Source organism: Mustela nivalis, assembly GCF_964662115.1.
Source record: "Mustela nivalis genome assembly, chromosome: 8".
NCBI lineage: Eukaryota > Metazoa > Chordata > Mammalia > Carnivora > Mustelidae > Mustela > Mustela nivalis.
The window spans coordinates 38,925,875-39,068,377 of record NC_139027.1 but is presented as its reverse complement, the minus strand read 5'-3'; the positions used below and the strand labels follow the sequence as shown (position 1 = coordinate 39,068,377).

The window sequence follows — 142,503 nt, the reverse complement described above, 5'->3', positions numbered from 1 at the left end:
CAGCAGGCAGACCGTGTGTGAGCTGAAGGCTCCAAGGTCTTGGCACATGCTCTGATGTTCATCAGATTTCACTTACAAAACACAAATTCAAAGGAAAAATTACTTAGAATTTCAAGATGACAACTGCAGAATAAACTCCAAGTGTTTAGGGTCCTTCTGCACTTGGGGTCCTGTGCAACTGCTCGTTCACACACCCAGGAAGCCGATTGTGTGGGGTAGACTTACTGAAGTCAACGAAGGTCCAGAAAATTCTACATTTCTGATAAAAAATGATAAAAATTTGTGGCATTTCTCATAGGCTGCCTGTACATAGTTTTATTTCTGTGCATAAACTGCTTCCTTTCCTGGATGCCATCTGCAAGGCTTAGCTTACCAGCTCTTCTCTGGCGCATTATAGCCCCCCTTGAAGCCTTATCTGTTAAATAGAAATGATAACAGTAATCTCATCTGATTGTTGTGAGTACTTAGTGAAGCCAAGCTTAGAAGGCACTAAGAACAGTGACTGGCACATATTTTATACAAATGGACATACACACATATATATATTTACTCACATACACTGATACCCATACATCTCTGCTCTAACAGTATCAAAACACCTAAAAGGTACTTAATAAGTCTATTCTTTTAGATAAAAGAACATGGTATGACACGTTCTTAAATGTCAGTCTGGCAAATGGATGAAATGCAATGCAAATATAACTTTATTATTAGCAGCACGCTCTAACCAGCTGAGCTAACTGGCAGCCTGACTATGCTTTTTATTTAAAAGAGAAACCGGAAAGCATTTTTCAAAAATTCAAACCAGTTATGGTAGAATATTTTAGAAAGTAAGCTCAATTGAATCAAGCACATAGAGAAAATGAAGAAAGTTCTGAAAATCTTGGTAAATACAATTTCAGAATAAAGAAGGGCTTGTATAAAAAGATGAAAGAAATCAGAATTGATGAACGTGGAGAAGAGAAGGATAAGAGAGAATTTTTAAAAAAGCATTATTGCTTTCAATTTAAAGTGTTTGTTTTGTTAATAATGTGGTATGTGGTTATTTTTAAAAACTTAGAAGATGTATATTAGTAAAAAGAAGTAAAAAGAAAATATGCCCAATCCCATCACTCACACAATGAAGAAGTTTGTACTAATTGAGGATCCTACTGTGAATATAGGTGTGATCCCCTTGATAATACTGGACATTTCATTTTAAAAAATATTTTCCAACTGTACACTTGAAGTGGCATCTAATTTCTATTTTGACTTAATTACTTCTTTTTAATAATAAATTACTTCTTTTTTTTTTACCTCTTATGTTTATTGTTCATATACATAATTTTTTTTTCTCTTGTGAATTCCCTGTACCCTTAGATCATTTTTAATTAGGATGTTTTTCTTTTAAAAAATTAGAAGTATTTAAAATTATATACAAAATACTGAGGATAATATAACAGACACTGCATTTCAATGTGTTTTACAGAAAGAAGCCCTGGTGAAATGAGATACATGCTGTATTAAAGTCTGCCACGTTGTTAGAAAAATAAGTAAAATGTTTGTCTTTTATGCATACTGATGTGCAAGAGCTTTTAGTACATTAAGAATGTTAACCTTTTTCCATGCCATAGAGCGTTTGTTTTAATATGTCAGACCAGTTCATCAAAGTGACTGGTAAGATCAGAACAAAAGGAAATTAGTTTAAATTAGAAAAAAAAAATTTCTTAGTTGGACATGAGAAACAATTTCTTAACTGTGAAGAGAATAAATGAAAGAAAAGGAATTTGTCATAATGGAATCTCTGACCCTTCCTTTGTCTTAAAGGACTCTTAATCAACTAGAATGGCACCTTTGTCTTTTGTCTTAAAGGACTCCTGTTATACTTAATCAACTAGAATGGCACTTGGGTGGCTCAATTGCTTGAGTGTCTGCCTACAGCCCAGGTCATGATCTGAGGGACCTGGGGATAAAGGCTTCCCTGCTCAGTGGGGGAGTCCGTTTCTCCCTCTGCCCTGCTCATGCTCTTTCTCTCTCTCTCTCTTAAACAAACAAATAAACAAATAAATAAATAAAATCTTTAAAAAAAAATGGCTAGGAAACAGAAGCTAGACCAAATGGTGGTACACGTTTTCTTCCAGTTCCATTTATTTTCTTAGATTCTAAAAAGCACTAATTTCAGAATTAGTAGCAAAAGTTCTGGGTTACTTGTCCAATTTTTTTTAAATTGTTTTCCTCACCATTGCAACCAAACTGGTTGAATATTAGCAGCACTTTTGAGTAAGGGTTACTAAGTCTACTATTGTTTGGTGGTTCTGCAAATGCATGTGAATTCTCTTACGTAACAACTGGGACAAGTGTTCTATTTATAAAAAACCAGTGTTCGCTTAGGCAGCACATATACTATTTATAAAAAAAAAAACCCAGCATGCTTACTGCTGAGTATGGTAGTCATTAGGAATATACACAAATAGCCAACTCTATCCTTCCAGGCACATAGTAAGAATACACTTTCCTGGCCCTTTGGAGTTAGGAGTGGACATGTGACTTTCACTGGCCCGTGAAACATGACAGGAAGTGACATGTTCATTTCTGGGTCCAAGTTTAAAAGAAAGTTATATGTATAGTTCATTATACCTCAGGTACACTCAATAAAGAGGCATAATTTTATATACAGCTGAAGTTTATACATACTTATTTTTACTAAAGCTTATATAGAGAGTCTACGATAAACTACATGATTAAAGTACAAAATTTTGGGGTGCCTGGGGGGCTTAGTTGTTTAGGTGTCTGCCTTTGGTTCAGGTCATGATCTCAGGTTCTGGCATTGGGTTCCCTGCTCAGTGGGGAGTCTGATCCTCCCTCTCCCTCTGCCTTGCCCACATCCTCATGTTTGTTCTCTCTCTTTCTCTCTCAAATAAATGGATAAAATCTTAAAAAAATAAAGTACATAATTTTTACATATGTATATACCTGTAAAATCATCACTACAATTAAGATAGTAAAGCTATCTATCATCTCCAAAAGTTTTTGCTTGTACCTTTATAATTCCTCCCTCCCATACCTCCTTGTCCCCATCTCCAAGAAGCCAACAGTTGCTTTACTGTCACTATCAATTAGTTCTAAATTTTCTATAGTTTAATCATATAATACATACATTTTTTTGGCTGGCTTCTTTCACTGTGCATGATGATTTTAAGATTCATCCATGTTGTGGGCGCCTGGGTGGCTCAGTGGGTTAAGCTGCTGCCTTCGGCTCAGGTCATGATCTCGGGGTCCTGGGATCGAGTCCCGCATCGGGCTCTCTGCTCAGCAGGGAGCCTGCATCCTCCTCTCTCTCTCTCTGCCTGCCTCTCTACCTACTTGTGATCTCTCTCTGTCAAATAAATAAAATCTTTATTAAAAAAAAAAAGATTCATCCATGTTGTTATATGTAGCAATAGTTCACTCTTTTTTAATGCTGAGTAGGATTCCACATATGTCATTGTTTACCTACTGATTAAAGCTGTTTCAAGATTTTGGCTATTACAAATAAAGCTTCTGTAAACATTTGTGTTCAAGTCTTTGTGTGCTCATAAATTTATTTTTCTCTTGAGTAAATAAATACCTATGAATGAACTGGGAAGATCATATATTCATCATATGTTCAGCTTCTTAAAAAACTGCCAAATTGTTTTCCTGGGTGGGTGTAACATTGACATTGTCACCATAAGTTCACCAGAGTTCCAGCTCTTCCACATCCTCGTCAAGCTTGGTACGGTAAATTTTTTTTTTAATTTTAGCCATTCTAATAGCTATGTAGTGTTATTCATTATGGCTTATTTTTTTATTGTGGTCTTAATTTGCATTTCCCTAATGACTAAAATCATAGAGCATCTTTGTCTTATATTTATTTGCTGTCTATGTGTCTTAAATTGTCAGTTCAACTGTTTTATTCAGTTTTTTTATTGGTTTGTTTATCTTATTGTTGAATTTTGAGAATATATACTCTGGAACAAATCCTTTATCAGATGTATTTCTTTTTTAAGGATTTTATTTATTTATTTTTCAGAGAGAGAGAGCTTGCAAGCAGGGGAAAAGGGAGAAGCAGGCTCCTCACTGAGCAAGAGGCTCAATGCGGGAGCCACCCAGGCATCCCCAGATGTAGGTTTTGCAAACATTTTTTTTCCCAGTCTGTGTCTTGCTTTTTCATTATCTTTAGAGTGTCTTTTATTTTTTTATTTTTATTTTTTAAAATATTTTTTTAAATTTATTTGACAGACAGAGATCACAAGTAGGCAGAGAGGCAGGCAGAGAGAGAGGAGGAAGCAGGCTCCCTGCTGAGCAGAGAGCCCGATGCGGGGCTTGATCCCAGGACCCTGGATCATGACCTAAGCTGAAGGCAGAGGCTTTAAGGAGTCACTCAGGTGCCCCTAGAGTGTCTTTTAAAGAGTAGAAGCTATTAATTTAACCAAATCCAATTAATCATTTTCTTCTTTTATGAATTATGCTTTTGGATGTTGTATGTAAGAAATCCTTGCTTAACCTGAGATCACAAAGATTTGCTTCTATTTTCTCCCAGAAGTTTCACAGATTTATATATCTCCATTTAGGTCCATTTTAAAAAAGATTTTATTTATTTATTTGAGAGAGAGAGTGAGCAAGAGAGAGATCATGAGCAGGGACAGAAGGAGAGGGAGAAGCAGATGCCCCTGTTGAGCAGGGAGACCAATGTGGGACTGGATTCCAGGACTCTGGGATCATGATGGAGTCAAAGGCAGACACTTAACCAACTGAGCCACCAAGGCGTCCGTACATTTAGGTCCATTTTGAGTTAAATTTTGCATAGAGTTGTGAGATACAGATCTAAGTTCTACTTTACATATGTGTATGCACTTGTTCTTGCACAATTTTTTGAAAAGACTATCTTTTCTCTTTTGTATTATCATTGCACCTCTGTCAAAAATCAGTTGTCCAGGTATACGTATGGGTTTATTTCTGGACTTTCTATTTTGTTCCATTGATTTATTTTTATAAACTTACACTAAAATTGTACTTTTTTGTAGATTTTATTTATTTTTTAGACAGAAAAAGAGTACACAGACAAGGCAGGAGTGTGGCAGGCAGAGGGAGAAGCAGGCAGAGAGAGAAGCAAGATTTCCACTGAGCAGGAAGCCTGATGCGGGACTTGATCCCAGGACACTAGGATCATGACCTGAGCCAAAGACAGATGCTTAACTGACTGGGCTACCCAGGCATCAATATTGCACTATTTTTATTAGTGTAACTTTATAATAACTTCTTTTTTAAAGATTTATTTATTTGAGAGACAGAGAGAGCTAGCGAGCATGCGTGTACAAGTGGGGGCAGGTACAGAGGGAGAGAGAGAGAGAGAACAGACTCCCTTCTGAGCTTGGAGCCCAATATGGGGCTCAATCCCATGACAATGAGATCATGACCTGAGCTGAAATCAAGAGTTGGATACTCAACTGTCTGAGCCACCCGGGTGCCTCATAATAATTCTTAAAATCAGTGTTATACTTCCAAATTTGTCTTTTTCAGAGTGGTGTGGTTATTCTAGATTCTTTGGATTTCCATAAAAATTTTATAATCAGCTTCTACAAAAAAATCCAACTGGGAATTTGACTAGCATTGTATTGAATCTACAGATTCATCTGAAGGCAGTTGACATCTTTATGATATTGAGTTTTCTGATCCATGAACAAGGTATACCCTTCCCTTCATTTAGGTTTTCTTTAATTTCTTTCAGCCATATTTTATAGTTTTAGTGTGCAAGTCTTTCACTTCATTTTCAAGTTTATCTCTAAATAGTTCATATTTTTATGTTATTATATATGGTAATGTTTTTCTTCTTTTTCTTTTTCTTCTTTTTAAAAAGATTTTATTTATTTATTGATAGAGAGATCACAAGCAGGCAGAGAGGCAGGCAGAGAGGAGGAAAGCAGCCTCTCCGCTGAGCAGAGAGCCCGATGTGGGGTTCCATCCCAGGACCCTAAGATCACAACCTGAGCCGAAGGCAGAGGCTTAACCCACTGAGCCATCCAGATGCCCCTGGTAATGTTTTTCTATTCAAATTTCTGATTACTTGTTGCCAGTACTGAGAAATGGAATTTTTTTTTAAAGAATTTTTTCACTTATTTGACAGAGAGAGATCACAAGTGAGCCAAAGCGCAGGCAAAGAGAGGGGGAAGCAGGCTTCCCACTGAGCAGAGAGCCCGAGGCGGGGCTCGATCTCAGGACCCTGAGATCATGACCTGAGCCAAAGGCAGAGGCTTAACCCATTGTGCCACGTGGGCACCCCAGAATTGATTTTTTATATTGATCTTGTAACCTGCAACTTTACTGATCTCAGTTATTATTTCTTAAAAAAAAAAAAAAAGATTTTGGGGCACATGGGTGGCTCAGTGGGTAAGCCTCTGCCTTCAGCTCAGGTCATGATCTCAGGGTCCTGGGATTGAGTCCCTCATCGGGTTCTCTGCTCGGCAGGGAGCCTGCTTCCTCCTCTCTCTCTCTCTCTGCCTGCCTCTCTGCCTACTTGTGATCTCTCTCTCTGTCAAATAAATAAATAAAATCTTAAAAAAAAAAGAAAAGATTTTTATTTATTTATTTGTGAGAGAGAGAGGAAGAGAGAGAGAGAGCATGAGTGGGAGGAGGGCAGAAGGGAGAGGGAGAAGCAGATTCTCCACCAAGCAGGGAGCCAGATGTGGGGCTCAATCCCAGGATACTGAAATTATGACCTGAGCCAAAGGAAGACACTTAATCAACTGAGTCACACTTAACCAACCACTGTGCCCCTCAGTTATTAGTTCTAATAGCTTTTTTGAAAAAGATTCCATCATATTTTCTACATAAATGATCATGTCACCTGCAAACAAAAATAGTTTGAATTCTTCCTTTTGAATCTGAATGCCTTTTTTCCTTTCCTGATTGCACTGGCTAGAACTACTAGTAAGAGTGTTGGATTAAAGTAATAAAAGCAGACATTCTTTCTGGTTTCTGATCTTATGGAGGAAGTATTTAGGTTTTAACCATCAAGTATGATGGTAATTGTAGGTTTCTTTAGATGACCTTTCTGAAGTTGAGAAAACTCCCTTTTAATTTTAGTTTACTGAGAGTATTTATCAGGAACGAATGTTAGATTTTGTTAAGTGCTTTTTTGACATTTATTCAGATAAGCACATGATTTTTATTTTTAATTTGTATGCTGAAGCATATTGACTGATTTTCAAACTTGCACTCCAGGGATAAATTTATTTGGTCACCTGATATTTTATCTCTTTAATACAGTGTTAAAAATGTATATATATACAATGTTGAATTCAATTTGTTATACATTTTGTACAGAATTTTTGCTCATGAGGGATTATAGTTTATAGTATTCTTTTCTTATAATGACTTTGTCTTGTTTCGTTTTAAAGGTACGAACTTATCCTGGCTTCCTAGAATGAGTTGGGAACTATTCTCCTCGCTTTGCTATTTTTGGAAGAGTTTGTGTAGAATTGGCATTATTTCTTCCTTAAGTATTTTCTAGAACTTACCCATGAAGTCATCTCAGCCTAAAGTTTCTTTGGAGGTCGTTTTGATGTATCCCATTTTCCTAAATGGATATAAGTAATATAGGTAGAGATATTTATCTCTTCTTGATTGAGCTCTGATCATTTTTATAATTCAAGGAAACTGTTTATCTTAGTTGTCATACTTATTGACATAGAGTTGTTTATAATAATCCCTATTGTCCTTTTATATGTGTAGAATCTGAAGTGATGTCACCTATCTTGTTCTTGTTATTTGTCATTTGTGTCTTCTTTTTTCTCTTATAAGTCTCACAGTGTTTTATCTTTATTGATTTTCTCAAAGAAGCAGCTTTTGTTCTATTGATTCCTCTATTGTTTTCTATTTTATTGATTTATATTTTGATACTTACTATTTTTCTCTTTTTTTGCTTACTTTTAGTTTAATTTGCTCTGTGTGTGTGTGTGTGTGTGTGTGTGTGTGTGTGTGACGCACTCATGCATGCATATGTTTTAAGGTTATTGATTTGAAATCTTTCTTCTATTCTAATACAGGTGTTGGCTGTTATAAATTTCCCCCTCAAAACTTCCTTAGTAGCATCCTACAAATTCTCACTTGTTATGTTTTTATTTTTATCAGCTCAAAATATATTTTAATTACCCCTTTAATTCTTTCTTTCACCCATGTGTATTTAGAAATGTGCTATTTTGTTTCCAAATATTTGGAGGTTTCTCTAAGAAAAATATCTTTTATTAATATCTAATAATTAATAATAATTACAATAATCTATAATAATTCCATTATAGTCAAAGAACGTACCATGTAGGACTTGTGAGTTGTAATAGGAAAATTATAACTTAATATCAACCAAAGAGAAAATCTTATTTCTCAGGAAGCCCTCTTGGTCAACTAAAGGTGCTGTAATCATTAAGTTCCCAGTTTAATTCAAGTTGACAAGCATTTGTTGAATACTGATTATTAAGGCTCTGGGTAGTGCAGGTTACAGAAATAAAGAAAGCAGAGCTCTCAAAGAACTTCAGGTTAGAAATGAACAACTGATAATAGAAAAGACATGGTAAAATCCCAAAGTAGATTAAACAAAGAACAGAGGGGAACTGAAAGAAGAAAACAATCAGGAAAGGCTTCACATAGGAGGTGGCACTCAAGAAGGGTCTTGACAAAAAGTGTTTAAGTTTGACAGGTAGAGATGGTAGAGACAGACCCCCAGGCAGAGGAGATGGCATAAGATCAAGACAGGAAAGCATAGTATATGCTCAAGAAACTTCACTTTGACTGGAGGTTAGGGGAGTAGTGGGAGATAGGCTGGAAGGATAGCTTGAGAATATTTTATTAGGATCCTAAAGTCTTTATACTTAGCTGAATAGGTACTTATGTGTCACTGAGACCTTTTTTTTTTTTTTTTTTTTTTTTAGCAGAAGAGATCCTTTCCTTCACCCACCACATTTGCTCCATCAAATTCTGCTGGGGCCACATCTACCATAGAGCTCTGGAAAATGTTAAGTAGTTGGAATACATTGCTGACTTTCTTACTTAAAACACTTCACTGGCTCCCCACTGCACTTAGAATAAAATCAAATCTTCTTTTCAGCCCTGCATGGTGTGCCTTCTGACTACCCAATATCCTATGACTTCTTTTGTTTTAGTTTGATTTAGTCCATTCTACCTCCATTGGCTTCCTCAAACACTAGTAGGATGTCTCCCACTCAGGACCATTGCATTTTCTCTTTCTTCTGCCTTAAACACTCTTTCCCAGTTCTTTCCATGGTGTGATAGGCAGCCTCTGAGATGACCTTGACCATTCCTGCCTCCTAGTATTCATACCTTTGTGTAATACCCTGCCCTAGAGTATGCATTGTATTTAGTGACTTGCTTTTGGCAAGCAGAATGCAGTAGAGGTGATGGGTTATGAAGAGAAGGTGATTCCCATTCAGGGTGCACTCTTTCTCATTCTGTTACTGCCTTGCTTTGAAGGAAGCTAGATGCCTATTGTGAACTGCCCTAGAGACAGTCCCATTTGGCAAGCAACTGATATCTCAGGCTAGTTGCCATCAAGGACATAATGCTGCCAGCAGCCATTTGTGTGAGGTTGTAAGCTGATCCTTCCCCAGTAGATCCTTGAGTTGATTGCATGCCCAGTTAATATCTGGATTTTAGTTTTGTGAAAGGCCAAGTCACAGACACCCAGCCAAGCCACACCCTGATCATCAACCCAAAGAAACCATGAGGCAATAAACATTAATTGTTTAAAGCTGCTAAGTTTTGAGGTAGTTTGTTATGCAGCAATAGGTAACTAATACATATAGCTGGCTCAGTCTTATCCTTCATAACTCAGCTCAAGTGTTACCTCATTAGAGAAGCCTTTCCTAACCATCCTGGCTGAAGTAACTTTCTTCCTGCTCTGCCTCTTTCCCAAGTCACTTTCTAATATAGTACCCTATTTTCTTTCTGCCATAGTGTTTATTATCATCTCTAATTTACTAACACATTATCTGACATCCCACAACTAGAATGTAAACTCTTTTTATAATAATTAAAAAAAATTTTATTAACATATAATGTATTATTAGCCCCAGGGGTTCAGGTCTGTGAATGGCCAGGTTTACACACTTCATAGCACATACCTTTCCCAATGTCCATAACCCCACCACCCTCTCCCCTTCCCCCTCCCCTGACAACCCTCAGTTTGTTTTGTGACATTAAGAGTCTCTTATGGTTTGTCTCCTACCCCATCCCATCTTGTTTCATTTATAGAATGTAAACTCTTAAATGGTAGAGCTATTGCCTGATTTGTTCTCTGCTCTATCTCCAACAGCTAGAATGATACCTGGTTTAAGTATCTGTTGAATAAATGTAAGGGTTTAATAGCTCTGTATTATTTACTCCATAAATTTCCTGGTGCCTAACAGAGCCAAATCCTATGAACCGAGCATAATCTGTGTTTTGATAAGAACTTTGATGACCAAGAAGGCCTGGGGCTGTTTTCAGGTTTTAGAACAAGATATGCTTTTATTTTATAGATCAGGACAGTAACTTGAGAGAATCACAGAGGTAGTTAGAAGTAGAGACAGGATTCAAACCATGATCTATCTGAGTTTAAATGGAACACCCAGTTCCATAGAGCCTTCTTTGGAAATATCTCTCATACCTGATCTCCTTTTTACATTCACCTTTACTTTCCCACACATTAGCATTTCTTCAAACTATTTCTTTGGAATATCTTCCTCTGTTCACCATTTTTCCAGTTTAGAATCATTCTTAAATTTTTAACTCTTTTCCTTTCCACAAAGCTACTTCATGTCCCCATCTTGCTGCTTCTTCTGTCACTAGAATCTCAGGTAATGGTATTACCCACTAGGAGATAACCTCTCCTGAAGTTGCTCCCAGGCCTGCTTCTTCCTCTACTGAGACTAGCTCAAGCCCAGTGTCATTAAAGCCACATGCTGACAATCCCCTTTTCTCAAACCCATTCTTGGCTAAATCCATGCCTCTGAACTACTTATATATCCTTAATTATTTAGTTATACAATTGTGTATATATGGGACGCTTCTTGTCTCAACTTGCTGTATGGGGAGAGTTTCAAGGCAATGACAAGGAGGAGAAGCCCAGGGAAAGATCAGTGGTGTGTTTGAATTGAGAAGATGAAGCTGATTCATGAAGACCAAGGGGGTTACAGTTTGCAGGATAGAGTATCAGAGAGGAGGAAGTTTCACAGAAAGACTACTCTTAAAATTTTCATAATAATCCCCTTGATTATAGATCAGCACATGTGTCTTAGGGAAGTACTCAAAGTCAGGTAAAGAACCACCCATAGAGATTGCTGGTAACAGTGACTGGCATTTTCCACCAAAAACAGCCTCTTTCCACCTGCCAAACTGAAAAAATAATGATCTACAGGGCAGTGGGTAACATACAAAGAAGGATGTTACCTCAATAGGGGAATACTTACCTCCAAACTAAGCAGTGGTCTGGTCCCACCTGACAAATCATGAAAGTAAGACCCCCAAATATTAATTTTTTAAAAAAATTATTTATTGTCAAAGAGAGAGCACAGGCAGACAGAGTGGCAGGCAGAGGCAGAGAGAGAAGCAGACTCCCCGCACAAGGAGTCTGATGCGGGACTCGATCCCAGGACCCCAGGATCATGACCCAAGCCGAAGGCAGCAGCCCAACCGACTGAGCCACCCAGGAATCCCTAAAAATATTAAATTTTAAAAATTAATGTAACTGTATCCTAAAACAAAGCCTAAGAATATTTGTAGGGATCAAAAATATTCACCTGGGAAAGGGACTGAGGAGGGGAAATGAGTAAGCAGAGGACAGAGGATTTTTAGGGCAGTGAAAATACTCTGTATAATATGGTGATGGATGTGTGTCATTATACTTCTATCCAAACCCCTAAAATGTACATGAAAAGTGAAACAAGGTAAACTATGGACTTTGGGTGATTATGTGTCAATGTAGATCCATCCTTGGTAAATGTACCATTTTGGTGAGTGATGTTGAAAATGAGGGAATTTAGCATGTGAGGAAACATGCATATCTTATGCATATGAGATCTTGGTACCACCCAATATTGCTGTAAACTTAAAATTGCTCTAAAAAAGATAAAGTCTTAAGAAAAATCTATCTCCCAAAAAGATGAAATTTCCAATGTCTGTAATCCAATCAAAGATTGCCAGACATGCAAAGAAGCAGGAAAATGTGTCTTGAAATGAGGAGAAAAATCAATAAAAAATGAACTGGAACTGACACAGCTGTTAGAATAAGCAATCAACTAAATTAAAAGTTATTATAACTGTATCCTACATGTTCAAAATTTAAGTAGAAACATGAAGACAGAAAACCATCCAAACTGAAATTATAGAGTTGAAAGCTACAGTGTCTAGAATGGAAAATACATTGGATGTGATCAATGGCAGATAAGACATGACTGAAATAAGATTAGTAAATGTGAAGACCCAGCACTAGAAACTATTCAAACGAAATACAGAGAGGAAAGTTGAATTTTAAAAAAGAAAAAGGAGGGTTCCAGAGAAGATTGCATAGTAGAAGGACCCTAAGCTCACTTCATTCCATGGATATAACTAGATAGCACCCACATCAGTGTAAATAACCCAGAAAATGACCCAAAGAATGGCAGACAGACTCTTCATAGCTAAATGTAGAGAACACACACTGAAGAGTGTAAGAAGGGTGGAGATATAGTTGGGAAGATGAGGGGGAAGAAATAGACATCCCAGGCACCTGGGCCTAGGAAATATGAACCTCTGTAAGATTTGCTTTTGAAAACCAGAAGTGCCAGATTTTGCAAGTTCTTACTATTAGGAGGGTCTAACACCTAGATCTTTAAAAATCAGCATGCTGGGATCTGAGAGAGCTGGAGGGAGATAGGAAACCTAGTCCCCACTCTTAAAGAGACAGCACAACAAACAGCCCTGGGGCAATACAGTGTAGGCAGCAGTTCAAAAAACTCCTGGGTTTTAGGGAAGTGGATTTGTTTACTAATCTCAGAGGTGTGCTGGAGGAGCAGGGATTGTTGGGAGACATCTTAGGAACAAAGGAGATGGGGGTGCCATTTCCCTCCCTCAACCCACAGCCTGGACAAATGGACACTTGCAAGAACAAGCCCAGGGACAACACACTCCACCTACTTGCTAACACTGCTCGCTCTGCCCGTGTGCTTCTGTGGATTTGCCACCTCCAACCTGGTGGTCTTTTTTTTTTTTTTTTTAAGATTTTATTTATTTATTGGACAGAGAGAGAAATCACAAGTAGGCAGAGAGGCAGGCAGAGAGAGGAGGAAGTAAGCTCCCCACTGAACAGAAAGCCCGATGCGGGGCTCGATCCCAGCACCCTGGGACCATGACCTGAGCCAAAGGCAGAGGCTTAACCCACTGAGCCACCCAGGCGCCCCCAACTTGGTGGTCTTGACAGGAGCTTTGGGCAGGCCAGCGCAAACCTTGCCAGCACTGCTGGCTCTGCCCATCATGTTCTCCTGTGGACCTATCCTTTCCTATATATGGATTGAGCCATCCAAAATGGTGCCACAAACCTAGCAGTGGGCAAGCAGCACCAGTGGGGCCAGCACCACTCCAAAGTGACTTCTATCCTGGGAAGGGGGAAAGATAACCATATGCACCAGTCCAACTGAGGTCCCCACAGTGGGCTGGGGGCAGACATCTGGTATGACTGCAGGGCCCACTCACCAATGAAAGCTTATCAAGGGAAAGTGCCCTGGAGTTTAATGCTACTGCATCTCGGGCAAACATCTGGTTCAACTCAACACAAGGCAGCCCCAGACTGGCCTAATAACAACATAGGGACCAAATCTTGCCCACAACAGTTAAAGAAAGCCATTGTACATGACTGGGATGAAGGTAAAAGCAGCTCAGCCACAACAGTAGGATACATGCAACATGCATAAGAGATACCCCTGAAGCACCAGGTTCTGGTGAACAGGAGAAACTAACTGCACCACAGGGCACTACATGACCCCTTTTTTGAAAAGCCACTACTTTCAAAATCAGAAGATGTAGCTGACTTTCTTAACACATAGAAACAGACACAGGGAGTTAGACAAAATGAGGAGGCAAAGGACTATGTCCCAAATGAAAGAACAGGAAAAAACCCCAGCAAGAAACCTAAACGAAATGGATATAAGTAATATGCCTGATAGAAAATTTAAAGTAATGGCCATAAAGATACTCAGTGGACTTGAGAAGAGAGTGGAGGACCTCAGTGAGACTCTTAACAAAGAGATAGAACACATAATAAAAAACCAATCAGAGATGAAGAACTCAACAAATGAAACTAAGAATACTAGATGGAACAAATAGTAGACTAGAGGAAGCAGAAGAATGGATCAGCAATCTGGAGGACAGAGTAATGGAAAGCAATTAAGCTGAATAGGAGAGAGAAAAAATAATAATAGAGTGAAAAGAGACTTAGGGAACTCACTGACACCAAGGAGCATAATAACATTTGCATTATAGTGATCCTAGAAGGAGAAGAGAGAAAAGGAGGCAAAAAACTTATTTGAAGAAATAATAGCTGAAAACTTCCCAAGACCAGGGGAGGAAACAGAATCTAGATCTAAGAGACACAGAGAGACCAGAACAAAATCAACCCAAGGAGGTCCATGCCAAGACAAATAGTAATTAAAATAATAAAAAGTAGTGATACGGAGAGAATTGTAAAAGAGTAAGAGACAAGAAAATAGTTATATACAAGGGAAACCCCATAGGGAAAGTGTGGAAAGAAAAGACCATAAGTAGGAGTAAGAAAAGCAAGAAGCATAAAAGCAATAAAAATACGTTTATCTATAAAAAATCTGTCAAGGGATTGACAAAATAAAAGGATATAAAGTAGGACATCATACACCTAAAGTGTGTGTGTGTGTGTGTGTGTGTAAGGGGAGAAGTAATGGAGTCAACTCAGTATAGACTGCTATATGCAGAAGATGTTATATACAAACTTAATGGTAAGTACAAATAAAAAAAAAACCAGTAATAGATATGTAAAAAATGAAGAGAAAGGAATTTAAGCATATCACTAAAGAAAGCCAGCAAACTGAGATAAGACAGCAAAGGAAGAAAGAAAGGAAAAACTAGGGGAAAAAAAAAACACAAAACAATCAACAAAATGCCAATAAGTACATACCTATCAATAAAGACTTTAAGTGTAAATGTTCTGAACTTTCTAATCAAAAGACATGGAGAGGGCGCCTGGGTGGCTCAGTGGGTTAAGCCGCTGCCTTCAGCTCAGGTCATGATCTCAGGGTCCTGGGATCGAGTCCCGCATTGGGCTCTCTGCTCAGCAGGGGGCCTGCTTCCCTCTCTCTCTCTCTCTTTCTGCCTGCTTCTCTGTCTACTTGTGATCTCTCTCTGTCAAACAAATAATAAAAAATAAAAATCTTTAAAAAAAAAAAAAAAAGACATGGAGAGACAGATGGATAAAAAAGTAAAAGCCTTCTATATGTTGCCTAGTAGAGACTCATTTCAGGCCTAAAGATACATACAGATTGAAAGTGAATAGATAGAAGAGCATTTATCATACAAATGGAAGTGAAAAGTAAGCCAGTGTACCAATACTTTTATCAGACAAAATAAACTTCAAAACAAAATCTGTAAGAAGAGAGAAGAAGAACACTATAAATCATAAAGGAAATGATTCAACAAAAAATATAACACTTATAAATATTTATGCATCTAACATATGAAATCAAAATACATAAAGCAGCTAATAACAAACATAAAAGAACTAATTGATAATGATGCCATGATAGTAGGGGACTTTAACAGCCCAATTATACTGATGGATAGACCACCAAACAGAAAATAAACATGGAAACAGTGGCTTTGAATGACACATGGATCATTCAGAACAGATTCTATCCTAAAACAACAGAATACACATACTTTTCAAGTGCACATGAAACATTCTCTAGAATACATCATCTATTAGGTCACAAAACAAATCTCAACAAATTCAAAAAGATTGAAAACCCCACATCTACTCTCACACTCCATGGGGAAAAGCTACTCAATGGGTAAAAACTGAGAGCTTTCCTCCTAAGATCAGGAACAAGACAAAGATGTTCATTTCTACCACTTATTAAACACAGTACTGAAGTCCTAGCCACAGCAATCTGATAACAAAAAGAAAAGGCATCCATACTGGTAAGGAAGAAGTAAAACTTTGACTATTTGCAGATGACATGATATTATATACACATAGAAAACTCTAAAGATTCCACCAGGAAACTACTAGAACTGAAAAATGAATTCAGCAAAGTCACAGGATACAATCAACATACAGAAATCTGTTGCATTTCTATACACTAATAATTAAATAGCAAAAAGAGAAGTTAATAAAACTACCCCATTTCCAACTACACCAAAAATAATAAAATACCTAGGGACAAACTTAATCAAGGAGATGAAAGACCTATACTCTAAGACTATAAAACATTTATGAAAGAAATCGAAGATGATGTAAACAAATGAAAAGACATTCCATGCTCATGGACTGGGAGAAAAAGTACTGTTCAAATGTTCATACTACCCAAAGCAATCTACAGATTTAATGCAATCCCTATGAAAAAACCAACAGCATTTTTCACAGGATAGAACAAAAAATTCTAAAATTTATATGGAATTACAAAAGATCCTGAGTAGCCAAAGCAATACTGATAAAACACATAAACAAACAATCCCCCACCCCCCAAAACTGGAGGTATCAAAATCCCAGATTTCAAGATACACTACAAAACTATAATTAATCATAACAGTTTGGTACTGGCACCAAAAAAACCCCAACAACAAATAGACCAATAGAACAGAATAGAAAGCCCCAAAATAAACCCATGATTATTTAGTCAATTAATCTTTGATGAGGGAGTCAAGAAAAAGCAATGGGGAAAAGACGTCCCTTCAACAAATGGTGTTGGGAAAACTAGACAACTATATGCAAAAGAATGAAACAGGACCACTTTCTTACATCATACACAGAAATAAACTCAAAATGGATTGAAGATTCAAGTATTGATATGATTCTTGAAACCATAAAAATACTAGGAGAGCACAGACAGTGCTCCTACTTTGACATTGACTATAGCAACATTTTTCTAGATATGTTTTGAGGCAAGGGAAACAAAAGCAAAAATAAACTATTAGGATTACATAAAAATAAAAAACTTTTTCATAGCAAAGGAAATAAAACTAAAAGACACCTATTGTATAGGAGATAATATTTGCAAATTACATATCTGATAAAGGGTTAGTATCCAAAATACATTAAAAAAATTATGCAACTCAACACCAGAGAAACCCCAAATAAGCCAAAATAAAAAATGGGCAGGAGACATGAACAGACATTTCTCCACAGAAGATATACAGATGGCCAACAGACACATGAAAAGAAGCTCAACATCACTAATTGCCAAAGAAATGTAAAGCAAAAGGTGCAATGAGCTAGAACCTTTTCAGAATGGCTAAAATAAAAAACACAAGAAACAAGTGTTGACAAGGATGTAGAGAAAAAGGAACCCTCATGTGCTGCTGGTGGGAATGCAAACTGCTGTGCCTACTGTAGAAAACAGTATGGAGGTTTCTCAAAAAATTAAAAATAGAGATACCATATGATCCAGTTATTCCACTACTGGGTAATTACTCTAAGAAAATGAAAACAATAATTCAAAAAGGAATATGTACCACTATGTTCATTGCAGCATTATTTACAATAGCCAAGATACGGAAGTAACCCAAGTGTCCATCAATAGGTGAATGGAAAAAGAAGATGTGGCATATATTCACAATGGAATATTATTTGGCCTATGGAGGGTATGGGAGCCCCGGTCATGGTTGGGGGTGGAGGGAGAAACAGATAGAGACAGAGAGAGAGAAAGAGGACTGCATAGGAGATCACACAAAAAACCATTTACCTAAAGCCACTGACTGGGAAAACCAGAGAGGCTGATTTTTGTGAGTTTTTATAAGCAGCAGGGCTAAAAGCCTGGAGTTTTAGAAGTCCCTGGTGGCCAGTGTGGAGCCCTGAGGACACTGCAGTGCTCCTGTGGAGAAGGAGGGCAGACAGCCCTGAGGCAGATGGCTCAATCCAATGATCCCCTAAGATGCACTGGAAGAGATAGTTTCCCTTTCTTGGAGCACATCTGGGAGAAGTGGCATTGCCTCTCCAGGGACAAAAAAGCTGGTGGGTGCCATTTCCCTCCCTGACCCAAAGCATAGGTGCTGAGATATTTGCTGAGGGAAGCTAACCCGGACACTGGCTCTTTGCTGTGCTTTACTCCAAATTCCACACTCCTGTGCTTTGGTGCAATTGCCCTTCTTGAACAAACATACATCAGTCCCAGCATGGGAAGACCTTCCTGCAGAGGACCTGTGTTGGGTTCTTGCCACACCAGGTCCCTAGTTTGAAGTTTTAAAACTCAGCTGGCCTGCCCAGGATAGAGCCCAAGGTATCCTATTCTGCCAGACTGGGAAGATGGCCTGGACACAGACACGGTGGAGGCAGTGGTCAGAGGAACACCTGGGACACATGAGGAGAGAATGTTCACTCTTATGGGAACAGTGCTAACTTCCCTCTCCAGGAATGAGGGAGCTGGCTGGAGCCATTTCTCTCCCTCACGCCTCAGCATAAACCAACTTGAGTAAACAGCACAGCGCCAACAGTGGTGGCCTAAACTGCTTAACCCAAGCCTGCCCCACTGCTCTGCTGGTACTGCTTTTTTTCTGGCAAGTGTGCCTGAGAACCAGTGCAACAGCCCCCCCCCCCCCACACACACACCACATCCACTAACCATAGAGTTCTGGAGTGTTTCAGCTGCAGTGGAAGTAGCATCAGGTCTCTTTTAACAAACAGACCAGAGCACACCTAGTTAAAACCTGCCATATTCTGGCCAAGGTCCAAACACTCCCACTGCAGTCAAGAAGAAACTCTGCAGAGGACTGACCTGAGGGAAACAGCAGCCAAAACACAGCAGCAGAGTGCACACAGCATATACCAGAGACACTTCCTGAATATGACCTGTATATGACCTCTTCTTCATAAAACCATTACTCCCAGGAGCTGGAAACATAACAAGCTTTCCTAACACACAGAAAAAGACAGAGACCTAAACGAAATGCAAAGACAGAGGAATTCATCCAAAAGAAGGAACAGGAAAAGGTTACAGCCTGGGATTTAACTGAAACAGATATAATATGTAATATTTCATATATATATATATACACACATATATATATACAATATATATATATACAATTATTATATGCAATATTATACATATAATATGTAATATGCCTGATCCAGAATTTAAAGCAACAATCATAAGGATACTATCTGGGCTTGAGAAAAGCACAGAAGACACCAGAGAGTTTCTTACCACAGAGATAAAAGACCTAAGAACTAGGCAGGCTGAAATAAAAAATGCAATAACCAAGATTTGAAACCAACTGGCTGTAATGACCACAAAGACAGAAGCAGCTGAGGAATGAATAAGTGATACAGAAGATTAAATTATGGAAAATAATGAGGCTGAAAAGAAGAGGGAAAGAGAAATATTAGATCATGACTGTAGGCTTAGGGAACTTAGTGACTCCATAAACTATAATAAGATTTGTGTCTTAGGAGTTCCAGAAGAAGAAAAGAGGGAAAAGGGTGCAGGAGGTTTATATAAGAAAATTATAGCTGAAAATGTTCCTAATCTGGAGAAGGAAACAGACATCCAAATCCCGGAGGCACAGAATATGTCCATCAAAACCAATTAAAGCAGGTCAACACTCAGACATATTGTAGTTAAATTTGCAAAATACAGAGACATAGAAAAAAATCCTAAAAGCAACAAGATGAAAGAAGTCCCTAGCTTACAAGGGAAGACAAATAAAGTTAACAGCAGATCTTTCCACAGAAACTTAGCAGGCCAGAAGAAAGTGGCATGATATATTTAATGTGTTGAATGAGAAAAATCATGCAGCCAAGAATACTCTACAGCAAGGCTGTCATTAAGAATAGAGGAGAGATAAAAGAGTTTCCCAAACAAACAAAAGCTAAAGGAATTCATGACTACAAAACCATCCTTGAAGGAAATATTAAAGGGGACTCTTTGACTAGGAAATAAAGACCAAAACTGACAACGAGTGGAAAGGAATAGGGAAAATCCCTAGAAACAATGACAAAACAAGTAACAAAATGGCACTAAATTTATCTATCAGTAATCTATCAGTAATTACTCTGAATGTAAATGCACTAAATGCTCCAATCAAAACACATAAGGTGTCAAAATGGATTGAAAGAAAAAAACAAGATCCATCTATATGCTGCATACAAGAAACTCATTTTACCTAAAGACACCTACAGATTGACAGCGAGGGCATGGAGAACTATTTATCATGCAAATGGACATCAAAAGAAAACCAGAGCAGTCATACCAGACAAACTAGATTTTAAAACAAAGACCATAGCAAGAGATGCTGAAGAGCACTATACCACAATAAAAGTGTCTATCCAACAAGAAAATCTAACAATTATAAGTATTTACACCCCCAACTTGGGAGCACCCAAATATATAAAACAATAACAAACATAAAAGAACTTACTGATATAAAAAAAAGAACTTATTGATAATAATACAATAATAGTAGGGTACTTTAACATCCCACTTACAGCAACGGAAGACCACTGAAGCAGAAAATCAACAAGGAAACAATTGCTTTGAATGACACACTGACACACAGTCTAGATGGACTTAGTAGATGTATTCAGAATATTTCATCCTAAAGCAGCAGAATACATGTTCTTTTTGAGGGCACATGGGACATTCTTCAGAATAGATCACATACTAGGTCACAAATCAGGCCTCAAAGTGCAAAAAGACTGAAATCAGCTGTGCATATTTTCAGACAACAACGCTATGAAACTTGAAGTCCACCATAAGAAAATATTTGGAAAGACCACAAATACATAAAGTTTAAAGAACATCTTACTAAAGAATAAATGGGTCAACCAGGAGATTAAAGAAGAAATTAAAAAGTACATGGAGACAAATGAAAATGAAAACATAACCATCCAAAACCTTTGGGGTGCAGCAAACACAGTCTTAAAAGGGAGGTATATAGAAATACAGGCCTACCTCAAGAAGCAAGAAACATCTCAAATACTACGCAACCTAACCTTAGACCTAGAGGAGCTAGAAAAAAGATCAACAATGAAGCCTAAGACCAGCAAAAGAAGGGCGATAATAAAGATCAGAGCAGAAAAAAATGATATAGAAAATAAAAAAACAAAAAACAGTAGAAGTGACCAATGAAACCAGGAGCTGATTCTTTGAAAAAATTAATAAAATTGATAACCCCCTAACCAGACTTGTAAAAAAGAAAATAGAAAGGTCACAAATAAATAAAATAACAAATGAGAGAGGAGAGATCACAAGCAATACCACAAAAATACAATTATAAGAGAATATTATGAAAAATTATATGCCAAAAATTGAGCAATCTTGAAGAAATGGATAAATTCCTATAAACATATACACTATCAAAACTGAAACAGGAAGAAATAGAAAAGTTGAAAGGACTGATAACCAGCAAAGAAATTGAATTAGTAATCAAAAATCTCCCAACAAACAGAATTCCAGGGCCATATAGCTTCCCAGGGGAATTCTTAAAGAATAGGTATTAACACTTAAAGAAGTGTTAATACCTATTCTTCTCAAATTGTTACAAAAAATAGAAATGGAAGGAAAACTTCTAATCTCATTCTACAAGGCCAGTATGACCTTGATTCCAAAACCAGACCAAGACACTACTAAAAAAGATAATTACAGGCCAATATCCTTGATGAACATGGATGCAAAAATTCTCAGGCAAATATTAGTGAATCTAATCCAACAGTACGTTAAAAAAATCATTCACCACAATCAAGTGAGATTTATTCCTGGGTTACAAGGGTGGCTCAATATTTGTAAATCAATCAACATTCTACATCACATTAATAAAAGAAAAGTTAAGAACCATATGATCCTCTGAATAGATGCAGAAAAAGCACTTGACAAAGTACTGCATCCATTCTTAATAAAAAACACTTAGGGGTGCCTGGGTGGCACAGTTGGTTAAGCATCTTTCTTCAGCTCAGGTCATGATCCCAGTGTCCTAGGATTGAGCCCCACATTGGTCTCTCTGAGAGCTCAGTGTGAGTCTGATTCTCCTTCTCCCTCTGCCTCTCTCCCAGATCATGCTCTCTCTTTTTCTTACTCACTCTCAAATAAATAAATAATATATTTTAAAAAAAATCTTAACAAAGTAGGAATAGAGAGAACATACCTCAACATCATAAAGGCTATATAGGAAAGACCCACAGCTAATATTATACTCAATGAAGAACTGAGAGCTTTTCCTCTAAGGTCAGGAACAAGAAAGGGATGTCTATTATCACCACTGTCAATTAACATAGTACTGGAAGTTCTAGTTCCAGCAATCAGACAACAGAAAGAAATGGAAGGCAAGGAACCCAAAAAGCCAAATTGGCAAGGAAGAAGTCAAACTTTCAGTATTTCTGGATGACATGATACTCTTTGTAGAAACCTGAAAGACTTCACCAAAAAATTGCTAGAACTGATGTACAAATTCAATAATGGTGCAGGATAAAAAAATTAATGTACAGAAATTTGTTGCATTTCTATATACCAATAATGAAGCAACAGAAAGAAATCAAGGAATTGATCCCATTTATAACTGCATCAAAACCTAGGTATCATAAGATACCTAGAAATAAACCTAACCAAAGACAAAAATAATCTGTACTCTGAAAACTATAGAACACTTATGAAAGAAACTGAAAAGGACACAAAGAAAAGGAAAAATATCCCATGCTCATGGATTGGAAGAACAAATACTGTTAAAATGTCTATATTACAAGCAACCTACACATTTAATGCAATCCTTATTAAAATACCACCAGCATTTTTCACAGAGCTAGAATACACAATCCTAAAACTTGTATGGAACTGCAAAAGACCCTGAATGGCCAAAGAAATCTTGAAAAAGAAAAGCAAAGCTGGAGGCATCACAATTCTGGACTTCAAGTTATATTACAAAGCTGTGGTGATCAAGACTGTATAGTACTGGCACAAACACAGACCTATAGATCAATAGGAAGGAGTAGAGAACCCAGAAACAGATCCACAACCAACTCTATGGTCAACGAATCTTTGACAAAGCAGGAAAGAATATCCAATGGAAAAAAGACAGTATCTTTTAAAAATGGTGTTGGGAAAACCGGACAACCAGACATGCAGAAGAATGAAACTGGACCACTTTCTAAACCATACACAAAAATAAGTTCAAAATGGATCAAAGACCTATATGTGAGATAGAAAACCATCAAAATTCTAGAGAAGAACACAGAAGAACCTCTTTGATATCTTCCATAGCAACTTCTTGCTAAATACATCTCCTGAAGCAAGAGAAACAAAAACAAAAATGAACTATAGGGACTTCATCAAGGAAGGCTTCTGCACGGTGAATGAAACAATCAACAAAATTAAAAAGGCAACCTTCAGAACGGAAGAAGGTATTTGCCTCAATGACATATCTGATAAAAGGTTAGTATCCAAAATCTATAAAGAACTTACTAAGCTTAATACCCAAAAAACAAATAATCCAGTTAAAAATGGGGAGAAGACATGAATAGACATCTTCCCAAAGAAGACATAAAGATGGCTAATAGACACATGAAAACATGCTCAACACAGGGAACAATATATTTTGGTGAGGATGCAGAGAAAGGGAAACCCTCTTACATTGTTGGTGGGAATGCAAACCGATATAACCACTTTGAAAAACAGTGTGGAGATTCGTCAAAAAGTTAAAAATAGAACTACCCATGAATCCAGCTATTGTACCAGTGGGTATTTGCCCAAAGGATACAGAAATAGTGATCTAATGGGATAAATGCACCCTGATGTTTATAGCAGCATTATCAACAATAGCCAGGATGAGGAAGGAGCCCAAATGTCCATTGACTGATGACATATATATGTATATATACCACTTTATATATATATGTATGTATATATGTATATATATATACCACTCAACTATAAAAAATAATGAAATCTTTAAAAAAAAGGAAATATTGCTATTTGCAACAACACAAATGAAACTAGAGTGTATTGTGCTATACAAAATAAGTCAGTCAGAGAAAGACAAATAATATATCATTTCACTCATATGTGGAATTTAAGAAACAAAACAGATGAACATAGGAGGAAAAAAGAGAGAGGCAAAACATAAAGCAGACTCAACTATAGAGATCAAACTGAGGGTAGCTGGAGGGGAGGTGTGTGGAAAGATGTGTTAAATGTGTGATGGGTATTAAGGAGGGCAGTTGTGATGAGCACTGGGTGTTATATGTAATAATTAATCACTAAATTCTACTCTTTTTAAAAAATTTTAATTTATTTATTTGACAGACAGAGATCACAGATAGGCAGAGAGGCAGATAGAGGGTTAGGTGGGGAAGCTGGCTCCCCATGGAGTGGAAAGCCCAACGTGGGGTTCGATCCCAGGACCCTGAGATCAGGATCTGTGCTGAAGGCAGAGGCTCAACCCACTGAGCCACCCAGGTGCCCCCTAAATTCTACTCTTGGATCTAATATTACACTATATGTTAACTAACTGTAATTTTAATAAAACTTGAAACTGCAATAAAAAAGAAAGTACACTGTATATGAAACTACAAAAAATAAAAAAGAAGAAAGTACACTGAAAAAGAAAGAAAGAAATGTTAAAGAAAATCCTAAAACAAGAAGAAAAGTGATACCAGATGGAAATATAGATCTACACAAAGGAATAAAAAGCACTGGATGGGTGCCTGGGTGGCTCAGTGGGTTGGGCCACTGCCTTCGGCTCAGGTCATGATCTCAAGGTCCTGGGATCAAGTCCCTCATCAGGCTCTCTGCTCAGCAGGGAGCCTGCTTCCTTCTCTCTCTCTCTGCCTGCCTCTCTGCCTACTTGTGATCTCTCTCTGTCAAATAAATAAATAAAATCTTAAAAAAAAAAAGCACTGGAAATGGCAACTGTATGGTAAACATATCACATTTTCTTATTAGGTCTCTTTAAAAAAGAACGTATGGGGCACCTGTGTGGCTCAGTTGGCTGGACATCTGCCTTCAGCTCAGGTCATCGTGCTGCTGTCCTGGGATTGAGACCTACATTGGGTTTCATGCTCAGCGGGAGCCTGTTTCTCCCTCTCCTCCCTGTGTGTTCTCTCTCTCGCTATCTCTATCACTATCTCTTTCTCTCTCTCTTTCAAATAAATAAATAAATATATAAATAAATATATAAATGAAAAGAAAACTTACTTTCTAATGAAAATAATGATGAAATAATAATAAAAATGCATTATGGGGCTTATACCAGATGTATTAGCAAATGTAAGACAACAACAGCATAAAGAAAGGTGGCATCACAACATGCTTTACAGATTATATTAAAGGATAAATAGGGATTATTATAAAAAATCTTTTTTGCGGGGCGCCTGGGTGGCTCAGTGGGTTAGAGCCTTTGCCTTCAGCTCAGGTCATGATCCCAGGGTCCTTGGATCAAGCCCCACATCGGGCTCTCTGCTCAGTGGGGAGCCTGCTTCCTCCTCTCTCCGCCTGCCTCTCTGCCTACTTGTGATCTCTGTCTGTTAAATAAGTAAAATCTTAAAAAAAAACTTTTTGTAAATAAATTAAAAAACTTAGAAGAAATAATCAAATTCCTTGAATGACACGAACTACTAACGTTTATTCAAGAAGAAATAGATGGGCTGAGTAGCCCATATCTGTTAAAGAAATTGAATCTGCAGTTAAAAAATCTTTCCACAAAGAAAACTCCAGGTCCAAATTACTTCATTGGTGAATTCTACCAAATATTTAAGAAAGAAATAGTATTATAAAAACTCTTCTCTGGTAAAGAAAGACTTTACAGAAGAAAACCACATAACAATATCCCTTATAAACACACATGTAAAAATTCTAAACAAAATCTTAGTGATTCAAACCAACAAAGAATTAAAAAGACAATACATAGTGAGCAAGTGGAACTTACCCCAGGAGTGCCAGGTTCATTTAATACTTGAAAATAAGTCAATATAACTTGCCTTATTAATAAACTAAAAAAAAGTCATATCATTATCTAAGTAGATGCAGGAGAAGCATTTGACAAAATCTAACATTAATTCCCAAGAATACAGCAAATAAGAGATAAAAGGGAACCTCCTCCACGTGATGAAGGGCATCTATAAAAACAAGAACAACAACAAAAAACCCCCGTAATACACTTAATGGTAAAAGACTGAATACAAAGAAAGAAAGAAAGAAAGAAAGAAAGAAAGAAAGAAAGAAAAGACTGAATGCTTTTTTCCGCCTCTCTATTTAACATTATGAGAGATTCTAGCCAGTGCAATAAGGCACAAAAAAGAAATAAAACGCATCAGGGGCATCTGGGTGGCACAGTTGGTTAAGAGGTGGACTCTTCCTTTCAGCTCAGGTTGTGATCCCAGGGTTGTGAGATTGAGCCCCATGTCCAGCTCTGTGCTCAGTGCAGAGTCTGCTTAAGACTCTCTAACTTGGCCACCCCTAAAATAAATAAATAAATCTTTTTAAAAAAGGCATCCAGAGTGGGCAGGAAGAAGTAAAACTATTTTTATTTGAGATATGAGAGTCTATGTGGGAAATTCAAAAGAATCTCCCAATTCCATTATGGGTTTAGAATATATGAGTTCTGCAAGGTTGTAGAATATAAGACCAACAGACAAAATAAATTGTTGTCCTTTATACTGGCAATAAACAATTGAAAACTGAAATAAAAAATTACCATTTATAATAACATAAAAGTATTGAATAGAGATAACTGACAAAAGATATGAAAGATATGTACACTGAAAATGATAATACATCACTGAGAGAAATTAAAGAAATTAATAAAATGGATATACTGTGTTCATGGCTCAGAAGACTCAATATTATGATATCATTTCTCCCAAAATTGTTCTATAGTTTTAATGAAATCTTAATGCAAATCCCATCAGACTTTTTGTAGAAATTGACAAACTGATTCTAAAATTCATATGAAGATGAAAAGGAGAGGAGGAGTCAAGATGGCGGAGAAGTAGCAGGCTGAGACGACATCAGGTAGCAGGGGATCGCTAGATAGTTATCTAATCATTGTGAACACCTACAAATCCAACGGGAAATCGAAGAGAAGAAGAGCAACAAGAGCGACAGAACAAGAGAACAAGAGCAACAGAAAATCGATCACTTTCTGAAAGATAGGACCAGCGGAGAAGTGAATCCAGAGTGATGGGAAGATAGATGGCAGGGGGAGGGACCGGCTCCCGGCAAGCGGCGGAACAATGGAGCACAAAATCAGGACTTTTAAAAGTCTGCTCCACTGAGGGACTGTGCTCCAGAGACTAAACCAGGGGGAAGCCCACGTGGGGTCAACCTAACTCCAGGTCCCGTGGGGTCACAGAAGGACCAGGGGTGTCTGAGTGTCGCAGAGCTCAAAGGTATTAGAGCGGGGAAGTTGGCTACAGTGACAAAGCCGAGGAGTGAGCTCTCAGCTTGGGGTTACCTTGAACTGGGCACAGGCTGGGTGAGCTCAGAGCACGGCGAGGCCAGGGAGACAGAGTGACTGAGCACTTTTCTCCAAGCATGTGTCTGGAAGCCAGGGAGATGTAAGCGACGGAGTGCTTTTCTACAAGCGCGATCGATTGAGCGCTTTTCTCCAAGCGCGACCAGAGGCCAGGGAGACGGGAGAGATGGGGCACTTTTCTCTGAGTGTGCACTGAGAAGCGGGACCTGAGCTCTCGGCTACTCCGGGCTGGAGATTGGGAAACCACCATTATCATTCCCGTCCTCTGGAAATCTACGGAAAGCAAAGCGTTCAGGGAACAAAAGCTCCCAAATGCGAACCCAAGCGGATTACTTAGCCTGGCCCCCAATAAGGGTGGGGAAATTCCGCCTCTGGCAAAGACACTTGAGAATCACTACAACAGGCCCCTCCCCCAGAAGATCAACAAGAAACCCAGCCAAGACCAACTTTACTTACCAAGGAGAACAGAGGAATTTCAGAGGAGGAGAAAGCAAATCTTATCTGGACAAAATGACAAGGCAGAAAAACTCACCACAAAAAAAAAAAAAAAAAAAAAAAAAAAAAAGAACAAGAGGCAGTACTGAAGGCTGGGGACCTAATCAATATGGACATTGGTAATATGACAGATCTAGAGTTAAGAATGACGATTCTCAAGGTTCTAGCTGGGCTCGAAAAAGGCATAGAAGATATTAGAGAAACCCTCTCCGGAGAGATAAAAGCCCTTTCTGGAGAAACATAAAAACTAAAATCTAACCAAGTTGAAATTAAAAAAGCTATTAATGAGGTGCATCAAAAATGGAAGCCCTTACTGTTCGGATAAATGAGGCAGAAGAAAGAATCAGTGACATAGAAGACCAAATGACAGAGTATAAAGAAGCTGAGCAAAAGAGAGACAAACAAATGCTGGACCACGAGGAGAGAATTCGAGAGATAAGCGACACCATAAGACGACACAACATTAGAATAATTGGGATTCCAGAAGAAGAAGAAAGAGAGAGGGGAGCAGAAGGTACATTGGAGAGAATTATTGTAGAGAATTTCCCTAATATGGCAAAGGAAACAAACATCAAAATCCAAAAGATGCAAAGAATGCCCCTTAAAATCAATAAAAATAGGTCCACACCCCGTCACCTGATATTGAAATTTACAAGTCTTAGCGACAAAGAGAAAATCCTGAAAGCAGCCGGGGAAAAGAAGTCTGTAAAATACAATGGTAAAAATATTAGATTGGCAGCAGACTCATCCACAGAGACCTGGAAGGCCAGAAAGAACTGGCATGATATATTCAGAGCACTAAATGAGAAAAACGTGCAACCAAGAATACTATATCCAGCTAGGCTATCATTGAAAATAGAAGGAGAGATAAAAAGCTTTCAGGACAAACAAAAACTGAAAGAATTTTCAAACACCAAACCAGCTCTACAGGAAATATTGAAAGGGGTCCTCTAAGCCAAGAGAGACCTAAAAGTAGTAGATCAGAAAGAAACAGAGACAATATACAGTAAAAGTCACCTTACAGGCAATACAATGGCACTAAATTCATATCTCTCAATAGTTGCCCTGAATGTTAATGGGCTAAATGCCCCAATCAAAAGACACGGGGTATCAGAATGGATAAAAAAACAAAACCCATCAATATGCTGCCTACAAGAAACCCATTTTAGAACCAAAGACACCTCCAGATTTAAAGTGAGGGGGTGGAAAAGAATTTACCATGCTAATGGACATCAAAAGAAAGCTGGGGTGGCAATCCTTATATCAGATCAATTAGATTTTAAGCCAAAGACTATAATAAGAGATGAGGAAGGACGCTATATCATACTCAAAGGGTCTGTCCAACAAGAAGACCTAACAATTTTAAATATCTATGCCCCTAACATGGAAGCAGCCAACTATATAAACCAATTAGTAACAAAATCAAAGAAATACATCAACAATAATACAATAATAGTAGGGTACTTTAACACTCCCCTCACTGAAATGGACACATCATCTAAGCAAAAGATCAACAAGGAAATAAAGGTCTTAAATGGCACACTGGACCAGATGGACATCACAGATATATTCAGAACATTCCATCCCAAAATAACAGAATACACGTTCTTCTTTAGTGCACATGGAACATTCTCCAGAATAGACCACATTCTGGGTCATAAATCAGGTCTCAACCAGTATCAGAAGATTGGGATCATTCCCTGCATATTTTCAGACCACAATGCTCTGAAGCTAGAACTCAATCACTAGAGGAAATTTGGAAAGAACCCAAATACATGGAGACTAAAAAGCATCCTTCTAAAAAATGAATGGGTCAACCAGGAAATTAAAGAAGAATTGAAAAAGTTCATGGAAACAAATGATAAGGAAAACACCACAGTTCAAAATCTGTGGGACACAACAAAGGCAGTCCTGAGAGGAAAATATATAGTGGTACAAGCCTTTCTCAAGAAACAAGAAAGGTCTCAAATACACAACCTAACCCCACACCTAAAGGAGCTGGAGAAAGAACAAGAAAGAAAGCCTAAACCCAGCAGGAGAAGAGAAATCATAAAGATCAGAACAGAAATCAATGAAATAGAAACTAAAAAAACAATAGAACAAATCAACAAAACTAGGAGCTGGTTCTTTGAATGAATTAATAAGATTGACAAACCCCTGGCCAGACTTATCAAAAAGAAAAGAGAAAGGACCCAAATAAATAAAATCATGAATGAAAGAGGAGAGATCACAACCAACACCAAAGAAATACAAACAATTATAAGAACATACTATGAGCAACTCTATGCCAACAAATTCGACAATCTGGAAGAAGTGGATACATTTCTAGAGACATATAAACTACCACAACTGAACCAGGAAGAAATAGAAAACCTGAACAGACCCATAACCAGTAAGGAGATTGAAACATTCATCAAAAATCTCCAAACAAACAAGAGACTAGGGCCATACAGCTTCCCAGGGGAATTCTAACAAACATTTAAAGAAGAATTAATTCCTATTCTCCTGACACCGTTCCAAAAAATAGAAATGGAAGGAAAACTTCCAAACTAACTTTATGAGGCCAACATCGCCTTGATCCCAAAACCAGACAAGGATCCCATCAAAAAAGAGGATTACAGTGCCACTTCCAGTTGGCGACAGGAGAAGAATTAGGCACAAACAAGTCAGCTGCAAGAGACTGGGAGCAGGGGACAACAGTCGAAAAGACTGCTGCCATGAGCAACTCCACAGTCTCACTTTTATTAGATAGAAACAGTAGCCAACAGAAGGACCGACAAAGGCCAAACGTTAGTCACATGTCTTGTGGACAAGCAAGAAGGAGGATAAAGTTTATAGTTAACCAAGCACATTCAAAGGACTCATCTAACTAACAACAGGCACTTCTGGGAAGAGAAAGGAGCGACAATGAAAAAGGGAAGCAGGCGGTATTTTGTTCCACCCTGAGCTGACCGGGCATTCCCAGGTGCTAGGCTTCCCTGAAGCAGGTGGTGTTCCACTCTGGGCAGGCTGGGCATTCCCGCTGCCCAGCTTCTGTGAAGGGGCGGCCTTCTGCCCTGAGTGAGCCAGGCATCCCCAGCTGCCCAGCTTCATGGTCTTGTATCATCCTTCTCCCCAAAGACCTGTTGCCAGTATGTGCTTGGCAACTAGTAAAATCCTCCAGTGGTTATAGTTTAAGTAACAAATTGTTCTGAGGTGCAGTAGCATTACAGACCATTATCCTTGATGAACACAGATGCGAAAATTCTCACCAAAATACTGGCCAATAGGATCCAACAGTACATTAAAAGCATTATTCACCATGATCAAGTGGGATTTATTCCAGGGCTGCAAGGTTGGTTCAACATCCACAAATCAATCAATGTGATATAACACATTAATAAAAGAAAGAACAAGAACCATATGTTACTCTCAATAGATGCTGAAAAAGCATTTGACAAAGTGCAGCATCCCTTCCTGATTAAAACTCTTTAAAGTGTGGGGATAGAGGGCACATACCTCAATATTATCAAAGCCATCTACGAAAAACCCACTGCAAATATCATTCTCAATAGAGAAAAACTGAAAGCTTTTCCACTAAGGTCAGGGACATGGCAGGGATGTCCGTTATCACCACTGCTATTCAACATAGTACTAGAAGTCCTAAACTTAGCAATCAGACAACAAAAAGAAATTAAAGGCATCCAAATTGCAAAGAAGAAATCCAACTATCACTCTTCACAGATGATATGTGGAAAACCCAAAAGGTTCCACTCCAAAACTGCTAGAACTTGTACAGGAATTCAGTAAAGTGTCAGGATATAAAGTAAATGCACAGAAATCACTTTCGTTTCTTTACACTAACAACAAGACAGAAGAAAGAGAAATTAAGGAGTCAATCCCATTTACAATTGCACCCAAAACCATAAGATACCTGGGAATAAACCTAACCAAAGAGCCAAAGAATCTATACTCAGAAAACTATAAAGTACTCATGAAAGAAATTGAGGAAGACACAAAGAAATGGAAAAATGTTCCATGCTCCTGGATTGGAAGAATAAATATTGTGCAAATGTCTATTCTACCTAAAGTAATCTACACATTTAGTGCAATCCCTATCAGAATCCCATCCATTTTTTAAAAAGAAATAGAACAAATAATCCCAAAATTTATATGGAACCAGAAAAGACCTCGAATAGCCAAAGGAATATTGAAAAAGAAAGGCAAAGTTGGTGGCATCACAAAAGCCAAAGTTGGTGGCATCACAGTTCCAGACTTCAAGCTCTATTACAAAGCTGTCATCCTCAAGACAGTATGGTACTGGCACAAAAACAGACACATAGATCAATGGAACAGAATAGAGAGTCCAGAAATAGACCCTCAACTTTATGGTCAACTAATCTTTGACAAAGCAGGAAGGAATGTCCAATGGAAAAGAGACAGCCTCTTCAACAAATGGTGCTGGGAAAATTTGACAGCCACATACAGAAAAATGAAATTGGACTATTTCCTTACACCACACATGAAAATAGACTCAAAATGGATGAAGGACCTTAATGTGAGAAAGGAATCCATCAAAATCCTTGAGGAGAACACAGGCAGCAACGTCTTTGACCTCAACCACAGCAACTTTTTCCTAGGAACATCACCAAAGGCAACAGAAGCAAGGGCAAAAATGAATTATTGGGATTTCATCAAGATCAAAAACTTTTGCACAGCAAAGGAAACCGTTAAAAAACCAAAAGACAACTGAGAGAATGGGAGAAGATGTTTGCAAATGACATATCAGATAAAGGGCTAGTATCCAAAATCTATAAAGAGCTTAGCAAACTCAACACCCAAAGAACAAATAATCCAATCAAGAAATGGGCAGAGGACATGAACAGACATTTCTGCAAAGAAGACATCCAGATGACCAACAGGCACATGAAAAAGTGCTCTACATCACTTAGCATCAGAGAAATACAAATCAAAACCACCTCACACAGTAAGAATGGCTAAGATTAGCAGGTCAGGAAATGACAGATGCTGGCAAGGATTCGGAGAAATGGGGACCCTCCTACACTGTTGGTGGGAATGCAAGTTGGTGCAACCACTCTGGAAAACAGCATTGGAGGTTCCTCAAAACGTTGAAAATAGAGCTACCCTATGACCCAGCAATTGCACTATTGGGTATTTACCCTAAACATACAAACGTAGTGATCCAAAGGGGCATGTGCACCCGAATGTTTATAGCAGCATGTCCACAATAGCCAAAGTATGGAAAGAACCTAGGTGTCCATCAACAGATGAATGGATAAAGAAGAGGTGGTATATATACACAATGGAATACTATGCAGCCATCGAAAGAAATGAAATCTTGCCATTTGTGACGACGTGGATGGAACTAGAGGGTATTATGCTTAGCGAAATAAGTCAATCGGAGAAAGACAACTATCATATGATCTCCCTGATATGAGGAAGTGAAGATGCAACATGGGGGGGTTTGGGGGGTAGGAAAAGAGAAGATGAAAAAAGATGGGATTGGGAGGGAGAAAAACCATAAAAGACTCAATCTCAAAAAGCAGACTGAGGGTTGCTGGGCGGAAGGGGGGATGGGAGAGAGTGGTGGGGATATGGACATTGGAGAGGGTAAGTGCTATGATGAGTGCTGTGAAATGTGTAGACCTGGCGATTCACAGACCTGTACCTCTGGGGATAAAAATACATTATATGTTTATTGAAAATGAAAAAAACCTAAAAAAGTGAAAACATGATTGAAAAAGTAGAAGATTAAACGCTTACACTGATTTCACAAATTATTTTAAGATGAAAGTAATCAAGACAGTGTAGTATTAGTACAAAAGTAGAAAAATATCCATGAAACAATAAAGTCCACCAATAAACCATATGTATACAGGAAACTGATTTTTTACAAAGGTGCAAGAAAACTTAGTGTTTTTAAATGGTACTGGAACAACTGGGTATCAATATACAAAGAAATCTAAATAAAGTATACTTCTGTCCGTATCTGTGCTATATACAAAAATTTACTCAAAATAGATCTTAGATCTGAAACTATGAAATTTTTTAAAGATTTATTTAGTTATTATTTTTGAGAGAGAGAGAGAGAACAAGCAGGAGGAGGAGCAGAGGGAGAGGAAGAGGGAAAATCCCAAGCAGACTCCCTGCTGAGTATGGAGCCCAACCCAGGGCTCAATTCCATGACCCTAAGACCATGATCAGAGTTAAAATCAAGGATTGGATATTCATCCAAATGAGCCACCCAGGTACCCCCTGAAACTATAAGACTTTTAAAAGAAAACATATGAGACAATATTTGTGGCAATGGTTTAGATAAAGATTTCTTAGAGATGCTACCAAAAGTACAGTTCATTAAAAAATGAATAGATTTGGGGCGCCTGGGTGGCTCAGTGGGTTAAAGCCTCTGCCTTCGGTTCAGGTCATGATCCCAGGGTCCTGGGATTGAGCCCTGCATCGAGCCCCGCATTGGGCTCTCTGTTCAGCAGGGAGCCTGCTTCCTCCTCTCTCTCTCTCTCCCTGCCTCTCTGCCTACTTGTAATCTGTCAAATAAATAAAAAAAAAATTAATAGATTAGACTTGGTCAAAATTTAACATTTCTATTTTTCAAAAGACACTGTTATGAGAATAAAAGGAGTATCCACAAAGAAAATATTTTTAAATCATATCTGATAGAAGACTTAGATCCAGAATATACAAAAATTTTAAATACTCAGTTATAAGCAAACTAATAGCCCATGATAAGTTGGGAAAAGATTTGAACAGACACTTAAAGAAGATATATAGCTGGCAAATACATATATGAAAAGGTGCTCAGCATCATTAGCTACTAGGAAACTATAAATTAATATCAATGAGATATTACTACATACTCACTAGAATGGCTAAAATCACTTATTCCAAGTGTTGATGACAATATAAGGAACTTGAACTCCCACATTGTTGATGAGGATATAAAATGGTATGTCAACTTTGGAGAAACCATCTGGCAGATTATTTTAAAAAGTTAAACATAGGGCGCACCTTGCTAGCTCAGTGGGTTAAAGTCTCTGCCTTCAGCTCAGGTCATGATCTCAGGGTCCTGGGATTGAGCCCTGCATCAGGCTCTCTGCTCAGCAGGGAGCTTGCTTCCCCCTTTCTCTGCCTATCTGCTTACTTGTGATTTCTCTCTCTCTGTTTGTCAAATAAATAAATAAAATCTTAAAAAAAAAAAAAAGTTAAACATATACCAACCATATGAACCAGCCATTCTACTCATTTATGTTCCCAAGAGAATACATATCCATACAAAGCCTTGGAAATGAATGTGTATAGCAGCTTTATTTGTGATAGTCATGTATTCACTTATATAAAGCTCATTACCATCCTATGAATAGATGCTCTCATCATTCCCATTTTCCAGGGTGTTGTTAGGAAATGGGAAGAGAAATCCTGGGTTATCCATTTATACTTGTCTACCACAAGGGCTAATAATTACAAATTATACACATATATATTGTTATATATTTTACATGGTAATAAAAGCATGTGCTTTAAAGTAGGTTGGGAAGTCAAATTAAATAATACGTTTAATATTATATAGTGTGGTGACTAGTGTGTTGTATGTACTCAATAATGTGATTGATAATGATAACAGTTTTATAGTAGGGCAATAATAATCCCAAAACCATGTAGACTGAAGCTGTAATTGAGAGAATTTAGGATGTATGGGATGCTTTGCCAATTTTGCTGTGTATCTTAGAGAAGTTAAATACGGAAAGCTCTTTTTTTTTTTTTTATGGAAACAGTACCAAATTTTGACAAAATACTAGTTAATTCTGGAGACAGTGAATGAAGTTTGAAGTCTTCATTCCTTTAACAAACAGGCAAATATGTTGAAATTTGGGCAAAATTGTCCGTGTCAGAGCTTCCAGTTGTGAAACCTGTAATTCCTGATAGTTCTGCAGTTGCTTGATGGTCAGGGTGTGAAATGCAAAGACTGGTTTTTGAAGATGTATCTCCCTTTGCCAGAAGGCCAGACCTACAGTGGAATACTCCTACTTTAGCTGGCCTGGGAGGAGCAGGTGATGCTAGACCTCTTGGCAGGGTCATTAACTTTTCACATAACTCTTCCAGCAATCAAAACATCGTTTATTGTTGTCATTGATTGCACAAGTAATTTGTGGTCTTCAAAGTAAAATAGAAAAACATGAGCAAGTAAGCAGAGAAAATCATAATCATAGTTTCATAATCCCACCTATTTATTAATGTCTTGGTGGAAGTCCTTCCAGAACTTTTTCTACACATTCTTAAAAGAAAAAAAAATGGGATAACAGATCCACATATACTTTTTAAAATAGTTTCCTTCACTTAGCAATATAGTCTGAAATTTTTTTCATTTTAGTTGGTGCATTTCTGCAACATCATTAATACTTGTATGGATATACAATTATCTATTTAATCAATCCCCTAATTTTAGACATTTCCAATTATTTGAGATTCCAAACAAGACTTTGCTGACCTCTTTGATTCTACCACATGATTCAACAAATCAGGATAAATTCTCTTAAAAGGTGATGAACATTTAAAAGATGTTTTGATACATTTTCCAAATTGCCCTTCAAAGAAATAGTACCAATTTACAACTCCCACTGTTGGTGCACATACTATCACTTTAAGACAAGCTCCATAAAAGAAGACTCATGTATTATTAGTATGTCCTTTTTTTATCTGTGAACAGCCACATACAATGCAAATAGAGTTGCTTTCTGCTGGGATTAGAGTAGGCAGCTCACAGTAATCAGGGCTAGGCAGATGGATTTCTCCAGGGCTGGGGAGCTTGAAACATTAAACAATGGATAAAAATAGAAGAAATAGAAAAAAGGAAAATCCTACTCAAGGAAAGGCAAAGAAATCAATACTGTATCTTTGCTGTTGATCTTGTAAATTGCTTTTATCAATATATTTTTTTTTACAGAAGAACAAAGAGACTTCAGGGAGGTCTGGCCCCATCTTAATATTGGACTTCTCACCTTCCAGAACAATGAGAAATAAATGTTTGTTGTTTAAGACACCCCATCTATGATATTTTTTTGTTATAGCAACCTGGATGGACTAAGATACCAACTATCTTTTACCTGTAGGCAAATAAAATCCTAATTATTTCAAATGATGAAATAATTTATAAAATTCCTAAGGGTGGGTGTTGCAAGATTTTAAATGAAACTTGGGTAAATCCTGTTAGAAGAGAGTCAGAGAGAGTCGGAAGCACAGGAAATGCTGCTGTGTGCTAATGATAGAGCAGTGGGCAATGCTAATTAACTCAGCGAGAATGTGCACAGTGAAGAAAAGGGCCAACATCGTAGGGTAGGGCAAAGCAACATCAAGGGTAGAAAGTCCAGAGGGGGAAGAAGGAATGGCTAGATGCCCGGGGGAAACCAGCAGGGGGGGGTCACTGGTTGGAAAAGAGAAGAAACAAAGGAAACACATGCACTGTTAACATATTTGAAGGTTTTCTTATGAAAAAGAGATCAAACTTATTTATATAACATGTATTTATATAGCAGAAGAGGTAAAACAAACCTCAGAAGATAAAGGGGAAGGTAGGGGAATCTTCCAATTCAACATGGAATAGTATTTAGTGTTCTTATCTATTCAGGATAACTTTGCCTTCCAAGTTTCTTCTGTTAATAACCTGGTGCTTGGGCAATAATATTATTCCATTCATCTGGCCACAATGACGGTTCAGTCATAGGCCTATGACCTCAGCCAGAACAATCAGATTCCTTATCCAAACATTTTCTAACTGGGTTGGTTTTCTTTTCTTCGGCTTGGTCACTGAATTCTTTGGCGGAGGGCCCAGAGAAGTTTGAGGGCATGCTCCCTGCTGGGGATGGAGAGTGCATCTGCAAGAGGAGAACTTCAGCACAGGTTTCTAACCTGAACATGATATTTGACATGCACCAACTACTGTTGTTATAGCCTCATTTAGAACTAGTAAGCAGAGCAGGCAAAACATTGTTGGAAGCAGCATCCGCTGAAATGTCTGAGTGATTTCATGCTTTGCTTATCAAAGCAGTAGATTTGTAAAATTGATAAGAATATTTACAGATTGTGCTAATGATAATGATGGTGGAGATAGTCAAAGAAGGAGATAGTCAAAGAAGGAGGAAGTCAAAGAAGGTCTTATACTGTTGAGTAAGAGCCATGTATAATATGGAAATAAAAGACAGTTATAAACCTAGAAAGCTTTAGATTCATACAAGGTTAATATAATGATGGGAAGTATTGGAATAAAAGATAATAAGTCACTAAATGCTGTGCTTGTTGGTTATTAAAGAAAGAATCCTATAAAAAACCAAAGAGGACAGGGTGCCTGGGTGGCTCAGTTGGTTAAGCCACCGCCTTCAGCTCAGGTCATGATCCTGGAGTTCTGGGATTGAGTCCCACATCAGGCTCCCAGCTCTTTGAGGAGGTTGCTTCTCCCTTCTCATGCTCTCTCCTCCTCTCTCAAATAAATAAGTAAAATCTTTAAAAAAAAAAAAAAAGAAACCAAAGAGGTAGGGGAAAGTTTTATTTAAAATCAAATCTATTAGATTACCTATATTAAATGCCATTTTAAAGATTTTGTTTATTTATTTGAGAAAGAGAGAGCGAACTAGTGAGCAAATGGAGGAGGGAACAGTGTGAAACGGAGAGAGAGAATCTGGAGCCAACTCCACCCTGAGTGTGGAGCCTAGCATGGGGCTTGATCCTATGACCCTGAGATCATGACCCGAGTGGAAATCAAGAGTTGGACACTTAACTGACTGAGCCACCCAGGCACCCCTGAAATGCCATTTTTAAGTCAAAACTGTCAAATAACAGCTCTTCCAAATGATTTTTCCCTAACATATAGAGTCTGCCTTTTGCCAAATTGAATAAAAACCAAGACACTTTCTGACTTATTAAACAGCTAAGTACAGTTTAATTTTTTAAAAGATTTTATTTATTTATTTGACAGAGAGAGATCACAAGTAGGCAGAGAGGCAGGCAGAGAGAGAGGAGGAAGCAGGCTCCCTGCCAAGCCAAGAGCTCCATGCGGGGCTCAATCCCGGGAGCCTGGGATCATGACCTGAGCCGAAGGCAGAGGCTTTAACCCACTGAGCCACCCAGGGGCCCCTACAGTTTAATTTTAAAGTGCCTGTTTAATTTCCCAAGAACATAATCTTCCATTGCGATTGTGAGATTTGGGAAAACTTCAGAGAGCCACCCAGGCGCCCCTTCACTATAGAATTTTAAACATAAGATTAATGTAGTAAAATCTTCATGGAAGGGGTAAGAATTTGCTCTGTAACACCTGAATGGCAAGAAATGTTATACTCTTTAGTGTTCCAATATCAAACAAAATTTGCTCATCCCCCATTTGCCAGAGTTGGCAAAAACCCATTTTCATTGGAGATGGAGAACTCCTTGCCACCAAGTCCCATTAGGAGCATGTAAGAGTTCTGGCAGCTTGTAGGTGTCCTAAAAAGAAAGAGTGAGAGCAGTTTGTACTTGAATTTTGCTCTTTCTTCCTACCCTGGAATAGGGGGGTTGGGGCAAAGGGAGAGGGACAAACAGACTCCCCACTGAGCAGGGAGCCCAACACGGGGCTCTATCCCAGTAACCCAAGATCATGACCCAAGCTGAAGTCAGACGTTTAACTGACCGAGTCACCCAGGTACCCCAGTGTTTGTTTTTTTAAACATTTGTGGTTGTCCAACATGGTCATTTTTATTTAAAAAAATTTTTTTTTAACTTATTTTACTTAAATTCAATTAGCTTGGGGCTCCTGGGTGGCTCAGTGGGTTAAGCCTCTGCCTTCAGCTCAGGTCATGATCTCAGGGTCCTGGGATGAAGCCTCGCATCGAGCTCTCTGCTCAGCAGGGAGCCTGCTTCTCCCTCTCTCTCTCTGCCTGCCTGTCTGCCTGCTTGTGATCTCTCTCTGTCAAATAAATAAATAAAATCTTTTTAAAAAAATCCATTAACATATAGTATATAATTAATGTCATATGTAGAATTCAGTAATTCATCAGTTGTATATAATACCTGGTGCTCATTATATCACATGCCTTCTTTAATGTCCATCACCTTATTACCCCATCCCTTCACCCACCTCCCCTCCAGTAACCCTCAGTTTGTTTCCCATGGTTAAGAGTCTCTTATGGTTTGTCTCCTTCTCTGATTTCATTTTATCTTATTTTTCTCTCCCTTCCCCTATGATCCTCTGTTTGTTTCTTAAATTCCACATATGAGTGAGATCTTATGGTAATTATCTTTCTGATTGACTTATTTCACTCAATATAATACCATATCCTGCATTTCCATCCACATCAATGTAAATGGTAAGATCTCATCTTTTATGACGGCTGAATAATATTCCACCACCTATATATAAAATGTTATATATATATGTAATCTCCCAACAACATGGTGATTTTTAAAGACAAGGGGTGAGATGGAAGAGAACAATTCTGGGTTTACATCTATAGATCCTTCTAATACAGTTAATGATGAAGTGTTCCAATCTTTTGAGGCACTTCTTTTTGAGGCACCTCATTGCACTTGGAGACAAGGGAGTCTGGTAATCCAAGCTGTTCTATTACTTTATGCATTGTGTGTATTAAACAACTTATACATTAAGCAATGTCACCCCCTAGATTGCAAAGACAGCTCTAAATCAGAGTCATTTGGCAAGTATTTTAAATGGCTATTAGGATCTCAAAGCAGAGTAAGTTCTTTTTTTTTTTTATTTTTAAGACAACAACAGACTTATTGTCTTATAGTTTCAGAGGGAAATTGTAAAAAATGTATCTTTTAAAAATTATGTTCAGTTAACCATTGTATAGTACATCATTAGTTTTTGATGTGGTGTTCAATGATTCATTAGTTATGTATTAACACCCAGTGCACATCACAACACGAGAGTAAAGTTCTTATTTTTAAAAAAGTCGTAATCAGTGACGAGGGTCAGGAAGCAAACTATTTAATAGCACTTATTTATTATCCAGAAAGTAAAAGGCATCCAGTTGGTGGGAACCTAATAATGCCAGTGTGTAAAATTAGAGGAGTAAAATGGTAGGATAAGATGTAGTATGACGATGAAAATGTTACTCGCTAGCAGTCCAATCAGTCAACATACTGTTGACATGTAACATTATGCCAAACAAGTTTTGTGTAATAAGTTGAACAATTGCTTTTCTATAGAGGTTGATGAATCAACAGAATTTACCACTAAATGTCTTATAACATTTGTTAAGATGTGTGAAAATTGAGAACTTGTTTTGTTGTTGTTGTTGTTGTTGTTTGCTTTTCTGTTGCAAATAACTATGCAAACAAATTAAGACCAAGATAACATTTAATGTTCAGTCTTCATTGGAAATCAAAAGATCTGTCCTTGGAGGAAGATTGTGGACATCTGTACTGACAGGGCCCACCAATAATTGGCTCCAGGAGAGCCATTCATTACCTCTAATGAACGAAGTAAATCTGACTTTGTTCACAGCACACTGTTTTCTTCACAGAGAGGTGCTGGTGTTGAAGCCTGTTAATGAAGAAATGTTAAAAGTCCAGATGATGTGACCAAAATGTCAACTTTATTAAGGACAGAACAATTCACAGGAGAATGTTTTTTTAAATGGTGTGAACACCTAGGTTAAAGTGTGCATAAATCTGTTACAAAGAGAAATCTGCTTGTTTAGCAGAGGAAGAATTCTCAAGAGGAGTTTTGGATTAAAAAAAAAAAGTAAACCAAAAGCTCGGAGAAAATGTTTTGACCTCAACTGGCAAGATTCTTGGATTTAAAAGAAATGGAATCTTTTGTTAAATTATGTTGCAAAAGGAAATCCTGACATGTCTCCACTGTTGTTTGGGTTTTAAGGTGAGAAGGGCTTTTTCAAATCTCACATCTTATTGAATACCACAGAACCACTGTGATGGTATGTTCCCTTCCTGTCACCACAAGGTAGTGACTTGGATAATGATACTGAAGCTTCTGGTCAGCCTGGAAATAGGACTTTGAGAGAAGGACTTTGTGAGCTGCAGTCCCAAAACGAGATTTACTGATCTGCCTCTGGACAAGTTTTGAATTTCTGTGCAAAAGCGGGATCCTGTTATTCAAGGGAAAGCAACGGACATTTTGCTGAAGAGTTTAACTTTTTAAAATACGTTAGTAAGTTTTTTTTTCTTATTTAACAAGCATCAGAATTTGTCTTTTTCAGTTAAAAATGAAATCTTTGTGTCGGACCAACAAAAAACAAGCATAGGTTTTTAATAAAAATGTAAATTCCATTCTTTAGTTTTAGTTTCAAAAAGAATACTTTAAATTCTTTTATAGTAGTCTGATAAAAGAGATCAAGAAGTAACACATGTCTATAGTAATTTTGTGATTTTGCAATGGGAGCTTGATCATGCAGGTCATTAAGGAAATGCTTTTACATGGTCTTAGGCCATATTTTTATTCCTATTCCTTGTTTTATGGCTTTAGTAGCTTTTCTTTTCAACATTGTCAATAAATTTCACATTGTAAATAACATTAATTAAAATCTATTTATAGCCTTTGTGTAAATTAAATCTACTTCTTTTCCCTTTAAAAAAATTAAGTTTTATTTTGTCTTAAGCCAGTTCCTTAACAAAACTGTATTATATTTGCCTTGTGAGTTTGAAATATATATGACAAGGCAATAAAGAAATAAATGTCAAGAAAGGTAAGCTAATCTTAACTATCTGATTCTTTTTCAAGAATAGATGGTTAAAAGGATATTTTAATGGTAAATAAGGAAAATAACTCCACTTGCATACATCATATACCACATACCAACCTCATTAGACTCTCATTTAGTAGGAATTTGTGATAAGAATTTCAGATCTACACAGACAAGTTTAAAAAAATCAAGCAGGTATTATGAGTTAATATCTTTTATCAGGAGGAGGAATGACACAAAAGTGTAGGCTAATTAGTTCACCAAAATAAACAGATCCTCAAAAATATATAGATCATTCTCTACTCAGAGCAACACTGGATATTATCATTGAATCTTTATATCATAATTTACTGATCATGCTAATGTACTATGAACTGCAGGTAAAATAATTTTTCTACAGAGGTCCTCTGAGACCTGAAAATTATTTCAAGAATTCCTCCAGAGAGAAAAGATTGAGAAAGACTGCTAATGAACTCTCTCTGTGGTACCAAAAAGTGGCCTTGTGTCTTCCCATATCAATACAAAGTATTGTATAGGCCTTATCCTTTAACACTTTTTTAAGTAAAATTAATCATGTTCATGATATCCTATAGTAAATGCACTGTGATAGTTCATGATATATAGAAAGAAAAGTGTATCACAGTGTTAAACGATAAGGTAAACATTAAGGAGTTTAATTTGTTGTTTATGGATATATATTTAATCAAATTACATAAGTTATATATTACATATTAAATAAAAATACAGTTTAAATCATTTCCTTCTGTAACCTACTAGATCATTTTGAATACTTTTAGGTGTGCATACACTCACTTTAGAGGCTACTATTCCAACCATAGAATTCTAGTCAAAACCCACACATCTGGGGCGCCTGGGTGGCTCAGTGGGTTAAAGCCTCTGCCTTCAGCTCCGGTCATGATCCCAGGGTCCTGGGATCAAGCCCTGCATCCCATCTGCTCAATGGGGAGCCTGCTTCCTCCTCTTTCTCTGCCTGCCTCTCTGCCTGCTTGTGATCTCCGTCTGTCAAATAAATAAATAAAATCTTAAAAAAAAGAAACACCAAAAAACCCACACATCTACGGTCAATTGATTTTCAACGAAGGTGACAAGACAATTCACAACTGGGAAAAGAGAAGTCTCTTTAAGACAGGGAAACTGAAGGACGCCATAAAAATCTTTTTGCTCCTTTTCCTGCTTCTATTCTTGCTAGGACCTATATCCCACTGCACTCCATACGTGCCTTCTTAATGCAAGTAGCGTATGTCCTCCTTGCAAGGGACGAGGAATTAATGATTTCTCTAGAATAGATAACATCTAAGGAAGGACCATGTGAGAATGACTAGATGAAGAAAGCAGCATATTTCAGACCACCAGAGCTAGCCAACTTGATGCCATGGCCTCCTGGCTCCTGGGCCCTGTCTTTATTCTAACCAGTTCCTGGATGCCTGTACACCAGATCACCACACCAGATCACCATTCTCAATTTTAAAAAACCCAGGCCCTGAACAAAGGTAAGACTCATGCTCCTTTCCTTTCTGAGTCTCCTGGATGCTCTGTATGTTATCTTCCCTCTCTATATCTTCAATAAACTCTGCATTCACCTTCTGCTTGCTCACATCTTATTTCCATCTTGCACGAAGCCAAGGACTCTATTGGAGGGTCCTGAAGGACTCTCTCTGTTCCCACCATGTCCTTGGACCCGGCCTGCGACATCATCTTCAACAATGGTGCCGAGAAAACTGGATATCCACATGCAAAAGTTGAACACTTTACTCACAGTACCTTCAAAAACTGACTCAAAATGTACCAAAGACCTAAATATAAGAGATAGGCCTATAAAACTATTAGAAGAAAATATAGGGATAAAATTTCATGACCTCAATTTGGCAATGGATTCTAGATATAACACCAAAGGCACAAGCAACAAAAGAAAAAAATACATAAAGTAGATTTCACACACACACACACAAAACCCATAGAAAGGGAGAAAATATTTGCAAATCATATATCTGATAAAGATCTAGTATCCAGAATACATAAACACTTATAATTTAACAAAAAATAGACAACCAACCCAATTTAAAAATGGGCAAATGCATAAATAGTGTTATCATAAGAAATATATCTGGAGTTTGCTCTGAGTTCCAGTTACAAAGCATCTAAAACCCTGAGAATTTCCCGAGTAATAGGAGTGTCTTTTGATATTCATAAAGCATCCCTTTAAAGCACACTGGAGTTTATGCTAATGAGATAATAAGGGTGGAGCCCCTAGATAGCCTCAGGTTGGGACTGATGGCCAGAAAGACAGAAGTGATTAGAAAGTTGGAACGTTCAGTTCCATCTACCAACCTTGGGGAAGGGACAGCATGGGGCATGGGAGTGTGGAGCATGGAGGATCTGCAGATAAAGTTCTATAAAAACTCTTGAACATATAATTTGATGAGCTTCTGTTACTGAAGGGATCCACATGCTGGAGTGTGGCACATGCTACATCACAGGGACAAAAGCTCCTGCGCATGGGACCCCTCAGGTCTTTGCTCTATGAACCTCTTCATCTGGCTGTTGATCTTTATCCTTTATAATATCCTTATGATATGCTGATAAACCCAAATTAAGGTTTCCCTGAGCTCTGCAAGCTGTTCTAACAAATGACGGAACTGGAAGTGGGGGTTGTGGGAACCTCTGGACTTACAGTTGGTATCTGATGGGGGGAGCAGTCTTGTGCAACTGAGCCTGTGAGATTTGATGCTCTATCCAGGTAGAGAGTGTCAGAATTGAGTTAAATTTGTAGGACACTTTGTGAGCATCTGCTGAGAATCAAATTGTTTGATGGTGTTGAAAAACACTTCAGAATGGGCATTTTTCCAAAGAAGATATACAAATGGCCAATAAGCACATGTAAAGATGCTTAATGTCATTAGTCATTAGGGAAATGCAAATTAAAACCACAATGTGATACCACTTCACACATGGTGCGATGGCTATAACAATAATTTAAAAAAAGAAACAACAAAAAACAACAAGAAAATAACAAGTGTTGGCCAAGGATACAGGTAAAGTGGAGTCCTTATACATTGCTGGTGGAATGTAAAATGGTGCAGCTGCTACAAAAAAGAGTTCACAATTCTTCAATAAGTTGAAAATAGAATTGCCATACAACCCAGAAATTCCACTCCTGGGTATATACCCAAAAGAACTGAAAATAGGTGTTCATTCAGAAACTTGCACCTGAATGTTCATAGCAGTACTATTCATGATAGCCAAAAGTTAGAGGCAACTCAACTATTCATCAACTGAGGAATGAATAAACAAAATGTGATATATCTATACAATAGAATATAATTCAGCCATCAAAAGGAATGAAGTATTAATACATGTTACAATATGGATGAACTCTGAAAACGTTTTGTTAAGTGAACAAAGCCATTTACAAAAGGCCATGTATCATATGATTACATTTATTTTTTTTTAATTTTTTATTTTTTATAAACATATATTTTTATCCCCAGGGGTACAGGTCTGTGAATCACCAGGTTTACACACATCACAGCACTCACCAAAGCACATACCCTCCCCAATGTCCATAATCCCACCCCCTTCTCCCAAACCCCCTCCCCCCAGAAACCCTCAGTTTGTTTTGTGAGATTAAGAGTCACTTATGGTTTGTCTCCCTCCCAATCCCATCTTGTTTCATTTATTCTTCTCCTACCCACTTAAGCCTCCATGTTGCATCACCACTTCCTCATATCAGGGAGATCATATGATAGTTGTCTTTCTCTGCTTGACTTATTTCGCTAAGCATGATACACTCTAGTTCCATCCATGTTGTCGCAAATGGCAAGATTTCATTTCTTTTGATGGCTGCATAGTATTCCATTGTGTATATATACCACGTCTTCTTGATCCATTCATCTGTTGATGGACATCTAGGTTCTTTCCATAGTTTGGCTATTGTAGACATTGCTGCTATAAACATTCGGGTGCATGTGCCCCTTTGGATCACTACATTTGTATCTTTAGGGTAAATACCCAATAGTGCAATTGCTGGGTCATAGGGCAGTTCTATTTTCAACATTTTGAGGAACCTCCATGCTGTTTTCCAGAGTGGCTGCACCAGCTTGCATTCCCACCAACAGTGGAGGAGGGTTCCCCTTTCTCCGCATCCTCGCCAGCATCTGTCATTTCCTGACTTGTTGATTTTAGCCATTCTGACTGGTGTGAGGTGATATCTCATTGTGGTTTTGATTTGTATTTCCCTGATGCCGAGTGATATGGAGCACTTTTTCATGTGTCTGTTGGCCATCTGGATGTCTTCTTTGCAGAAATGTCTGTTCATGTCCTCTGCCCATTTCTTGATTGGATTATTTGTTCTTTGGGTGTTGAGTTTGCTAAGTTCTTTATAGATTCTGGACACTAGTCCTTTATCTGATATGTCGTTTCCAAATATCTTCTCCCATTCTGTCAGTTGTCTTTTGATTTTGTTAACTGTTTCCTTTGCTGTGCAAAAGCTTTTGATCTTGATGAAATCCCAATAGTTCATTTTTTCCCTTGCTTCCCTTGCCTTTTGCGTTGTTCCTAGGAAGATGTTGCTGCGGCAGAGGTCGAAGAGGTTGCTGCCCGTGTTCTCCTCAAGGATTTTGATGGATTCCTTTCGCACATTGAGGTCCTTCATCCATTTTGAGTCTATTTTTGTGTGTGGTGTAAGGAAATGGTCCAATTTCATTTTTCTGCATGTGGCTGTCCAATTTTCCCAGCACCATTTATTGAAGAGGCTGTCTTTTTTCCATTGGACATTCTTTCCTGCTTTGTCGAAGATGAGTTGACCATAGATTTGAGGGTCTATTTCTGGACTCTCTATTCTGTTCCATTGATCTATGGGTCTGTTTTTGTGCCAGTACCATGCTGTCTTGATGATGACAGCTTTGTAATAGAGCTTGAAGTCCGGAATTGTGATGCCACCAACGTTGGCTTTCTTTTTCAATATCCCTTTGGCTATTCGAGGTCTTTTCTGGTTCCATATAAATTTTAGCATTATTTGTTCCATTTCTTTGAAAAAGATGGATGGTACTTTGATAGGAATTGCATTAAATGTGTAGATTGCTTTAGGTAGCATAAATCCATAGAGACAGAAAGCATATTTCCAGTTGTCAGGATCTGTGGAGAAGAGATATAGAGAATGGTTGCTTAAGTGGGTACAGGATTTCTTCTTAGAGTGAGGAAATTGTCTGGAATTTTCTAGTGGTGAATTGTACAACATTGTGAATGTACCAAATGCTCCTGATTTGTACACTTTAAAGCTGTTAAAATGGTGACTTTTGGGGGTGCTTGGGTGGCTCAGTGGGTTAAAGCCTCTGCCTTCAGCTCAGGTCATGATCTCAGGGTCTTGGGATTGAGCCCCACATTGGGCTTTCTGCTCAGCAGGGAGCCTGCTTCCCTTCCTCTCTCTCTGCCTGCCTCTCTGCCTACTCGTGAATTCTGTCTGTCAAATAAATGAATAAAATCTTTTTAAAAAATGGTGACTTTTATATTATGTGTATTTTAAAATTATATAGGAGGGGCGCCTAGGTGGCGCAGTGGGTTAAAGCCTCTGCCTTCAGCTCAGGTCATGATCTCAGGGTCCTGGAATTGAGCCCCACCTCAGGCTCCCTGCTCACTAGGGACCCTGCTTCCCTTTCTCTCTCTCTGCCTGCCTCTCTGCCTCCTTGTGATCTCTGTCAAATAAATAAATAAAATCTTAAAAAAAAATAAAATTATATAGGAGAAGAGCATTCTAGGCAGAGGCTACGGCAAGTGCCAAGGTCCTGAGGCAGGAATAAACATTGCATATTGGAGGCAGTACATGAAAGCCAGCAAGGTGGGAAAGGTGTAAGGGTAGAAGGTGTAAGGGTAAAAGATGAGATCAGAGAGGTAGAAGAGATGAAATCTCTGGATGTAGTGTTAGCTCAAGGGCTCAGGGAAAGAAAGCATCTCCTACATCTTAGCCAGGCTCCTGCTTTGAGCAGAAGATCTCATTTGGGACTAGATTTAGGCCCTGCATACTAATGTGCTTGATTGAATCCTGGTACATGGCCACACCCTCATCCAGAAATGCCTCAGTGTCAGACAAGGACAACTGACAAACATGCCTGGTGTGCCACCCTCACAGGACAGCAGCTTCTTTGGTTTCACCAATCCTATCCCTGTATTCTCCTCCTCCTGTGCTTCTCAGGTAGTGTTGAAGTCCCACTACGACTTCAAATCATGAAAGTGTGCTATTCAGGAATGAGCACTACAAGGATATAGCTGCAGAACAGAGTGCCTAAAAGTGTTTTGTTGCAGACAATGACAGAATCAAATGCCAGAGCAGGTGTGATACAGGAGGTGGATAAGCACAGAAGATGTTTGCAGAAAGGAATGAAATGTATTTTAGCAATATACTTCTGGTGGCATTTTGAAGGATGGAGCAGGAAAGGGAAATGGAGAAGGAAAAAAAAAAAGATTTCTGGTCATAGAATATGTATATGTCCAAACTCTATTAGATATTGATAAATTGGTATCTGAGTGATGGTAATTATATTATTTTCCCATTGCCACTGTTACAAATCATGAGAAACTAAGTAGGTTAAAACACAAATGTATTCTCTTATAGTATTGGAAGCCAGAAATCTGGAGTCAAGGTATTGGCAGGGCTGTATTCCTTCTGGAGGCTTCAGGGGTGAACATGTTTCCTGGCCTTTTTCAGCTTTTAGAGGTTGCTTGCATTCCTCAACTGGTGGCTCCTTCCTTACACCTCTACAGCCTCTTGCTTCCATTGTCACATATCTTAATACTCACCCTCATTCTCTGGCCTCTTCTTATAAGGGCCCTCATGATTACAGAGGGCTTGTTCAAATAATCTGGTATAATCTCCCCATCTCAAAATCATTAAATTAATCAGATCTGCAAATTCTTTTTTACCACATAAGGCAACATATTCATAGGTTTATAGTCACAAGTTCCTGGGATTAGGGTGTGCACAAATTTGGGAGGCTTTTATCTAGGGTAACATAGTACTGTAAGGGCCTACTTTGCCAGAGCGAGCCATTTTGTTGTTTATGCAGTAAACTTAGATTGACCCTGTCCCCTCAGAGGAACTTACTTAGAAACAAGTCTGGGAAACCATTAAAATATGACTGACCAGTCCCTGATAACAGAGCCCATATACCAGGACATGTCAGGTCAGGGGGAGGTAACAGAGCCCAGAATACAAGGATGAGTCAAGCCAGGTGGAGACATCCAATCAGGAAAACACCTCCCTAACCACCCAAGAATGTGGGTCCTGCCTTTTGGGCGCCAATTCTGACCAGGGTGATAGGCTAGTTCAAATAGCTACATGGGGTAAATTGTAATTCAATTGGCCACCTGTGTGTGGCCAGGCTCAACCACATGACCTTTACTCTAAAAAAAAAAAAAAAAAAAGTTAGTCTGTGAGGCTGGGAGGGGTTGCCTCTTTGCAAGAGACGGCCCTGACTGGTCAGTTTGATTTTCGATGCTTGGCGCGAAATAAAGCTTTGCTTGACCTTTGCTTGGTATCAGTCTTGCTCCTTTAACCATGGACCCAACAGTACCTATCGTGGATTCTGTGCAGTTCTGCCCAGAACCCCTGGAGGACCAAGGTGCTTATTGCCTCAGCTACTGTTTCATGCTAATGGCTTATAGTTGAGTCTCTCTCTAGAAATTATCCCTGACTGAAAAGAGTCACCTCACCCAGGATTATGTCCCCTCTTCAGGAATAGCCCATATCTAATAACTGGTCCACACAAAAATACAAAGTCCTGCCCCCTTACCTTGAGGCCACTCTAGCTTCCAAAATCCCCAATGGTTTTAGCTGAGGCCTCTTTTGCAATTGAATAGTGGCTCAACTTCTTCCTCTGCTGAATGCTACTTTTCTCCTTCTTTACGTTTTTCCCAAGCACACTCCCCAATAACCCCTTATACAGATTTCTGTCTCAGAACCTGTTTCCTAGGGAATCAAGATATATCATTACCAGTTTGCACTGTTGCTAGCAGAATATGAGAATTCTAGGCTTTCATATCCTTGCCAACACATCATATTATCAGGTTTATTAACTTACGCAAACCCAAAGATGTAAAATGGTCTTACATTGTTTTATTTTGTGCTCTACTTATTAATAGTGAGGTTGAACATCTTTCAGCCTTTTATTGGCTACTCCAATTTCTCCTTTGGTCAATCAACTGGATACATTACATTTTTTTCTTTCTTTCTTTCACTTTAAGTTTTCTAAATATGGTTGTTGCATAATTTTTTTCCCAAACGCTGCTTCTATACAAAGTAGCATATGTTCTTTGCAAAAAATATAAAACACACATCCACCCGGCATAGAAAGAGATAAATAAAAGTTACCTATAATCCCATCCCCCAATGATAACTATTAAGTAATATTTTGGCTACATCATTTTCTTATGTATGTTTATCAGTGCAATATCTTCTTTCTCATTCGGGTCTTCCTAATTTATGTACTTTCTGTGCCTTCTAAAGATTAGTTGAGCTGGGGCGCCTGGGTGGCTCAGTTGGTTAAGTGTCTGCATTTGGCTCAGGTCATGATCCCAAGGCCCTGGGATGGAGTCCCATATCAGAGTCCCTGCTCTGCAGGTAGCTTGCTTCTCCCTCTGCCTCTGCCTTTCTCTCTCACTGTCTTTCATGAATAAATAAATAAAATCTTTACAAAAATTAGTTGGGCTGGTGGTTTACTTGCATTTTAATCAGAGTTAATTTGGAGTTTTATTTTTCATACTAAGTTATCACTTTCCTTTTAAAAAAAAAATTATTCATTTATTGGACAGAGCGAGAGAGAGAGAGAGAGAGAGAGAGAGAGAGACTGCACACAAGCAGAGGGAGAAGCAGGCAGAGGGACAGGGAGAAGCAGGCTCCCTGCTGAGCAGAGAGCCTGACTCGGGCTTGACTGTAGGACCCTGGGATCATGACCTGAGCCAAAGGCAGAGGCCTAAAGCCACCCAGGTGCCCCAGTTATCACTTTCTCATACTATACTTGTATTGTTAAATTTATTACTGTATCTTCTCAGTCTTCTTTTCATTTTTCTTTTCTCTTTTTTGGTCAATGTGAGCTTTTAAAACAATATTTATATTTGTTTTTGGCTCTATCCCAAAGATTTTTAAATATTTTGTCTAGGATTTTCATTGTTAAAAATATTCCGTTATTATTTCTGGACTTTCTCCCTGAAGAGAATTCTTTTGAAGGTAATTTTTACCATTTCCTCATATAAACTGCTACTCTCAAATTACTAATTATTTTAAAATCACATAGAATTCTCTGTAAAATTTAACCTTATTTAAGGTTTTTGTGTTGCTTTTATAAAAGATTAATGGACTTGAGCTTTTGGCCAACATGGAGCAATGGCAAATCGATTTATCCTCCTACCTGAAACAACAACAGAATCAGACAAAATATTTGAAACAATAGTTTTCAACACTGTACCATGGGCAGTGATCCCTGAGAGATAAGAAATAAATGATATAGGCACTATAATTGCTAGGGACTTGAGTCTAGGATATATAAATACTCTCAAAACCATTAAAGTTTTAAAAAATCCGAAAATCTGAGGAGTGCCTGGATGGCTCAGTTAGATCAAGTCTCATGTTGGGCTCCCTGCTCAGCAGGGACTCTGCTTCTCTCTCTCCCTCTTCTCTTCCCACTTGTAAGTAAATACATAATCAAATAAATAAAATAAATAAATACATAATCTTATATAAAATACATAAATACATAATCTCTCAAATAAATACATAATCTTAAAAAAAAAATCTGACAATCTGACATAGAAATGGGCCAAAGAAGATACTTCACCACCAAAGATCCAAAGATGGCAAATAAGCATATGAAAAGATGCTCAAAATCATTGGTCATTAAAGAAATGCAAACTAAAAACCACAGTAAGACACTTCTATACCCCAATAGAATGTTTTAAATTTAGAAAAGTGTTCACACCAAGTGTTGGTAAGGGTGTGGAGGAAAGATGTGGAGCTAGGAATGAAAAATGGTACAACCACTTTTTCAGTTTGGCACTTTCTTAAAATTTAAATATATACTTACTATATAACCCATCCGTTTTATTTCTAGGTATTTACCCTAGAGAAATTAAACTATACCTCCATACAATAACTTGCACACAAATATAACAGCTTTATTTGTTAATATTGTCAAACTAGAAATGACCCAAATGTCCATCAATGGGTGGATGGATAAACACATTGTGGTATATCCATATAATGGAACACTACTAAGCAATAAAAATGGATGAACTATTCATATATGCTATAACATGGATTAATCTCAAAATAATTATGCAAAGAGGCCAGACAAAAGAGTACATACTATATAAGTCCATCTACATAAAGCTCTAGAATAGCAAAGTAATTTATAATAGCAAAAAGTAGATCATGTAGATGGACAGAAGGTAGGGCAGTGTAAGAGAGAGAGATTATCAAGGGGTACAAGAACCTTTTGGGGGTGATGACTGCACTCACTGTGTGCATTGTGATGATGGTTTCATGGCTACTATCAAAAAGATAAGAAATAACAAGTGTTGGGAAGGATGTGGAGAATAAGGGACTCTTATACACTGTTCGTGGGAATGTAAATTGGTGCAGTCACTGTAGAAAACAGTATGCAGATTCCTCAAAAAATTAAAAATAGAAATATTATACAATCCATTAATTCCTTTACTGGGTATTTATCCAAAGAAAATTAAAAAAAATTCAAAAAGATAAATGCACCCATATGTTTATTGCCACATTCTTTACAACAGTCAAGATACAAAAGCAACCCAAGTGTCCATTGATAGATGAATGGATAAAGATGTGTAATATACATACACTGGAGTATTACTCAGCCAAAAAAAAAAAAAAAAAGAATGAGATCTTACCATTTGTGACAACATGAATAGACCTAGAAGGTATTATACTAAGTTAAATAAGTCAGAGAAAGCCAAATTCCATAAGAATTCACTTTATGTGGAATCTAAAAAACAGAAATGAACAAACAAACACAAACTCTTAAATGCAGAGAACAAACTGGTGTTTGCCAGAAGAGAAGTAGGTGGAGGGGGGAGAGGATGAGATAGATAAAGAGGGTAAGAGGTACAAACTTCCAGTTATAAAATAAATATGTCACAGAGATGAAAAGTACAGCCAAGGGAATATAGTTAATAATATTGCAATAATGTGTAGTGACAGATGGCAACTATACTTATCATGGTGAGCACTGAAAAAGATATAGAATTGTTGAATCAACACTTTGTACACCTGAAACTAATGTGACATTGTATGTTAATTATACTTCAATTTTAAAAGACCAGAAATCAATTGAAATGACAATGAAACACATGATACATTCTGACTGGGTGTAACATTCATGTAAAATTAAGTGTGCTTGTTTACAATTCTTTTTTTTTAAAGATTTTATTCACTTATTTGAGAGAAAGAGACAGAGATAGCAAGAGAGTGCAAGCCAGAAGGAGAGGGAGAAGCAGGTTCCACACTGAGCAGGGAGCCCAATGAGTGCCTGGATCCCAGGAACATGGAATCATGACCTGAAGTGAGGGCAGACACTTAACCCACTGAGCCACTCAGGCACCTCTCCTTGTTTGCAATTCTATGTATGTATTTAAAAGAATCATGTTTTTCAGATGCTGAGCAAGAACAACCCAGGTAAGCCACTCTTGGATTTTTAAACCTCAGAAACTATGTGAGATAACTAATATTTGTTGTTTTAAGGTGCTAAGTTTGGGGATAATTTGCTATGCAGCAATAGAAAACCAATATAACAACTCTATCATGACATTTATTATCAACTAATTCTGGGTTCAACGGGTTGGATTTTGGAGAGAGGAAGACCAGCCCAAGAAACTGTTAAAGAGTTTTCATTCTTGGGAGTTGTTGGATCAATGTTTTATCACTTCTTCTATTCTATGTTGAGTCATGGATTCTAGGCACTCCATTAATTAATTTTTATTTTTAGGCACTCCATTAAGTCTAAAGAAAGAACTGGGGCTCAGATCATAGCAAGAACATGGGTTGTCTGAGAGACAGCTTTTTTCTCCTTTTTTTGTGTGTATAGGGCAATGTGTTAAGAAATTAAAGAACGTCACTGTCTTGAACCCTCGTTATCAGATATTTAAAATGTAATTTGCCAAATTGCTAATTATACATTAGTCTAAAAATTAAAAATTTCATTTAGAGCAAATGAAATTTATAGAATTATGGTTAACATTAATTAATATAGGAGAAGACACCTAAAAAGCTTTTTTTAGAAGATTTTGTTTTTTAAGTAATCTCTATATCGAATGTGGGGCCCAAACTTACAGCCCTGAGATCAGAGTTGCATGCTCTACCAACTGAGCCAGCCAGCTGCCCCTAACTTTTCGTAATAGTAATAGTCAGTACTCTGAAATATTACAATTTTTGTATTACAAACAGAATATTAATTCAGTACTACTGTACTACTTAAACACTTGTGCTAAGTTGGGAGAGGTGCAAGAAAGAGAAAATTAAAGAGAAACCTACAATTTAGTCATGGAACGTGATAAAACCAGCTATTTTTCTCTGAAAGGGAGACTGTCACTAAACTTAACATGAAGCAAACTACTGAACATACACACACACACACACACACACACATACACACACACACATTTGCCAGGGGAAACTGGCAAAAGTTGTTAAATTGGTAACTTAGGTCAGAAAATAAAAATTGCCAAATTGGCTAATTGGCTCCCTGCCTGAGATGGCCATGGGAGAGGGTAAAATTAAGATGGATTTTCCTAATTGGCTTAGTACTATCTTCTGTTTGGTGGAAAATAGACAAGCAATTTTGGCTGCTGACTATAAATGTGTTCTGCGTATTTTATATGGAGAAATAGACGGAGAACAAAGTTAGAGAGATTGGAAAATTATGTGAGAAGCCGCCCAAGGAAGGGTGAAAAAAACCTGTCACTCTTAGTGCAATTTAGTTCAGAAGCTCGTAAGCTGTTAACTTCCGAACCTCAGGAGTAGCTGCATAAAATTCTTGCCAGAAAAAGTAGCAAACTTGACAAACTGACCAGGAAAGGACTTAGTTTTAGTCAGTATTCAGGAAAATTTGAAAGTTAAAGAGGTTTAGAAATAAAAACCATGAGGAAAAGAATCCACATATATCATGAAATACAAACATACAGATCACACACACATGCTCTAAAGATATACCGCCTTTAGGCAACATGAAATTGCAAGTTGTTTTAGTTTATTTAGTTACTCTGATTTGAAAGTCTGATTTGATATGAGGTCATGTAGAAACCCACTATTTAATTCAGGAAAAACGTATTCTTCAGCTCCTGGACCTTTCAATGTCAAGAATATGCAGCACTGTTTACCACCATTTGGTAGCAGTATACAGCATCTGTGGGAATAACGGATACTTTATAACCCATTCATCTCCAAAGGTCTAAAATTGCATAACAAATATCCTGAGGGTACAGCTTTATGATAGGTGCTCACTCATGAAAAGGTTATATGTTAACTAAAAAGAGGTATTTGGTTAGGAAACAAATTAAGCACTGAACATTCTGTCTAGAGGACAGCTCTCATGATGTGGGGGTGGGGTTTGAAGAAAAACCATCTGGGCTCTGAGGCATAGGATCAGACTTTAGGGGATTGAGAGAAGGGCATTAGATTAGCAGAGGGATGGGGACAGGAACAACAGTGTGAACAGAGGAAAGGAGGAGACTGATTTAGAACAGAACTGAAAGTTCGTGTTAGGAAGTAGTTCTGAGAATAAACAGGTCAGTAGTGAGCAGCATAAGAAAGTTTACTAGATTTAGTAAGTGGGCCGTGCAAGGAGATCCCTAGAAATGTTATTTCAGGAGACTGGTGGCCTATGGACAGACTATTTTTTCTTTAAACCTTGTTTGATTTTTTTTTTTTTTTGTGAATAATATCCTTCATAGTTTCTCATGAAAAGTAATACTAGTATCCTAAAGATCCTTACAGGTTTTTTTTTTTTTTTAAAGAACTTTTTAGGGGCAGGAATAAATAAGAACAGGGTATCAGGATCTTTAGCCTGATAAATGAAGTAGTTCGAAAACCTCCTGTTATTTAGATAACTTAAATCTAAAAACTTAAGTTAAAATCCCAGAGTTTTTAAAGAGAAAAATGTGTTTTCTGGCCCACTGGACTGGGAACAAGAAAATTGATTTTAATTATTTTGCCATCCAAACATACACCTTGTTGCCTCCAGGTTTAACTCCTTTGGTTTTCCTCATGGCGTTGAATCCAGCTCTTCATAAAAAAATCCCCTTCCCCTGTCCCTTCTCCAAATGTCCTGCACCAAAAGGCTGCTGAGGGTCGAAGGAAAGGCTCCAGGACAAGGCAGTTGGTTCTGTGGCTTTTGCTTATGCCTCAGAAAAATGTGGATGATAAGAAGAGGGATAGAGACAAAGAGTCACATGGTATGGCATATACCTACTGTGTTCCTTCCCAAATGCACCTATAGTTAGAGCATGAAGACGTGTCCTAGATATGGCTGGATGAGAAAAGTTCTATTTCAATGCAATGCTGTGTTTTAGTTGGTATTTACCTTATTGGACATCCACGATTAGGTGCTGATTTGAAAAAAGAAGCTTAAAATATCTATATTCCTTGCTATCATGAATCCAACTGCAAACAGAGAAGATAAACAATATATGGATGAGCTTATAGAAATTTAAGATGCAAGATTAGGTTTTGACTTCTGATTTCTTGAAATATATTTACACTCAAACCAAACATGGAAATGAAATAAAATGATGAATCCTTAAAATCTGTGTAGTTATTAAATTCTCGAAAAATTTCAGGGCATTCAAAATAATAGATAAGAGAAATCTTGTTCTTTCTTTCTTTTTTTTTTTTAAGATTTATTTATTTATTTGAGAGAGAGAGAAAGGAAGAGAGTGAGTCAGGGCAAGGGGTGAGGAAAGAGGGAGAGAAAGAATCTCAATAAGATGCCCCATTGAGCATGGAGCCTGATGCAGGGCTCAATCTCATCATCCATGAGATCATGACCCGAGCCAAAATCAAGAGTCAGAACTTAACCGAGTCACCCAGATGCCCCCCCAAATCTTGTTCTTTATTACATTTTTATTTATAGAATTTTATTTGTATAGCTTAAGTTTTAGTGATATAAGACTCTCTTCTTTCTTTTTTTTTTAAATTTTTATTTTTTAATTTTTTTTATTTATGTATTTATTTGACAGAGAGAAATCACAAGTAGATGGAGAGGCAGGCAGAGAGAGAGAGGGAAGCAGGCCCCCTGCTGAGCAGAGAGCCCGATGCAGGACTCGATCCCAGGACCCTGAGATCATGACCTGAGCCGAAGGCAGCAGTTTAACCCACTGAGCCATCCAGGCGCCCCAAGACTCTCTTCTTTCATTACAAAGAAGTGTATTACCCTTTTTCCTTTGATCAAATCAGTAAAAAAAAAAAAAAAAAAAGTGGCTGTAGTTACAAATATGAATAAGATACAGTCCCTGCCTGGGTGGCTCAGTCATTAAATTTCTACCTTCAGCTCAGGTCGACCCAGAGTCCTGGGACTGAGCCCTGCATTGGGCTTCCTGCTCAGCAGGAGACCTGTTTCCCCCTCTCCTACTTCCCTTGCTTGTGTTCCCTCTCTCGCTGTGCCTCTCTGTCAAATAAATAAATAATCTTAAAAAAGAAAGAAAGAAAGAAAAAAAGATATAGTCCCTACCTGTACTGAGATGAGACTTTGGGGAACTTTGGGAGCTAATGAGTGTATTTTGCATGTGGGAGGAATGAGAATAATGGGAATAATTGGGAAGCAGCCTCTAACATGGCTCCTAATGATCCTGCCTCCTCTATTCTTGCTCTTATATAATCCCTTCGCCTTTACTGTGGGCTGGACCTAGTGACTCATCTCTAACAGAATGCAGGAAAGGTGAGGGATGAGGTGAGCTTATTAAAATAGGGTGACTTCTGTCCTGCTCAACCTCTCCTGCTTGTTCATTTGAGGGAAGCCAGCTTTTTGTGAGCTACCTTATGGAGAGGCCCACTGGCAAGAAACTGAGGGTAGCCTTTGAGCAGCTGGGGTCTCAGTCTAATAATCCATGAGGAATTTAAACCTGCCGGCAACCGTGTGATCCTTCCTTAGCTGAGCCTTCCGATAACTAGCCTAGGTAACAGCCAGATTGCAGTCTTGTAAGAAACCCTGAACCAGAGGACTCAACTAAGTGATCCTGGATTTTTGACCCACAAAAACCATGAGATAATGTTTGCTGTTTTAGTCATTAATTTTGCAATAATTCAAATATAGCAATAGATAATTTATACTGCCTTTAAGTAGTTTATTGTCTAATAAAGTGAAATAAACATAAAAATAAAGAGAAGAGTTAATACTTATGTAGTGCTTATTATATGCCAGGTATCTTTCCAAGCATTTTACATATATTAATTTAATCCTTACAATAAATCTATGAAGTATTATTACTATTGCCATTTTACAGATGAGGAAATTGAGGGAACAAGAGATTAAATAACTTTCTCACTGTCACACAGCCAGTGGAGCTGGGATTCAAACTCAGTTTGGTGTCAGAAAGTTCTTTTCTTTTTTTCTTTTATTAAGAGTTTAAGTTTTTAATCACTATATTGTACTGTTTCTTTCCATCTTATATATCATAATAGAATTATATACTCTTCATAGAAATAGTACACAGGGTGCCTGGGTGGCTCAGTGGGTTAAGCCTCTGCCTTTGACTCAGGTCATGATCTCAGGGTCCTGGGATCAAGTCCCGTATCGGGCTCTCTGCTCAGCAGAGAGCCTGGCCTGCTTCCCCCTCTCTTTCTGCCTGCCTCTCTGCCTACTTGTGATTTCTCTCTCTGTGTGTCAAATAAATAAATAAAATCTTAAAAAAAAGAAATAGTACAGCATAGTAAATTATTATTTATCTGTAGGATAAAGGGCTCTGAAGGTTTCACAGACACCTAAGCAAAATTTGAAACATGGAAAGAAGGCACTCCAGACAGATGGAATAGCATATGCGAAGGTGTGGGTGCTACAAAAAACACTGTACTTGCCAAGGACATATGCTACTTTTCCTTTCAGATGTTCGTAATCAATTATGTGGTCTTCTTCAAATTCTGACCTTTATTTCTATTGGTAAACACTATACTCTCTGAATTCTAATAAGCCACAACTCTTTTTAGAAAAGAGTAATGCCTAATTCTCAACCAAGGGCAAAGGCAGCTTTGAATGAGTTGAGCAGAAAAATCTCCCCACTCATTTCAACATACAAGGTGATTTAGAGGATTTGTAATGGGGGCATTTGTCTTTTGAAGCAACAAAAGCACGCTCCTTACACACATTTTATGTGCTGTTCACCAGAGAGTATCCAAAATCTATAATGCTCTCCCTGCCCTTGGGATGATGAGGAAGACCAGTCGTAGGTTTGAGAAACACAAATCTCTATACTGAAATGTAACTCTAAATAATCTTGCATCAATCCAAAATAACCTATTGATTATTTGACAAGAAAAATGGAGAGGAGAGAAAAAAGGGGATTAAACATAAGTTGGAATTAATCACTAGAAAAAGTAAACCAGGTTACCCTAAAAACAAAGAGAAGCGACTGTAGCTATAATAATTTTGGACATAGGAGTGGTTGCCCTTCCCCCTTCATTATCATAATTATCCTCAAAAGGCCAATTAAAAAGAAAACCAAAAAAACCTTTTTGGGACGCCTGGGTGGCTCAGTTGGTTAAGCTGGCTGCCTTTGGCTCAGGTCATGATCCCAGGGTCCTGGGATCGAGTCCTGAATCAGGCTTCTTGCTCAGTGGGGAGCCTGCTTTCTCTGCCTCTCCCTGCCTCTGCCTGCTTGTGCTCTCTCTTTCTGACAAATAAATAAATAAAATCTTAAAAAAAAAAAAAACAACAACACTTTTTGAGACAACTGGAGATTCACACGCAGAGAGTTCCTGCATAGTGCAATATTGCACCGAGAAAATTCACATTGGTATACACTTCATTGAGTTTATTGTTTTCACCAGTTCCACATGCACTTGTGTGTGTTCACACAAACTTTGATGCAATTTTATTACATATTAGAATTGCATGGCCACCACAATCAAGATACAGAAGAGTTCCATCACAAAGATCCCTCATGTTACTCTTTTGCAGCCACAGCCAGCCTGTCCCTGCTACTATCCCCAATCCCTGGCAATTTTCAATCTCTTCTTCATCTCTATAATTTCATTATTCAAGAATGTGATATAAATGGAAAGTTTTGAGACTGGCTTTTTTCTTCCACTCAGTGTAATTACCCTAAGATTCATCCAGGCACTGCGTATTAGTTCATTCCTTTTTATCGCTGAGTAGTACTCTCTGGTATGACTGTACCAGTTTTTTTTAAACCAGTCACCTGGTGAAGGACCTTGGTGCTGTTTCCTATTTAGGGCTATCACAAATAAAACGTCTGTGAACGTTTGTGTACAGGTTTTTGTGTGAACATAAATTCTCATTTCTCTGGCATAAACGCCCGAAAGTGCACTTTCTGGGTTATATATGGCAAGTGCATGTGCAGTTTTGTATAAAACTGCCACACTCTGCTCCAAAATGGCTGCATCTTTTTACATCCCCACCAGCAATGTATGAGTGATCCAGTTTCTCTGCATCCCTACCTATTTGGTATATCACTACGCTTTATTGTAGCCATCTTGACAGGTGTGTAGTGATACCTTATTATTGTTTAAATTCTTATTTTGCTAATTGCTAATGATTGTTGGTAAGCTTTTTATGTGCTTATTTGCCATCTGGATACCATCTTCAGTGGTAAGTATGTTCAAATCCTTTGCCTTTTTTTCTGATTAGATTGTTTAGGTTTTTACTATTGAATTTTGAGAGTTCTTTATATAGTCTAGATACATGAGCTTTGGCAGATCTACAGTTTTCTCTGTCTAAGCTTTGCCTTTTCCATTTTCTTTACAGGATCTTTCACAGAGCACAAGTTCTCAATTCTGATGAGGTTCAACTAATCAATTTTTCATTTTATGGACTGTGTTTTTGGTGTCAAATCTGAAAATTCTTTGCTTAGCTCTAAGTCCCAATGATTTTTGTCCATTTTTTAAAATTTTTGTCCATTTTTAAAAGTTTCTTTTTAAGATTTTATTTATTTATATGACAGAGAGAGAAAGAGTGAGTACAAGCAGGGGAAGTGGTAGGGAGAGGGAGAACCAGGCTCCCCATTGAGCTGGGAACCCAGTGCAGGACTCTATCCCACGATGCTGGGATCATGACCGGAGCTGAAAACAGATGCTTAACCGATTGAGCCACCCAGGTGCCTCAATTTTTGCCTACTTTTTAAAGCGTTACATTTTACTTTACCTGTTGAACATCTAAGTCAGTAATCTATTTTGAGATAATTTTGGAAAAAGTGTGAGACTTAATGTTGTTTCTTCCCCCCACCCCTCGCCGCCCATGAACACCCAATTACTTGATGACCTTATTTCTTGAAAAGGCTATCCTTCCTCTATTGATTTCTTTTGCATCTTTGTTAAAATCACTTGAGCATATTTCTGTCAGCTTATTTCTGGGTTCTCTATTCTATTCTATTCAGCTCTTCTATTCTATTGGGCCAATACCATACAGTGACCACTGTCAATATATATTGAGATTTTAACTAGATAGAATGATTCCTCCTATTTTATTCTTTTTAAAATTTGTTTTATGCTATTTGTTATGCTCCATAAATAAATGAAACCATATGGTAATTGACTCTCTCTCCTTGACCTATTTCACTCAGCATAATCTCTTCCAGTCCCGTCCATGTTGCTACAAAAGTTGGTATTCATCCTTTCTGATGGAAGCATAATACTCCATAGTGTATATGGACCACATTTTCCTTATCCATTCGTCCGTTGAAGGACATCTTGATTCTTTCCACAGTTTCGCGACCATGGCCATTGCTGCTATAAACACTGGGGTACAGATGGCCCTTCTTTTCATGACATCTGTATTTTTGGGGTAAATACCCAGGAGTGCAATTGCAGGGTCATAGGGAAGTTCTATTTTTAATTTCTTGAGGAATCTCCACACTGTTCTCCAAAGAGGCTGCATAACAAATAGCATGGAGGGCATGGGGAGTTAGAGAGGAGAAGGGAGTTGAGGGAAATTGGAAGGGGAGGTGAACCATGAGAGACTGTGGACTCTGAAAAACAATATGAGGGGTTTGAAGTGGCAGGGGGTTGGGAAGTTGGGGTACCAGGTGGAGAGGGCACGGATTGCATGGAGCACTGGGTGTGGTGAAAAAATAATGAATACTATTATGTTGAAAATAAAAAAAATGTTTTAGTTATTAGAGTTCCTGTACCTTTACACATAAATTTTATAGTAAAATTGCATACGTTACAAAATACCTTACTGAGATTTTGATTACAATTCCACTAAATCCATAGCAATCAATCTGGGGACAATTGACATCTTTACTGTACTGCGTCTTCCAAATCATGAACACAGTATATTTGTCCATTTATTTAGGTATTCTTTTCTTTCTTTCATCAGTATTTTGTTATTTTCAGAATACAGATCTTGAATATGTTTCATAAGATTTATGCCTATCCATTTTTCTTTGGAGCAATTATAAATATTGTTTTTAATTTCAGTTTCCTCAAGTAATGTTGTTATCATATAAAAATATAATTGGTTTTGTATGTTAATCTTGCACCTTGCATCTTGCTGAAGTCATTTATTAAGTTCTGGGATTGTGTGTGTGTATGTGTGTGTGTGTACAGATTCCTTGGAATTTTCTACATAACCACTAATGTCATCGGTAAATAGGGACAACATTATTTCCTCCTTTCCAATCTGTAGGCCATGGCTTTTCTTATTCCTGCTTTACTGAACTGGCTAAAACTTCCTGCTACTTCACTAGGTAGTGAGAGTAGACACTCCAGGACATCATAGGGAAAAGCAATTGGGATAACACCAGTATTTATGATGTTAACTGTAAGTTTTTGTAGATATTCTTTAACAAGTTGAGGAGTATTCCCTTATTCCTAGTTTACTAAGGCTTTTAATCATGAATGGATGTTATCAAATGCCTTTTCTTCAACAATTGATATGTTCATATGATTTTTCTCCTTTAGCCTATTGATATGATCGATTACATTTTGCTTTTGAACATTGAACCAGCCATGCATTCCTGAAATAAAACCCTCTACATTATGATATATAAATCTTTTTATATATTGCAGGAATCAGTTTATGATTCTGTATTTTTACAACTAAGTTCATGAGATAGATTGACCCATAGTTTTCTTTTGGCTTACCAGCATTATCTGGTTTTGGTATCAGGGTAAGACTAGTTTCAGAGAATGAACTGGAAAGTAGTCTCTCATATTTTTAACTGAAAGAGACTGTACAGAATTGGTGTTAATTGGCCCTGAAAGGTTTGGCAGAATCTCCAGGGAAACTATGTGAGTCTAGAGATTTCTTTTTTGAGAGTTTCAAAATTATGGATTCAATTTCCTTAATAGCCTTAGGACCTTTCAAATAACCTATTTCATATTGAGCGAGTTGTAGTAGTTGGGTGTTTTTTGGGAAACTAGTTCATATAACTTGTTGAATTTATCTATATAGAATTGTAGTAGTATTTCCTTGTTATCTTTTTGATGTCTGCAGGGTCTATTGTGATATTCCCTGTTTCATTCCTGGTATTTCTAATTAGTGTCTTCTTTTATACTTTGTCAATCTTGATAGAGATTAATTTCCTTTTACAGATTTTCTCTGTTGTTTTCCTATTTTCAATTTTATTGCTGTCTGCTCTTATGTTTATTATTTCTTTACTCTGCTTGCTTTGAGTCTGTTTTGCACTCATTTTCTGAGTCTCTTAAGGTGAGACTTTCTCTTTGACCCATGCATCTTAAGAAATGTGTTAATTCCAAATGTTTGGATATTTTCCTATTACCTTTCTGTTATTTATTTCTAGTTTGATTCCATTGTGCTTGGATGACATGCTTAGTATGATTTGTTTAAGTGAGAATTGTTTTATGGTTCAGGAAATTATCTATCTTGGTATATGTCCATGAGCACTTGTATTTTGAGCATGTGTATTTTGCTGTTATTGGGTCAAGTATTCAATACATAAAGACAAGATCCTGCTGGTTGTTGGCGTTGAGCTCTTTTATATCCTTGCTGATTTTTTGGCTAGTTGTTCCATCAGTTGCTGAGAAAGGGGTGTTGAAGTTTCCAACTATTATTGTGGATTTGTCTATTTCTTTTGGTTCTTTCAGTTTTTGTTTCACATTTTGTTTGCAGCTCTCTTGTCTGGTGCATACCTATTTTGAATTGCCATGCCATCTTGGTGGACTGACATTTTTATCACAATGTGGCCATCTCTATCTTTGATAATTTTCTTTGCTCTTAGGTCTTCTATATGTAAAATTAATATAATGTCAGCCACTCATGTTTTCCTTTAATTAATGTTTGTGTGCTAGATCTTCTTAAATCCCTTTCATTGCCTGTATCATTATATTTGAAATGAGCTTATTGTAGACATCATATAATTAGGCCATGGTTTTAAATTCATTCTGCCAATTTAAAAACTTTTTAAAAAAGATTTTATTTACTTGACAGAGAGAGAGAAATCACAAGACAGGCAGAGAGAGAGGGGAGGAAGCAGGCTCCCTGCAGAGCAGAGAGCCTGACACGGGGCTGGATAGCAGGACACTGGGATTACAACCTGAGGCAAAGGCAGAGGCTTTAACCCACTGAGCCAGCCAGGCACCCCCCAATTTTAACTTTTAAGTGGCATATTTAGGCTGTTAATATTTTATGTAATTATTGATATGTTACAACTTCAGTGGCTGTTTTATTTATTTTCTCTGTGTACTCTTTGTTTTCCATCTGTAGTTTCTTTTTCCTGCCATCCTGTGAGTTACTTGAAGATTTTTGAAAATTGTTTTGAAAATTCTATTTTATTTATAGTATTTTCCCCCAGCTTTATTGAGATTCAATTGACATATAACACTGTGTAAGTTTAAGGTGTAAAATGGTTTGATTTGATACAATTACATATTGCAAAATTGATTACCATTTCTATTTTTTTTAACTTACATATTTTTTTCCATTTTGGTAAAATAAGCACAACATAAAATTTACCATTTTTAAACATTTCTAAGTGTATAATTCAGGAGCATTAAGTACATTCACAATGTGTGTAAACATCACAGCTATCCATTTCTGGAATCTTTCACCTCAAACAGAAATGCTGTACCACTTAAAGAATAATTCCCCACTTCCCCCTTATCTGTGGTACTTTTAAATTTTACCTGTTGTATAGTTTTGTTTGGTTGCTCTAGGTATTACATTATGTATATATATCATAGTCTACTATAGTAGTATCATTGTTTTACCAGTTCACATTAAATATAGAAACATTAACTTCCTTTATCTCTCTCTTTCCTGTTTATAGTATAATTGTCTATTTACATACATTTAGATATTTATTTACATTTTTTACATACATTTAGAACAATATAGTGTTATAATTTTTGCTTCAACTATCATTTTAGAAATTTATAAAACTTAAGAAGAAAAAGAGTCTATTGTATATACCAATATTTTCATTTATTGTGTTCTTTCTTTCTTCCTGATGTTCCAAATTTCCTTTTATTTTTTTATCATTTTCTTTCATGACTCTTTTTAAGATTTTATTTATTTATTTCACAGACAAGAGATCACAAGTAGACAGAGAGGCATGCAGAGAGAGAGGAGGAAGCCGGCTCCCTGCTGAGCAGAGACCCCTGATGTGGGGCTCAATCCCACGACCCTGGGATCATGACCTGAGCTGAAGTCAGAGGCTTTAACCCACTGAGCCACCCAGGTGCCCCTTTTATCATTTTCTTTCAGTTTAGAAAATATGCTTGGTACCTGTGTGGCTCAGCTGGTTAAGCGTTTCACTCTTGATCTCAGCTCAAGTCTTGATCTCAGGGTTTATAAGTTCAAGCCCCATGGAGTCAACTTCAAAAAACAAAAAAAAAGCTGGGTGTGGAGTCCACTTAAAAAAATGCTTTTTGGTGTGACAAATTCCCTCGGTTTGCCTTCATCTGAGAATTTATGGATTTCCTTTTTATCACTGAAGAATATTTCACTGGACACAGGATTCTTGGTTGGCAATTCTTTTTTTTTTTTTTAATATTTTATTTACTTGACAGAGAGAAATCACAACTAGGCAGAGAGGCAGGCAGAGAGACAGGAGGAAGCAGGCTCCCCGCAGAGCAGAGAGCCTGCTGTGGGGCTAGATCCAAGGGCACTGGGATCATTACCTGAGCCAAAGGCGAGGCTTTAACCCACTGAGTCACCCAGGTGCCCTGACAATTCTTTTAATACTTGAAAAATATTGTGCTACTTCCTTTTGGCCTACACAGGACATTAGGTGATTCATATTGGTGTTCCCCTATAAGTACTGTCATTTCTCACTGGCTGCTTTCAAAATACTTTCTTTGTGATTAGTTTTCAGAAATTTAATTGTTGCATATTTTGAAGTGGGTTTCTTTGGGCTTGTCTTTTTTGTAATTTAATTTCTTGAATTTGCAGGTGAATGTCTTTTGCCAAGTTAGGGAAGTTTTCAGTTACTATTTCTTTCAATATTTTTTCAGTTCTTCTGTCATTCTCTTCCAGTGACTACAGTGATATGATTGTTACTTTTTAAAAAAAAAAAAATATCCCATAGTCTCTGAGATTCCTTTCATTTTATTTCAGAAAATTTTCTCCAGTTCAACTTGAGTAAGTTCCACTGGTCTGTTTCTCAAGTTCAATGATTCTATCATCTGTTTGTTATCTTCACTCTATTATTGAGCCCTTAGGGTAGGTTTTTAATTTTACTTATGTATTTTTCAGTTCTATTATTTCCATTTTTTTTTTTTTTTTGGTAATTTCTATTTCTTTCTTGAAGCATTTATTTCTAATTTGTTTCAGAGTATTTGTAAATGATTGATGAAGTATTTTCATGATTGCTGCTTTAACACAATTATCAGACAATTCCAACATTTGATTCATCTCATTATTGGAATCTGTTGATTATCTTTTCTCATGCATGTTGTGATTTTCTTGGTTCTTGGATTAGTGATTTTTTGGCATCTTGGACATTTTAGATATTAGATTATGGATCTGGATCCTATTTAATCAATCAATCCATCAATCAGTCATTTATTTATTTTTAAAGCAGGAAGTCTCCTGTTGAGATTTAGCACATGGGCTGGTGGGTATGTATGTTTAACTTCTCTCTGGGCCCAGCCAACACCACCTGGCAAAAGTGGAGCACTGACTCACCCTGTCTTGTTGCAAATGGGTGTGGTGGAAGTCCAGCTCCCCCCTTACTCCACTAACAACTTCACAGTGAAAGTGGGGTGCCAACTCCCTCTGTCTATTGCATCTGAGCGAGGGTATAAACTCAGTTCCTCTCTCAATCTGCTGATACCACCTGCTGGGGGAACTGGAGCACCACCTGCTTTCACCAGGCAGAAGATGGAAGGTCAGCTCCCTACTCCAGTTCTGCCAAAACCATTCTGCAGGGGAACTGGAATGCTGCCTCTCATGTACATGGATTAGGGAGGGTTGAATGGAAAATTAACTCCTTGCTCAGCTCTGCTGAAACCATGCTGTGATTAGAGGGTGCAGTTTTTCTGTAGTTGGCTGGAGTAAAACAGAATTGCCAATAAGCTTTCCATTGTTGGGTCATTCTTTTTTCCATCCTTTGGGTAGGAAAAGCAGACTTTTCTTTGAGCTTTTATTATCTGTGCCTGTTTGTACTGGTGGGTTGGAGGATTTTGCATTGCCCTGAGATATGAGAAGAAATAAGGAAACCTGGAAATCTACCATCATGTCACTCAAGTCTCCAGATTCTGATGTAGCCCAACTTCCTTCCTTCTTCCAAAGTATTACTATGCTTGTTTTTTGTACTACGTCTAGGGCTTTTTAGGGACAACCTAAAAGAATGGGATTATTTCATCTTAGTTGAACTGGAAGTCTCCTTAAAAGGCCATTTTTAAACATTAGTTTAGTTTACTATCTGGAATCGCCCCAGGTTGTCAAAAGTCATGAATCTTGTATTTTAGCAATTTACAACCTAGACTCTGCACTGAACAGACGCACAGAAAGATCCATAAACAGATGACTCAAATTCATACATAGTAAGAGGAAGTAAGAGCACCCTAAGTTTTTATAGGGCTTAAAGATTTATAGAGCACTTTGCATATATAATGTATATACATAATGCTCTTATATATTTACTAATTAAATATATACATTTATTATATAAAGCATATTCATATTACTTTATAAATATATATGTAGATATTACTCTCAACAATGTTGCAAGGTAGGTGGAGTAGATATTGTTATTTTAAAAAAATAAAGTCTGGGGCACTTGGGTGGGTCAGTGGGTTAAAGCCTCTGCCTTCAGCTCACATCACGATCCCAGGGTCCTGGGATCTAGTCCCACATGGGGCTCACTGCTTGGCAGGGAGCCTGCTTCCTCCTCTCTCTCTGCCTGCCTCTCTGCCTACTTGAGATCTCTGTCTGCAAATAAATAAACACAATCTTAAAAAAAAAAAATAAAGTCTGTTTGGTTAAGGTTCTTGCCTAAGGTTGAAAAGCTGGTAAGTATAAGTGTTATAATTTTTGTGAATCTTAGCCCTGAGCTCCTGATACCAAACCACACTACCTAGGGTAAATAATCTTCTGTTCTAGTAGAAATCCTATGCTTAACAAGTAATCACAAAGCATAATTTTGCCTTTTTGAGGGTTAGTGGCTTGTGAGTTAGAGAGTCAGATTCAAATTCAAATTCTAGCTCTACCATGCCTTATTTGTGTAATGTCGGAGAAATTACTTAACCCCTCAATACCTCAGCTTCTTCATCTGTAAAATGGGAACAACTATTTACTTCAAAAGGTTGCTTTGGATAATGACACATTTAAAGCAAAACGTCTGGCATATTGTAAGCACTCAATAAATACAAGTAGCTATTATGATAATTAGGGATAAATAAACAAAACAAAACAAAACAAAACCCCAAACCAAAACAACACTGCATTTCCATGAGGAAATAATGATTCAGACTCAAAGCTTTCAAAAGCAGAGAGGGTGCATCTGTTCATTCCTGTTTGGTTGTGTCACACCTCACATGTTACTTAATAAACGTTGGCATCTCTATCATTTTAAAACTGGAAGGACCTAAAATATCATCTATTTCAAGCTTCTCATTTTATAGACAAGGAAACTTGGGTTGGGAAGGGTTGAAAGAATTACTTCAGAATTACCACCCTTCTTGCTGCACCTAGTAAAGCACACAAAAGAGTGAGCAGGAAATAAACTATAGGAAGACACCCCAGATTCCAGAAAGGAAAAGATTTGGGTCCATAATACCTGGGGACGTGGGGAACAGGTCCAAAAGGTATAAATACTTCCCTACAGGTTGGGACTATATATGATGGCAATGTCTGCATATCATCCTCATAGAAATCTCTAAGGGGGTAGCTTGATGGCCACTTAAATGCAGATTACACTCTGCATTTAGGTGCAGTCTGCCCCAAACCACATAGGAGACATAAATGAAGGGGAAAACATTCACGACAATATTTTTGCTTATAGTTGTAATTTTCCTCATTTGTTAAACCAGTCTTAGTAACAATTTCCAGAAAAGTATGGAGATTTTGTTTGAAAATGATGAAAACTGACTTTTTTAAGTGATGAGAAGGAATATATTTTGTAATCCAGTATTTCATTACACATTTTTTCAGTTCACTCTTATTTTATATTAGCTGTGAGCTAGAACAGTCGTAAATTAATAAGCTCTTTTCCACAAGGTCTTTTTTAATAAAGTCTTTTTTAGTCTTATCAAGAGTATATTTTGCATAAAAGTACATTTTTAAGGCTGTTTTAAAAAAATTGATTATCAAATCTGAAAGATGAAATTTTGAGTTTTTCTATCTTCCCTCTGTGTAGTTTCAGATTTCTAAGAATAAATGAAAGTAAAAAGTATAAATATGCAATATGTTGTATAAGGGTGAGTGCTAAGTTCTAGTAATGTGCAACAGCTATTAAGCATTTCAAAGGATGTACAAAGCAGTTCTAGGGGTGCCTGGTTGGCTCAGTCAGAAAAGCATGTGCTTCCTGATTTTGGGGTTGTGAGTTCGAGCCCCACACTGGGTGTAGAGATTTCTTTAAAACAAACAAAAAAACAAACAAACAGTTCTAAAGACTTTTTTGTTGTTGTTAGAGAAAAGTTGTTAAGCGAACAACAATAGTTTACAAAATGTACATAAAAAGAGCTATCTTTTATGAAAATGCACATATGGGTATATGTGTATACACAGGAAAAACTCTGGAAATTCACCCCAAATGTTAAAATTCATTTTTTCTGGCTTCTGGGGTTTCATGAGATTTTTACTTCTTTATGTACTGTTTCTTTTTTCTTTCTTTCTTTCTTTTTTTTTTTTAAATTTTATTTATTTATTTGTCAGAGAGAGAGAGCACAAGCAGGCAGAGTAGCAGGCAGAGGCAGAGAGAGAAGTAGGCTCCCTGCTGGACCAGGAGCCTGATGTGGTACTCCATCCCAGGACGCTGGGATCATGACCTGAGCTGAAGGCAGAGGCTTAACTGACTGAGCCACCCAGGCATCCCTTTTTTCTAATTGCCTTATGATGAATGTGCATTTTAGTCAGAAGACAAAGGGTTTCCTCTTTCCTTTCTTCCAATTAATATTGGTTAAATGTTACAAAGAATTGAACTTAAAGTTAAGGGAAGGACCAGAGCAAAGTCCAGAATGATTACAAATTGAGAGGTTCTCCAGATTGAACAGAATATGGGGGAGCCCATTTGATACTGGAGTGTGGTTCTGTGTTTGTGTGTGAATTTTTTGTTGTATAGTGAAAATACAATAATTTGTGGTTGTTCTGAAAACTGATTTTTCCCCCCCTTTTGCTTCTAGAGACCCTGCTCTGGGAAATCAAGGTAGGAGCTTAGAGCAATCATGCACTAGATAGGCAGGGCCAATACAAACTAAAGAGGGAACATAAAGATCTCTGCCCTAACAAGCACTACTTTTCCCTACTCTGTTAAATTGAAAACCTCTTCTCTCTCTCTCTTTTTAAGATTTTAAGTAATCTCTAGACTCAACACGGGGCTCAAACTTATAACCTTGAGATCAAGAGTCCCCCATTCTAACTACTGAGCCAGTCAGGTGTTCTGAAGTCTCTTCTATTACTATGCTCTTTCCTTTAACAATTACCTAAAGTAGTTTTTCTATGTTAGTTAAATCCCCTGGGAGAAAAAGAACAGTCACCCCAGATCTAGGAACTAACAATCTAATTGAGTAAACAAACTAGAAAAGTTAACCAAGAGAGCACTATGCACTTTGGAATTAAATGACTTAACACAGAGAAGTCTTAGAGCAGGTCAAGGAATGGCTGGTAACCGAACTGTTATTAACTTCTCAGTGATTGTTTAGCATAGTAGCCACTAGTCACATGTGGTTAATGAGTACTTGAAATGTGGTCTGTACAACTGAGGATTTTAATTTTTAATTTTATTTAATTTAAAAGGCTACATAGAGTTGGTGACTTACCATATTGAAGAATGCAGGCCAAGATCTAGAAGGTATCAAAAAAGTAGAACTTCTCTTGTTACTTGAAGAAAGGGGAGGATTGAATGGCTTTGGACAAAGAAAGGCAATCCAGAAGAGGAAAAAGCACATATGAAATGTGCTCACTTCACCCTGAAAATGTGAAAGTGTCTGGAGTTTGGATGGGGGATTATGATGGGTTGCTACACTGGGGAGACCATGTAGCTGAGAGTTATGATTTGAAGCTGTTTGTAATGGGGAGTAATTAGTTTTTTCTTAACTGAGGTATAATTGGTATATAACATTACGTTAGTGTCAGGTGTACAACATGATTTGATATTTGCATGATTATTTCTGATTAGTGGATAATAATAGCTCTTACCATGTGTCAGGCATTATGTTGAGTGCTTTTGATGGATTATCTCATTTAATTATAACAATCTTTTGAAGGGAATGAAGATTTATTTGGTGCCACGGTAGGGGTAAGAGAAGCAATTATAATCTTGGAAATATCTCAAGGTACTGATGATGAGGATGTAGAAGTTAAAAAGCCTCATTAGGACATGAGGAAGTCAGACTCAATAGAACTTGATATCTGACTTCATGTGGAGGATGAATGAAAAAGGGACAAGACAATCTGCATCCTTAGGGATACTGCTGAGGACAAAATCCTGGGGAACACCAATGATTCTGGGGTGAATGAAGGCAGTTGAATTAGCAAAATGATCTTAGGAAGGATGTAGATGGGTGGCAATGGAAACAAGTTAGTAGAATTGAGGAATTTGATAAAGGCTTCTTGAGAGTCCTTTAGGTAAGTTAAAGATGAGTATGGAGGAGCATCCAGCTTTAGTTGATGGAGCATGTGATTTTTGATCTTAGGGTTGTGAGTTTGAGCCCCATGATGGGTGTAGAGATTACTCAAAAATAAAATCTTAAAAAAGATAAGGATGGAGAAGTAGCAGCTGTAGCTGGGAGTTAAGGTAGTGCTGATAAAAATAAAGGAGTCAAAGGGAGGAAAGTCAATTTTGAAAGGAAATGTGAACTTTTTTTTTTGACATGGTGACTAGAGGTAATGAGTCTCTGTATGATAATGTCTTACTAGTAAGACAGAATGGAAAGCTAGAGCTTATGAGGCAGATCAAGGCTGGAGATGGGTGATTGTAAAGTGCTGTCCCAGGACAGCAGGTAAAGGGAAAAGAGAGGTTGAGGATAAAATCTGAGCAAACACCCACTCACATAGAGGGCTTAATAAGGAGAGCCAGCAAGGGAGAAGGGGTGGCTGAACTATACTAGGGCAATGTCAAGGAAGAATTGTACAGATGAAAGTGAGTCAGAATTTTCTCCTGTGGCAGCAAGGTCAAAATAAAAAAAAACAAGACTGAGAAAAGAATGAGTTTATCAAGGAGATCAGGGAGGATAAAGTATAAAATATTTGGGCAGTCTGGCAGTGAAGAGACTGAGAGAAAAAGGGAAACAGTTTGAGGAGGGATAAAGAAAGATCATCTCCGGCCCAGGTGGTCTGGAGGGAGGTAACATGAAGCCAGCAAGCCAAGGGTTGGCAACTTAGAAGGGGGAAGAGACTCTTGGTCCTTTAGGTACTTGACAACAGTTCAGGGAAATGGATGGTAGGGACAGAAATACTTTAAAAGTGGTGGAGGACGCTGGAACTGGATTTTTTAAATCTTCTCAGTGAAAAAGCAATCAGGGCCACCTGCCGAGGAAGAGGAGAAAGGAAAATGGGGTTAGGTGGGGAGGAGAAAGGAGATTTATTACACCAACAGCCAGGGCAGCCCTTGACAATCATGTGAATGAAAGGATTGGGGACTAGACCAAAGCGATTCCACTTTAGGCAACCATCTCAGATTTACTTCTGGGAACAGACAATACTAGCAACAACCACCACCTTTTATCATGTGACTATTCCCTGCTTACTATGAATGTTAACATATATTATTATCTCACTAATTTCCCAAGAATCCAATGAAGTATTATTATTCCGATTGGCTGAAGGTTTATATTGGAATATATTTCCAAGTTATAAAAAAGTAAATTGAGACTCAAAAAGATTTAGCCTTAAAAAAAAAAAAAAAAAAAAAAAAAAAGGCTACTATGTCGCCAGGCACCGCTCTCGGGCACGGAATGAGACAGGCAAAGATTTATGGAGATTTACCGAAAAGTAAACGAATAAATGAACCAGATCACTTCAGTTTTTAATAAATGGTGTGAAAATAAGAAAACCGGTGATGTGATTATTATAATAAATATGACACGACACTGGAGGAGCGCGGGAAGATAGAGGCTCTGTTAGTGTGGTCAGAGGAGGGCCCTCTGAGAGGACTAGTGAGCTCAGAACTTCAGGATGAGAAAGGTGGATGGGTTTCCCAGGCCCACGAAAGGCTAAGTGCAGAGGCCCTGAGGCAATTACTGATGTGGCCTTTGCAGGAAAGCTAACATTAGCGCAGCTGAAGCTTAGTGAGCAAGGGGCTATGGGCCAAGGTTGGAGGCACCACGGCAGTCCCGAAAGAGTTTACGCAAAGGAGGGAAGTTAATTCGGATCAATGGAATAGGGCTCCCGAGAGCAGGAGGCATGCTGTGCCGCGCTCCCACGCGGGTTTCCATTGCGCAAAGCTGCCCGCACGTGGCGCAGAGAGAAGCTACCGGTCGGGAGAGGTTCCAAGCCCCGGAGCCAAGGGGCTTGAGGCCCGCGGCCGATGGGGAGTGTGACCTCCCCGCGGCGCCAGCATCCCGGGGACACGGACCATCACACCGGGCCCGTCCCCGCCCGGGCCCCGCGCCGCTCGGAGCAGCTCTCCTCCCGCACCCTCCAGGATCTCCCCCGCCTGGAATTCTCGTCAGCGAACCCCTCCCGCGGCACTATCCGCCCCGCCGGGCTTGGTTTTTCGTCTGGGGCGGCGAGTCCGTCTTTCAAAACTTCGGAATGACACTAGTCTCAGGAGTAATAGGGAGATGACATCAGTTAGGACCAGGGCGAACTCCTATAGAGAACACACCTTTTAATCTCTGCCTTGTTTTTCCTCACGGCTTTCCAGAAATAACTTGCTTCCCAGTATGCACTCTAAGTCACCCCCTCCAACAGCGAGACTGTTGGTTTGGCCCCTAGACTCCGATTGGCTGAAGGTTTACGCCTCGGTCAGGGATTGGAGAACGTTGGTTCCTTACGTATTCCCCGCGCCCATTGGTTCTTTCCCCCCGTTTCTGGGCGGAGTGGTTAGGGACGGTTTCCACCCTCTTGTTTACGGAGAGCGTAGTTGTAGCGCTCTCCGAGCGCCGGGGCTGTCTCTAAAGTTCCCTATTTAGCTCCTCGGACCAATTGGGTTCTTGCTCCACCCTCGCCCTCTCCCTTGCACGCTTCCCGCGTGGTACTGCCCACACCTTTAGAGCGGCGGCGCGCTCGCACTGCCGTCGCGTTCCTCCGCCCGCTCTCGCCAGGCTGCTCCCCCTCGAGGGCGCGCTTGGTACGGCCCGCGCCGCCTCTTTCCCTTGCTGGGGTGGCTGCCCCCCCCCTCGGGTCGGCGGCGCTTGGTGCCGCCCGGGAGAACCAGGTCATCGGTCGGTTCCCGTGAAAACAAAAACAATCGGCGGCGCCGCCGCGGGCAGCCGAACGCGGCGAGTGAGGACCAGGGGCGCGGGACCGGGTGGGGAGAGCGAGCGGGAGCGGCGGCCAGTGTCCGGGGGCCGGGGGGGCATGGGGCAGGCGGGCACGGGCTGCGCGGGGCTCCCCCGGCGCCGCGGCTAGCGCGCCCGCTGTCTCGGCCGCCTCAGCCACCCGCGCCGCCCGCCTGGGGGACGAGGAGCAGGACGCGGCCTCGGCCGGGCCCGGGCCGAACGGCTGCGGACACCCGGGCACCAGGGAGCCGAGCGCCTTCGCCGCCGCCGCCTCCGGGATGGATCAGTGCGTGACGGTGGAGCGCGAGCTGGAGAAGGTGCTGCACAAGTTCTCGGGCTACGGGCAGCTGTGCGAGCGCGGCCTGGAGGAGCTCATCGACTATACGGGCGGCCTCAAGCACGAGATCCTGCAGAGCCACGGTAGGGCGGCCCGGGTGGGCGCGCGGGGCAGGGCCCGGCCCCTCGGGCCACGGCGGGCCAGCAGGAGTGTCCCCGCGCCTCCCCCGAGGTGCGGAGACCCCCTCCCCCGCCCCAGCCCCCTGTGACTTTTCCTCCTCTCGATTTGCCTCGAAGCTGTACCTACTTCGTTGTCGATTAAGAGTGAGCGCGATCCACCCGGAAACCGAGCCCGGAACCACGGGTTCCAGCCGGGTTAAACGTGCGTGGGGGCCGGTCGGTGGCACCTGCAAACTGCCGCCGCCCGGGAGTGGGCGCCCCTCGCCCCCGCCCGGCCCGGTGCTTTCTGGTCCCTGCGGGCTGAAGGTGCGCTGATTGCGTTGGACGGGAGGGTCTGGACGTTAAGAGGGTCAGTGCAGGAAGCCCCTTTCTTTCTCTCCTGCCCCAGATCCTTGGCCCGGGGACTGACTTTCCAAGTCTTTCTTTTTTTCTTCTTTCCGTTCTTTTTTTAAATTAGAAAGTCGAGTGTTATTCTTAGCTGTGGGTTAACAGAACAGCCGCTGCTGCAACTTCACGATTTGACTGCTGTGTGGAAGCAGCTCTTCCTTAACTCCGCAGCCGCACAGACATGATTCCTAGGAAACCATCTGAATCGAAATGTTCAGCTCTTCTGGTGTAGCCTGAGGAAGAACAGGCAACTTTCCTGAAGCAAATTGTGGCACAAGTAGTTAGTTACTTGCCTTACCTGGCCAAGTTTTTACCTGTTTTTCTTTCAGGAGACAGATTTTTTTTATAGAAGGTGCTTTACCTAGATTATTTCATGATTGCCTGAGGACTTGGGGGCAGATGCTCTGCTGAGGTTAACTTGTAGAAGCTGGTTGGGAAGGGGTTTTGTTTTTGTTTTTTTAGTAACATTTGAAGGTCTGGTATCCTCAGATTAATGTATTCATAGTGGTGATTCCTCCTGATCAAGAAAGAAAAGACTTTATTTAATGGATTTGTTCATGTTGGGGAAGCCTTCTCAAGCTCCTAGGCTAGACAGCAGTTTATGCAAAGGAAAGTTTGGTAGCTGGGGTGAAATGCGGTTACTTTGGCAGGTGAGGTGAAGGGCCTCATTGGAGCTTCTCCCCTCTTCTCTTTCTCCTCCTACACCTTTCTTCCCAGACGCCTTTTGGTGGGGAATAAGGGAGTCTTAAAACATACTATTCTGAACATGGCAGTCACTTTTGAGCTCTGGGGAAGAAGCAAGCCTGCAACCGTAGTGGGAGTAGGAGTTAGAATATTAATATGGAAAAATAAGCAGACCTGGATGGCTGCCTATGAAGGGGAAGCGGAGGTGGAGTTGGATGGGAATCCTGAGAACGCTCTGGTGAATTTGGTTTTTGGGCATGCAAGATAAAGCTGAAGGGCTATGTGTACTGGTGGCTAAAGATGCAGTTTGAATTTGGGGGAAAAGTAAGGTCTCAGTTGGTTTCCTAGTATAATTTCTACTGAGGAGAGTGAAGGAGATCCCATAGGCTGTAAGGAGGGAACAATGTAGGGTCTAACCACACCTGAAACCTCCTCTTGGAGAGTGGAGGGCCATGGAGGAATCAGCCGAAACAGAAAAGGCAGGAGCTTAGGAAAAGAGAAGTTGGTTAGCTGGTTGGGAGTCAGTGACCCTCTGCTTACAGCTTCATGGAGTTAAAATAAACTCAGTTAGTGGGAATTAAGAAAAATATGCAAACTGAAGTATAAGGAGGCATAAGGCTGTTTAAGTACAGGGGTAGGAGGTGTGTGTATGTGTGTGGGGAATGTGTGTGTGTGTGGGTGGGTGTGTGTCTCTGTCCCTCTGTCTCTGCCTGCCTGTCCACCCACCCTTCCGCTCCAGGAAATCTATATCTTGTTCAAGGCTAAAAGGAAAAGAATGAGTGAAGGTCTAGACTTGAAGAGGTGGAAGGAGCATATCCTTTTTAGGGACCAGGTCAGAGATTGAGGGGTTGGATAGGCAGAATATGAGAGAAGATGGAAAGTAAAATACCTTCTTATAAGAGAGCAGGGGGTATTAGTTGATGGGGGAAGTGTGATTGCAAGCCTCATTTTAGGAAACTTGGGGCTCATCTCCGATGGATAAAATAATTGCCAGAAATCGCTGAAGCATGAGTTTGCTTTAGACAAATTGTTTTTGCTGGGTATGGGGGAACTTTGCAAGGAATATATGGTATGTGGGTATTAGCCACGGATAACGTCATGCTATTCAAATGATCTGACTTGGTGAATTGCATGTTTCTTTCTCAGCCTTCTATTTTTTACCTTCTGGTCTACCAGATTGCAGTTTGATATTGGTATTTCTTTGATTTTCTTTAATTCTTAAATAATAGGATTAAGTGACTAAAGGCAGTTATGAAATGTGAAAGAAAAATAAATACCAGAAGTGCCAGGTCTAGTTTCCCAAGTAAATTCTTTTCTCTTAGGGTGTTCTTATGTGTGGAGGCAAACATCATGGTTTGTCATCTAGGTTATGGTAATTTTCAAAGCAGATAATTTCTAATGTTCTTTGCCAGCAATGTGGTGGGTATTACATTTGTATTTTAAATATACCCTTCCTAGAGTTGTGTCTCCTGAAATCTGAGTTTGGAGCTCCATTTTCAAGTTTGAATGTGCTTGTATGGGCAGTTGATCTTGTAGGCTCCTTTGACTTGAGAGAGGGGCTCCATTTGGGGCCATCTGTCAGGGGTTTGGATCTCATTCTCTGGGGTTATTTGTGGTAATAGTCTTGTAAGAATGTGATGTGAATAAAGTAGAATCTTGGGAACTGTATAGCTCTCCAACATGGCATCATACTGATGGTGAGTAACTGCCTGATTCAGAAGTTTCTTTTTAGCTAGGGTCAGGAGATCAGTTTTGGGGAATGAATTACATTTTCTTATGTTTAAATATCTCTTTTCTTTTTCTTTTTCTTTTTTTTTTTTTTTAAGATTTTACTTATTTAGCAGAGTCGGGCGTGGAGGTACACAAGCAGTGGGAGTGGGAGAGGGAGAAGCAGGCTTCCCGCTGAGCCCGGTGCAGGGCTCAATCCTAGGACCCTGGGATCATGACCTGAGCTGAAGGCAGTTGCTTAGCAACTGAGCAACCCAGGCGCCCAAAATATCTTTTTTCTAAAGTGAGTGAAGGACTATACTAGATGAGGACAGTTAGAATAGTTTGTGGTGGAAACATCATACGTAAATGAAGATTAGTTGGTAAGCATGTTGACAACCCATTTCCACTCTAACTACTTTTATTCCAGATTGTGAAAATGCTCAAAGGGGGCTCACCTGGCAACTGGCCTGGAAGTTGTCCTGTAGTGAGCCCTAACATTTCTTTCATCTGCTCTGAATTGCCTCTATGTAGCCTGAAATTCTTTCATATAAACTTTCCCTAATTATTTTATTAAAAATGCATTTTTCTTAATTCAAATACCTTTGTGAGAATGCAGGCTTTGACTAAGTCATAGCGAGGCATGGAGGTTTGGTGATAAAGGGGCAGCGTAGCAGAGCAAAGGGGCAGTAAAGAATCACAGAAAATACTAAACAGAAGTTCTGTGGAAGCCTGATTCATTCCTCTTCTGGAGACTGACTTAACGGCTTTCTTCAGGTCTAAGGTTTAAGGTCTTTAAGGCCTAAGGTTTGTCTAGGAAACCTTAGGGTGGTAGATTGGATGATGGGAGAGTGATCCGGAGCCTGATCTGAGGTAAAAGGGATCAGAGATGACTGTCCACAGTTAATGAAAGGTCTGTGCTGAGGTGTTTGGGCTGGGAAAGGGATACCATTTTTAAGCTTAATTTGCCAGAAATTCAAGGATTGTACCAAGCTCTGAGTCTTACCTTTAGTTACTCTGATTAAACTTCAGGTTCACTTAATTTTCTCAACTCTTAGGAAGGAGGAGAGCACTTAGTCGTCACTTAGTTGTACCACCTTTTCAGGGAGTTTCCATGTGCACATGAAGTTTGGTCTGATTTAAGATTCTGTATGGTTGATGCTGTTTGGTGATCATTCCTATGTGCCCGTGATCAATTTGGGTAAGGTGCTAGTGCTTCTCACATTTCACTCATGCATGTGTGCTCTTATTTTTTCAGATGGATTCATGATTTCACTTAAGTAGATTTATCCTTATGATAGGCACTGATATCTGTGAAATCGTAAGTTTGGTGTATTAGGTATAATAAACTATTAAAAGCAAATTCATAACTATTAAAATATTATTTCACATACAGCTAAAATCACTATTCACATCAGTGTTGTGGGAACCACACCTTGGGTGACCCTCAGTTAACAGACAGATAGTATGGATAAATGTTCCTGATTTGACTTGTGATTGTTTATATGCTTTTTAGCATATTTTTTTTCCCTATTGTTTCCCATTAGCACCTCTGTGGTGGGAGGGAGAACAGAAAAGAACTATATATCACATATTGCTGATATTCTAATTTTACATTTGGTAAATGGAGATTAGACTGAAACAATAGGATAGCATTTATGACATGTTTGACAAGTATTGGGAAAATTACAATTTTTGTAGGAGTCAAGGGTATGCAGTATTTTTTAAAAGTGATTTCTCTGAAATCTTGCCATTTGCAAGGATGTGGATGGAACTAGAGGGTATTAAGCAGAGTGAAATAAGTCAATCAGAGAAAGACAGTTATCATGTGATTTCCCTGGTACACGAGGAATTTGAGAGGGAAGGTGGAAGCTTGGGGGTAGGGAAGGGAAAAAATGAAACAAGATTGGATCGGGAGGGAGACAAACCATAATATACTCTTAATCTCACAAAACAAACTGAGGATTGTAGGTGAAGGGGAGTAGGGAGAGGGTGGTTGGGTTATGGACCTGGGGGAGGGTATGTGATGTGATGAGTGCTGTGAAATGTGTAAGCCCAGCGATTCACAGATCTGTACCCCTGGGGCAAATAATACATTATATGTTAATAAAAATAATTTTTAAAAAAAGAAAAAAATGTGATTTCTAAGCTAAGGGCCCTTGGGTGGCTCAGTTAGTTAAGTGTCCAACTCTTGATCTCAGCTCAGGTCTTCATCTCAGGGTGGTGAGTACAAGGCCCATGCTAGGTATGGAGCCTCCTTTTAAAAAATTTATTTTTAGGCTATTATAGGGAGTAGTATTGTATTTTTTTAAAGACTATTTATTTGAGAGAGAGAGAGAGTGTGTGTGCATGCAGGGGGAGGGGCAGGCACAGGGAGAGGGAGAAGCATTGCAGGGCTCCCTGATGCGGGGCTTGATCCTAGGACCCTGGGATCATGACCTGAGCCAAAGGCAGATGCTTAACCGACTGAGCTCACTGGTTCCCCTGTATTGTAGTTTCTGAAAATGATTCTCAGTGACTTTTTAAAAATGAATTTTGTAAATTTAAATTTTGTTTGGAGTAGATAATTCGTTCAGATGGTATAAATTAAAATGACAGAAAAAGGATACCCAGTAAGAAGTCTCCCTTTTACTCTTTCTTATTTATGGGCCACCTAGTTGTCCACTTCACAAAGATGCTAGCCTCCAGGAAAACTTTTAAGAAAAATCAGGTAAATAATAATTTCTCACTATTCATTTTTACTTTGAGGCATTGGACATATAGTTCTACTTACTTCAATGTAGGTTTAGTATTATTGCAATTTACAAGTTGGTTAAGACAGCTTAATTTGTAGGAGTGATCAACACATGCATTAGTTTCCAAAACTCCATTTTTTGTGTGTTTTGTGGTCTGACTGCCAGTCATAAAACTCATTTAAACCATAATCCTCCATCTTTCTTTGGTGAATCAAGGAGAATTTAGTTACTCGTTGCACAACTGCTTCCAGTTTTTAAAATTTAAAGGTAACAAATGACAAGGTAAATAGGCAATTAAGCATGGAAGAGAAAGCAAATTGTGGCCACGTTTTAAATTAATTTCTGTGGTATGGTTTTTATCAGTAGACAGAAAACAGATTCAGAGTCATATGGTATGTATAACTTTTCATTATAGAATTTGAGTTGTATATAGTATATATACTTAGTGAAAAGTATGCTTATTTATATATATGAATCCTTGTTCTTTTCACAGCCTACCATGCTTGAATGTATATTCATCCTTTAGTGAATATTAAAGGATCAGGGTTTGGTAGACCAGTGGTTTGCTTATTCAACCTTATTGTTTGGTGTAGTTGGAGTAGGCTTCAATATCTGGTGTTCAGTTGCCAATGAAACTTTCTGCTAAATATTAACAAGACACTATTGAGAGAGAAAAGAAGGACTTATTTATTTATTTTACTTTTTACTATTATTATTATGTTAGCCACTGGATAGTACATCATTAGTTTTAGAAAGAAGAAAAACTTTAAATTTTGAATTGAATAAAATTTGGTATCTACATTTAACATCTAGTCTGGAAAGTAGCAGATAAGTAGTACGTCAGAAAAGTTTGGGTGGATAACAGTCATTGTTGAAATACCCCAAGAGAAGAATAGACAAGTTAGCAAGCTACTTGGGCTGTTTTAGTTGGTGAGAATAATAGGTTAGTGTATACATTTCCAGTTAGGTTTAGAAGCTGATTTAACTTTGTCAGCCATTCCTTTCCAGGCTCTTTTAGGAGGCAATTTTTTGTTATTTGGCATCTTATTCATTCAGACTAGTATATTACTCAGGATTCTTTTGATTGCAGGTGGCAGAATAGTTTTAATTAAAATGGACTTCATTGATTCACTACTAAATAGGCTGAGGTAAGGCCAGCCGGCTCCAGAAGCAGAGAGGATGTTTAAGGACTGATCTTTTTCTCTTCCTCACTCAACTGTGCTTTCCCTGGTTGGCTTCATTCTTAGAGGAGCTTTTTCCACGTGGAACTAAGATGGTCAGGGGGGTTCATTATCATTCTTATATTGCTAGTGATCCCAAAGACAGGAACATGCCTTTTTTCCCTGTATTTTCAAACATAAAATTACCAGGGAGTATCCTGTGCTGTTTTGGTTTGGGGTCATAATCCTCTCGCTGAATCAGTAACTGAGGTCAGGGCATGGAGTCCATTGGCTACCTTGGGGCTACATGCTTTGGCCATGTCAGGAGATGTACGGCCATGTGATTATAGAGAGGAGAGAGTTCTAGAAAGGAAAACTTGTACCCAGACGAAAGTGATAGATGTCTATTATAATTGAGCAGCTACAAGTTACACCAAAACAATGTTCTTTGAGGTGTTTTCTTTCTTTTTTTTTTTTTTTTAAGATTTTATTTATTTATTTGACAGATAGAGATCACAAGTAGTCAGAGAAGCAGGCAGAGAGAGAGGAGGAAGCAGGCTCCCTGCTGAGCAGAGAGCCTGATGTGGGGCTCAATCCCAGGACCCTGGGATCATGACCCGAGCTGAAGGCAGAGGCTTTAACCCACTGAACCACCCAGGTGCCCCTTTGAGATGTTTTCTTGACCATCCCAACCTTTATTTCTCAGTTTTTGCCTAGCCTCCTAACTATAACATTCTTACGATTCAAATACTGAGTTGTGAGTGCAGCTTGATTTGGAGACAAAAAAAATACAGTTTGGTTCATGTTACCTTTGGGAAGTTACTTGAAGTTGCTTGTGTGCTTGGCATAGTAAAATCATTTTACTAAGGTTATTTTATCTTTTACATTGTTTCTAACTCTGCATAATAATATTGGTGAAGGAGGAACTTGCCAAGACTTCTATGATATGATACTAGGGTACTTAAAGAAATTTCCCTTCTTTCCAGTCTTAGTCTCTTAGTTGTTAGGATAGTGAAAATCACGTTTTGGTAAACTCTTCACTTGGGATGATAAAACTGACTTGTTTTATTTGGGGTCCTGCTTCTTCAGCTATAAAATCTTTGAAAGTGACCCCAAAATGTGATATAGGGGAGAATTACAGAGGGCTCTGGTCCTGAGCTACCTACTGGAGTCCCATTGTGCTCCAGGTAATCCCTAGAAGTTGATAGGTATCGGGGCCATGATGCTTTCTAAACTGGGCATTGTTTGTAGAATGGCAGAAATGCCTGGTCTTTTAGATTAGATGCTAGTTTAATCCCTCAGAGAACAGAGAACAGACACCAGAATCTGCAGCAGGACTTGAGACTTTTAGAAATAACACTGTCACCGTATTTGGGTTTGGTGAGTTTTATGGCTCAGCTCAGAATGGTTCTTAAAAAACATTGTTCTGGAAGTCTGTAAAGCTATACTGCAAAGTCTTTAACACTTAAGATTGAGCCTGAATACTTTCTTCTCATTTTGTGTTACAGCATCTGGCTGTGTATTATCTTTGATGAGTTTGCTGTGTCTGTGGGATCCATCTAGATTTAATATCTCATTATCGATTACATGAAGGTATTCAGGAGGAGGTAAGGAATGTCTTAAAAGAAACATTATACATGACTTCAGCCCTTCAGGAACATGGAGACTAGTTAGGGAGATAAGAAGATTAGTCTCCCACTTGGAGAGCAGACCACAAAATTTTGTCCTTGAGCTCAGGAGGTCTGAGTTTGAGTCCTTGCTCTGCATCTACTAGTAAGTAGTAGATGGAAACTGGCTTTAAAATCTGAAAACAAGGTATATTTGTTATTTTTAATGTCTCTGTCTTTTTTGTTTTTATTTTATTTTTTTTAAAGTCTGTGCTTTAAAGCAGCAGTTAAGAACTATGGAAACACTTTTGAATGTTAGGTATCTATTATACTGGTGTATGTTAGTTACCATTCTGTGCCCTGTGGTCTGCCTAATACCACAGGGAATATTCCAAAGACATAAATACAGTCTTCAAGAAACTTTAGTTGGATAATGAGACCAGACTTTTATATTTGGGAGGGAGGGGAAAGCCATGGCCATGGCACAGTATAAATAGCAGTGCTTCTGGTTGGTACAAATACTAACAGTTCAGGGAAATAGGAAAGAAGAATCCCTTCCTTAGAAAGAACTGCTGAGGGGTGTGTGTGTGTGTGTGTGTGTGTGTGTGTGAGATTTCAATTGAACTTCAGAGCACTTGGTCAATAGTTATTAATTGGCAATTAAGTGTAGAACTAGGCAAGATCTTGTGGGAATTAACAAAGGGCAAGCAATCGTTCTCACGCTCTAATAACTTTCTGTCCAGTTAGGGAGATGCCACTGGTGTGTTTTTAAGTAACGGTACCTGGTAATGGAAGGCCATGTAGATAGGGCCAATGCTGACTGAGTGGTACAGGCAAGAAGGGGTGGGATTTGAGACAGAGCTCTCTAACCTGTCAAGTTTCAGTAACAGAGATTGAATTGGGACAGTAGGAAGATAAGATGGTGCCAGCAGTGGTGGTTGGCAAAGAACAAAGGTGCAGAGGAGTGAGAATACAGGAGGCATTCTGGGAAGACGGAAGGACCAGAGCAGAGAGAAGTAGGATAGACGAATTAAAATTAAATTGGAATCAGGGTTTATAGAGTCACAGGGAAAATAGTAGACTGGGAAGATGTGGAATGACTTGGGTGGGGAGTACATTTTGAACAGGGACTGGACAGGGACATTATCTTGAGACCATTTAGCAGTATTTAGGTTGATTGGAGTTGGGAGTGCGATTTGTCTAGAGGCAAGATGACTAGTTAAGCGTCAGCTTAGACCTGTTGAAAGAGGGACCTGTCTTTGGGTAGTGGTGGTAGAAATGTACAGGGACCCATGCATGGGATCTCCTGAGGGAAGGAGTTACCAGGACGTGGTGTGTGGACGTAGTCTGGCAGGATGGGAGAGAAGCATCAGAAAAATCAAAGCTTAATCTAAGGTTTGAGCATGAGTGACAGGTAGACAATTACAGAACCAGGAAGAAAATAAGTTTATGAGAGGGGAAGGTAGAAATCCGAGTTTGATTTGTAAGTCTGAAATTTACATTTAAAGACTAAAAGAAACCTTACCTGATTCAGCCATTCATTTCAGAGATACAGAAGGAGATAGCTCGAGATTAATTCTCTATATTTTGAATTTGAAGGGAATGATTAGGCTCTCTAAAGTGGGACTGTCTTGCAGACATTCGAAAGCTGGTGCTCTGTGTCCTTTTTTTCTTCTGTCATCTCTCTCCGTTCTTGTCTCATCGTGTATTTTTGAAGCCTTCCCTTTCTTCCCTGTGCCAGTAATTTTGGTCTAGCTCTCTGCTCTAGGAGCGCTATTAGTCTGTACCATGTAAGTTAGCTTTTAAATAGAAACTTTCTTTCTTTTTTCCTCTTATGGTTGGTTTTGCAGCACCCTAGGCTGTGATTTGGTGCTTTGGATTGGAACACACCTGTCTGAATCTGCGCTCTGTTCTGGAAGGTCAGGGGTTAGCCCCAAAATACTGTGCTTTGTAGATTTACCACCTATTAATATACTGAAAAGAGTTTGTTTTGTTTTCAGTGATTTACTACTGCCCCTAGAAAAAACCGAGTGTGTTGTATTTGTTCCTTTTTCTTCCTCCTCTAAGTGAATCTCTGTTGAGCAGCTCCTGTGTCCTAGGTGCTGAAGTAGCTCCTAAGAAGCCCCAAACTCCAACAGGCCACAATTTAATTTGCCACTCACCGTATGAGACAGTCCTTCTATTATTATTTTTTAATACGAACCTTAACCTTTTCAAGTTTTTCTATTTTAATGTTTTGCAGTCTTTTCTGTGTTCACCTTGCCAGTGACTTCTTTAGATTCAGTCTTAGACCCTTTGATTCTTTGTCTTCTTTTATTCCTCCTGAATTTCTTAATCTATCTAACATACTTGATCTGTACCCTGAACACTGCCAACAGAGGCATTCAGCACTCAGTAAACTGACTCTAAATCATGGTTCTCCCTTCCTTTTGACTTTAGTCTTTTTGCCCCTGTTTTGTCTTTGTCTAGTCTCATTTTATTTATTTTAAAATAATAAAATTTATAAAAATGTAAGAATGGGATAAGGGTGCCAGGGTGGCTCAGTCAGTTACGTGTCTGACTCTTGATTTCAGCTCAGGTCCTGATCTCAGCATGGTGAAATTAAGCCCTGTGTATGGTTAAGGTGGGGGCTGGAGAGCCTGCTTAAGATTCTCTCTCTCCCTCTGGCTCTCCCCTCTTAGAAAGAGTGGGATAATGTAGAATTCTTTTTCCCCTTACAGCCTTCCTTTGACTTCTATTTTAACTTTTTTTTTTTTTTTTTTAAGGAATTAATCTAGAAATTCTGGATATACCTCTAGGAGGCCTCGGTTTTCATTTAGGTATAGTTAGAATTATGTTTACTTAATGGATTTTTTTGCTTTCACTTCAAAACTTGCATGCCATTTTGTTTTCTACTTATTTCCAAATTTAAGATCTCTGTCCATTTTATGAAGTGGAGTTAACTTTTAATAATGCAGAAGAGCTCAAGTGCAGTATGTGTAATATTTGTAAACTTAGATATTTAAAATTTTTTCTGCCTCCATGATATTCATAAGATTGTTAAGTCAGGTCTTAGTGATTTCTAGGGAATGCTACTCTTCGCTTCTACCTAGAATATTCTGGTGATGTTTTCAGCCAGTTTGGACATCTGAATAATAATCATCACGGTAATCACCTTTCTGTGTTGTGCCTCCCATTTTTTATAGAGTTTTCTTAATTATAGGGGTCTCATCTTTCATGTGGTTGACTCTTAGGCAGCGTGTACTCATGGTATAATTGACATGTTTAAACTGCCTCTTACAGGCCAGGTTAGAACTTTTGATTATCTGTCCATGAGCAGATGTATCAAGCTACACCATTATAGTGCTGCCTACCAACCAGCTGTTTAGTTTGAGCAGTATTATCTTTCTTTAATAGTGTGTGCAATTATTTGAGGGTTTTCTTCCCTTCTGATAGCCTAAAAATAAGTGGCAAACAAAATTGCAAATGCGAACACTGAGTAAGGATGAGAACATAGTTTTCAGTCTTAATATCTTTGTCTCGATTATGTTAGATGAGCCAAAATGGTGAGTAAATCTTGTCACATAATTGGACATATGGTTGTATTAAGCCATGTGATTATGAAGGAAAATAATTGAACAAATGTACAAAATGATACAGCTGTATTGCAAAGTTTTTTATAAAACCAAGGTATGATTAGGAATTTTGTAATTTTTCCTTGTGTGGGAGTTGGGCATTCCTTATAGTGTGTAAGTTTGTTCTATCTTCCTACATTCTGACTTGGGGTATAATTTTATAGAAACACATTATGTACTAAAGTTGAAATGTATTTCATGTTTTTTTGTTTTGTTTTGTTTTTTACACATCTTGGCATAGTTTTGTTTTACAAACACAGAAACTGCTCAAAACACAAGCCTGTTAATTTTCTTCCCCCAGTCTTTACCTATATATTTAAGATTTTTGAAAGGAGGAAATGGTCATTATTTGGAAAAGGGAAGTGACTCATTACTGGGGGGATGCTATTCTATGAGTGTGTTTTATTTGGACATTGGTATGTGTGTATGTGTGTGCGTGCACACGTGTGTGTATTATTTATTTGGTATTTGAAAAATTTAGGCCATAATGCTTTGTGTAGTACACATGAGATATCCTGGAAGGGCGTAGAAGATCAGTGAGCTGCTGAGTGTGAAACTGCTGTCAGTCAGAGGGTGTTGGTTCAGGGTGTTGGTAGTGCCATAGTCTCCAGTGCTGGGCTTGAAAATGAGAATATGTAATTTACTAGGGTCCCTTGGGTGGCTCAGTCAGTAGAGCACGTGACTCTCGATCTGGGGGTCATGAGGTCAAGCCCCACATTGGGCGTGGAGCCTAAATACTGAAGATTAAACAATCATATTGCCTGTCTTCAAGTAATTTCATGAGGGTGGTAAGACAAATATTTGTAATCAAGTGTGAAACTCTGATAGAGAAGTCCAGGATGCTATGGAAATAAACAATTTATTGTTTCTTTGACACTAATCGACATAGATCCTGAAATGGCTAGGCAGCGAAGCTCTAGGGCAGAGCTTGAAGTGTTAGCCCAGCTCTCTAAAAAAATGCTTTAGGAGCTAACTCAGATGAAAAAAGGCAATCTGAAAATGCTACATGCTATAGGATTCTGACTATACAGCATTCTGAGGAAGGCAGAACTATGGAGACAAAAGGATCAGTGGTTGTGGTGGGTGAGGTGGAGGAGAAAGATGGATAGGGAGAGCACAGAGAATTTTTAGGGCTGTGACAAGACTCTGTTAGATACTATAGTGATTTATGCTGTTACCCATTTGTCAGAATCCATGGTGCAGCACCAAGGGTGAACTCTCAGGTAACTACGGACTTTGGGTGATAAATGATGTGTCAGTGTAGGCTCATCCTTGGTTTAAAAAAAAAAAAAAAAAAGTACCGTTCTGGGGGGTGATATTGATAATGGGAGAGGTTGTGCTTGTTGTGAGGGGGTAGTAGGTATATGGGAATCTCTGTACCTCTGTCAATTTTGTTGTAAACCTAAAACTACTCTTAAAAAAAAAAAAACCCAAAAAACAAAAACAACCCACAATTTTTAGGGCACCTGGGTTTCTTAGTCGGTTAAGCATCTGCCTTTGGTCCAGGTCATGATCCCAGGATCCTGGCATTGAACCCTGCAGTGGACTCCCTGCTCAGTGGACTCTGCTTCTCCCTCTGCCACTTCCCCTGACTTGTGCTCTACTCACGATCTCTTGCTCTTAAATAAATAAATCAATAAATAATTTAAAAAAAAAAAGGCCAACTTGAAAAGTACGTGTGGTCACTGTATGGATAAACACTGCTTCAGAACTATTCCTTTCATGATCATGTATGATAGTTCGTGAGTCTAGGGAGGTTTATTGCATTGAAAGACACAGCTGGGGGCTCCTGGGTGGCTCAGACTCTTAGTTTCAACTCAGGTAATGATCTCAGTCATGATCCGAGGGTTGTGAGATCCAGCTCTATGTTGGTTTCCATGCTGGGCATGGAGCCTGTTTGGGATGCTCCACCACCACCCCACTCTCTTTTGCTCTCTCTCTTCCTCTAGGGAAAAAAAAAAAAAAAAAAAGACACCGTTGTCATAGGACTTCATCCTGGGTAAAAAGTGACCACCACTGTGGCCAACTAGGATTCTAACATTTACCGCACATCTAGTTTAGTTATGGCAGAGAAGGCTGTTAGTAATTCCCCAGCTTTATTTCTAAGAACTGAATCCATTTAGATTTTTTTCACAGAAAGGTTCTTCTAGAAGTGGGTTTTGTTTTCAGACAGAGAAATCAGAAGAACATTAGAACTCTCCCTTTAGGACTTAGAGGTTTGGTCTCACTCAGTTTGATTGTTAGAGTGATTTCTAAACCTGTTTTTACCTTTGGCCGCTTTCCACTAAATCCATTTGAAAATGCATTAGTGGGATCTTTCTCTTTGAACAGGGCTTTCCCAGGGTTCTCTTTCAGATTATTCCATTATACGTTTCTTATACTTCCAAATACATTGTAGAAATTATTTTTCCTTGGGGCATACTGAGAACTCTCAATGTTAATTAATTGACCTTCCACTACTAGAATCTGTCCTTATTAAACTTGAAGACCAAAAAGTGTAGGGTCTTGAAGAAATGACAGCAGCACCAAATTTCAGACATTTAAGTTGCTGAGATTTGAAAATACCATGAATTTCAAGGTTGGGTTGTGGAAGTTCAGTTAGTAAATTCCAGATGACCTCTGTCCTCCAGGTTGGCCTCTGCTTTTTTGTTCTTTAACCTTGTGTTTACTTTGTTGTCTACTGACTGTAGAAACAAACATGCTAGGATGGATAGGACTTATGGCTTGCATTTTTAAGATTTTTTAAATTGAGAAATTGCTCACATACCATAGAAGTCACCCTTTTAAAGGCTGTGATTCACTAGCTTTTAATATATTCAGAAATGTGTGGCCATAACCATTATCTAATCCCAGAACATTTTCATCACTCCCAAAGAAACCTCATACTTATTAACAGTCACTCTCAATTCTACTCTTTGCTAGCCTCTGGCCCCTGTGAATCTACTACTGTCTTTGGATTTAGAGAGTTCGTATAAGTGAATCATACACTTACGGCCTTTTGTATCTGGCTCATTCCAGTCAACACAGTCTTTTCAAGGTTCGTCTGTGTTTAGCATGTATCAGTGCTTCGTTCCTTTTTATGGCTGAATAAATATTCCATTGTGTGGCTATGCCACATTTATCCAGTCACCTTTTGGACATTGGGATTGTTTCCACTTTTTGGCTATTATGAATAATGCTGCTGTGAACATTCCTATACAAGTTTATGTGTGGACATATGTTTTCATTTCTCTCAGGTATGTACCAAGCAGTGGAATTCCTGTATCATATGGTTATTATGTTATTATATGTTATTTCTGAGGAACTGTCAGATTGTTTTCTTCAGCCACTGCACCATATGACATCCCACCAGCAATGTGTGAGGGTTCTAAATTCTCCGCATCCTCTCTGACTCTTTTTGTTGTCCATTGTTTTCATTATAGCTATCCCAGTGGGTGTGAAGTAGTTTCTCTTTGTAGTTTTGATTTGCATTTTTCTTTTGACTAATAATGTTGGACATCTTTTCCTGTGTTTATTGGTTGTTTGCCTTTCCTCTTTGGGGAAAAAAATGTTCAAATTCTTTGTCCATTTTTATTTTTTAAGAATTTATTTGTGCAAATGCACAAGTGAGCAGGCGGAAAAGCACAGAGAGATGGGCAAGCAGATTTCCATGCTGAGTGCAGAGCCCCACATGGGGCTTGATCCCAGGACCCTGAGATCATGACCTGAGCCGAAATCAAAGAGTCAGACATTTAACTGACTGAGTCACCCAGTTGCCCCTGCTCACTTTTAAATGGGGTTGTCTTGTTAGATTGTAACAGTTCTTTGTACATTCTGGATATTAGACCCTTACCTGACATATGAGTTGCAAATATTTTCTGTCATTCTAGGAGTTATTTATTTATCTCTCTACCTATTTATTTATTTTTGTTACTTGTGCTTTTGGTATCATGCCTAAGAAACCATTGTCCAATACAAGGTTGAGAATACACCCACGTTCTTCTAAGAATTTGATAGTTTTGGCTCTTACCTTAAGGTGTTCATTCCATTTTGAGTCAATTTTTTTATATGGTATGATTCTTTTGCATGTGGGTATCTGCTTATTCCAGCACCATTTGTTAAATATGGCATTCTTTTTAACTGTTCTTTCCTTGCTTTAGTTACTGTCAATCCACATACTTATATTAATAGTATATGAAACTGTGCAAGGCGAGGCGCCTGGGTGGCTCAGTCCTTAAGCATCTGCCTTCGGCTCAGGTCATGATTGCATGATCCTGAGATTGAGCCCCACATCAGGCTCCCTGATCAGCTGGAAGCCGGCTTTTCCCTCTCATACTCCTCCCTCTCATACTCCTCCCTCTCTTGTTGTGTCTTTGTCAAATAAATAAGTAAAACCTTAAAAAAAAAATAAAGAAAAAACTGTGCAAGGCATGTGATAAGACTGGAATAATTAGTTTTAGAATAAGAACCTGTCTCTGCTCAGGACTTATATATATCTAATTGGTACTGGTCATGGAATGATACATGATATTGTTGAGTGGGATTCAATTAAGTGCTAGAGGAAAGGTGGAGAGAACAGAATTCATTAGGAATTGAGAAAACTGAGTAAATCTGTGAGCAGAGAGGTTCATAGAGGAGATGAAGGTATTGAGGTTAGGTAAGGTTTAGATACAGAAATGACCAGAGTAGAGCTACTGAAGCAGTTAGATTCATTTGGCTCAAAGTATGTATGGAATACCTTTTATAGAGATTTTGAAATTTTTCCTGAATTACCAAGTCTTCTCTTAGCCAAAATTATGTTATTAGAAGTTGGAAGCACCTGAAACATACTTTGTGCAATTGTATCTAGAGAAGAGGACAGGGTTTTTTTGTTTTTGTTTTTGTTTTGTTTTTTTTGGTTACATCATATTGCATTGGATATTTTATGGTACTTTATATCTATCTACTGTTTGCTTATCTTTTTACATCTCCCGGTGGTTGTTACTGAACTAGACTTATATTCCCTCTTCACAGTCCCTACAACTTCCTGTTTTTTTTTTTTCTTCAAACTGTAGAGAAACTGTTCTGTCATGAGCACTCATAACTTCCACATTTTAAATCCAGTGGTCTCTTCTCAGTCTGTATCTTAGTCGACATAGCAGAGCACTTAACACAGTTGGTTACTCCCATCTTTTATCACCTTTTTTTGTTTGTTTGTACTGACTCTTTTGATGTCTTCATTTAGCCTCATGGCTTTATTTTTTTTTTAAATATTTGTTTTAGAAGGAGAGTGCAAGAGAGTGCAGGGAGGGGGGGGGGACAGAGGAGGAGGGAGAGAGAATCTCAAGCAGACTCATCACTGAGCTCAAAGCCCAACACGGGTCTTGATCCCAGGACCCATAAAATCATGACCTGAGCCAAAACAAAGACTTGGACGCTCAACTGACTGAGCCACCCAGCCACCTCATGGCTTGAAGCATCACCTACATGCCAGTGACTCGCAAATTTATATATCCAGCCCTGTGTTTGCTCTTGAACTCCAGGTTTATAAATCTAACACACTCCACATGTGCGCTGAAGTGACTACTTACATATCAAATTTAACAAGCCCCAAACTGAACTCCTTATCTCTTCCTTCCTCTCATACCTGCTCAGCTTTTAATCTTTATCATTCTAATTTAAGACAATTCCATCTTTCTACTTGACTTAAACTAAAAAAAACAAGTTTGGAATCATCTGGGAGTCCTTCTCTTCCTTCATACTCAGTCAGGAAATCCTATTGGCTTTGCCCTCAGAATATATCCAGAATCCAGGCACTTCTTACCACCTCCGCATCTTACACCCAGTGGCTGAGCCACTACCCTCTTATCTGGATTGCTGCCACAGCTTCCTAACTTTTCTTCCTGCTTCTGTTCTTGTATTCCTGTCTTGAGTCAGAAAGACCGTACTAAAATGTGTCAGTTTATGTACCTTCTCTGCTCAAAACCCTGCAGTGGTACCCTTTCATGCAGAATAAAAGTTAAAGTCTTTACAGTGCCAGAAAGGCCCTGCAAGATCAGGACCCCCATTATCTCTTACACTTTTTCTTCTCCTGTTTTTCTTTGCCAGACATCTGCTTTAGCCACACTGGCTTTTTGGCTATTCTTTAAATAATCTTGGTATATTCCTGTAAGGGCTTTTATCCTCTCAGCCTGAAATGCTTTCCCCCTGAAAAGGAGAAGAAATACTTTTTCTTTTAATCTTGTGAGTTCTTGACTGAGACTCCTGTAATAAAAGGCAGATTAACAAGAGAAAAACAGTTTATTAACATGTATACTTTATGTATAACATGGGAGGTTCTCAGGGAAAAGTGAGTAACTCAAAGAAGTGGTTTAGAGTTCAAGCTTAACTACTATCTTTAGCTAAAGATGAAAGAAAGGTGGGGAAGCCAGTTTATCAGGAAATGCACAGTAAACAAAGGTAAAGTTTGTTATGCAAATATAAGTCTGAACCTTCTTCACTGATAAGTTTCTTATGATTTAGAGCCATTCTTCTCTATGTGGGTAGAGAGGGAGACTTATGAATGGAATTTCTCTCATAATTGTAAATTTCCCTTACAAAAGGGTGACTTCTGCTCTGTTTTTAGAACTTTTCCTGTATCTTCTGTTTCTCATAATAATATGTTCAAAATAGTCCTTATGGCAAAGAAGCATATTTTGGAGTGGCAAATTCTGCCACCCTTCATCCCCATAGTAGCCCCATGGCTGGTTCCCTCATTTATTTCAAGTCTGCTCAGATATCACTTTCTCAGTGAGGTCTGTCCTATCCACTGTGTTTAAGATTGTAATTGTTCAGCTCACATACACTCGCCATCTCTTTTACAGTGTTCCCCCCCCCCCCAATAGAATATATCCTCTTTTGTTCTACTATATATAATTGACTTATTTTGTGTTGTTCACCAGAAGGTATCTTGCTCAATAAGTATTTGTTGGATGAATGGACATTCTAGGGCTGTTGTCATTTTGGGTGGTTCTTGTTCAGATTCTTCAGCCCCATCCCAGACCTCTTGAATTAGATACAGGGGATGGAGGTCCAACTCCTTTGTTTTAACTTAGACCTACAGGTGATTCTGATATAAATTTGAGTTTAAGAACCACTGCTGTATCATAGTTAGTAGTTCAGAAGCCAGACCTGTTGCTCACAGGTGGGGATATGTAGATGTATGAGGTAATTAACAAATGTTCACTCTTCTCCCACCTTCTTCTCCTCTCCTTTTCCTGAGGAGGTAGCGCTGGGAAAGATGATATAAACTGTAGTAACTTTCAATTGATTTATCGTGTGTATCAAGGTCCCCAAGACCACCTTTATGTTCCATTGATCACTAGGAGGATGCACAGGAATCAGCATGTAGTCACACTCATGGCTAAGATTTACTACTGCAAAAAGGACACAAAGCAAAATCGGCCAAGGGGAAAGGCTCATGTGGCAAAGTGCAGAGGAAGCAGGAGAAAATTTCCAAGAGTTTTCTCTCAGCAGATTGTCAGTCACACAAGCAGGGCACATTTAATTCCTTCAGCATCAAATTGTAACAAGTGTGAAGTGTTGTCTACCAGGGAAGCTCATCAGAGTCATAGTGCTCAGGGTGTTCACTGGGGACTGATCATATAGGCACCATCAGCATAGCACATACTAAAATTCCAGAGTCTCAAAAGGAAAGCAGGATTCAGCATGAGCCTCATTGTACAGTTTAGGAATAGTGAGCCACTCTTAACAGTTAGGGTGGTGGGGAACCCTGATAAGAATGGCTCACTGTGCCTATAGATGGGGATATGTTAACTCTTTCTGCTGTGTCTGCTCTTTCAACATGGTATCCACGGAAGTTTGTTGGGTGTTCTTTTCTACTTCTTTATATAGAATATAAAGCATTTAGACTAAATCTCTCTTTTAGGAAATTGAATAACAATGAAAATGTATTGAGAATGACTTGAACAGCTTAAGTGGATAGGATAACTGAGTTTATTCAGTAAGACATATTTTCTGAAAAATGCCTTGGCAGTATCATTCAACGTCTGTGCTATTTTGGTAATTACAAAAGTGGCTTACTTCATAGTAAAGTTTTCTTATTTATTCCAAAAAATAAATTAAGATAACTTTCTTAGCATTCACTTGAAAAATGTTATCTATGAATGTGACCATCTGCTTCAAAGCAGATATTTGTTTTTCTTCACTTTTCTTCCAACTTTCATGTTCTAAATGGCCTGTTTGAAATTTGCCATCTTTGGGTTTGCTTTTGTCAGTAACCAGTCTTTCTCTTTATTTCTTTCTTTATTTTTTTATAGGCCAAGATGCTGAATTATCAGGGACACTTTCACTTGTTTTGACACAATGCTGTAAGAGAATAAAGGACACTGTTCAAAAATTGGCCTCAGACCACAAAGACATCCACAGCAGTGTTTCTCGTGTTGGAAAAGCCATTGATAAGGTATGGTGTTGAAGGAATTGTCTGGGATTTTTTTTAACATCATCCGTCTTCTCCTAGCACTGCTTTGATAATAATTCTTTTATGCTAGTCCTTTCATCCTGGCTTTAACTTTTTCAGATTTGGTTTTATTATATTACTCTTAAAGTTATCTTTTGCTATTTAAAAAAACAAAAATAAAAACATTTATTTATATGACTACAGTTCCTTGTATCAAGGTGAGTAAATTTCCAAAGAAATTTTAACTCCTCTGAGGGAGTGTGTTTACAGAAGTAACTTCCTACTTCCTGAATAGTTCATTGGCAGTGACTGTCTCTCTTGTGGGGTTATTAGGATAACAACCTTGCATCATCCTAACTATTGTCTTCCTGTGTACATGCTAGTTGCTTTTCTCCATTGTTGCTTTCTGTGTGAGTGAGTGGGTTGGTTGCTAGCTGCAGGGCCAGTCCACTTCTGTTGGGCGATTGTTCTGGTGACATCTCTTGAATCTGTGACTTAGTGGTTTACTTATAAGTGGTTATTTTTAGCACTGGGCCAGTTTTGCCTTTGGAGTTCATAGTGGAGCCTAAGAGACAGGGCCTAAGGTTACTGTGTGATACCTCTGACTACATCAGTCATTGGAGAATTTGTAATTGTTTATGGATTTATTTTTTAATGGATTTTTTTTTGACACATTGTAAACTTGTGGGAAGGTAGGAAGAACTTTTGGGAGAGCTCTTTGTAAAAGCAAAACCAGTCCTAAGATTTGCTTCTTAGAATGTAGGAGAACTAGTAGCTATGATGTAAACAGAAACTCATGGAATCCAGGGGGTGACTTTGTCTAACTCATGGGCAAGCTTACCTTTTAGAAATTACCCTGTAGAGCAGTAATCTTGAAGGGCTAGACTCGAGGCAGTCTAAGGCAGAACTATCTGCTTCCAAGGAGGTTTTGTTAACTTGTCAGGTACAGTGTAGCCAGACTGTGTGTGGCAGGGGCTCTAAGGATTGTTTGGGTAGCTGTGATTTACAGAAGTGTTAGTGACCTTTCAGAGAGCTTTCACCATTCCCATAATGCTGAGGGTTTCAACTTGGCAAAAGAGGTTTGAGAAGTAGTTCTGGCAGCAGCAACACCATATTTGGATTAGTGATGGCATTTGCTAGCAAATGCTGGGAAAGCATTGTGTATTCTCTGAAAGAACTTTGATGTTGTGCTGCCTGTTTGGTGACCCCAAGAGAGTACACACAGCTTTGGAAGTGGCTTTGGGGCCTTCTGGGGCCTATGGCATTGGAAACCTCAGGTGGTATATACTAGCTTAAGGGCTCACTGGAATGATGGTGGGGCACTTTAGAGAGGGTCTTAAGTCACTGTGGGTGAGGGACCTTCAGCTGCTCTAGGTGGTATCTACGAAGCTTCAGGTTTTGATGATTGACAGTGACCAAGGCAATCTGGTGATTCTGATGGTTGAAGCCCTTGGAGGTAACAGAAGGCATCTGCTTGACCATCAGACTGCTTGTAGTTAATGACAGAGAGTGGGGACAGCAAGACCAGAAAATGCCATGATAGTGGGAAGAATTGAAGTTTTCATGGCAGCTAATCAGAGAAAGTATCGGAGGAGAGATCCCAGATTCGAGAGAGGTGAGGATGGCAGTAGCCATATCTCAAGTGTGTGGAATGCTGGCTACTAGAATCTAGAGCATGGGCGCCAGCAATTCACCAAATTTGTGTTCTATCACTGATAGGTAACCGTGTGTCCCCCTGTCAGATTATTAGAACCTTCTTTTTACTCTTATCCACCTAACTAATGGTGACTTGCAAAGCATGTCTTCCTGATTTAGCACGTCTTTATAAATATTCATAATTGTTGTCAGATATTTTGGCTAATCTTTGAGACAAAGCATTTAAGTATATTTGGTGCTAGAAACAGAAGAATTCCTTTGAGAATGGATACCAAGGGAATGCATAATGAGTAATCTACGTTCTGGCTTTTTTGGTGGGGGTATGTTTGAGGTGAATGTTCCTAATTATGTATTTTAATTTACTCATTCCTCTTTTGAGGACATTTTTGTCATGTTAAGTAATAAGGGCTTTTTTAAGTAAAAAGGTTTTTGTGTGTGGTTTTATGTTGCTGTGAAAGTAGTTTAGGTTCTAGGTGACCTGGATTCCAGATTCTTCTGATCCATCCTATGAAACTACATTGTTAAGTTGGTACTGGTAAGTGTTTGTTGAATTATGGTTCTGGGACACAGAAGAAAGCCTGGATCTTTTACCTCTGTTCTCTATCATCTTTCAGTGTGTGTTCTCCCTTCCTACCTCCCTCTTTTCTGGGGTAGGAGCATCTGTTTACCCGGAGCTGTAACAGGAAGCTATTACCCCACTAGAACTACCTAGACACTGTGCTTTTCACATACTTGAGGAATTCTGTGTAGGCTGTTGTCATATAAGATTCCACTGACTTGTAGTCTGGACCTGGAAAATTTGTACAAGCTTCCGGGGCCACCTGTTGTGACCAGGCTGGGTAGACTCCTGTGGGCTGATGTGAGCAGACAGGATGAAGCTGAAGCCATTGTGGCCCAGGCCTTTAAGTCCCACAAACGGACTTGAGTAATAAACTGGAATGCTGTCCAGCAGCCTGTGAGCAGCACCCTGTTGTGGATCTATGTTCCCACCCTGCCAAGAGAAGGGCAAAGACGCTGGTGATTCCTTTATGAGAGGCTGGTTTTGAGTGAGGAACAGTAGTGAATTTTTGACACGCTTAATGATTTTTTTGTCCTTTAATGTTTTAATGCTTCTTTTAAAGTTCTTTAGTCATCATTTAATGTAAGCAGAAAAGAGGTTTGTGGTGTTAGCCAAGGCACTTTCTGGCTTTTAGTTTTGTGAACATAAAAAATTATTGAAGATTTCTGCCTTAATGTGTTGACTCTTTTCAGAGGCCCATAGTATGATAACTATTTAAAATAAATAATATCAGATATTGGGTTCTGTGGCAGATTATTTTTAGTAAAAACAATGTGTTGGCCTATTTTAAATTTCCTCTCCCATGTTAAAAACATCTAGAATTCTCTCCTGCTTAGGGCTTTTACTTCAGTGTTTAAGTCTTCTGAGTTTTCTTGAGTTTACTTCTTCCTAAGTAAGAAGTCAATAAAATCATTACTGCTTTAAATGCATATGTGTGTATGTTGAAATAAATAGGGCTAAGATTTTAAACTGTCTAAATTTAGACATTGTTGTGGGATAGTTGAAAGCAAAATACATAGGCCATATTCTTTAGAAGAGTATGGTCTAGTTCGGTCATGTAAGAATGCTACTCGTACACATGAAAGAGCTGGAAAATTCTGAAGCAACGGAAGATAAATTCGCATGGGATTCACTCTATTTATTTGTGAAGTAAAGGGAAGATCATTGTGCTCTTTAAGTGTTGTGGAGTTAGTATCTTAAATTTGACTTTGGTGGCACTGGGGTGGCTCAGTTAGTTAAGTGTCCGACTCTTGCTTTTAGTTCACGTTGTGATCTTTGGGGTTGTGCTCAGTGTGGAATCTGCTTCTCTCTTCTCTCTTCCTCTTTCTCCCCCTCTGCCCTTTCCCCTGCCCACACACATGCTCTAAATAAATAAATAAATAAAATCTTCAAAAATATTTGACTTGGAAGAACATGCAAGATTTCAGACAGCAGATTGAGGTGTGGTTTTCTGTAGTACTGAGAAAGAGGCTGAACAACTGAGAGATGCTGGACACCTGTGAAAGACCCTCGGGGACTGGCTCTTTTGGATTAGCTGCCTTATTAAGAATAGGGTTGATGGAAGGCCTAAGGATTTGATTAAAGGAGGTTAGGGAAAAAGGGAGTGAATGATATAAGCAGTTGAGAATTTGCGTGACCTCATTAAATAGGATGAAATTAGACTAAGAAGAAGTCAGAGGGAGGAAGATAATAGCTGTCACTTACTGAGTGTTGACCATGCTCTGACTGTTGAGCTGGGTGCTGTACATACATTTATATTACATGCTATAGGTACATTATTACCATTTTTAGACTTAGATATTAAGTAACATACCCCAGGTGAACAGCTTGGAAGTGGTAAATCAGTGGAAAAAGATCTCACTCATGAGTGCTACACTAGGAAGTCAGGCCATTGCAGGGCTGGTAGTGCTTTAAGGGGGGAAATAAGTATTAAAAATAGTTTTTAAAAAAACGTCAGCCTAAACTGATCTTCTGCCAGTAGATGGAGCATCTACATGGGTGAGTTAAAATGCTGACTGTTAAAAAATGGAGTAATGCCATAAAAAGCAAAATATAGAATATTTAAGATAGTTCTGGGTGAGCCATCTGGAACTGCCTTTTATGTAGGTATGACGGGGGTATAAGAAGAAAATACCAATGGGAGAAAAGGTGTTGGATTTGGCCTTAAATAGTAGCTGAGATACAGAGTGGGTGAGATCAGGTATATACTAGCTCTAAACTTCTGTTATTATGTAATATATAAATCTTTATATAGTAGAGAGATGTTACTGTTAATGAAGGGAAAAGGAAATTGAAATGACTAGAAATAAAAAATACACTCTGATTAAAAAAAAAGAGCTGAGTTCTGAAATATAGACAGAGAAATTGATAAGATACTTTGAGTATTGAATTTTTAGAATTACTGAAAAGGAATGGTTAACAAAGTTATAAAAAAGACAACAATGTTAAAAAGCCAGGAATATATTCCCTAGGAATAAAATAAAGCATGTTCAAACTAACTCTTCTCTGTGAACTACTAGCGAGTAATCCAAGAAAATGCAGTAGACTAGGGTGTCTAAATTTTTGCGAGGCATTTAGTAAAGGTCTCCTATCTTTGCAGTCAAGATGGAAGGTGTTGTTTTAAAATTATGTGATTTGGACTAAGAACAGCTACATTCTCAATACCTACTGGGTTTGGCCACAGTTGCATGGTCTGGGGATGATCTGACCTACCCAGGCTTGGGCACAGTTCTTTGCTCCAGGGTGAGTACCTCAAAGTCCTCTCTTAGGATCTTTCTCCTTTTTTTTTTTTTTTAATATTTTATTTATTTATTTGACAGAGATCACAAGTAGGCAGAGAGGCAGGCAGAGAGAGAGGAGGAAGCAGGCTCCCCACAGAGCAGAGAGCCCGATGTGGGGCTCGATCCCAGCACTCTGGGATCATGACCTGAGCTGAAGGCAGAGGCTTTAACCCACTGAGCCACCCAGGTGCCCCAGGATCTTTCTCTTTAGAGCTCTTATGGGAAGAAGGGCTGGGAATATGTATGCCTAGAAGTGATTAGTAGCCCCTGAAAGAATGTGGTCTGTTGTGGGAAACAAAATTCTTCAGAGAGAAGTAGAGGCAAGAGGTGGGGAGGGAACATCCTTCAAGGTTCAGCTACCTTCATACTTACCCCTGGTTACCTGAGCCTTTCCTCAAATCCAGGGTTTGGGCAAAGGAGATTTCTGTTTGTAGGAACCAAGAGTCCCGACTCATACAAGCAGCTAGATGCTGTCTGGGTCTCTTCACTTTTATCGGGTTCCGTTTTTGTGAAACAATATTGGTTTTGTCTTTTTCAGTCTAAAGATCATTCTCAAAAGAAAAGATGAGTTAAATTCTGTTTTCTTTGCCATCTGTTACACAACATGATTAGCTCTAAGCTCTGGGCCTATGCTGTTCTTACTCTGCTCTGAGCAGAATGAAATGACATTCTTTAGTTGATAATGATAATTGTTTGCATTATAGTCTAGTTCACAGAAGAAAGCGTAGACCTTTGCAATCAGGTCTCATCTTAGGATAGGATCAGAGAATCCCACTGGGCCTGAGGTGGTATGGGCCCACTTTTGCCTGAGGCTAGCAGGTGTAATAGCTTACTTGATCCAACACCCAAGTCAGGTTTCGTTTGAGAGGGAAAAAGGACCTTATACCCATTAAGTTGTGCCACCTAATACAGTGTGTAATTGTATTCAGGTGATTTTTAAATGAATGAATTTGTTTTTAATGCCCCATTAATGTTTTTTGTTTAATGTTTTCTAAAATGAAGACTCTTTTCAATGTAGAATCAAGATTTGATGGCAAGGCCTGGTTCTCCAATTCAGCTACTATTGTACTGAAAGCTTACTGTGGCTAAGTCCCAGTAAATATTTTGATGTACAATATTTAGTTAGTCTTTAGCAACACTTGCTAAGATAGGGATGATTGTCTACAGATACAGATGTGAAAACTTTGATCAAAGAACTGGAAAGCAGGTGGAGGAACTGAGTAAATACTTAAGATTTTATGACTTTGAAGAAACTTCTCAACTGGAGTTCCTTGAGAGAATTAACAACTGGTGAGTGCTCTTGGGCATCCCATGCATGTCTCTCCTATGCATCTCGAGTAGGAAGAGGTATGTGCCATCTTTGGGAAAATTAGTAAAGCAGTTCCTCAAATATCTGCCATCTGTTCAGATAAGGAGGCAGTTGGGACAGCAGATTGACCAGAGCAGAAGGGTATGTGAAATAATATGTAAAATAATTGTGAGGGGTAAGGATGCAAATGTGACAGGTAGTTAGATTACAGCCTGCCTGTCTTTTTTAACTTTGAAAACCATCATAAGAATATGAATATCATACAGAAGACAGAATGGAACATTTTAGAAGGTAGCATCTCCATCTAGAAATGCATCTACAAGTGCTGATTATGACACACTACTGAATTTATTTTCCAGCCATAGTTTGCAAGGCACCACTGGCTGGTATATGCCCAAATATGGATTATTTCATTTGAGACCATGTGCCTCATGATCGGCTCTACTAGGTTTGTTAAATTTTTTCCTGAAGGGCTTATAGTAAATTACTGTCCTACCAAACATGTATTAAACAACAGTTCTCTTTTCTCAGTTCTCACCTACACTTGGTATTATCAGACTTAAAATATTTTGGAATATTTCACAGCCATCTGATTAATTTAGTTAGTTGTGTAAATTTGCATTTCCATCATCATCTTTGGGATTGAGCATCTTTCCAAGTTTTTTACTCTCAGAATTTCTCCCTTTAGTGAATTTCTTGCTCGTTTTTTGTCCTCCCCCCCCAGTTATGTGGTTTGTCTTTATTACTGTTTGGGAGGAATCTTGATTATTTTATCCTAATATTGGGAGGAATTTTAAAAAAAACACACCTCTTTTGGATGTATGTTAAGTATGTATGTATGTATGTATATAAAGTAGGTATCTTTTCCCAGATTGAGTGGAACCAGAATCCAGGTTTCTTAATTCCCTGTTAAGTATCCTTTGTGGTCTATCTCTGTCCCTCACTGCAAACCAGATTAACTGGACGCTTAGCAGGCAACAGTAGCACATTTTTGGGTTCATACACAAATTTTCCTTCAAAAGTAGGTGGGGGAGTTTGTTTGTTTGTTTAAGAGTTGTTACTTAAGAATTAAAAGAAATACTGAATTTTATCATGTATTGTTACCACTGTCTGGTCAAGAATAATTTCAGGGGTGCCTCATCAGTTGGCTTTGTCAGTTAAGTGTCTGACTCTTGATCTCAGCTCAGTCTTGATCTCAGGGTTGTGTTTGGGCACCATGGGCACCAGGGTGGGCATGGAGCCTACTAAAAAAAAAAAAATTATAATTTCATAAACTATTCCAGAAGTTATTCGCTTTGGATGGTGAACAGTCAAAGCCAGTCCTCAAACTGACCAGTTTGTCAGCATGTTCATGATGTAGCCAAGGAGATAGGATGATCTGTTTAGATTCCATAGTTTAATAATGTTTTATTAAAGTTATTTACTCCTTCTCTGTCTCACCTTCCAGATTTTATTTGGGAGATGGGAGAGGAAGAGAATCTCAAGTAGATTCCACACGGAGCACAGACAGATGAGGGGGCTTGATCTCATGACTCTGAGATCACGACCTGAGCCAAAACCAAGAGTCAGACGCTTAACCAGCTAAACGCCCCCAGGCACCCTTCAGCTACCAGATTTTTTAACTTAAAATAATCAAAAATATAAATGGCATTGAAAGTGCATACATGAGATAGTGTATGAATTAATGTATTCTTAATTAATGAATTTCTTTCTAAGCTATAACATCCTTGTCAGGCAGACACACCCTTGAATGGGTGCTCTTTTGCTCTTGATTCTTGCTTGAATCCTGCTTTCACATTTAAGAACATCTTTTCAAGTTTTTTCTTTAAAAATGTTAAAGGAAAAAAGTACAGTAAGACAGAAGTACTAATAATAGGTATTTCTTTTTATTAGCCACTTCTTGGCTTGTTTGCAATGCTGCTTATTTCCTGCAGCCATGCAAACGAGTTTGGTCACCTAGCAACAGAAGCTGGAACTGATCCTAGCACTGATGCAACAGTAAGAACATACAGTTATAACAAAAGGAGTTCTAGCACTATGCTGCATTTCCTCAACCTCTTTATACAATTTTAACTTTTAATTTTTACTACATGTGAGCAGAAAATAAGCTGTGAAAGTAGTTTATTTTTCTACCCTGGTAATTTAAACTGGAAATCCAGAATGGTAGAAGGGAGCTCAGAAAATTTCATCTAATGCGTTGCTTATTCCTATTTAGTTGTATTTTCCAAGACTGTCGAATAAGCTATAGAATTTAACGTAGTAAAGCTATCCTGAGCTTAAGGTGTTTGAGTTTTTTCCTTGCCCATGTAGCAGTGACTTAGGATGTACCTTTTGGAAATAAAGGTACATGAGGAACATAGTAAGACTTTAAATTTTTTAAAATATTAAACTCTTACATTTTAACATTTTCAGATAGTCAAAATTAATTTTTTTAATATATAGTAAGGGAAGATTTGAAGGAATTCTTTCCTTGAGCAGTTACTATCTGATGGTAGCTATTAAAATTTGGACTTCATCTATACTGCCAAATAAAATAAGTCTCTTTTAACATGGTCTGTCCTTTGAGATGACAACTTCCAAAGTTGCTTCATTTCTTTCCTGCAGAACAGACAACTTATAAATTTGTTGGGAGTTGATGGGATTGGAGAATAATTATTGAATGAGTAAGTGAAAATCTGAAAGCTATGTTTGAATTGAATGAGGTCGATAGAGCAGTGAGGAATCTTACATAGTCTGAATGATTCTTGCTTGTAGGGTACACTTAGACATTTAGAGAAATAAGGAAGATTCTGGAGTTTGTTATAAATTGTGTCATCTTCAGATAATAATTCATTTATTCATTTGAATGGTCATTTGTCTGGGGCAGAAAATATGGTACAGTGTCTATGCCATCGTCGCCCTTATGGCCTCTGCTCTAGTCTGGAAGACGAATGTAGTAGCACCATTTCCATTTCCAGTGTTCTAGTGGGCATGGATGGCATAAAGATATAATAATCTATTCAGAAGCATTGGTGAACTGTTATAAAGTCATCTCTCAACAGGCAGAATCTGATAATCTGATTTGAAATTAGCCTAATGCAAGCACTTGTGGCATTTTCTTCAGGGCTAGAGATAGCCTGTTTAGTATGTGTGTAGAAGCTATTGCTTTAGCATCTAGGAATTTGTGTTATTAATATTCTTTAGGTTAAGTACTAGACCACTAGACCAAGAAGGAGGTCTATAAAAAGCAAGTAAATAAAAATTTAAGACTCAGACAGTAGTTTTGCTTGTTCATTTTTGTTTTTTGTCCGAGTAATTCTGAGTCTTACTATATGTGTTTTGTTTTAGGCTGTTGGCTTGACATCCAAAATAAGGGTAGATAGCTCTTTAAAGAAAAATGTGCTCAATTTTGGAGAGGAGAACTCTCCTGCATTATGGTAACTGTAAATGGTGAATGCTTAGCAGTTTCTGCCTGTTTTTTTTTTATGTGCTATAAAATAATCTTATGTTTCTTGGTTTGAGTTAAGCAGTGATTACCTAGGATCGTAATATCAGTTAAATCTAAACAGTCTAGTCTCATTAAATTTGCATGCTTAAAAAATACAGGAAATTTATTGGGGGTAATGCCAATGTAAGATTTAGGGAGTGAAAGTAAAATTTGTTAGGGAAGGCTTTTATTTTTTATTTCATTTTGCTTTATTTTATTTAAATTGTATTAGTTAACATTTGTGCACTATTGATTTCTGGAGTAGAAATTAGTGATTTATCACTTACATATGACACCTGGTTCTCATCACAAGTGACCTCTTTAATACCCATCGCCTATCTAGCCCATCACTCACCTTCCTCCATCAACCCTCACTTTGTTCTCTGCCACTAAGAGTCACTGGTGATTTGTTTCCCTCTTTCCTTTTTTTCTTTTCCCCCTTCCCATATGTTCATCTGTTTTCTTAAAGTCTACGTATGAGTGAGAGCATATGGTATTTATCTTTTTCTGACTGGCTGGCTTCACTCTAGCTCCATCCATGTTGTTGCAGATGGCAAGATTTCATTCTTTTTGGTGCCTTAGTAGTAGTCCATTATGTATATATACCACATATCTATCACACGTGGGCCCTCTTCATAGTTTGGCTATTGTTGATAATACTGCTATAAACATCAGGGTGCATGTACCCCTTTGAATCTGTATTTTTTTTTTTTTAAGATTTATTTATTTGACAGAGAGAAATCACAAGTAGACAGAGAGGCAGCCAGAGAGAGAGAGAGAGGGAAGCAAGCTCCCTGCTGAGCAGAGAGCTCAATGCGGGACCCGATCCCAGGACCCTGAGATCATGACCTGAGCCGAAGGCAGCGGCTTAATCCACTGAGCCACCCAGGCGCCCCTGAATCTGTATTTTTGTATCCTTTGGGTAAATACCTACTAGTGCAGTTACTGGATTGTAGGGCAGTTCTATTTTAACTTTTTGAAAAACCTCCAGTGGTTCTCCAGAGTGGCTCCATCAGTTTGTATTCCCACCAACAGTGTAAGAGGGTTCCCCTTTCTCTGCATCCTCGCCAACAACTTTGTTGTTAATTTTAGCCATTCTGACAGGTGTGATGCGGTATCTGATTGGGGAAAGCTTTTAGACAGCAAGGTAGACTTGTGCTTTCTTCACTCGATGTTCAGAATTTACTTCTGGTATCATTTCCTTCCTGTTTGAAGAATTTAAAACAGTTCTTTGAGAGCAGGTCTTCTCGCAACAAATTCATCTTTCATCTGAGAATGTTTTTATTTCATCTTCATTTGTACAGAATATTTTTACTTGACATAAAATTCTGGGACCATTCTTTTAGCACTTGAAAAATGTTGAGTAATTTCTTTCTCGTCTCCATGGTTTCTGTGGAGAATTCTATAAGCAGTGCATCACTTTTCTCTAGCCACTTGCAAGATTTTTTTTCTTTGTCTTTAGTTTTCAGCAGTTTGCTTGTGAGGTGTCTGGGTGTGGATTTCTTTGAGTTTTTCCTTTTATAAGGTGCTGAGCTTCTTGAATCTGTAGGCTTATGTCTTTTGCTAAGTTCAGGAAATATTCTTTATTTTTTCTCCATTACTCTCTCTTTTCCTTCTGGTACTGGGATGACATGCATGTTAGATGTCTTGTCCTGTGGGTCTATGAGGCTCTGTTCATTTTTTCCAGTCTATTTTATTAATGTTTTGATTAGATCATTTCTGTTGATACTGACTTTTTCACCTCCATTCTGTACTGAGTCCATTCAGCGAGTTTTTTCTTTTGATTACTGGTGTCTTCTTTGTTCAGACTTTCTGTCTTTTGTTTGAAAGTTTGCTCTTCCTTTATAAAGCAGTTTTAAAACTTTAAAGTGTTTAATGGGGGTGCCTGGGTGGCTCAGTCAGTTGGGCATCTGCCTTCGGCTCCGGTCATGATCCCAGAGTCCTGGGATTGAGCTCCATGTCAGGCTGCCTGCTTGACAGGGAGTCTGCTTCTCCTTCTCCCACTCCTCCTGCTCTTGCTCTCTCTCTCTCTCTCACAGTTAAATAAATAAAATCTTAAAAAAAAAAATGATTTCAAGTATCTTTGTCATCTTGGCATTGATGTCTATTGAACCATCTATTCACATACGAGATTTTCTTGGTTCTTTGCCAGATGATTTTGGATTGTATCTTGGACACTTTTAATACAATTGACGCTGGAACAATACCCTGCACAGTTGAAAATCCACATTAAACTTTTGACTCCCCAAAACTTAACTACTGATAACTTACTGTTGGGTGGAAACCTTACTGATGACAAACAGTTGATAAACACATATTTTGTATATTTGTTATATACTGTATTCTTAGAATAAAGTAAGCTAGAGAAAAGAAGATGTTATTAAGAAAATCATAAGAGAAAATACATATATAGTACTGTAGTGTATTCTTCAGCAAAAAAATTCCTGTGGCAATGGATCTGTGTTCAAACCCAAATTGTTCAAGGGTCACCTGTATTATGTTAGAAGACTCAGGGTCTTGTTTAAATACTATGGAGAATGTTGATATTTCTCTTAGCAGACAATTAACCTGGTTGAGTTCAGGCTACAAGTTCTGATCAGTCTTCTGTGAGTTGTGGTTTCAGTGTTCAAGCTATTCAGAATTGTCTTGTTTGTGTGCCAACCAGTGGCCATTCTGGCACCTGGTATCTAGTTCTGTCCCCTAATTCAGTTTTTAGGGTCTGGTATGTTGCTTAGGGTCAGCCCATGCATGTGCAACTGGAGAGTGAGCCCGGGAGTTCATAAACGACTTAAAGGGGTCACCTTTCTGAATTCTTCCCTCTCAATGATCTCACTGGGACTTTAGGGTTCTCCAGGGCCACTTTTTTGGTCATTTGGCCAGAAAACTGGGGCCTTGTTTACCCTACTCTTCTGTACATTTACTGTGACTATACCTGTATGTGGGGCTAGGTGATGGAAGGACAGAAAGCAAAGATGCAGTAGAGGTTTTTTTCCCCTTCTTGGGACCACAACTCCTCTAATTGGAGAGGAAGTACTCCCTGTGCCTGAGTTTTAGGTTGCCTGCTGTAGTAGACTGGTTACTTCTTTGAAGGGACTTTGCAGGTATAATTAAAGTTACTAAGCAGTCGATCTTAAAATAGGGACATTATCTAGGTGAGCCTGGAATAATTTACAGGAGCCCTTAAAAACAGTAGAGGTTGGTAGAGAGAAAGCAGATTCAGAGTGTGAGGGATGTCACCTCTGTTGTTGGCTTTTGAGGATAGACGGGGCCGTGAGCAAGGGAATGTGAGTGGCTTCTAGAAGCTGAGAACAACCCCTACAGCCAGTTAGGAAACAAGGACCCTGGTCTTAAAACTGCATGGAACTGCATTCTGCAACAGCCTGAATGAGCCTGGAGGCAGATTCATGTTGTAGTCTCCAGATAAGAGCCTAGGTCAGTGACATCTTGATTTCAGCTTTTTGGGACCTGGAGCAGAGAAATGGTATGAGCCCGTTGGTCTTCTGATCTGTCAGGCTGTGAGATAATAAAATTGTGTTGATTTAAGTTGCAATAAAAAACTAATGTACCATCAGACTGCGTTGAGCTAGAGGTGCAAGAAAATGGAGGGGAAAACCATGTGATTTCCCTTCCTCTCTGGGTGATAGGAGAAACCCATTCCTGTTTCTCATGCTAGAAAGAGAGGGCTTCCCCTGGAATTCTCTGTCCACATTCTGGGTGCCTGGTTCTGTGTTTTGGCTGTATTGCATCCAGGCTGAGAGGTATTAGAGAGAAAAGTAGTAAACTCACCACAAGTCCTGTGACCCACTTTCCAATTCACTTAATACTGTAGATGGCCCCCAATTTGGGATGATTTAATTTACAATTTTCTTTTATGATGGTGTGAAAGCGATATGCATTTGGTAGAAACTGCACTTGAAATTTTGAATTTTGATCTTTTTCAGGACTGGCAATACTGTGTCTGTTACTCTTGGGAATGCTGGGCAGCAGCACTGAGCTGCACCTCCCAGTCAGCCATGTGATTCCAAGGGTAGACAACCAGTACACTTAGAACCATTTTATATTCGTATCCCCATTCTGGTTTTCACTTTCATTACAATATTGAATAGATTACATGAGATAGTCAATACTTTGTTGTAAAAAGGGTTTTGTGTTAGATGATTTTACCCAACTGTAGACTAATGTAAGCATTCTGAGCATGTTTAAGATAGACTAGGCTAAGCTAGGGTGTTTAGTAGGGTAGCTATATTAAATGCATTTTCAGTTTATGCTATTTTCAGTTTACATTATATTTACCAGGATTTAACCCCATCATAAGTAGAGGAAGATCTATAATCACTTTTTAAGTGACCTCAAATAGCTGCTGCTGCCTTCATTCTGTCCTGATTTTATAACTGCATTTAGTGGGACAGATAAGGTGGAATGTGCTTACATACTCTACCCAAATTGGAACTCTTTACATAGGTGTTTTTAAAAAAATCTAGTTTATCATAAAAGAAATATTTACTCCTTGTGTGGAAAGTGGTAATCTCCAGTGATAATCTCTGTTAATACTTTAATGTATATTCTTTTGGAGTTTCTCCTAACCATTGCAAGTATTCCCTTTTTAAAAAAATAAAAATGGGGTCATAATTTTGTAAAACTTAACTTTTTTTCACTGAAGATGTCATGGCCATTTTTCCATATTAGCAGATACATAGTAATGAACCTCACTTTTTCCTTATGAATAGTAATATTAGAATAGTAGCAACTACCATTTCATTTAACCAATAAAGGAGTATATTAATTTGCTAGGGCTGCTATAACAAAATGCCACAGACTGGGTGGCTTAAACAGACCTATATTTCTCCACAGCTGTGGAGATTAGAAGTTCAAGATCAAGGTGTTGGCAGGGTTGGTTTCTTCTGAGGTCTGTCTTCTTGTCTGGTAGATAACCATCTTCTGTTATCTTCACATGGGGTCTTAGTCTGTTTGAGCTGCCAAAACAAAATACCATAGGTTGTTTAAATAATAGAAACTTTTATTTTTTGCACAGTTCTGGAGGTTGGGAAGTCCAAGATCAAGGTGCTGGCCAATTCATTTCCTATTGAGGGCAGACAACCTCCTTCCTGGCTTATAAATGACTGCCTTCTCACTGTGTCCTTACAGGATAGAGAGACAGAGAACACTCTGGTGTTTTTCTCTTGTCTTATAAGAGCACGGGCACTACTGGATTAGGGCCGCACCTTTATGGCTTCATTTAACCTTTATCTCCTCCTCACAGACCATCTCCAAATATGGCCACATTGTTGGTTAGGGCTTCAGTGTAGGAATTTGAAGAGTGTGTGTGTGTGTGTGGGGGGGGGATTACATATAGATATTCAGTCCATAACATGGGTCTTTCTTCTGTACTTACTGTGTCCTAATTTTCTCTTTTTATAAGGATACCAGTCCTGTTGGATTAGGGGCCACCATAATGACCTCATGTTACTTTAATGAGCTACTGGGAATTAGGACTTCAACATGGGAATTTTAAGATGCAGCCCATAATAGGAAGGTATTATTATTTTCTCCACTTAAGATAAGGAAGATAAGTCTCAAAGACCTTGACTGATTTGGCCAAGATCACAGAGCTAGTTAGAGAACCAGGATTCAAACCCAGGTAGATTAGCCTCAGAGCCTGCTCTCCTAATTACCTGGCCATTCTCCCACCCCCAACCTCTACCTTGGCATGACAGTTGTTGGGGTGTGCCTTGATTATTTAATCCTATGTTGGACGTAGGGGTTTTCTCTTTTCCAGTTAGACAATGCTGCATTGAACAAGTTTTTATAGGTAGCACTGTACACCTGAAAATATTACTGTATTGTGTAGAAACCAATTTATTCACAGAAATCATTCAGTGTATGTATTTTCCCAAAATACCCTCTGAAAATGTACTCCTTTACTCTTCTAACAATGATCAATCAATGAGAGTGGTAAGTTTTAGAAAAGAGCAGTGGAAAAACAACTTCTTTCATAGGCTGCAGATGATTTGAATTGGGTCCTTACTGTGGATATTTGAGTGAAACAAAGGGCACTTTTTCTGTTAGGTTGGGTGAAAATAATATGAAGTGATATATCCTAGTCAACTCATGAATCATTTTCTTTTTTCTTTTTTTTTCTTTCAGAATTTTGATTCTGACATTAGCAGTGTGGGAATAGATGGCTGCTGGCAGGCAGACAGTCAGAGGCTTCTCAATGAGGTGATGGTGGAACACTTCTTTCGACAAGGAATGCTGGATGTAGCTGAAGAGCTCTGCCAGGTAACTGTGTGCCGGCATGTGAGGAGATGAAACAGAAACGACGGGGCTCCTTGGAGTCTTTGAATCTTCTTCTGGCTGTGGATAGATTTTTAATATTTTAAGTATCCTGACCTCATTTTACTAGGAGGTCTTTTTTTTTTTTTTTTTAATTGGTGAAAACGACAGTCCTAAAACTTATTTGAATTGTTTTTTCCTTATTCCTGCCCTATCACATTGATCCCAGCTCATCAACCAAGGGGTCAAAAGTGATACTACTCTCTCCATTTCCTCTTTTAAATAGGGAGGGTACGATAGCAGAGAAGAAAAGAATCTGGCCCAAATTGTAGCATTTTGTGTATCAAATGAGTTTTAAGCTAAAATTTACTGAAGGTGAGCAGCTTTTGTCTTTTATTGCTAGTAGACATGAGCTTAGGGATCTCAGAATAGTTTACCAGGATCACCTAGTCGTAATGGGGGGCAGCTACCGTGTATTGAGTCCACAAGCCAATCCCTGCCTTTATTCCTCACCACAATCCTGTGAGGTAGAAGTTGCTAGAAATTTCTTCCATTCTGTAGATAAGGAAGCTGAGGTCTGGAGAAGTGGTTTTGCCCAAGACCATACAGGTTCCTTAGCGAAGGAACTAGGATTCAGTACCAAATTGACATCCTCAGACTCTGTTCTAAGCCACCATGAACTATTGTGTTTTCCATTTAGAAGAATGAAGGACTATAAAGATAAAATAGTTTAAAGTCAGTCTGTAAACCAAACCTTTAAGCCTTTTCTATTTTATTTTATTTTTTATTTTTTAAAATATTTTATTTTTATGTAATCTCTGTATAGCCAGTGTGGGTCTCAAACTCACAACCCCAAGATCAAGAGTTGAATGCTCTACCAACTGAACCAGCCAGGCACACCTTCTATTTTAAACAATTCAGAAAAACAGTAACTCAGGTCTTTCTCTGTACCTTAGGGGAATTTTGTATGTTTCCTTGTAAATTTCCTGAAAGGAGTTATGTCAATTAGGATTAAGTTTATTTATAAGTAACAAAGACCCAAAATACCAGTGACTTAAAAAAAAAAAAAAAAGTTTGTTTCTCTTGCAAAGAAATAGGTGGTGGTGAGCCATTCATAGCATATATAGTAGCTGTGCTGCAGGAGGCTTTCAGGGCCCTAGCTTCCTTGTAGCTCTGCTGTTCCTTAGGTGTCCACTGTCCTTATGATCCAGGACAGCAGCCAGAAATCTAGCTGCACCTTTTGGTATTCCAGAAAGGGGCTAAGAGTACATGTTTATGTTTCACTGCCCAGAATTTACTCTCACAAAGTCATACACAGCTTTATTCCATACGGTTACGTACTTAACTTTGTATGGAATACATAGGGATTTTATTGCTATTGGAAAGAATGATGGTAGGGCTCAGTCATTAGTCTATACCATAGAAATACATGTTAAAAAATTATTTTTAATGGCTCAACCCATATTTTATAATTTAGAATATGTTTTTACCATATCTCTTTACCTTATTACTGCTAACAAAAGATCATTCTGTTTTTTTCAGGAATCTGGTCTTTCTGTAGACCCAAGTCAGAAAGAACCATTTGTGGAGTTAAATCGAATATTAGAAGCATTAAAAGTCAGAGTTCTGAGACCTGCTTTGGAGTAAGTTCTGTGTTTGTTTTCTTTTGAGTATTTGGGGAGAACTCTTTATAAGAAAACCTAATTAGAAAATACATTTGAGATTTTGAGATATATATGCGTACGTACATATGTACATACATCTATACCACTCACTTTCAGAGACTTCAGAGAAAAACAAGGGAGAAATATTTTCTTCCTTTTAACTAAGTAAGAATGGAGGATGTACAAATAGGAGAAAATGGTTTGAGCTTTCTTTATCAGTTGATCTGAGTTCGCAAGAGAGGAAAGATGTTTCCTATATCCAAGCTTATTCTACTACTTTAGACTAGCATTATAACGGGAAGTACTATCATTCGGGTGGTCTGAGTTTGATATTTGAACTTCTGTACTTTGTGGGGTTCTATGCTAGCATTTTAAAAAGACAACTTAATTGGTTATTGGAACTAAATGATACGCATGAAGACCGCAAATATTGTTATGAAGGAGTTTTGTGCTAGTTGTCACTGTAAAATGTAATGATGCATTATGAACTTGCTATTATTATGAATTATCTTGAATTACTGAGTAAACTGTGGTACCCTAGAGCAGGATCGGCAGAGTTTTTTGTAAAAGGCCAGAGTAAATATTTTGGGTTTTGTGAGCCACATAGGATCTCTGCCGTATATTCTTCTTTGATTTATTTTGTAGCCCTTTAAAAATGTAAAAAAACAAAACAAAACAACAACAAAACCCAAAAAACCCATGTTGGCCATCTGGTGTATAAAATGGGCAGCAAGCCATATTTGGATCTTGGCCATAATTTGCCGACCCCTGTCCTAGAATTTTTTAATGTGAGGATTACCAGGTTTTAAAGAAGAAAGAAAGAGAAACTCAAAAAATAAAGGAAAGAAACTGGGTGATAGGAATAGTGACACTGGTGTGAGGTTCTAGTGATAGAATTCTGGTATTTTAAAATTAGAAGTATTTGAGATCATTGTTTTCTGGAAAAAAAAATAGTTGGGAAGATCCTTGTTGATTCTTATAAAATGCACCAATTTTTTCTTCCATTAACCGATTTAATTCTTCGTAGCTTAGTTTCTTTCTGATCATTTATCACTTCTTAAAAAGTTTTCAAAGTTCTGAAACTAACTCAGATGAACATGGAGAGATAGATTCCTGTATAAGTTTATAAATGATAAAATCCTGTATAAATTATAAAGGTGAGACAAGTAGGTACTGTAGCTTTAAAAGATGTCAAATATATGGATGGAACTAGAGGATACTATGCTAAATGAAATAAGTCAGTCAGAGAAAGACAGTTACCATATGATCTCTTTGATAAGAGGAATTTGAGAGACGAGGTGGGGGGTCGTGGGGGGAAGGGAGGGGAAAAATGAAACAAGATGGGACTGGAGAGGGAGACAAACCGGAGACAAACTGCAAGAGACTCTTAATCTCAGGAAACAAACTGAGGGTTGCTGGGGGGAGGGGGAGGAGGGATAGGGTGGCTGGCTTATGGACATTGGGGAGGGTATGTGCCATGGTGAGTGCTGTGAAATGTGTAAACCTGGTGATTCACAGACCTGTACCCCTGGGGCTAATAATACATTATATGTTAATTTTAAACAAAACCTCAAATAGTAGTATCATTATGTATGATGCACATTACCTTTACTGTTTTTTTTTTTTTTTAAAGATTTTATTTATTTATTTGACAGAGAGAAATCACAAGTAGATGGAGAGGCAGGCAGAGAGAGAGAGGGAAGTAGGCTCTCTGCTGAGCAGAGAGCCTGATGCGGAACTCGATCCCAGGACTCTGAGATCATGACCCGAGCCGAAGGCAGTGGCTTAACCCACTGAGCCACCCAGGCGCCCCACCTTTACTGTTTTTTTATTTTATTTTATTTTGTTAGCAGATGTTAGATTTTGATGTACTTGGGGGATTAAATTCTGCCAAGTACCACTGATAACTCTTAAACAGAATATGGCAACCAATCACTCTTCTATCTATTTTCATATTCACCTATATGATTAAACATCTATAGAGAAGAGTGAGGGATTCTAAACAGAGAAATGTATGGGTTTCCCAGTAGTTTGTAGTGATTTGGAAATATATTTGAGCTGTTCAAGGTAATAGTCATTTATCCACAATTTCTCAGGCTCATCAAACTTTTATTGAGTACTTATTATGTGCCAGAGACTGTGCTGAGCATTTAGACCACCTCAGCTCTCAAAGTACTCGAGGCTTTTTCCTTTTGGAATGAAGAAAATTTATAACACTTTTTCACTTTTTGAAAAAAAGTGGGAATATTGGCATATTAAATAGTGTCAGCATGGGGAATGTAGTGGCAGTTATAGTCAACTCTTCTTGAGTGCTTATTATGTACTTAGCATTGTTCTCATCATTTTACATGTATTAACTTATTAAATCCTCATTATAACCCTATGAAATAAGTACTCATTTTACAGAGGAGGGATCGAGGCCTGGAAGTGCTTTGTGGAAAAAAGGATATGGAATCAAAAGGTCACATGAAAAATGCTTCACATGATGTCCCCTGAATGTTCTTCTCCAAGAAACTTTAGCACATTCCAGGGTTCATCAGCAATCCTAAAGAGACTCATTTAACTTGGCCAAACTCTTGATTCCCATGTGTATTTGACCAAAGAATTTTTATTCTTGTTCCCATCCCCCCAAACACTAAAACCCACAAAATTGGAGTTCTACAGAACCAACGTTTTGAAATGATAGCTTAATAGAAATGTCTCTTACAGCAACTCAGACTTTTCCAGTTCTTGCCCATTACTGGTAGATACAAAGCAGGTATTTCCTCAGTATCCTTAATGTGCAAGGTATAGAGAATTCACTTCATTCAGCTTGTAACCAAAGTTGAAAAATATGGGACATCAGTTTGGAAAATTCTGGGTCAGATACAAGGCAGAGAGTATCTTTCACTTGTTTGGCACCTTCTGCTGGCACATGCTGGGAGGCAGATCCTGGAAACCCCCCCCCCCCCAGGAGGGGCTGCAGCAGTTCCACAAGGCAGGCAGGGGCCAACCATAGAAATTAGTATGGAGAGAGGCCATGGAAGAACTTTGGAGAGCATTAACTATCATTTACAACTAGTAGACAGTGGAAAGAAGGCAGAAAAGAATGGTGTTAAGGCAGAGAGAAGTGGCAGAACAGCTAATTATATACACAGATCTAGTTAGGACACAGCCTACTCTTTTGTTCCTGCCCCTTATATTTCTGAGTTTGTGTACAGATTTTTCTTCTCATCCAGATTGCATTATCTATTTTTTCAGTTCTTCTTGGCACCTAGTATGGTACATACTTAGATAGCTTATTCCATACTTCAATAAATGGTGGAATAGTCTGAAGAAGAACTTGGAACAGACATGACCCCCGTCCTTCATGGGTAGATAGAACTGTAAAGCCAAAAGTAACTAGTTCAATGAGAGAATAAAGGTAAATTATTATGTCCTTGTAGACATGTGCCATTACTGACATTTTGAAAGTGCTCTCTATCTTCAGGAGAAGCCAGTTGGTTGCCTTCCTAAAGGTGTTTCAAAGAGTAGTATTATCTTGGTGGATTTGCCATAGCCTAGGATCTGGCTTGCAGACTTGGAAACGTGGTTTTTCAACACTGAGAAGCAGGCCCAGGGGCCTCCTAGGACTCCTGTTTGGAAAGCCTTGGTAGAATGCTCTGAGGGAATAGAAGATGACTGAATGGTTATGAGAAAGAGAGAGAGTGACGTTAAAATAATTTTTCAGAGGAGATAGAGATAATCTTGTTAGTTTAGACCACAGAAGGATTTTAGATTAGACAGGCCATGAACGGTATCAGGCAGGCTATTGAAAAATGAGAGGACTCCCATCTCCAAGCCTACTGACTGGGTGACTGGGGTGGGGTGGGGGGCTAGAAGTAAAAACCACAGAGGGATGTGGCATGAGCTTTCCATTGTACTGTGGTCTCTTTGTGGTATGAATGTTGGATCTTAGGAGAAGAGAATGCTTGCCAGACTTAAAGAAATTGTAGTATCAGCAAAGAAAACACAGTTTATATATGTAGAAAGGTTTTAGAAAATGAAGATGAAGGGAGCAAGCTGTGGTACCTGATCAGAGAGCCTTGACTGTCACTGGAAATGAGGGTGATAGTGATTAAGCTGTCTGTTTTCTTGTTTTTAGTTTTGGCTTCCAGTAGGTGGGCAGTCTTGCTGACTCAGGCATTTTTTTTTTTTTTTAAAGATTTTATTTATTTATTTGACAGACAGAGATCCCAAGGAGGCAGAGAGGCAGGCAGAGAGAGGAGGAAGCAGGCTTCCCGCTGAGCAGAGAGCCCGATGTGGGGCTCGATCCCAGGACCCTGGGACCATGACCTGAGCCGAAGGCAGAGGCTTTAACCCACTGAGCCACCCAGGCGCCCCTCAGGCATTTTTTTAATAGCCACATAAAACCACAGAAGGAGGAAGGCTCCAATAGATACACCATTGGAGAAAAGTAATCAAAGTTTTGAACAAGTTGGATTATTTCCCAGAGTCTAAGTTTTTGTTTTTGTTCATTTTGTTTTGTTTTGTTCAGGGTGGTTGTTAATTCTGAAAAGGCAGAAGAGGTAAGTTGAGGCATACATTTTTAACTCGCCGTGCCCATTCACTAAGTGTGGTGGAGAAGGAGCTCCTGTATTTAAAAGAAGCTGATTAAAAATGGAGAGAAGTACCCAGTGGAAAGGATACAAAAGAAAGCTCAGTGGACTATAAAGGCCAAAAGGGAAGAAATACATAGGGTGATAACATCATTTTCTGTTATCTGTTTTGTGTTTATTGCTAGCAAAAGTTTATGTACAGTTCTAACACAATAGCTATTCTTCAGGAGGAGTAGGGTTTATCCACACCAAGGACTTGAGCATATTGAAAATGAGTGGGTGAACCGTAACTGTAGAGGAATTGGGAATCTTCTTAAAAAGAAGAGCAAAATGAAACCAACTGTCCCTGAGGTTAAGTGTTTAAAAGAATAAGGAGCTGAAGTAGGCCAGGAATGGGAACCAAAAGGAAAAAGTCTGGAGTTGGTTTGTAAAATGCTGATCTCTTTTTTAGGTTGATTTAGGTCGTAAAACCTTTTGGGTTTATGGTAGGAAATTAGCGGTAAATAATGCATGTCATATTTAAGTACTTTTTTGCAAAAAGATTTATTTATTTTATTTTAGAATGTGAGTTGGGGGAGTGGGAGAGAGAATCCCAAGCCAACTCTGCACCCAGTGCAGAGCCTGACTCGGGGCTTGATCCCACAACCCTGAGATCATGACCTGAGCCGATATCAAGAGTCAGATACCTAACTGACTGAGCCCATAGGTGCCCCATATTTAAGTACTTTTTATTAAATAAAAAACAACAACAACACTAATGTGTAGACCTGTGCTGTCCAGTATGGTGGCCCCTTGCCTCATGCAGCTGTTAGAGACTCTTACTGGATGCTGCACTACTGAGAGGCTCAGGTTAGAAATGCGTGTGTGTTGTTTTCTTAAGTAGACCCAAAGGTGTAATACTATAGTCTGTGTTTTTTTAAAAATAGTATGTAAGAAGAACAGAGATTCACACCAGTTCTGAGGTGAGTAAAATGTTTGTAGTTCCAGTGATGGACTCAATCCGTACCCGAGAAACTGCCATTTGAAAATATCTCCGAAATGAAATGTTAGCCATTCTTTTTTGGTCTCTAAAGCAAAGTTACAGGATTCTAACTCTTTTGGCTGAACTTTGATTTTTGTCATTTTTGCCGTTCTCTGAATTTTTTAAGCACTTGACTTGGTCACCAGTAACATTCAGCTAAGTCCACATCTGTGGAGTAAAGAAACGTCATTCATTTCCCAGAATTCCCCCTCCTCCCCAAATATGCCCCTAAAGGAGACCAGAAAAAGAATATATTTGTGAACCCTTTAAAATACAGTGAAAGGTTGTAGTGGAGTATCTGTGGGCATTGACAAGAGGTATTTTTATTTCATTATTATCAGAAATAGACACCGACCCAGATTGGCAAAATTATGAGGAGAGGGGTAAACAGATGAGGCTGTCAGCTAGGTTCCTGTGGGACAACAGCTAACTGTGGAGGTGGGATCTTGTTTTAATTATTTTTGGAATAACATGGGAATTCTAAATATGGAGCTAACAATATGCCAAGTCTTTTCAGAGGCCTGGCAGTTAAGATAATTAATGCTTAATGCTTTGTGGGATAATTGTGTGGATGTGGGTTGCTTCTAACTTAGTCACCGAAGTCAGTAGTATTGTTTTGAGGTCTTTTTACGGAAGAGGCACAAAAGATCTCTTTATTAGAGAATGCAGTGAACAGAGGTAATTGTGACATTAGTGACCTTCCTACAGTGTTTCTTTAAACAAGAAATAGTTCTAAAATTGATGGTGCTCTCATTGGACACATCGGAGATTTGGGAGCAGAATTTAAAAAAAAAAGACAGTGATGTTATAATTCATTTGAATGTTTTAGTTAACTTGTTGGTTGTGGTATCATGCTAGTTGTTTTCTTTTAAAAATTAAAAATTACAAGTTTTCTTCTGGAAATGCCATTATCCAGAATACAGCACTCTATTCCTTAATATTTCCACTAGTTTTTTATGTGTATTGGTCATGTGTCTTCTGTTGCTTTATAGACAGCGGGTTAAGTTTTGGGGGCCAGTTATATTTCACGCTTTCGTAGTTTCCTGTGCTTGTACTATTTGGATTTGGTTAGTACCAGTTTAATTAAGCCTGTGACTGTCTTCTACCCTTTATTCCTGCTCAGCGAATTAAATACCCAAATATTCAATATTCAGTGTGAACTTCTAGCTACAAAAACTTGACAAATTTTGGGACACCTGGATGGCTCCATCGGTTAGGCATCTGCCTTCAAGTCAGGTCATGATCCCAGGGTCCTAGGATCGAGTCCCTTGTCAGGCTCCTTGGAGCCTGCTTCTCCCTCTGCCTGCCCCCCCCCCCCACCTGCTTGTGCTCTCTCTGTCCCTCCCTGTCAAATAAATAAATAAAACCTGACAATTTTTTGAAGAGAATTAAATGCATATACTCGTATTCTCACACAGTTGGTCCTATAAAAATCAGAAGAGCACTGAATATTACATGGAAGTGCCCAAATAATTCTTGTATTTTATGTATAAATTTCTTATTAAAAATAATGACTTTGAAGAACCATTAGAGTTCATCCCTTCAGTAAATACAAATTAAGCAGCTTATTGAATATCTGTTTGTGCTTGTCCCCGTGCTCAGTGCTTTAAACTAGCACCCTCATTTGATGCCCACAACCCTTTTGAGGTCCCCCCATTTTACAATAAGGAAACAGATTTTAGAGAATTGAGTAACAGATTGCCCAAATTCACACTGCAGAACTGAGACTGAAGTCCATGCATAGTTGATTCTACTAACCTGTACTCTTTGTCAGTATTCCCCCTTCAGAGGAAGGGGGTGTGCCAAGATGAGCAAGCCTGAGTTCCTGCCATATAGAAGACCAGAAGCTGTCCTATCAAGTAGATTGTGAGATGAGCCATGTGAGAAGTTCAGAGAAAGGACATCTAGAGTTCTGTGGATGGGAGAGATTATTTAGGAATGCTTTAAAAATGTGGTAATTGAGCCTGGGCCTTGAGGTTTTCAACTCTGTTCTCAACTGCTCGCTTTTTGTCTGATTTTGCTTTTGTAAAAATTAATCAGCCCCTACATTGGGAGGTAGAATCATGACTTCTAATGTCATAAAGCAAACAGGTCTTCTATCTAGACTAGCTTTAACTCACCTGGACACGTCACTCAGTGGTTATGAAAGTTGCTAGATCAGGTTATCTGTATGTGTTATGTGTGTTTTTCTTGGCCAGTGCCTCTATCTCCGTTCTATTCTCAGCATGGCTATTTTCCTCCTCTAATTCTTCACACCACATGACAAACGCCTCTAGATCATCCTGTTGGCCAACCATTGCTTTCTCCCTCGACACCCACCCTTCTGTTGCATAACTTCCCCTCCTGGCATAAACCTCTTGGTTTTCCATCCGAGCTCTCTTCCTCTCAGAAAGAAAAGTGGAGGGACAGAGATCTTGGTGAGAAAAAGAAAACTAATCTGGTTTTCTTTCTTATTCTTTAAGAGTGGTGCCATGGACACATGGACTTGCTGAGTTCGTCAGTCATTGCATCTGTCTCTGTGATGCTGCTCTGGGCCTTCCTGATGTCTAGAGAGTAACCTTCTCCCTGTCAAATGTTCTTTCTCCCCCTCTGTCTTCTCTCTTGAGCTTATGGATTTTCGTCTCTGTACAATTTCAGTATGCCTGGATTTCATTTACCACATTTGAGGTAAATAATACTAGTTCCCCCTAACAAAAAGGTTCAGGTTTCAGTTACCACAGTATATTAAACTACAAGTGTCCTCCCAGCTTTGGGGTCCACAGATCACTGCCTAAATAACAGATGTGCATCATGCTCTCAGCCAACCACATCACTTTTTTCCGGGTTTGTCCATGATTGGTCACTGAGCACCTTTTACCCTGCTCATCTCCTAGAGGTGAACCCACAACAGAAATGGATAGTTGAAAGAGGAGCTTGGTGGGGCGCCTGGGTGGCTCAGTGGGTTAAGCCACTGCCTTCGGCTCAGGTCATGATCTCAGAGTCCTGGGATCGAGTCCCACATCGGGCTCTCTGCTCAGCGGGGAGCCTGCTTCCTCCTCTCTCTCTGCCTGCCTCTCTGCCTACTTGTGATCTCTCTCTGTCAAATAAATAAATAAAATCTTTAAAAAGAAAAAAAAAAGAAAGAGGAGCTTGGTCAACAAAGATGAATTGCTAGAAGTGAAATTGAATGTGATTAGAAAGATTTGGAAAATGACAGTGGTTGGGTGAAACTAGGATGAGACGTAGGCCTACATGAAGTTATGATATAAGCCATATTGAAAAAGCCCAATGAATATAAAAACCAAGGTAGAGGCACTTTGACATCTTTTAATTTAAATTGCGCAAGGAACAGAAAGCTGCCTGTGATATAAACAGAACATTTACTACTAGTTTGGATTGAAGATTGTTTAAGAAAAAAAAAAAAGCCTCCATCAGTTTGGCTAACATTCAGTTTGTGTTAGTTGCCTCCTTGAAAGAAAACAGTGATTACAAGGAGAGTGAAGAACTTTACTGCCAAAGATGGTTTCATCATTTCAGAAGTCATCACGAATTGACTAATGTTTAGCTCCCTGGGGAGGCTGCTGGTGTGAATAAAAATGCTGCTGCGAAATTTGTACCCAGATTTCAAAGACCAGTTAAGGCAGGTGTTATGATTGTCAGGAAGGCAACCATCAAGAAATGAAAGAACAAAAGATACAGGATTGTGAAGTGATCAGAAAGGATATAAGGGATAGATGAACTTGCTTATAGGCAACAATTATGTATGTATGTATTTATTTATTCATTTATTTATTTATTTGACAGAGATCACAAGTAGGCAGAGAGAGGAGGAAGCAGGCTCCCCGCTGAGCAGAGAGTCCAATGCAGGGCTCGATCCCAGGACTCTTGAGATCATGACCTGAGCCGAAGGCAGAGGCTTAACCCATTGAGCCACCCAGGCGCCCCAAGAGTGTGACTTTAAAATCCATGTTTACCTGGCCAGTTGGCTGTGGCCAACGAATTGGGGTCAGGAAAATACAGTTATGGGTACCTGGGGGTACAGTCTTGGAGTATGAGGGAGAGGTGCCATAACACCAGGTTTTTCTCTTAGTCCTTATTTACATGTGCTTACATGTTTGGGGGCAGAGATCCTTAGTTTAGAAGATGACACTTTGCCAGAAAGGGAGAAGCTTAGAAATCGTTAATCTAATCCCTTGCTTTGTGAGATTTAGGCTTAGTGTAATATTCAGAAGTTCAGTGAAGATAATTCATTGTTTAAGGATAGGAAGTCAAGAAATATGATTTAAGAAACACATGATAACTTATATTCTTGAATTTGGATTTTGCATTCTCCCCATACTCCTCCAACTCCTTTTTGTGATGAAATAATCTGTTTACTTTCCTAAAATTCTCATGGTGGGGGTGGAGGTCAGGAACTAGCCGTGTTAGTTTTTTCCGATTATTTTGTAGCCTTGTTTATAGCTAAATTTGAAGGTGAGTAAAAATAAGTGATGAATTAGGAACTGCATTGTCTAAGTAAACTCTGCAAGTTAAAGGGGTTACATATAGCTAGAGTTTGCAGAGCTTAAATTCATAATTCTTGGCTTGAATTACTTATAAGAAATGTAATTTGCAATTACTCAGTAAGCTCCAATGAAAAAAGGAAGAACTTTTGTTTACTTTTGCATTTGCTTAAAAATCATTACCTTCTTAATTATAAAAGTAATATATGTTCATTGTAGAAAATTTAGAAAACATAGGACAGCATAGACTGTATGTTAAATCACTGTCCTCTGCATGGCTGTTAGCTATTACTCAGCAGTGTGCCCTCCCGTTGTTTCTAGCTTCCTGGTGCTGCTCTGATAGTTGGTGCCCTGTTCAGTTGTTGTAGTCTGTGCCATAGCAGTTGGTAAATAATGTGTGCAATCCAGCTTCTCTGGAGTCATTACTGTTAAAAATTCTGGCAACTTGAAGTTAATTTTTTCTGCATATCGTAACTCCCCCCCCCCCCTGTAATATCATATCCTGAAAATCTGTCTAGGAAAGGTGAAATAGATTTTCTTCCTCTGTGAATTGTCCACTTAAGGACTTTGCCCTTTCTTTGCTGCCTTTCTCTGTTTATTAAAGTTTGTAGTTACTCTATTAGCTCCCTTCTTTTGCTCTATCTTACACATGTATTTCATATCAAAAACAAAAAAGAAAAAGCTTGCTGCCTCTCCTTACTTGTTAGTAGGAAAGCATACTCCTGCTTTTATGAATGAGAGGGAGTGGGATGAACTTTTGGTAAGTAACCTGATTTAAATGTACTCCTTGGTCCAAGTGTCTGTTGATAGATGAATGGATAAAGAAGATGTGGTATATATTCATAATGGAATATTATTCAGCCATAAAAAGAATGAATGAAATCTTGCCTTGTGTGACGACATGGATGGAGCTAGAGCGTATAATGCTTTAAGTAAGTCAGAGAAAAACAAATATCATGTGTTTTCACTCAAGAATTTATGAATACCGGCAGAGGAGAAAGAGACAAACCAAAAAACAGACTCTTAACTATAGAGAGAGAAGTGATGGTTACCATAGGGGAGTGGGTGGGGGGGTGGGTGAACTAAGTGATGGGGATTGAGGAGGGCTCTTGTCAAGATGAGCACCAGGTGATGTGGGATTGCTGAATCATTACACTGTACACATGAAACTAGTATAACACTGTATGTTAACTGTACTGGAATTAAATTAAAAATAAATAAATAAACGTACTCCTTGGAACTGGAAGTCAAGAAGTTGCCTGACAAACTAACACAGTACCTTTGGTACTGATGGTTGATGTTGGGCATTCATGAAAGATTGCTGCCCAAAGTACCTTGTTGTTGTTGGCAAGATTTACCCCAGAGTTGGTGTTCCAGCTTGACTGTGTTTGTGTTAGTGCTGGGTAACGATTCAAGCCTTACTTATATTTAAATAAATATTTCCAAAGTCCAGGTGATGAATCTTTTTAACAATCACTTTTTTAGGTTGGAAAAGCTTCATGATTGGACTCTAAGATGTGGATACATCCACAAGTTGATCAGAATATTCATGTTGCATGTGCAGCCCTTAGGGTAGGATCTTGTAAAAGTACAGCTCTGTGAGGTCCAATCCCAGCCGGCTGATCCATTATGAATAGCCTGAGACATTGTACTTTCGTCATTTGTAGAAAGCTACTCCAAGTTTATATTCATACCAAGACAGGTTCCAACGATCCTTGATGAAATGGGTTAGGTGGGGACTGTTTGTCCAACTAAAGGTCAGATTAAAGGAGAATATGATAATAAGAGCTTAGTATGTTTACAGAAATAAAGTCATGTTTCCTTACCACTTGGTTGCAAAGTTGATTTTAACAGCTGGCCTGGGGTACATTTCTGCTCTAGCGCCCACCTGGAGTGGTAGTCCCAGCTCAAGATTGGTTATCCCAACTATAGAGGCCCGAGTTCCTGTACTTTAGATCATTCAGAATGGAACATTGTTCTTTCCCTCATTAGCACTGTTGGTACAAATCATTTTGGCACATATATATGTAGTTTTATGTGCCTGAAAGCAAAAATCTGGACTGAAAGCACCTTGAGGCAAATACCAGTGTTTGCTGTTTTTAATCTCAAAGTGTAGCACAAAATGTTGCACCCAACAAAAATCTAAAAATAGATGGTTCCCATTCAGAGTCTTGTGATCCATTTATCACTATGCCAGGTTTAACAGGAAAAGAGTAGTGGATATGGGCAATTGAGTAGTAGTGAATCTCATGGCTAACACCTGCTTCAAAGTGTGCCCTTGTATAGTGCCAAAAATGCCATGTGACTCATCAGAGTCAGTTTTGTCTTCGTGTAAAACCTTACTAAATATGTAATTGTCATCTGACTTAATATTTTTTTTCTTGATTTTGCTGGCTGAAGTGCCTCTTTGGGTGTAGTTCTGTTTATTTTCTTTACAAGTTTCTGGGCGGGGGCGGGGGGGGGGTTGATAATTACCACTGATTTCCACAAGATGGCAGACCAAACCCTTTTATTGTATTGCTAGGTTTCAAAGAGTTTTTAACACTTGCCTATGCTCTTAATTGCATTAAAATCTTTTCTGCTTTTTCTTTAGATGGGCAGTTTCAAACCGAGAGATGCTTATAGCCCAAAACAGCTCCTTGGAATTTAAACTACACAGACTGTATTTTATTAGCTTATTAATGGGTGGAACTACAAATCAGCGAGAAGCATTACAATACGCTAAAAATTTTCAGCCATTTGCTCTAAATCATCAGAAAGGTGAGTCTGCAGTCAGATGTTTTTGATATTTGTTTTTTTGTTTGTTTGGATGTAGAGCCCAACCCTGAGAGCTTTGTAGAGCTCAAAACCCTGAGATCGAGACCTGAGCTGAAATCGAGTCAGACTGAGCCACCCAGGGACCCTGAATGTTTTTGATATTTGGAATAGACCTATAGCCACTACTGGGATTTAAGTTTATTTTAAGGAGATGTGATAGGTATTTGCTAATGAACTGAAACAATTGTAGATGATAATCACTTTGGAAAAAGGTCTGATGGGGGACCTAGAACAAAAAAAAAGTAAAACATTGATGCCTCTTGGATAAAAGAGACATTGCATTTTTGGGATTCCATCTGTAAGAGATATGAGAAAGAGCAGAGTCACCCCCCATGTTGCTGTTACTGCCCCACAAAGTGTCTGAGGGTGCACCAGGGTGGCACCAGTGACACTGAGTGCCGGTGTGAGAATACTGGTCTGACCAGTTCTATGGCCAGAGATCAGTGTGGCCTACTTTATGAGTTTTATCAATTTTACTGCTCTACACAATGGTAGTTATACTGTGCTCTGTATAAAAATAAAGTAACTTGAGGGGCGCCTGGGTGGCTCAGTTGGTTAAGCAACTGCCTTCAGCTTAGGTTATGATCCCGGGGTCCTGGGATTGAGCTCCGCAACAGGCTCCCTGCTCAATTGGGAGCCTGCTTGTCCCTGTCTCTCTGCTGCTCTGCCTGCTTGTGCTCTCTCACTCTCTGTCAAGTAAATAAATAAAATCTTAAAAAAAAAAAGAAAAAACAATAAAGTAACTTGAGGTTCATATTTAGTGCTTTGTTTTCGTCCCCTTTCTCTCATTGAAGGGAGAAACCCAGCTTAAGGATGAGAATTTTAAAAAGACATCATTAGTGATTTAGGCTCTGTCAGTTGGGGGAAGTTTGCCTTTCTCAGGCTCCTACCCCCAAGCCAGCCCCCATTTCAGGTGTGATCATTCGCACTTACAAATTGCTGCTGTTCTTGCGTAGACATTCAGGTTTTGATGGGAAGCCTTGTGTACCTGAGACAAGGGATTGAGAACTCACCGTATGTTCACCTACTTGATGCAAACCAGTGGGCTGACATCTGCGACATCTTCACACGGGATGCCTGCGCCCTCCTGGGGCTCTCGGTGGAGTCCCCGCTCAGCGTCAGGTATGCAGATTGGTCATGCTCTTGGAATACGCATTGCTTTGTGTTGGTTTTCGTTAATTTCTTGTCTAGTTCTTGATGTTAAACCTGAAGAGAACATTTGTCTTTCTGAGGAAGAGTACAGTTGGTATTTCAAGAGATCATCACAGTTGGCAGGGAAACAGTTTCAGAGCAGTGTGATCCCTGAACCTCTGGTTGTCCCTGACATCCTTTTCCACTGTGTTGACATTTGCAAAGATGATGCAGAAATAATAGTGGTTTGAACTGCTTGCACCTTAGCCAGATCAGTGCAGTGGTCCCAAAGTCCGGAAGGACTCACTGTATCTCTCACGCATTGTACTCTGCCACACACTTGCAGTTGAAGACACACTAGCTTTACTTAACACTGTTCTTTAAAAAATGATTGGTTTTATTACATTCTGACCTTTAAGTACACATCTTTTTTTTTTTTTTTAAGATTTTATTTATTTATTATAGTCCGTGTTACAAAGTGGGAAGTTACCATAAAGCCCTTCAAGCCAAAGTATCATGCTTGTCTTAGAAAACACCTGTATATGCGGCACCTGGGTGACTCAGTGGGTTAAAGACTCTGCCTTCAGCTCAGGTCATGATCCCTTGGTCTTGGGATCGAGCCCCACATAGGGCTTTCTGCTCAGTGGGAGCCTGCTTCCCTGCCCACGCCCCCCGGCCCCCGCCGCCTGCCTCTCTGCCTACATGTGATCTCTATCTATCAAGTGAATAAATAAAATCTTGGAAAAAAAAAAATCTTTAAAAGAAAGAAAACACCGGTATGTTTTTTTGAGTTTTATGAGCCAATAAACTAGTTTTGCTTTTTTTTTTTTTTTTTTTAATGTAAGAGTTCTTACTTGAAAGAATCACTAAAAGATAAACTAGGGTTAATTACACTTGGGTTTTTGGCAGATATTTTTCCACATGTAGGAAGAGAATCGTGTCAAGGAAAGCAACTGTTTTTCTGTATCTTTTAAATTCATGAGTTTAAGCTACAAAAGAAATTTTGGGAAACTTGTACCTGCCACTGTGGGTTTGACAGCTTTGCTGATGGAATTGGTGATATTATGAATTTGAGTTTTTGGATATTGTATAATGAAATGTGTTAACACTTAGAAAATCTTAATTCACTGAGATCTTACAAAGTCTTGCATGAGTAGAAGATTCATTCACAGTATGAGACAGCCAATTGGAGTTTTATGTGGCAAGGTACAGAAAGATTCGATGATAAGGATTCAGATTCCACTTTGCAACTAAACTTAAGAAACTCTTCCTTGTTGAGTTTTGGTGTGGCATTAAAGGGGAAATATCACAATTATCCGAAAGGCAATTAAATTACCATATATCTGTTTAAAGCTAGATTTTCCTTTCCCGTTTACTTCAATCGAAAGAGCACACTGCAGCAGATTGCAGAAGAGATAGGAATCCATCTGTCTTCTATCAAGCTAGGCATTAAAGAGATTTGTTAAAAATGTAAAGCAGTGCCAGTCTTCTAACAAATTTATTTTTGGTTTGGAAAATATAGAAGTTTTGGGGGGGGTAAGAATGTTACTTAAAACATGTAATATATTATTTTAAATGAATTGATATTTTGAAAATTTCTTGATTATAATTCCTAATATAATAACGGTAGTTATAACCCACAAAAACAAGTGTCTTTTGAAGATTCTTAATATCAAAGCATGTAAGTGGGTCCTGAAGCCAAGAAGTTTATGAGCCTGTTTTAAGAAAATAACTTCTTTAGCTCTCTCCTATTTATTTAATTCCTCAAGTGTTTTCAAATCCCTGCTATGTACCAAGTATCATGTGGGCTCCAGAGATGGGTAAGGTGCAATCTGCGTCCCACCAGCTATTCCACCTGAGCACAGGGGACACTGAGGCAGTTAATTACACTGTGTGACCAGCCGCAGGCCAGGTCCTGGGGGGAACAGATTGTGCCGTGGTGGAGACTGACGTGCAGGGGTTTAGGATCGGCTCCGGTGGGAAAATAAAAGCAGCAGGATTGGGCAGAGGGTAAGTTTAACTGTGATGCCCCTCCCTGGAGAGCTCTGGAGCTATGGTGGGCCTGTGGAATTATCCCCAGTTGGGGCAACAGAGCTGGGCTTGTGTGTCCTCACGCGGTGCAGCCATCACATGCGACCGTGGTCGGGTGGCTTGCCTCAAGTGACGATGGTCCTGAAGAGGGGCTCCGCTGAGAGTTGTCTGCCAGTGCTTCCAGATCTGAGAAATGAGCACTTCTGCCGTGGACAGGGCTATCCTAGTCTGTGTGCAAAAACAGTGTCAGAAAGTCATTCATGGGGCACCTGGGTAGCTCAGTGGGTTAATGCCTCTGCCCTTCGGCTCAGGTCATGATCCCTGGGTCCTGGGATCGAGCCCTGCGTCAGGCTCTCTGCTCAGCAGGGAGCCTGCTTTCCGTCTTCCCCTGCCTCTGCCTGCCTCTCTGCCTACTTGTGATCTCTGTCTGTCAAATAAATAAATAAAATCTTAAAAAAAAAAAAAAAAGAAAAAGAAAGTCATTCATGACTGATAAGCAGAGCCTGTTGAATCTGGTGGTTTTGTAAAATGTAAAGCTTTTTTGGGGGTGCTAATTCAGCAAAGCAGAGGGCCCTATGCCCTGTCTAATGGCCAGGGCCCTCGGCACATGGAGTCTAGAGGAACTGACATTTCCTGGGACCAGGCTGTCTGCCACCTGGCCTGGCACTGACACGTCCTCTTCTGCTCTCCCAGTTTCTCAGCAGGTTGTGTGGCGCTGCCGGCTTTAATTAATATCAAAGCTGTGATTGAACAGAGGCAGTGCACTGGAGTTTGGAACCAGAAAGATGAATTGCCCGTGAGTTACACTTCTATCGGTTGTTTATTTTCTCCTGCCATTAGAAGGACTTAAATGTTAAGTAAGAGTTTAAAATGCTTGTTTTGCCTTTTAACCAGAGAGCAGCATTGTAGTCGTTCAGCCAGGATTCGTTTATGTGTAGACATGATTAAACAATAGAAATGGGAAGCCAGTACATTTTGGAAGCACTGAGTTTGCTTTTTTTAAAATTCTGACTTGGGAAAAAAATAATAAAATGTTGACTTAGAGTGGCAGTGCACGCACAGGAAGGAAGACCTCCCGTGTGTTGGGGGAGTGTACACTGTAGCTTGCAAATACGTTTTCCAGTGTAGTGGACAGACCACTTACACTGGGATTCTTTTAAAATATAAAAGCAGTGAGGTCAGTTGGTTCAATTTAGTTTTGTCTTAGGCATTGATATTTGTGAGATTATGGATTTGTATTTATTAAAATAGAACATAGCTGTTAAAGGTTATCCGTGGGACACCTGCAGTCATCAGTGGCCTTCCTGTGCTGTGTGTCCACTGCTGCTCATGGAACAGATCATGATTTTAAACATCAGCTCGGATCACTTGCCAGCTCTACTACTTCTCTTAACAGTAGTTGGTCCATCTTTAAAATGGGGACCATCCTTCTCTTTATGGGACTATTAAAGACTAGAGATAACATTGATATGCTTAGGATAACATGGGACACATTAGTAGGTACTCCAGTTTTGCTGCCGTAGTAGTCATGGCACGGAGTGACAAAGGTCACTGCATGTGAGTTTCCACCAGACCTCTGACAGTAGGCACTGAAACTCTGCCTAGAATTCTCATGCCTGTCGTGCTTGTGTCAGAGATCCTAATAGACTATATATGCATTGGGTTTTTTGCTTCTTTTCTGCCACACCTGTGCACAGGTTTATCTGCAGTTACCTTCCAGCTGGTAACTGTCATTTGGTTGCCCCAGCTTCTCGTTGAAGATCTGTTTTGATTGAAGACACAGGTGCATTCCCAGTGCTGGGTGTGGGCAGGATACTGGCAGTACCCGTGCTTCATGGCTGCTCGTTTGAACAAGTGAGAAGGACTTGAGCCTTCACTTGCTTTGCTGAAGCAGGTGCCTGCAAGTCTGGCGTTTTCCCAGCTACATTATGGGCATCTCTAACATTTGGCACTGGCATGGAGCGTACTGAAATCTGAATTCGCCTATGAAGCCTATGTGTCAGGGTAGTAAGGCAATGAGGGGGTGATGATCTGGCCATTTTTTTCTCAGGATTATTCTGTTACACTTTGTCAGCTTTCTTGAAAGAGTCTGGGTTATAGACTTTATATTGATACAACCATTTTAAGAAGGAAAGGAAACAAAGAACTGACATTTATAGAGCTTTTGTTTGTTTTGTTCACTGTGAAGGGAAATAATTGATACACTTGCCATGGGCTCTGAAGGACAGATTGTGAAAGGTCTTCCTGAACTTGAGCTTCGAGTTCTTGTTTCAACTGGTTTCTCTGGACCATTAAACACAAAACATGAGAAACTCAGATCTGAAGTTTACACAAAAGTAAACCTTGTCTAGTCTGCCTTTAAAGGAATTACTATTACACTGAATTTTTATCACCTAGCTAAGTGTGCTACAAAACAGGGTTTCTGGTGGGGTTTTCTCTTAGGGTATATCCTGCCATGTTTTCAAGAGTGTTTAACTTCTAGAGCATTGCCTTCCCTTTGACTCCTCAAACATGAGCATTTGGTTTGAAAAGTAGTGTTATAAATAATTTTGAAGGTTAATTAAGATTATGAAGTAAAACTTGGATCCCTAAAACTACCCTTCTTTGAGGTAAGAGTGCTTAAAAAGTTAAATTTAGATGAGTAGACTGATGTTTTTGCTGCCCAGTGCATATTAACATGTTTTCTGAAATATAACTTGAGGTTTTTTACTGTTTTTAAGATTGAAGTGGACCTTGGTAAAAAGTGCTGGTATCACTCTATATTTGCCTGTCCCATTCTTCGTCAGCAAACAACAGATAACAATCCACCCATGAAATTGGTCTGTGGTCATATTATATCAAGAGATGCTCTGAATAAAATGTTTAATGGTAGCAAGTAAGTGTCTGACTTTTTAAATGTTGGTTAAAAATATTTTTCTTCTGGAACTTAGTGGGAGGTTGTATCTGATTTTTTTTTTTTTGTCTTTTTATTTGTTCATAAATTTGATGATTAGATTTACAAGCATGTTTTTTAATCTTAACTTTTGGGGTAGGCAGTACATTGTCGTTGCTCCCCTGCCTTTACATGAAATGTAACACCATATATGGTTCTAAACTTTGCTTTTTCTACTTGATGGTGTATCTTGGAGGTCTTTTAATGCTACAGTGAGAGCCCCCATTGTTTTTTACCTGCAGTGTAGACTATTGTATGGAAATGTGATAATTCCTTACCAATGAAACTTTAACTTCTGTTGTTATAAAGTGAAATATTTTATCTACATGTGATATGTAAACTGTAGAATTGGAATTGCTAATTAGAAGAGTATATGCATTTATAAGTTTTATACCCATAATGGGCACACCTTATTAAAAAAAAATAAAAAGTCTCAAAAGCCTATTTCTAGCTTAGGTAGTTTGAACATTTTTTCATTGGAGTTCATTTCAGACCTGGTATGGTAAGGTCTTTTTTTTTAAAGAAGGTCCTGGCATGTACCGAAGCTCCCTGTGCCCTTCCCAGACCGTGCAGCAGCCCTTCTGGTGCAGCCGGATGGGCCTGGAGTATGCCACTCTGTGCATGCCCTCCACAGGCTCCGTGCCTTGTTGACGCCACAGCTTGGGTCACATTTGCTGCACTTGACTGCCTTGTGTCACCAGTACATTTGAAATTCCTGTAAAGACAGGAAGAAACTGAACTCTGGAGGGGAAGAATTGGATTGACTTTTAAAACCACAAAAGCAGTTTTCAAAACCATTGTCTTTGTCTTGTTTACAAAACAGTTTTCACTAATATCTACTAAAGAGGAGCCTTCAGTTTAGTGTCTGGCTTGATTGGTGTTTATTTGTGACCCTTCAGAGTTTGGCTGTTATATTAGGGGAAAACATAGTTAACCCTCAGAACAAGATACAGATTTGTGCGTGTGTGTGTATGTGTGTGTGTGTGTGTAAGTAATTGTTAAGAGATATTCTGTAGATGAAAATTGAATGCTCGGTACTGATCCTGTTCCTTGATTCAGTATTTTCTTTCTTGTCTTTAGATTAAAATGTCCATATTGTCCGATGGAACAGAGTCCAGGAGATGCCAAACAGATATTTTTCTGAAGAAATAACTTTAATTTGCAATTTGTAAGTGAAACTGAATTGTGGCGCATTTCAGAAGAGAACGTTCCATTTAATGCAGCTAACTGAGGACTCCCGTGTTTATATAAGCTAATGCTCCAGAAACTTTGCCAACATTTTAGTGTACACACACTGAGGGGAGTGCTCCAGATGAATATTATCATAGGGCTTTATTATATTCTTGGTCTTCATTTTTGATCAAGTAAATACACCAGCAGTTGTCATTCAATGCAGGTTTTTGTACTTAATTATATGGTGATTTTTTTACTTTTTAAGAGCAGAAACAGAAATCAACCTCCCTGCCATGTGTTTAATATTTCTCCTGCTTTTACTTTTGTCATTTCTTGATAATTGTAAGGTTTGAGAATGTTTGTGAAAAAGTTTTACTTCCTGTTATGTATACATAATTAAATGAAAATTCTACAGAAAAAGTTTGAAAAATTGAATTGTGGTTATAAAACTAATTTGCATTTTTTTTGCTTAAGGAAGAAAGCTGTGATAGATTCCCAATTTGCTTTTTGATGTTTTCCTCTGCTCCAGCTCTCACCGAGAAGTCAGCAGACCTGCATTTGAGCTCTGCTTGTAGCCCCAGCGGGCTGCCTGTTTCAAATTCCATCGTGAATTTAGCAGGTTGGTGTGAGAAGTCTTCCACTAGAACAGAGTGGAAGGGGTACTATTGTTTCTTTGCTTTTATTGCCAAGAGGTGCTTGTTTTAAAAGTGTGTTCAATAAAATGAAATTCTGAAGTTAGAGGTGTTCTTAAGTTAATATTTGCTCTCTTGGTCTTGGTAGCCCTATTCTCTGAAATCTGCCTTCAGGACTTGGCTGTCTGTTTCATTTGTATATCATCGCAGACACAGTGTTGTTTGTGTGTGTATATATGTGCACCAGCATCAAACATTGTGTATCTGGAAGGAAAGAAGCATGTTCCAGTCCTAAAATGCAGTTACCAGACTCATTACTTTAAATCCTTAAAGTTAGAAGTTAGCATATTTTCTGTAGTGCAGAATATGTTTATTGCTGTTTTTGTATTTGAATAGTATACTGTTCAATGCCTCTCTTCTACAAAGTGTATCATCTCATTGGCTGTGAATCTGTATATTACTCTAATGGATACAGATGATGATCTTTTCTCTTGTGAGGTATCTTCATTTAATGCACTGTCCAGAAATAGCCATGTGTAAGAGTCTTTCTCTGTATGATGAACGAACTACATGGAAAGGACATCTGACTTACACCTGTTAAGTCACTTCATTATAAGAAGAATGTTATACGGACATCACCAAATATTTTGCAACTTTATTTCATCTGACTTGGAACTAAACATCAATGTAGGAAAACTTGATGAGAAAACAAAGAAAGAAGAAAATGCAGAAGGAAAGAGGACCGTAACACTTTGAATTTTAAACTGCAGATTGATTTCTTTTGCAGGGAGGGAGAAAACAGGTTTTGTGCTGAGTTCCCTCGAAAGTGTCAGCGTGTGCAGTCATACACCGGCCTGCATGGTTTGTCCTGAAATGTATATCTGGGAGAGCAGGGATTTGTCTCAAAGGAAAGGGGTGCTGCAGGAAAGCCCTGCTTGACTGCTCTGTGTGGTCAGACTCCCTCCGAGTGCTACGTTGCGTGGGGTTGGTTGGCCGGGAATGGCGGCTGGCCTGCTCAGAGTGTTGCTCTGTCTGACCTCTGTCTTGGCCCCACCAGGACTCTAGCTCTGTGTTTCGGCTTTCCTCTTGGAACCCTCCCTAAACCTGCTCTCTCCATTAAAGCAGTGAAGGCAGAGAGCAGAGAGAAGCTCCTTGGACTCCATCAGAGAAGGTAGAGAATTCCAGGCAACTCTGGCTGAGGATGTAAACCTGGTTTATGACCTATATTTCCCTTTGAGTTACAATCCAGAGTACCTTTTTTTTAAACTACTTTTTTTCTCACTGGGCCAGATTTAGCTTAACTCACAACTTATTCTCACCTTTCCACCTCTAACACTTACGAAACATTTAGGCTTCACGTAAGATTTGTACAACATAGATGTCGCACAAGAGGCTGGTGGTAAATATTTTGGGGGCCAGACACTTCACATGGTCGGCTCAGGCCACTTTGAAGGCCAAAACAAAAGCCAGAACTCTGCTTTGTTCATGTCCCAGTGTTGGGAATCCTGTTGACAGTTTTCTGTGCAGCTCCTGAAACTTTAAAAAGAGCATGCTTTTAACTGAAGCGTTTGATTTTAGAGTTTCTTATGTAAGGTCCTTTTAGTCTACTCGGCAGGATAGGGCCAGAAATTTGAAACTCTTGATTTGACAACTTAACATGAAAATTATGTCTTGTGACCTTTAACTGAATGCATGGACTTAAAACATTGGTGGGAAAATGTGAAGGAAAGGTGGGTTTGAAAAGGCCAGACCTTAACCAAAGATGCTGAAATACAACATGTTGTCCTTTCTGCTCTAGAAACACCTTCAGGAGTGGTGTCAGGACCTTGTCGCTGAGGCTGTGTGTGTCCGCGGTGCGGGAGGGTGCTCCTTGTCATGCCCTGCCTCTGTGTGCAAAAGGTCGTGATAGAGCCAAGGTTTTTTAAGAGTCAGACTCATTATAATAATACACATTGCAAACAGAGTTTCAGAGTGGTTTCCTCAGCTTCCTTAGGAACCATTCCATTTATCAGTCGTGGATGAAGGCCATGGGACTATGCTAAACCAATAAAACCTTATTAGAACCTTGCATTCTGATTTAGCCAGAGCGCCTGTGCTTTCAAGTACAACCTGAAGGACAGTGGCTAAGTTTGTCTTTCAGTCTTTTTTCTCCTTCATGTGATCATCACAAATACCATTTCTGTTGTTTTGGTGGTGATTATGTGAGACTTCTAATACATAAATGAACGGGTATTGGTGCCTCTTGATTTTAAAAAATGTTGAAGAGAAGAGCCACCTCATATTCATAGGGTGTATGAGTATTTTATGAGTGTATGAGCATTTAATTGAAAATAAGAAAGGTATGAAGTTAATCTTTTGATTTTTCTGTAGCAGCTGATATATACAGAGACACTAAACCCCACACCAAATTATGTGGGGAATGAGGATCCTTTTTCTCTCCAGGTAGTCCCACAGGCCTATAGTTTTGTTCAGTATTCTTTATGCTGTGAGTTATTTCCACCTCAGTGGTTCAGCCTTTGGGACAACAGATACTGCAGAAACCAAGGACTCTTGGTTATTCGCACAAGACAAGCTGCTGGTAGACATTAGCCCTCTGGTTTTCCAGCTCAACTTCTGATTAGCGGACTGACTGTCAAGCTGGTCAGTTTGCTTAGTCAGCAGACTCAGGTTATTTTCAGGGAAGGCATGGTTTGGTTAATTTCATCACTAGGATATGTAAGGTGAAGACGCAAACCAAATACCTTTCATTACTTAACTCTACGTACATTATCCTTGGTAACACTAGAATGCTGTGGTCTTGAGGGAATGTTGGCAAGGAAAGCATACTTGGAAGGCTTGGGGCTCCATACGCCTGTCCGGCTGGGGTGGGCTTTATGGTGGTACAATAGTGTTTACCATAAGCAGGTACAAACTGCATGAACTGTTTTTACTGAGCTATAATTGAATAGATACCAAAAATAGAATGACAAATGTATTTTAATAGCAGATGAGGCGATTAGTTTTAGGGTGAATTTTCCGCTGTTGATTTTACTTCAAGAGATAGGAAGAGAAAACAAAGATTTGTTTTCGAGATGTTTCCCTCTACAGTGCTAAGCTGTAGTGAGCATATGCTTCGTTTACTTCCAAAGAGGCAGCAGCAGCTGGAATGGGCTTACAGCACATGCTTTGTTTCATGTTGTGGGCGAGGACTTACACTCTTACTTCAGCAGTCACTTCACGTTCTCCAGCAAGGCAGATGTGGGGTTCACTAGGATTTAGTGCCTGATCTTTTCTTTTGGGAAAGGGTGGGAGTGAATGTAACGGGGATGGGAGGGAAGCAGAAGAAAACGGGCGTGTGAGTGAGCGTGCATGTGTCCGAGACTCACCGTTCCCCCCCCTCCTGTGTCCAGCAAGGAACAGGCATTTAGTGTATTTTGCTCACGACTGCAGCGTGCATGTATTTTTTTCCCTCGTCCGTGTTTTCTAAACTTACACTAAAAGGATTCATCAAATCATCTTGTTCAGATGGCTCAGGATTGTATTTCTTTTGCTTACGCTGTGCTCTTGGGTTCTATAGTATTTCTATAATTATGTAACAAGAATAGTGTTGCACTGTAATCTATCATATAGAGCTATATGTATGGAAAATTTTGATCAGTTTTTTAAGAAATGTATCCTGTTTGCAAAGGCACAATAAAGTTGCATCTTATAGACTATAGGCAATAAAGCTAACAATAAACCTTATTTAACACAAACCATATTCATATTCTCTGTTCATTTGATTTTGGACAAAGTCCACCATATCAAGTAGTTTCAGGGACTTCATTTTGACTTAAAAAGTTCTGATATACCTAATTTATAAATTTCAGACTGATATAATAGAGTTTTTGGAAAACTATAACAAATGCTTTGTTAATGTGTGTATTCCTATGTAAAACACATGGCTTCTCCTGTGTATATTTTTAAAAATTAAAGAAATGCACATTTAAAAAGTGTTTTGTGGAACCAGTCTGTGTAAACGTGACAGGTCACAGAGGTACGGGGGAGGGAGTCTGGAGGTATCAGTGGTAAGAAGAGAACATTGCTGCCTGTATTTGCTAAGGGTCTGAGTCAAGTATTTTAAAAAACCTCTTTGTCTCCATCCTATCCTGTGTCTGTGCCACCAGCACATCCTGTGTCTGTGCCACCAGCAGTGGAAGGAGAGGTGGGGGAGGGGGAGCACCATCCCTGGTCGCTAGGAGGGGATTGCCCTTCGTGTAGACAGGCTCCTGTACCCTGTGCTGCGCCCTCTGGCTGGCTGGGACTCTCTGGCTGGGGTGCCAGTGTCTCCTCTGGGAAGAGGAGACCTGGGGCCACTGTCCTTGGGCTGCTGGTGGAGTGGGACACCTGCGTTCGGCATTGGCTGGGAGAACGCCAGACTGAGTTGTCGATCCGTTTAGTGACAAGCTAACATGATGGAGACCCAGGATCTGTTTGTGCTGCTTTTGTATGTATTTTTTAGACTCATTCTTATCTGACATTTTAGAGTGTTTCCTACTTGGGAACAAGTGTGGGAACCACCCAGTTGCATTTGGAGCCAGTGGGTTCCGGTGGTAGACATGAGGCCTGGCCGTCCTGGCCAAAGACCTCACCAGCTATCCCTGCAGCATTTGGGGCTCTCTCGGACTTAAAAGTGTGATCTCTAGCAGCAGCAGCAGCATCACCCAAGAGCTTGCGAGAAATGCAGAACCTCAGGCCTCAGCCCAGATCTGCTGAATCCGAATCTGCATGCTTGTGAGAAAACTGGCTTCCCTTATAAGGGGCCTCTTGGATAAGAGGCCTCCCTATTAAGAGAAGTACCCTCCCTCTTCAGGGACAGGTGAGGATCACATCTACTGAACAAAATTTACCCTTGATGACTAAGTCCTGAGTCATCAAGAAAAGTTAAATTTAGTGTGCTTTGAACTCTGTTTTAGGACTGTGATTTTTAACACCAGTGCATTTCTTTAAGCATCCAGGCGTTTGAAGGGGTGTTGTATTTGCAGCATGGCAAAATTTGTTTCCCATCCCCTCCCTACCAAAATGGGCAAGGACGATCACCAAGGATATAAAATAATGGATTTTTGTAATGGCAAGGTAAAGATTGCAAATGCACGTTTAGACCGAACAGTAGCCACCCCCTGGTAGAGGCTTTGGTGATAGTATCCTAGCAGACAGAAAGGTCACTTCACAGAGGACCTACCTGACTTTGTTTTATGGCAACCAGTAAGAAACTCTCATCACCGTATACACAAAGTTTACAGTTCTGAAGCACGTTTTACAAAATGAATGCTTTTAATGTGTTATAACACTAATATTTTCAATTTGTTAATGTTCATCAAGACTCTAATTTTATGACCTGCTAATGAGTCGAGAGCCGCAGTGCAAAAAAACCTTGCATTGGGATACCCGGGTGGCTCAGTCTGTTAAGCATCTGCCTTAGGCTCAGGTCATGATCCCAGGATGCTGGGATGGAGTCCCACAGCAGGCTTCTTGCTCAGTGGGAAGCCTGCTTCGACTGCCTGTCACTCCCCCTGTTTGTGCTCCCTCGCTCTCTCTCTCTGACAAAATATTTAAAAAAGCAAAATATGAATGAATGAAATTTTAAAACTTTGCATTAGGGGACAATGGTAGAATCCATTCACAAAGCTACTTTGAAGTCTCTGTCAAGATGTTTGATAGAAAGTGTTTTATTCATTCTTTAAAAAAAAATACTTCCCCAAAAAAACCTTTCCTTATGGTGGAGAGTTTCTTACACTCCTATGAGTCCCCTATACTAACAAATATAACATACCTAAACATTAAGTATTGTCTAAGCAAGAGCTCCTGTATGTTGGCATTTTGAGTTTCCTTGGGAAAGTCAAGGTGCTTCGTGCTAAGTACTGCTTAGAATCCTTTTATTTAATAACTTAAACAGATGTGTGTATGTTAAATGCAGTAAACATTTAACATACCATGGTATGGCACCTTTGATCATTCAACGTGGGATTTTTTTTTTTTTCCCTAAGTTCCAGGCATTGAGAGAAAACAAGGTACTTGGTATCCTGGAGCTTAGGAATTGCTGATAGAGAAAAGTGGAGCACAAGCACCAAGGCCCTTGTAGTGAGGTTAGTTTCCATCGGTATCCTCACTACCAGAGGATGATGGGAGAGAAGAGAATGGAGATAAGAATAAGTTGGGTATTTTTAAGGTCCACTCTTGCTATAGTAGCAGATGTGGTTGGGGAGGGGATGAGGTTAGAGCAGAGGAGGCCAAGACAGTAGGTGAAGTGAACGTTGAATATCGCAGGTCCTGAACAGTATTCTGAACAAGACAGACTTGGTCTCTACTCAGTAAGGACCAAGATAATGTAAGAGTGAGAAATACAATGGAAATCTAGCAAGAGAAGTTTTTATCATAAAATGTTAGTGCTCTGAACCTTTCTGCAATTCAGAGAACCAATAGGGTGGGGTCTCGAGTTTTGAGCTTCCTTGATCTGATGTTCTAAAATATATTCCCAAGTCTTCTGTTGTCTCCATTTTCTAGAACAGTGACTTTTTTTTTTAAGATTTTATTTGAGAGCATGCATGCATGAGAGCACAAGTGGTGGGGGAGAGGCAGACCCCACACTAAGCAGGGAGCCCAACGCAGGCTCTATCCTAGGATCCTGGGGTCAGGACCTGAGCTGGAGGCAGATGCTTAACCAACTGAGCCACCCAGGTGCCCCCAGAAGGGTGACTTTCTAACCTCACACTCTCCTCCTGTTGATTTCTATACCATGTGGGTTGTGTGATTCTCTGCCAATTTCTAGCCAGGAGGGGTCTTTTTAACTCCATTTGAGGACTGCATTCAGCCCCTTTGCAAGGGCTGCTGTGCAAGTAAAGGGCTTTGATGTTTCCCCTCTAAAAGAAAAGTGTTCTTCAAAAGGAAGCCTGTTATTTGTCAGTGTTCAGGACTAATCATTTCGGGGGCTTTTCCCCCTTCTGAACAGGTTAGAAACCCATTTCAGGTTTCTGTTCATTTTTAAGACCATGCTGCTTTTAGTTGTTTTAGATCAGTGAGCTAATCAGCGCTAAAGAGGAATTTCACAGGAATTTATTAAGTTATCCTGCAAGCTTTGAGAAGATC

At 39.0% G+C, this 142,503-nt stretch overlaps 1 protein-coding gene and 1 long non-coding RNA gene across 5 annotated transcripts; one reads left to right on the top strand and one right to left on the bottom strand.

Moving 5' to 3' along the window:
• Positions 1 to 56,121: 56,121 nt before the first annotated feature.
• On the bottom strand, positions 56,122 to 75,592 carry LOC309870928. Its single transcript, XR_014314873.1, has 4 exons — positions 75,516 to 75,592; positions 72,508 to 74,215; positions 57,476 to 57,555; positions 56,122 to 56,299 (listed from the first exon to the last, which is right to left on the bottom strand). It is a non-coding gene; the product is annotated as an uncharacterized lncRNA (long non-coding RNA).
• A 298-nt stretch (positions 75,593 to 75,890) lies between these two features.
• On the top strand, positions 75,891 to 139,370 carry RMND5A (required for meiotic nuclear division 5 homolog A). 4 transcript variants are annotated; one of them, XM_082743498.1, is made up of 10 exons: positions 75,891 to 76,551; positions 96,758 to 96,900; positions 112,812 to 112,946; positions 114,483 to 114,583; positions 127,277 to 127,443; positions 128,457 to 128,622; positions 131,356 to 131,458; positions 133,383 to 133,537; positions 134,675 to 134,762; positions 135,297 to 139,370. In XM_082743498.1, exons 1-9 carry the CDS (start codon positions 76,410 to 76,412, stop codon positions 134,736 to 134,738), a joined length of 1,176 nt encoding a protein of 391 aa, XP_082599624.1. In that variant the 5' UTR covers positions 75,891 to 76,409; the 3' UTR covers positions 134,739 to 134,762; positions 135,297 to 139,370. The 4 variants fall into 4 exon arrangements, with proteins under 4 accessions (XP_082599624.1, XP_082599623.1, XP_082599622.1 ...); XM_082743497.1 differs by having other exon boundaries at positions 135,246 to 139,370; XM_082743496.1 differs by having other exon boundaries at positions 135,242 to 139,370.
• The last annotated feature ends 3,133 nt before the right edge of the window (positions 139,371 to 142,503 follow it).

Excerpts from the sequence above, each read along its gene's own strand:
- RMND5A (XM_082743498.1), top strand. The coding sequence starts at position 76,410 with ATGGATCAGTGCGTGACGGTGGAGCGCGAGCTGGAGAAGGTGCTGCAC. Across the intron at positions 96,901-112,811 it reads TTGGAAAAGCCATTGATAAG|AATTTTGATTCTGACATTAG; the intron begins GTATGGTGTTGA and ends TTTTTCTTTCAG. Across the intron at positions 127,444-128,456 it reads TGCTCTAAATCATCAGAAAG|ACATTCAGGTTTTGATGGGA; the intron begins GTGAGTCTGCAG and ends GTTCTTGCGTAG.